The 144,179-nt window shown below is 33.5% G+C and overlaps 6 protein-coding genes and 3 non-coding genes across 14 annotated transcripts in view; 7 read left to right on the top strand and 2 right to left on the bottom strand.

Moving 5' to 3' along the window:
• Positions 1-2,823, top strand: part of LOC110624836 (acyl-CoA-binding domain-containing protein 4) — a 10,589-nt gene extending 7,766 nt beyond the window's left edge. For all 4 annotated transcript variants that reach the window (XM_043960954.1, XM_021770220.2, XM_021770222.2 and 1 more), the window contains 4 exons: positions 1,444-1,527; positions 1,629-1,946; positions 2,050-2,109; positions 2,266-2,823. In XM_043960954.1, coding sequence (XP_043816889.1) covers positions 1,444-1,527; positions 1,629-1,946; positions 2,050-2,109; positions 2,266-2,430 — 627 coding nt within the window. In that variant the 3' untranslated portion in view covers positions 2,431-2,823. The remainder of the gene's footprint in view (positions 1-1,443; positions 1,528-1,628; positions 1,947-2,049; positions 2,110-2,265) is intronic.
• Positions 2,824-12,246: 9,423 nt separating this feature from the next.
• On the top strand, positions 12,247-17,713 carry LOC110623872 (malate dehydrogenase [NADP], chloroplastic). Its single transcript, XM_021768880.2, has 14 exons — positions 12,247-12,545; positions 12,637-12,727; positions 13,437-13,523; positions 14,133-14,217; positions 14,742-14,923; positions 15,002-15,072; positions 15,168-15,258; positions 15,352-15,426; positions 15,511-15,612; positions 15,706-15,828; positions 16,160-16,228; positions 16,313-16,381; positions 17,311-17,364; positions 17,448-17,713. The coding sequence occupies exons 1-14, from the start codon at positions 12,385-12,387 to the stop codon at positions 17,499-17,501; spliced, it is 1,314 nt and encodes a 437-aa protein (XP_021624572.1). The 5' UTR covers positions 12,247-12,384; the 3' UTR covers positions 17,502-17,713.
• A 406-nt stretch (positions 17,714-18,119) lies between these two features.
• LOC110623871 (NAC domain-containing protein 78) lies at positions 18,120-21,475 on the bottom strand. The gene is made up of 6 exons (XM_021768879.2): positions 21,093-21,475; positions 20,553-20,830; positions 20,234-20,431; positions 19,209-19,727; positions 19,002-19,122; positions 18,120-18,838 (listed from the first exon to the last, which is right to left on the bottom strand). Exons 1-6 carry the CDS (start codon positions 21,259-21,261, stop codon positions 18,426-18,428), a joined length of 1,698 nt encoding a protein of 565 aa, XP_021624571.1. The 5' UTR covers positions 21,262-21,475; the 3' UTR covers positions 18,120-18,425.
• Positions 21,476-29,614: 8,139 nt separating this feature from the next.
• Positions 29,615-42,021, bottom strand: LOC110624784 (NAC domain containing protein 50). 2 transcript variants are annotated; one of them, XM_021770104.2, is made up of 5 exons: positions 41,875-42,021; positions 41,522-41,723; positions 40,705-40,982; positions 40,176-40,361; positions 29,615-30,476 (listed from the first exon to the last, which is right to left on the bottom strand). In XM_021770104.2, exons 2-5 carry the CDS (start codon positions 41,676-41,678, stop codon positions 29,859-29,861), a joined length of 1,239 nt encoding a protein of 412 aa, XP_021625796.1. In that variant the 5' UTR covers positions 41,679-41,723; positions 41,875-42,021; the 3' UTR covers positions 29,615-29,858. The 2 variants fall into 2 exon arrangements, with proteins under 2 accessions (XP_021625796.1, XP_021625795.1); XM_021770103.2 differs by having other exon boundaries at positions 41,522-41,967.
• Positions 42,022-93,894: 51,873 nt separating this feature from the next.
• Positions 93,895-104,772, top strand: LOC110623912 (ras-related protein RABC2a). Of its 2 annotated transcripts, none has more exons than XM_043961110.1 (6): positions 93,895-94,409; positions 95,033-95,101; positions 102,199-102,264; positions 102,877-102,998; positions 103,162-103,323; positions 104,109-104,772. In XM_043961110.1, exons 1-6 carry the CDS (start codon positions 94,265-94,267, stop codon positions 104,217-104,219), a joined length of 675 nt encoding a protein of 224 aa, XP_043817045.1. In that variant the 5' UTR covers positions 93,895-94,264; the 3' UTR covers positions 104,220-104,772. The 2 variants fall into 2 exon arrangements, with proteins under 2 accessions (XP_043817045.1, XP_043817046.1); XM_043961111.1 differs by having other exon boundaries at positions 93,910-94,409; positions 103,162-103,290.
• Positions 95,112-98,165, top strand: LOC122724910. Its single transcript, XM_043961109.1, has 2 exons — positions 95,112-95,864; positions 95,900-98,165. Exon 2 carries the CDS (start codon positions 95,995-95,997, stop codon positions 97,939-97,941), a length of 1,947 nt encoding a protein of 648 aa, XP_043817044.1. The 5' UTR covers positions 95,112-95,864; positions 95,900-95,994; the 3' UTR covers positions 97,942-98,165.
• An 8,670-nt stretch (positions 104,773-113,442) lies between the features above and the next one.
• On the top strand, positions 113,443-113,516 carry TRNAI-AAU. The gene has a single exon. It is a non-coding gene; the product is annotated as a tRNA-Ile (tRNA).
• A 3,688-nt stretch (positions 113,517-117,204) lies between these two features.
• TRNAI-AAU lies at positions 117,205-117,278 on the top strand. Its single transcript has one exon. It is a non-coding gene; the product is annotated as a tRNA-Ile (tRNA).
• A 2,518-nt stretch (positions 117,279-119,796) lies between these two features.
• On the top strand, positions 119,797-119,870 carry TRNAI-AAU. Its single transcript has one exon. It is a non-coding gene; the product is annotated as a tRNA-Ile (tRNA).
• The last annotated feature ends 24,309 nt before the right edge of the window (positions 119,871-144,179 follow it).

The following is a 144,179-nucleotide window of genomic DNA, read 5'->3' as shown; positions in this document are numbered from 1 at the left end:
GCAGCTTGAGTCGATGGTTTCACTTTGATGTTGGAATCTACCATTTTTCCAGCAGTAACTAAGCACACACCAACCTCCAATACCAATTCCACCTCTGTCAATCTTTTCCTCTTGAATTTATAATCTCAAGTCAGCCTCCACTGCTCCAAGAATCTCAAGTTTAAGGACTTAGTTGTGCAACTTGAATCAACTCCTCCAATCCAGCACTTAACTTTCTGCTTCAGAAATTCAGAATCAGATCTAAAACAGATCTGAAACAGAGGTCCAAAACGGGAAAATGGAAACATTTGAAAGAGAGAGATTGGTTGGGAAGAGAAACAAAAACGAATGAGAGAATTAGTGGAAAGAGAAGAATCAGAACTGTTAATGGAAGAATTAAATATAAATATAGGTAGAATAGAGAGAAATACAAGGAAGAAAAACAATAGGCTAACGAAAAGAGAGAGAAAACAGAACAGGAATTGGAAAGAACCAATTATAAATCTTGATATTTCTTGGAATTTCAAGAAAGAAAGAAGAGGAAAAATAGAAAGAAAAGCAGACGAAATCTGGATTCTAAGAAACAGAAGACGAAGAAAAGCAGAAGAAACCTGGAATTTGGGAAGCTGTGAACCTCGCTCTGGTACCCTTTTTCTTTTAAATCAAAGTGGTTACAATTGTTAGGAAAAGGAACCCTAACAGATCAATTACAGAATTTAGAGAATGAAATATTTGAGATAGAGAAATAGGAAGAAGTTCAAAATTTAGATGTGAGAAAATAGAATAGAAAAGGTGGTATATTTTATTAGAATTCTTTTTATTAATTATAGGTGATTATGCAAGTTTCAGTGGCTATATTTGTACAGCCTTCAACTGATTCCTGTTAGAATGAACTGTTCCCATCAATCTCCCCCACTCTGAATAGGTCAATAACTACCTCTAGACATCTACAACATGATATAACCCCCCTTCTTAACTACTAGACTCTTAAATATAACAAGCATTTAGCTGCAATGCATCACTTAAAGAAACAGGGAAAACAAGGAGTTGAACCCTTGCAGACAACAATTCAGATTATAGTTTAACTTCTTCCTCTTCATTTTGAATAAAGAATTTCGCAAGAATTCAATTTGATTAATTTCTTTTCTAATAATTCTTTTGTTTAGAATGAAAGAATTCATTTCTTTTCAACTTAAAAAATTTTGATTTTAAAAAGAGTAGGAATATTGCATGATCTTACAAAAATTCATTTGAATTCTTTTGCAAATTGATCATGCCAAACCAGGGGTTAGAGTCCGTGCACATATATTGATTGAAAAACTTTTAAACTGCTGCATAGTGACAATGTTAAAAAGGGATGCTGTTTGAACTATGCTGCATCTTGCAAAAGAGAGTAATCTTTGCATTCTTGTCTGTGATTGGTTTCATGCTTTGCAATATATCTGAAAGCAAGTATAAAAGCAGGGACTCAGTGTTTGCTCAACATTAATGGATGGAGAGAAGCATTTGGTTGCGTTTGGTGGCTATAATGGGAAATATAACAATGAGGTACATGTGCAGTCTGCAGTCTCAGTCGCTAATGTTTATAATGGTTGGTTACTCCATCTTTTCTTTTTAAATATTGTCTTCTGTGGTTTCTTTGACTGCAGGTTTTTGTTATGAGACTCAAACCAAGAGATTCGCTTCGCCCCAAAATTTTTCAATCACCAGCTGCAGCTGCCGCAGCAGCTTCTGTTACTGCTGCATATGCTTTGGCCAAATCTGATAAGTTGGATTTCTCCAATATAAATTTGAACCCTAGAGTCATTGAAAGCAATCCTTCTGAGCAAGATTTAACCATTGAAATTGATGCAATTAAAGAAGACAAAAAGGTGTTGGAACTGTCACTTGCAGAAGTGAGAGCAGAAAATTCTCGACTCAGGGAAAAGATTGATGAAGTTAACAGTACTCATGCAGAATTATCCAAGGTATGCTTTTGAAGATATGTTCTCAAAAGCACGATTGTGTTTCATTCAATGATACTAGTTTTCTTCCTTTTTTTCTGACATTATTACCTATTTTTCCTTGTAGGAGCTTCATTCTGTCCAAGGTCAACTAGTAGCTGAGAGATCAAGATGCTTTAAACTGGAGGTTTTTCCTACTTTTCTCATATCCTCATACATATGTCTATTTTGTTTATACCTTAAAAGTTCTTTTTCTTTTCTTTGATGATCAATTGGGTCATTGTCTGGATTGAATTTGTAGTTTGCAAATTTTATCAAATTGTCATTTAATGTTGATTTGCAGGCACAAATTGCAGAATTGCAGAAGATGCTGGAATCACTGCAGTCCATAGAGAATGAAGTACAAATACTCAGGAGACAGAAGTCTGCTCTCGAGCGGGAGATGGAGCTTAATGCCTCCGCACAGAGACAAGGGTCTGGGGGTGTCTGGCGGTGGTTAGCTGGGTAAGCTCTGGAACGCCCAAAAAAAGCAAGGTCAGTGCCTCAAAATTGTGCAAAGATTAAGCCAGACATTATCCCTGTGAATCTAATCCTGTTTTTGGGATCTTAAGCTGCACCAGATATCACAACTGTGGCTTTGTATACGTGCCTATACAGGCACTTCTTTGTTGCCATATTTGACGGTGGTTTTGGAGTTATTAGGAGATGAGGTATGAGTGAAAATGCAAATGCAGTTCAGTGTCATTTTTTTTTTTTCCTTTTTTTTCCCTCGTATCGCAGACTGTTTTGGTATTCTCTTGCACCGTAGCTCAGTTATTTTTTTTATTTCATTCATTGTACAAGTCAATTACATATTAGATGATTTTTTAATGGTTATCAAATTGGATTTTGTTATAAATAACTCATGGTGCGAGTATTGAGCTCTAAAAACAAGTTAGACTCCTTTGTTTAACATTTTTTGAGTTATAAGTTCAGCTTGTTGTAAGCTTAAAAAAAAACAGTTTTTTTTTTTGTGCTTATTAGTTTTAAACCTATTTAGTTAGTTTTACCAAACAAATTATTATGTTCTGCTATCATTTTATTTTGTAACTTCATTATATATTTTGTTTAATATCGTATTTAGTAATTTTAATAGGAAATGTGTGTATAAGCTGCTTATTACCAAACATGTTAATCACTTGTCAATCATTTAAAAACATTTTAATCAAAGACATAATTACTTAAATTTTAAATGTTTATAAATTCTAAATAATTTATAAGTACTAAGTTAAGCTGAACACTCTTTGTAAATGATTTGGGGGATGTCAATCTTTGCGGAGTTGGGTATAACATGAAGTCTAAATTTTGTTTAACATTTTTAAGTGGTAAGTTGAGCTCATATTCTATGAGAAAGCAACTTTTCATTTTGGTACTTGTAAGGGTTGTTAGAGCTACCGTTAATAAAAACATTTTTTGAAAAAATATTATTTAAAAAATATTAAAATTATTTAAAATTGTTTTTATATAATTTAAATATATAATTACCAAAATAAGATTTTTTTTTTTTCAAACTGCCTTTTCCAACATTTAAAATGGTAATTTTTTAAAAAGCACTTTTTGAATTTCCAAACTCAATGTCAAGCACTTTTAAGTATGGGTAAACTATTATTTTTAGCCAATTTTTATGTATTTTTCACTTTTCAGTCTTTTTTTTGACAATTTTAGTTAAATTAAAATGGTTGTCAGTCAGGTGCGTCGGGAGCAAAAGCGAAAATATGCTAAAAGCGAGTAGCATGCTAAGTAAAAAAAAATATTTTAATGAAGGTCGTACCTGTTATAACATAATAAATTATATATTTTAGCTAACTTTTTTTCAAATTGTGAATTTTACCCAAATTTTTATGTAAATCGTGAATTTTAGCCAATTCTTTTATTTTTTTGTCAATTCTAACTAAAAGATAGAAAAAATAACGTGATTATTCGGTTAGCATAAAAATTAATTTTTTAATACAGAATCTATTTGAATTAGCTATTTTATCAAGTAAAAATTATGTTTTTTAATGTTGTGCTATTTGAATATGGTTTGATGCAGTGAATTAAATAATTTATATTAATTTTACACCACGAAATAAAATGGAGATATTTTATTATCATACTTAAATAAATTCTCTTTTCACTTTAGATTAAAATTGATATAATCTTATAAATTTTTTTATAAATAAGCTTTTTTTTAATTGTTTACTTGTAAATATTAGAAATAAACATATTGTTATAAATTTATTGTTAGAATATTCTTTTTATTTAATTTTAAAACTTCATCTTGTTAAATATCGTTTTAGTGTGTATAAACTGTTTATTACTAAACATGTTAATCACTTATAAGTTAATTATAAACATTTTTATTAAAAATATAATTGATTAAAATTTTAAATATTTATAAGTTTCAAATAGCTTATAAGTATTAAGCTAATCCAAACACTGTATATGATTTGGCGGATGTCAACTCTCAGAGTTGGATGTGGTATGAAGTCAAGGCCAAATTTACCCCCTTATCTTTATATGAAGTTCAAATCAGCCCATAATGAGTTTTTTGGCTAAATTTGTCATTTTCTTTTTTAAAGCTCAAATTAGTCCTAACCTATTAAAATATTATACTTTTAAAAAAGTATATACTAAACATTAAAGTATTATTTAATATTTCATTATTTTTAAGTAAAATAAATAAAAAATAGTTTCTTTTAAGGTCAAAACTGTAATAAAAATTTAAGAAATTAAAAACCACTGAAATCTCAATCTACTAGCTGTAATGTATAAGCTGTTGTAAATATTACTATAACTGTGTGAATATATATACAAGTGATAATGATAGGGATTAGAGATTAGGATCCTATCATATCTCAAGTGAATGCAAAGTCAATCTCAAGTAGTTACAGTGATGAGATGCTATCCATATCTCTTATTCGGCTGGCCATCCTTCGATAAATAAATCAAAAATTAAAATTTTAATATTTATAAAAATAAAATCAAATTAATTTTAATTAAAAGTTAAATTGAATTGAATTGATATGTGTAGGTTCGATTCAATTCAATTTGATTATTTTTAATTTTTAATAATTTTTTATTTTTACTTTTTATTTTTAATATTTTAAAATTTAATTAAAATATTTTAATTTTAATATAATTTAATTTTTACATATTATTAAAAATAATATATTATTATTATTAAATATTTTAGTTCAATTTTTTAATTTTTTTTACATTAAAATCAAAATAAATTAAAATAATAAAAATTTTTAAATTTAAAAATCAAACCGAACTTAAATAAATAAAAAATTAAACTAAAATTTTAAATTAATTCGATTACCTCCATATTTTTCTAATTGAATTCTTCTCACCCCTATTCCTTGTAACTAGCGATCTTAAAATCCCTCTCCAATCTACCAGCAATCCAAAAATCCCCACCCAGTCCCAAACATTTTAATCAAATTAATCGATAAATTTAGTTTAATTATAAATTTTATTAATTTTAATTTTTGATTTGGTTCCATTAATTAACCGAAATTGAAGTGGTTATACATATATATATATATATATATTAATCCTAACCTTTTTCGTTGCCTCCCATTTTCCTCAACCTCTCTCTGCCTCTGTTCTCATTCTGGATAGCCTTCACCTCCACCATTTGCCCTCTTTTGGTCTTCTTCTTCTTGATTCGGTTTCTCCCGAGTCGTCTTCTTCCTCTTGTTGTTGTTCTTCTTCAATTTGAGCAACCTTTCTCTTCTCTCGGTCTTTCTTGCTCCATCTTCCGCTCAATGACACGACATTTGTGGACATGCACAACCTTCCTCTTGTTTCGGTTGAATGGTGTGAAGTGAAGAAGATTCACTATCTAGGGCTTTTCGTGAATATTCTCCATACATTATGGGTTAATGCTTTGTTGTTGTTGTTTTTTTTTTTTTAATTTTATTGTGAGTTAATTTTTAGTTATCAATTGTTACAAAAATTGAGTTTATGGGTAAGATACTTGTGCTTTTTTCTCTAAGATTTATTTGAACTAATTTTTTTTAGAATCTTCGCAATCGAGATGAGGCAATTGTGAATAGGAAGAGATTGGATGAACAAAAATATTGATTGGGTTGATTATTATTATGTGATTTACTGAAGGTTGGATTCTTGATTGTTTAAAGTTGTATGTTGTTTTATTTGATTTTTTTCTTGAAATTAGTGAAACTGGAATTAGTTGCAGATATTCTGCAAATTGAAATTGGTTGCTGAGATGGTGAAATAGAATTTGAAATATATTGCAATTAGGAACAGATTGAGATTAATCTTCACAAATTGATTTTTGGTTTAATTTGATAATTGATAAATCTCATTGAGAACACTTAGATTGGGAACAAATTTGAGATTAGGCAAATTGAAATTTATTGGATTGGAATTTCAGTTTTCTTTCGAACCGAACCAAACCCATGAAAATCAATTCAGTTTGTTTTAATTACATATAATATCGATTTGGTTCAATCTTAAATTTTAATTAATTCAATTTTTCATTTTTATTTAATTTGATTCGTATCACTTTATCAACGAGAAGTAAGATCTCGTTGGGTACTTGAAAACCCAAAAACAAAACCTGCTAGATTTTGGCACCTTTAGCAAACCTCTTTCAACCACTTATTTCCTCACCATCACCTGACTAAACATTTGTTAGATCCTATAGCCAATTGATATTGGTATGCATCAACTTCTAAAGAGATAGAGAGAGAATCAAGCCTTTGACTCTGATCAAACCATTTATCACACGTGTTAAAAGGGGCTAGAGATTTAGGTAGAAGGATGTAATCTTAGGTAATAAAGAGGATGATATTTATTAATTTGATATTTATGTAATTCAAAGGGCCACACCCTATTGTGTTCCTAAGTTCTTTAAGAGTGAATGATTAGCTAGCCATTCTTGAACAACAGTTACTGCTAACCACTAAACTTATTAAGTATTTGCCCTTTACTCTTTGTTGATTTCCCCTTGCTTACCAGTGATGTGAAGATTATAATTTTAGTATATTGATAATTTCATAAGAATGAGAGAAGAAACATGTTCATTCAATGTTTTTGCCTCATTGTTTATTGTGTTTGTCAAACTTGTGATAATTGCTTAAATACAATGCTTATGTTGTTATTCTAATTGGCTTGCTAGCCTATGCTAATTTACTCTTATCTATGTGCAAATTATTGTGAGATTCTTTTGTCTGACTTATCTTGCAAGAGTTCAAATTAAGTTCCATAAGGGTAAGGTGTGTTTTAAAATCTGGACTGAAGCTGGTATTGAGAAATAAACGATGTATGAATGGTGTACATGTATGACAAAAATCTACTATATGTTTTAATGCCCTAAGTCAAAGAGCTTTTTGCTCAGGCTAATGATTGCCCCATTTATGAGAAGCTAACTATAGAGCTTGAGTCAATTTTTCTCATTCTTGAACTACAAGAGAAGTGCATTAAAGTGTTAGAAGATAAAACTGAATGTCTCTTGGTTGTGGTAGCCACAGTAAATGGAGGTGAAGGTGCTAATAGAGCTTGAGTTCCACCAACTATCTTGCCTACCAATTTAGGGTTCAGAGCGTGTAATAGAGATTGAAGCCACCTAAATTTGGTCGAGTCAATCTCAGGGTGAGCCAATAGGGTAAACTGAAAGCCCAATGCATGCAAGAAATGCTCAAATGAGGAAATTAAAAGCTAAGATGCCAGAAGTTTAGACTGTAATATCTCATATGGAAGATACCAGAAAAAGCCTAAAATACATCATCGCCTCACATAACTGCCTCATAGAGAATGTAGATGATGCTAAGGTTGATGTCAAAGGAATTATAAGCTTTTCTCAAGGTTAGTTGTAAGAATTGAAAAGGGAAGTGAATTTCCTAGTGACAACTACCAACAATCCTTAATTAGGGGGCCTATGAGGTGCACAAAACTAAAATTTTGGAGCAAGAAACTTTTGAATGATGGTAGTGGACTGGCTATTTTACTTTTTAAAAGGCTTGAAATCAAAAGTAAAAAATGAGTTGATGAGATGAAACATGAAGTAGCTTAGTGCAGCTTGGCAGAAAGTTTAGATGATTGATTCCTCCAACAATGCTCCTAAGAGAGATTTTGATTTCCTATCAGGCTGTAATGATCGTTCAATTGAATAAAGTAAGATTTGAAATAGTGGAGAGGACTCTACGTGTATGTTATATGTTGATTACCCTATATGTTAGATGTATGAGACTAAAGGATAATGAAATGAACTTTTAATCTTTCATGGTCTAAAATGATGGTTAGTTGTATTAGTGCATCAAGTTTTGTATTATGCAAGGGCAGCTAATGTAAGCAGTCGACTATTTAATGCTTTAGTCAAAATGAAATGATCTAATTTATGAACAATTTTTAAATATATATTAAAGATATCATTAAAAAAAAATATGGGTGAGGATAAAAAGGTACGTGCTCATATGATCAATGACTTTTCAGCCATTAATTATGTATAGAAATGAGTAAAAATATATATTGTTTTTCTTTTAGAATACATATATTTCAGATACAAATACATACTTCTCTTAGCCTCACCATAAAGTTATTTATTAGATTTAAATCTTACAGTATACTAGAAAATGCAGGCTACGCCATGCCTTGGTATAAGCTTTTTGACTCACATACATTCATTTTCTTCTCCAAACAAGCTATGTGCTCATAAGTATTATAGTTACCACAAGCACTAACAAGAAGTAAAAGCCTTAAGAACTCATAGCATTAGGCTTATTTTTAACAAGTACAAAGTGGTATATTTTAAGAATGTGTATTACAATTAAGAGGATTGGAGTCCCTTTTGTGTATTAATACATATTAATTTTTAAATTTCATGTATTATATTATTTAATAAAGATCTAAAATATTTGAATTATATCAAGACATGTTAAATAAGTTATGTTGGATCAAGTCACGTTAATTCTATTTATTTATATTAAATCGAATTAACCTGATAATTTTTTATTTATTGTGCTACACTATATAATGTGTATAATAAAAAGAAAAATGTTTAAATTTAGACTTTTTAACATTATTTATTAATTATAATATATTTATATGTATACCCTAATGAATTTTCAGTCATATACAAAATGTTGGTTTGATTCTTAATTAAATCATTAATTTTACATACCATTTTAAATTTTATAAAATTTAAGTAGATTGCTAGTTTTTTTTTTTTTATGAAAATGAAAGAAATATTATTAACTCAAAGCGATCAAGGAAACTATATGAGGAGGAGGGACATGAACCCAAACTCCTTGACCTGACTCAGAATGAGCCGATGTTGCTAGAACATGAGCGACATCATTCGCAGACCTGTGAATAAAAGCACATCTTGCTTCCTCATAACTGGATAGAAGCAATTTACAATCTTGAACCAAAAGACCAAAAGGTGATAAATCATCTAATGAAGCATTGTTAATGGACACAATAAGAACCTGAGCATCCGATTCGAAAAGAACTCGATCCCATCCGCACTCTTTAATCCAGCTCAATGCCTCTCGAAAAGCCACTGCTTCAGCACACTTAACCTCCATCTGACTGCAAAAATAGCCTGCTTTAGCCGCTATAAATCTACCATTAGCATCTCGGACTACACAGCCAAAGCCTAGCGAACTTCGTTGCGAGTTTAAAAAGGCATCAATATTAACCTTAATCCAACCCTGCGGTGGAGGAGACCAAACAGTCAAAGCCGATACAACATTGGTGCAGCTGGTAGAATCAGAACAGGCCCCCCTCCATTGCTGCAAAAAATTCAGTGCCATGAAGAACACACCACTCGCAGTTCGACCCTGAGCTTTCCAAACAACATTATTTCTGTTATGCCACAAAGCCTAACATATCATTAGAATAAGGGAAGCATTCTCCGCAGAAGCAGTAAGAAAGGCTAAAGAGAACCACTCCCTAAGAGAGGCAGCGGAGAATGCAGGCCAACCCAAAGGCGAACTCAACCAGCAACTGCGGGCAAAAGGACACTGAACGAGAATATGTAGGATAGTCTCAGGAGTCTTATGACACAACGGACACATCGAATCAACCGGAACTCTCCTAGACTGAAGCAAAGAGAGGCAAGGAACTACATTAACTAAAGCACGCCAGCAAAACGACTCCATATCTCACTACCTTCCCTATGTCGAAACCCAGCAACCAGAAATCTGTTTGCTACTCACTGGTTAATTAATATTAGCAATCATTAAAACTTTCACTGCTACATAATGGATTGAAAGCAGTGGCTGGAAAATGCTATTTATATGTTTAAATTGTAATTTTAAAATATCGGTAGTGATTTAAATATTACTATATCTACAGAGTCACATTTATAATAATAATTTAATTAAATTTTTGTATTAAATAAAATCTGCTTGTAAAAATATAATTTTATTAAACATAAAATAAGTTATTTATTAAAATATATTATTATGAATAATAAAAAAAAATTAAAAATTTTATGCCAACCATTTCACACCCTTGTCTTAATTCAAAATGTAAGTGTTTATAATTTTTTTTTTCTTTAAAGACTAATCAAAAGAAAAATAAATAACTTAAAAATTCAAATAAAAATTTTATTGGTTTTTTACCTTAAAATTTACTTTAAAATGTATGATTTAATTCAGAATATGTGATTAAATTTTATATTTAAATAATATTTTATGATATCATACTATTTGATAATTTTTAAATTTTATATTAAAATAGAGCACACATTATAAAATATTATTTTAATATAAAATTAAATTATAAATTTTAAAATAAATCACATATTCAAAATAAAAAATGGATAAAAGTAAAATATATTTTTTTATATTTTTATCATATAAATAAATACAACAAAGTCAAAATACTTTAAATACACACTAAATGACAAGGGTTTTTTTTTTTTTTTTTTTTTTTTTTTGACTAATTCTTGGTGCTTGAGTTGTTTTAAAATGTTTAAGAAAACTTGAGATGATAAAAATTTCAATATTTGCATTTCAACTATAAGAACATGGTTTTGAACTCTTTAAGAATTTATTTTTTGAAAAAAAACGAAAGAAAGGAAAAATATCTTATCTTTTCTTGGCTGGATATGAATATGGGAGTAGAGGTCAAGAAAGGTGAGCACATCAAAAGACCTTAAAGAGATGGAGACTCCCTTGGAACTTACCAATTGCATCTACATCAACTGTCTTAGGTTACCTTCTTCAATTTATTATAAATACAAAAATCACAATTCTAGGTCAGAATATATACAGGGTTTAAAAAATTACTATTTACTCCATATAATTTTGTAAAATTAATTATCTAGTTTTTTTATAATTAATGTTTATTTTTTAGAAAAATTATTATTTAGCCTTCATATTTTTAAAAATATACTGTATAGTCCATGTAGTTCTAAAAGTTCAATTAAAAGATCCATTATATAAGTCTTAACATTGTTATCGTTGCTTTCACACTATTATTACTATTTTTTGTCTCATTTTTAACTAGATAGACTAATGATAATAATATTAAAATTTAATAAATTTTTTAAATTGAGAAATTAATTAATAGTTTTTATTAAACTTGAAAAATTAAATAATTATTTTTTTAATTAAAATATAAAAGATAATATTTTTCAATATTGATGAAAATTTATTATTACTGAATCTAACTTTCATTTAAGATTTAGACGCAAACTGACAGTCAGTTTTATAACCAAACTTCCTTAAAATCTCTGTAGGTATCAAATCCAACAGAATTTCTTTCTAATCTTAGATTTGGTTAGGTTAGGTTAGACGAATTCATCTCAAATTCTCCAACTAAAAAATAATTTTTAATACATTTTAATTTTAGCTGCAATTTAGTTTTAGATATAAAATTATTGAATCGTAATGATTAGTTAGATAATAAGTGAATAATTGTTTAAATTAAAAATAACAAAATTGTATGAAATGGATAACAAAAAATTTCAATAAAATCGAGATAAAAAAAATCTTATAATTTTATTAATTTTTATTTTAAATTTTATAATTTAATTTTTAATTTCATTATATATTTTTTATATTAATATTTTTTTAATAATATTTAAAAATTATGATTATTTATTAATAATATAATATTATGAAGTGTTATTTTAATATAAATTTAATAATAAATATAAACTTAAAATTCCTCAAGTATTTTATTTAGAACACTGGTTTCCATCCTGGTGCTGTGACATGACAATTATCTTATAACATAGATGAGAATAAAGAAAAGTAGATTTCATGGATCAGACGAAATGACACGTGTCAGATGTATAGCCTTAAAATACTGAGATTTCAAACAGCCCACTTCGCTCTAAGTTCCTCTCTGCTTCTCATTCAAGCACGATCAGATGATCTCTCTCTCTTTCTCCTACTGTCTATACTTCACTGCCTGCTAATAATTAAGAACTGAAAGAAAACTTTATCTTGTGCATGCCATGGCGGTGGCAGGGCTAACATCCCCTTCACCTGCATATTCCCACCGGACCACTACTCGCCTCCGCTCTTCTTCCCAGCTCTCACTCTCTTCCACCCATCTCTCTTGTCGCCTTCGCCGCTCCTTTCGGCCTCGAAACTCTTCTATCACTTGCTCTGTAAAGTAAGTTTTTTTTTTTATCTTTCTGTTAATCGAATTCTATTGTTAGACATCATATTTAGCAAAATCAACTTTTCCTTAATTTTTGTTGCAGTCAAGTAGCCCCAGTTTCAGTCCAGAAACCAGAGCCCAAGGACAAGTCTGAATGCTTTGGTGTTTTCTGCCAAACATATGATCTCTGGGCAGTATGTCTTCATAACCTCTGTTCTATAATACTAATATATCTGAATGTGTTTAATTTTATTGACTTTAGGGAGAATTATTATCTAGTCCCTAGATTCTGAAAAAATTCACTAATTCATCTCAATTTCAAAATCAATTAAAACTTGTGTTTTGCAAAATCATACTCTTTGATCTTCTATTAAAAACTGCAATTCAAGTTAGATATTCTTATTATTTAGTCTCTCTTAAAAACCAGCTATAATTTTAAATATTCATGCTATTTAGTCCTCGAATCAAGGATATGGAAGGATCAAATAGTTTGATTTTATAAAATAGAGCAACTTTAATTTTCAAATAGAGATGAACCAGTGAATTTCCATAAAACTGAGGGACTTGACAGTAGTTTTCCCTTGATTTTATTGGTTGCTTTGCTTTAATGGATTTCTTTTTCTTTTTCTTCTGATGTATGACTTGAATCTTTTTGGTATAGAAAGAAAAAGAAAAATCTCTTACGAAAGCATTTGGTGTATTTCCTTAAAAAGTTCCTCTGATTTGTGTTTCTCAGATGTGTACTTGACAATTTGTTAGAACTACATCTGAACTGTCCTAAAAGATCATGTCCTATTCCATTTTTTTTTCTCCTTCAGTCTTTATTTATTTTTTAATTATTATTGTTATTTTTTGGAGGGTGGGGTTGACTTCTAAGTAACCTTTTTTCCCATTGTTTCACAGGAAGAGGAGACAAGATCATGGAAGAAACTAATTAACATAGCAGTGTCTGGTGCTGCTGGGATGATATCTAATCACCTACTTTTTAAAGTAAGGTCTTCTTGTTTCTAATTCAGTAAAGCCCTTAATATTTTTACCCTCTATTGAGCACCAAGATTTGAACTAGCTAGTGGACCAGTTGATGCCTATGGTTGCAGAAAGTAAAAAATTCTTGGTCAGGAGAGACATTAAGGCATATCATAAGTTGTTTAATGACTAGAGATTATGCTGTGATACTTAACAAATGAACTGAACATAAAACTCGGGAATACCAAGAAGAAGTTAAGTGTTAGCTATCATTAAGGACATGGTTGGATTTCCATCCCTGAGCAAATCATAATGTCATTCCCGAAACTTTGTTATTCAATACCATTTAGATGCGCACCATGGGAAGTAACGTAAAATTTTATTTTTGTTACACTCTAATGATTCAAATGCATAGCAAATCACAACTGATTATTTTATTTTCGGGGGATTTTCAGATTATGTTTTGGTTTTTTGCTAATTTCTATGTATCTCGAAAACATCCTGGCTACGTTAACTGTCCTTGTACTTCATTCAAGGATGTCTTGTAATGGTAAAAAAAGCATTATTGTCACTTATCATGTGAACTGCTATATTTATAGCTCTTTAGATTGCTGAACTTGTTTATCCTTCCAGCTTGCATCTGGCGAGGTTTTTGGGCCAGATCAACCAATTGCATTAAAGCTACTGGGATCTGAAAGATCAATTCAAGCTCTTGAAGGTACATGCTCTGACTTCAGTTGATCTACTACCACTGCATTGGCAAGCAGCCATTAGTCTAATATATTAATATAGCTGCCTTAAACTGATAGAGCTTTTACATGGAAAGCTGAAGATGAAGATATTAAAAGTAAATGCAGACTTAAGCTGGTCAGGAAACCCTATCCATAATTAGAATAAATGTAATCCTCATTTACACATGGTTGCATTCAGCTTTTCTACGACTCGTGTATTATTTCTGTTTTTGTTTTCCTATGTTTTAAATGTTGTATAAGCTTCACTGTCAAAAAATATAATGGTTATCTTATATTGCGTTGAATTTGGAGAACTTTTAGCATTTAAGAAATTGAATTGACATGCAAATTTTAACATCATACCTTCCCAGAAATATAAAATAAATAAAGAAATAAATTCTTTCTTTTAGTATTGAATGATGCATTATCTTCAAGTTGGAAGCTTTATATTTTTTAAGATAACAATAAAGATTTCTCCATACTCTTCAACATCTCATCATTATGAGTTCAGGAGTTGCAATGGAGCTTGAAGATTCCTTGTATCCTTTGTTGAGGGAGGTGAGCATCGGAATAAATCCTTATGAAGTGTTTGAAGATGCTGAATGGGCTTTGTTAATTGGAGCAAAGCCACGAGGGCCTGGCTTGGAACGAGCTGACTTGTTAGATATAAATGGGCAAATTTTTTCCGAGCAGGTAAACATTCATACCCACATCTCTTTATCCATTTTTACCACTTTTGCTGAATCATTGTCTTCCTTCTAAATGTATTAGGGGAAGGCTCTCAATGCCGTTGCATCTCGCAATGTCAAGGTGATAGTAGTGGGCAACCCATGTAACACCAAGTAAGAAATATCATTTATCGTCACTTTTGACATTGCTTTTGCTTGAGGAGCTTACATAAACGTCTTCATAAGGATTATATTTCTTTGCTGTGCAGTGCTTTAATTTGTTTGAAAAATGCTCCAAATATACCTGCAAAGAATTTCCATGCTTTGACTAGGTTAGATGAGAACCGGGCAAAATGCCAGGTAAATGTATCTCTTCAAATTTAGTTTTCGTTGATCCATAATAAATACTATTACGAAAAAGCCAATATTTTAACTTGATAAATCTTGGTTTAGCTTGCCCTAAAAGCAGGTGTATTCTATGATAAAGTATCAAATATGACCATCTGGGGAAATCACTCAACCACTCAGGTGTGCTACTTTGGAGGATTGTCTTTATCTGTAAATTAAATGCAGCTGAACTTCTCTCAGAAAAATTCTTTTGATTTTCTACAGGTTCCGGACTTTCTAAATGCTAGAATCAATGGTTTACCTGTAAAAGAGGTTATCAAAGATCACAAATGGTTAGAAGAAGAGTTCACTGAGAAGGTCCAGAAGGTATTAATGCATCACAAATAGAAGTTCATCTTTTCTTTAACAAACCAACTTAGAATTTTGTGAAGGTGCTTAACATTGTACTTGTATTTGCAGAGAGGTGGAGTACTCATTCAGAAATGGGGACGATCTTCGGCTGCATCGACTGCTGTGTCCATTGTTGATGCTATAAAGTCTCTAATAACCCCCACCCCGGAGGGGGATTGGTTTTCTTCTGGAGTGAGTTCAGTTTCACTTAAGTTACTTACACTAATGTACACCCCTTTATGTTTTTGGGATTAGATACAGACGAAAATATCACATCAAGGATAACCACATGGTAATGAGATGCATTAATTGATTATATTAATAAATATGATGTAATTTTGAAGCAAAAGCCTTTCATTATTCAGAGAAATCCCTAAAGACAGTTCTGGATGTTATCCTGTTAGGATTATCGTTGTGTTTGAATTGATTTACACCTGATTAGTTAGTGTAATTAAGCATTGAACATCTTCGATTGCTAAGGTTTTATCCATTTGTTATTCTAACAGCTTACATGCAAATACAGGTCTATAGTAATGGAAATCAATACGGCATTGCAGAGGGTTTAGTTTTCAGCATGCCTTGCAGATCAAAAGTAAGTTCTCTTTCAGCACAGTTTTCTTCTTTTATTCATTCGTATGTCATTGGCCGACTCTGAAAAATGATTTCCATTTGGCAGGGAGATGGTGATTATGAACTTGTGAAAGATGTAATATTTGATGATTACCTTCTAAAGAAAATAACTAAGGTACTTGTTCTTATTTAACAAACATTCCAATTGTTGCTTTCTTTGCGACAATTGACAGAACGACTTCAATTGTTGTATTGGATTCTGTCACAGAGAAAATGAATATAGACTTGTGAAATGGAGTCATTCTTTTGATATATATTGTATGCATTAACATAGGCTTTCTAATGGCCAAAAGAACTCTCAAGTTTCTGAAGAAATGACTCCACTTCCATGTAATTTGTCATGTGCTCGGCGATTCCAACCCCGAAAACCACCTAAGGCGTGCGGCACTTAGCTCAGTCCATCAAACTAAGTCAGCCTTCATCTCTCAACGCACAGCAGAAGATGAACAAAAGGGTTGATTCCAGCAACCAACAGATTGCAAGTGCACACAAAGCGGTAAACAAGCACAACCTTGGGCAATTGGGACCTCAAGGTGTTTTGGAAGCCAATCACACACACAAGTAAGGAAGTAAGGTAAATAAACAAACAACCAAGATAGGGGAAGAGTATTTGGGGCTAAGAGGATTTACTATGTGATGGAGAGACACATGGAGAGAGCCATGTAGAGAGCCATGTCCATTGTATTTCTCCATCACAAAGTAAATCTTTTAGCCCCCAAATACTCTTCCCTATCTTGGTTGATTGTTTAGTTACCTTGCTTCCTTATTTGTGTGTGTGATTGGCTTCCACAACACCTTGAGGTCCCAATTGCCCAAGGTTGTGCTTCTTGACTGCTGTGTGCACTTGCAACTTGTTGGTTGCTGAAATCAATCCTTTTATTAATCTTCCGCTGTGCGTTGAGAGGGTAAGGCTAAGTCTGACTTAGTTCGACGGACTGAGCTAAGTGTCGCACAGCTTGGATGGTTTTTGGGTTGGAATCGCTGAGCACGTGACAAATTTCACCCAGAATTTACCTCATATTGCTGCTTGTATGTCTTTTGCAGACAGAAGCCGAGTTGCTAGCCGAGAAAAGATGCGTGGCCCACCTCACTGGAGAGGTAAATATCATATTCTCACCTCCTGGCTAGTGCTGATGCTGCCAAGATTGATAACCAAATTGTTTTGCTGTCTTCATTTTCAGGGTATAGCTTTCTGTGATCTACCAGAAGACACAATGCTTCCAGGAGAAATGTAATACTACTGTGATGCAGCTATTTGATTATCAGATTCTTCTGCAGCTACTTTGTTAAAAGCTGATGCTGTAATTATGAACATTACTATGTGTTTAGAATTTATGAGAATAATTCATCTGGTGATAAGCAATTTGTCAATTTTAAGTTGTGTAATAAATTTTGAGATTATGATCATTATTACTGGTATGATATGGGGCAGGTTTTGGTGTGGTTATTGCCACTTCTTAGCTTCATTCTTGTAATCTTCATGATTCTTTCTCGTACTCAATAATGGAATTATGTAATTTTATAGTCTATTTTAAAACGCCTGTACCCCTTATAATCTCCAAAATAACAAAAAAACAAAAAAAATTCAAGAAAATAAACAATCAGAACTTTATAGGGTTTCACCTTCTTAAACAACTTTCTCCGACTAAGCCGCCTCCTCATCGAGGAAACTGTCAGAATATGCTCAAATCCCAAATGCATATCCAAGACGACGATGATGATAAGCCAATCAGCTTAAATTTATTTGAACAGGACGATAGCGTAAAAGAAGCCACTGGAATTGAATGTGCCACTTCAAAGAGAACTTGCAAATAATCTTCCCAAGCATATCATCAGGGAATTAACACACTTCCTAATTAAGGATGTCCTCACAAACTATCTATAATACTGAGCCAAACAGTTAAAAGCAGGTTATACATATAAGTAACATAAAATTCTATCCTACAATTACGTAATGTGTGCATTTCTATGAAATTACAATGAAAAATGTAGGTCAAAACACACCAACTATCAGGTTTGGTAGTTAAATATAAAGAATATGTAACAGTTTGCTGTTCTAAGTAACCTAATATGGGATTCAGGATCAGCCAATCCCCAGAGAGAATTCAACTAAGGGAACAGTTTGAGTTTATCCAGGCCAACTTCAACGACCATGCACATTACTTGGTACAAACGCAGGTCCCAATTTTGTAACTCAATGAAAGAATTAGGACCCAAAAGCACATCAAGGAGAACCAGCTCTGCGACAAGAGAGACAATGTCTTGCTCGTGAATAAGCTCCCTATTGGCACCAAACTGGTCGGAGTTGAACTTGCATTGTCTTGCAACATGCCAAAAGAGAGGATGACATTGACATTTGCATTCTTGCTAAATGACCAGTCCATGCCACTGCTGCCAAAAGTGATGTTTTCTATTCTAATAACACCAGCAGTAACATGAATTGAGCTGGATGATTGTGCAGCATTTAAATGTAGAGCTGCATCCTTGATAGGGAACTCAGAAGCAAATGCAGGAGGTGCAGGAATGCTGCCCAACAAGTGACTGGCCTGCTTCATGAATGGGTATTTGATATCTGCATCACAAACAACATACAGTGAGACTCCAAAAGCAGGGAAAAATAAAAGTAGAGGCCAAAGAATATCATAACTTCTGTCCTCCGCTCACTACTCCAAACTGATATGGGGAAGGACTACTCAAGTAATAATAATGAAAGGTCAAATTGGGATCTAAATTACCCGACTCAATCTTTGTCGCCTCTGGCTTTTGTTGCTTCGAGGAGGATGCATCAGTGTTGCCATATGTTGCTAACAGTTTTTCAGTTGCCATTGGCACTTCCTCAGTTCCTCCATTCACATCCTGTTGCAAGGAAATTATTTAATGGTGTGCAGTTCAATGACCAACCAACAAGTACAGGGTAGTGCAATATTGAAGTGACTTTTTACCTTAATATTCTCAGATAGAGGAGCTTGATCAGTAGCAGTACTATCAGTGCCTAAAAGTTCAGAAGGATCAAAAGTCAGGTTGTCATCATTAGCATCAAAGAAATTGAGGTACTCATCAACCACATCAAAAATTGTAGAATCTCCAGTAGAATCTGGCTCCACAAGATTTGACAGATCATTAGCTTCCAGGAACAATCCTTCACTGAATGGAAGATTATCAATAGCATCAAAGAATGGTTCATCAAGCATGAAATTGTCCTCAACAACATTAGCATTGTTGCTTGATTCAGCAATATATTCATGGCGTACTGATTTTGCATCAATGTCATATTGCCCAGGTAAAACAAATAAGCTTTGATCATCTGGAAGATCAGAACCATACTGGACTGTCCCCTGGTCAATTATAGGCTTCTGATCATCTACACTTAAATCTCCAGAGGCCTCCACATAATTGTTTGTTTCTCCATGGTAGTAGTTCACAGGAAGGATAGCATTTTCAGATGAAACTCCATCAACATTCTGCCAAAAACCCACACATTCAGAAATTTAAAAAATTTATGACGGTAATTGAAGTCATTACTCAAAGCAATCCAGCAATCCTCTGATTTTATTCTTTCTTACTGTCATAGCCCTCAAAACTTCAATCCCCTAATGACAAATTGTCAATGTTCCAGCCGTTTTATACCTCAATTAAACCAAAGAATCTCTAATATCCTAAATTTCTCAGGTGCCTCTTCAAAAAGCAAACCTATTCTATTATTCTTGTTCCTAAAATTGATCCTAGCTCAAAACCAAAATAGTGTCTACTGCTTAACCAAGCAACTGAATTGTGATACATTCTCATTGCACGCTCTACAGATGCAGATAAATCCACAAGGACATTCATGTTCACCTCAATTTATAGCTTTGTTCAAATTTCCTAGACTTAAAACTATCATTTCTCATATCACTTGCATTTGCTTCCATTAAGTTTTCAATTAAACATTTCCATATTACACATCAGAACAGTCAGTAAAAGTACATACCTGGTCAAGGTCATTTTCCGCACATACATCATCACCAAGTACCACTTCATCAGCCACCACCATGTCCTCCCCAGGTAACAACATACCCACCACTTCATCATCATCCCATTCCTCCTCAACAAATGGAGCCCCATACTGCTCTCCATTCTTCGGCCCTGTTCCACTCTTTTGGAAAATCCTACACAGTACAAATGCATCCTTTCCCATCCAAGGACGAACAAACAAACAAAGGCATGATAAGGTATAAAATACAGTTTCAATATTGAAGGACAAGAAAGTTGCATGAAAAACTGGATGTACAATTTGTGTTTGATCTTACTTGAACGACTCCAGCTTTCTCCAAATCCTCATCAGCAAGGCGGTACTCGTGCATTACCCAATTGGTACGCTCACCGCGTGGAGCCCGTCCAAGATGGTACACAAGGGTCTTCTTCATCCCCACAGTTCGGAAGTTCCAGCGAATAGGGCGGTCCTTCCCAGTTGTCTTCCAGTATCCTTTCTCTGTGGCCCGGTTTGTCTTAGAACCATTGCTATACTTCTTATCCAGCATACTGAAAAAATACCACTCTAAATCCCTGCTCTTCAACTTTGACTTATCTAAAACCCAAAAAAGAGGAAAATTTTCCACATATTCAGAAACATGAAACCCAGAACCTTCCATTGATGGCGATAATTACAATTACTATACCATATTAACCATCAAACTTTCAGAATAAATAAGTGAAAATACCTCGAAAATTAACAATAGATTAAACAGAAGAAAGAAAATCACAAATTTTCTTTTCTAAAAAAAGGCAGTTGTACATATTAAACAAGCATGCTAATATAGTAAATCGAGAGATTAGATACACAATTAGACCTGGGAGATCCCACGGCTCAGTTTTGTAGATGTCGACAACAGCGATTGGGTCAAACCGAAAGGGTTTATTGGTAACCTTCCGTTTGAGGTAGTAGCGAACAAGTTCCTCATCAGTGGGGTGAAATCGGAACCCAGGAGCCAGTGAAGTCGCTGAATCACCACGGGCCATCTACCGAGTCGATACCAAAACCAAAAGCGAAAAGCGAATCGTTTTAAGTTGAGAGTATAACAGGTTGAAAATGAAATAGGGAATTCGAAATGGGAAATTTAAAATAAAGCGAATAAAGTTAGGGTTAGGGATTTGGGAACTAGGTATTTCAATCGGAGTATGACGGTGGAATTGAGGAGAGAAACACCATTAGCTTGGAGGAAAAAGTAGAATTGGGTCTTCAATTAATATATACATAAGCCTGAGTTGTGATTTTTCCTGGAAAAGAAGGCCAGAGAAAAGTTAAAGTCACTGCAGAAGGTATGGTTTGTAGTATCACCCGCAGTGCATGTGCGTCTCCCTACTTCCCACCCACACAGTTGTTAGGTGGCGAAAATCACAGAATAATTTGTATAGAATCATAAATGAAAAATGGGTACGTGTCAATTTAATAAAATAAAAATAAATACTAGTAGATTTTATAAAATAATAATGAATATTTATAATTTGCAAAATTAAAATTATTATAATTATTAAGAAACATTTTTATAATTTTATCAATTTATTTTACCAATTTTTCGAGAAAAATAAATTACATGTTATTTTTATTTTAAGTTAGTTTTTACTAAACTCAGGACAGAGTTTTATTTGAATCTTTTATTTATATAATAATAATAATAATAATAATAATAATTTTAATTCGACTAACACATTTTATTTAATGATGATTTCTTTTTCTAAAAAAAAATAAAACTTTTTGAATGAAAAAAGAAGCGGGTATTTATTTAGGAAAAACAATTTTTAAATTTTCATTTTGTAAATATTGTTATTTTTTTTTTAAGAAAATCAGTTTTCTAGCAAATAAGAAAAAGCATGGAAAATATGTTTATTTTATTGTAAAATAAAATATTGGGAAACAATTAAACATTTTAAATCTTTTTTAAAAAATTTAAATAGTTTTTAAATTTTTTATTTCTAAAATTGACACCTACAAAATAATACTTCTCAGCTTTAAAAAAAAAAATTCAAAAAAAGCGTTGGATTTTCTACAGATGAAAGGGTCTGAATCTTTTTATTTTAAATATAAGAATTATAGAAAATAACTTTATTAAATTTGTAATTATAAATTTTGTTAATTTTTAAATAAGGAACTAATTTAATTTTAAATTAACCCAAAATAGTAAACGTTAGCAGCACGCAAAAGACGGACGTTAAGGTCATCATTTATGAGCTCACTTTTGTCTTGTGTGATGCTATCAATTTATCTCCACTCAAATCTCAATAATCTTGATTTGCTTAACGGCTCAACAAGCTGTAAAAGATTGTTGCCGTTACAGCCGTTATTGCAAATTAATTTAAAATGAAGTTAATTAAAGAAAAAAAGAGGAATTTTGGAATTGGATTCCTTTTTCTTTTGGGACGAGAGGGGTTTGACTGCGGTGTCTCATGGAAGACGCTCTTAAGGAATGGATCTTACGTAATTGCATTCGAAAGGAGTGAGCATGAAATGACAGTCTTGTCCTCGTTAAATTGGGTGCGGTTCACGCATTTCCTCCATTTCCTTTTTCTTAAAAAAAATTCCAAAAAGTTATTCTATGTATAAATAAAATATACTGGACCCCAAGCATTCGGCAGCGACTTTACGTTCTACCATTAATTTTTTTCAGACAAATAAAAAATTTGATTCTAATATTCATTTTTAAAAAAATCAGTTAACATTCTTGGATTTTGATGGATAATTTTTAACATTTGATTTTTATAAAAATATATTATTTAATTTTTAAATTTTATAAAATATATTTATTATCTTTGTACATATCATTTTTACTGCTAATTCTAATATTTATTGTAGTGATATCAACATAATTTTTATTAAATTTATCTTAGTTAATTATAATTATTTAAATTTTAATTTTTCCTAGAGTTACTTTTTTTACTAATTATTTATTATTGTTCCTAGCAGCAAATTTTATTAATTGTTGGAGACGTAAGCTGATTTCCCTTGCTACAAAACTAATTTTACCACCTCTAAGTCAGTTGAGGTACCATCTCATAAATTTGTTTTGTGGCTTTATGCAAATAAAAATTTTGTTGTGGCTTTATGCAAATAAGATATATAAGTATACCATTTTCAGTATCATCTCTAGTAGAGCGAGCAGTATTCGGTTTAAATCAAAAAAATCGATTGAACCGAATTAATTTTAAAATTCAGTTCGATTTTTTATTCAATTTAGTTCGATTCGATTTTTAATTTCAAAAATTTCAGTTATTTCGGTTCGGTTTGGTTTTGATCAGAAAAAATCTAAAAAATCGAACTGAACCAATATGTTATTTTCAATAATATAGAGAAATTAAATTATATTAAGATTAAAATATTTTAATTAAGTTTTAAAATATTAAAAATAAAGTGTAAAAAATAAAAAATTTATTAAAAATCGAAACCGATCAAATTCAATCGAATAGAATCGAATCAGACCGGTTCGGTTCGATTCGATTTCTAACCAAAATCATTTTGGTTCAATTTTTATAAATATTTTTTTTTGAAGTCACAATTTTTATAAATATTAAAATTTTAATTTCTAATTTATTCAATCTAGTTTGATTTTAAATCGAACCAACCGAATGCCCTCACCTACTTTCTAGTTGTTTGATGTTTATAGTTCTGACAAGGAAATAAATGACATTTGAGAAGCAATGGTAAACAAAACTATGCTAAAGATGTTGGCAAAAAACAAAAAATTCATTGGCAATCATTACAATAGAGAAATGGCAAGGACATATAAATCAATATGCATATTAATGAGTACTACAAATTTATAGAAGACTTCAAAAATGAAAATGTTACTTTTCATGAGGAATTTATTGTTGGGATACTAATAAAAAAATTATCATATTTAATTCATGACTATAAATAATAATTTAAAGCTTAAATATAAATAATTTTTATTTGCAGACTTAATCGCTCATATAATTATTATTATTATTATTATATATATTAATAAGAAATAATTCAAAGCTGACAAAGGAAATTAGATTTTCCAAAGCATTTGGTGCAACAAGCTTTACAAGACAAAACAAAAAAATATGAAAATAAATATGATTATAAGCTCAAACTGAAAAATCCACTTTTAAGAAAAAAGGTAATTGCTTTCTTTTTTTTATTTTTTTGGCAAAGGAGGACATCATGCTATTCAATATAACAAAAACTGAACAGAGAGAAATGAGAATAATTATCTATTTAAATACTTAATATATTGAAACAAGTAAGCACGCCGAATTATATATGTTTGTTTTCATAAGCAAGTATGTCCATAAAACGAGTTATTAAAAGTATACATATGTGTGTAATAGATCATATTCAATTACGAGTATATTGCTGATTCATTAAGAACATATGTGTAATATTTCATTTTATTAAGTCAACACGTGCGTAAAGCAGACACATTAAGTTAGCACACATATAATTTAGTTGTAAAAACTAGCATATCAATTTCTTTTTTATTAATAAAATTTAAATTTATTTAACTATTAGACCAAAAAGTATAGTATGATAATCATTCTTCACGTGAATAATGTGGTAAATATGAATGAATAGGTGATACATTCTGATGCTACTACACATATTTATGCAGACAAAAGTGTGTTTCCATTCTATTCTCAAGTGAAGGAAAATAATCTATTTATTTTGGTGAGTCCAGATTCAAGTTCTATGTTTGCATTTCGATGTAATTTTAAATAATTTTTAAAATAAAAATTAAAAATAAATGGTACAATTATTAAATATGCAGTCTACAATTTCAACGGTGATTGATTTTATTTAATAATAATAATTATAAATATTTTATAATAAATATTTTTTATGCAAAAGAATAGTATATCCAAAAGAAAATCGAGCCAACTATTACACAACTCTAGGGTAGACAAACCCTGACAATCCCACAGAAAGAAAGGCATGACTTCACCAAAAGGATGCGAGAGAAGGTAGAGTATCCCTTCAACACCTACAGCCTTATTTTCTTGTCAAACCGCTACCTGGTTAGCTTTCCGAAAACAATGCCGAAGAGAGACGTGCCAATCACAACCAAGGAATTACTTGCACTGCAACACCAACGAAGCTTCAAATAAGGTTCCACATCTTAGGAGAGAAGACGAAGAATTGTGCGAGAATCCAACTCAACTACTAATTTTCGACAGCCACTATTCCAAGTGATATATAAACCATGTAATAAGGGACAAAGCTCAGCTTTCATGGAAGTGCAAATTCCTAGACGTACGAAGAAATCCTGTAACCACCTGCCATGATCATCCCGAAGGACTCCACCACCTCTCTCACAACCCGGGTTTCCCTTACATGCTTCCACCATCCAAAATGAGGTGGCTGCCATGAGACAACAACAACATTATGCTTGCATACCAAACTAGGGTCCATCTGATTCTTCTAGGCTTGGAAGTTAGTGTATACTTGATGTTTAATACTAGTCATACAAGAGTTATCATTGTAAGATATCCCTCTGAAAATCCAATCGTTACGCCACTTCCATAGCCACCGGGCCGCAAACCAGAGAATGGTAAAAGAAGGTCCATCCAAGGATAAACCCAAGTGTGTCACCATGAACAACCCAATCAGAGCAGGACATGTGAAAAAACTTGAGAGCAGAGTCCTAGTTCCATACAACCGTCCAAACACATCTTGCAAAGTGACAGTCCCGTAGCACATGCAGAATTGATTCACAAGAGTGACCACACCGCGTTCAAGAAACGTCAGATGTGAACTTCCACTTAAGTCGTTCCGGATTAGTCATAAGCCGCCCGTTAATTACTAACCAAGTGAATATTTGAACATGTTGAGGTTGAAGTACCTGTAACCTCTATAGAATACGCCATAAAGCATTCGGTTGAGCACCCATGCCCTCAAGGGTAAGCTAATAAGCAGATTTTACTGAAAAATTCTCACAGGACGTGTATTTCCATGCGAATCTATCCACAGTCGTGTAATCAAAGGATAAGAGAATGACTTCTAGACGTAGTAAAATAGTATCAAGTAACAAGTCATGCAACAGCTCCCATTTCCATCCTTGGCCATTCCAAAAGTGCGCCACAGATAGCTGCTACATGGCATAGGGATGGCCCTAATAACTGATTCACTCGATGGTTTATCACAAAGCCAAACATCATGCCAAAAACTCGTAAAATGACCATTGTGTAGCCATATAGATCCCCTTTCGGAGAAATAGTAGAGTATGAATAATACCTTGCCATATTAAAGAGGAACAGGAGTGCATCCCTAGGTCATTGAGGTGAGCCCATGACAATATTTAGCTTTCAAGATCTTCACCCATAAGGCATTCTCCTGTGTTAAAAACCTCCAGCCTCCTCGGATAACTGGCAGTGCTACATGCTCCCAATTCACCGGATGAACCTTCTTATTCCCTCTTTGATCACCCCAAAGAAAATTCTAATCTTTTTATCATATTCATCGTAGACGGATCTGGAAAGATACATAGTTTGCATGATATGATTGGGAAGTGCCATAAGGATAGATTTTGCCAGAGTAATATGACCAACAAAGGATACCATCTGAGTCTTCCAGCTGGCTAAATGAGTATCCATGTGTAATAGTAACGGCTCAAACAACAGCTTATTCAAAACGATCATGGACCATTAGAACACCCAAGTAAGAGCTCAAATCATCCACCATTTGTATCTTAGCTACATCACAGATAGCAGAGCGCATGGCCGGGTCTACATTGGGAGAGAAAAGAATTTTAGATTTAGCAGGATTTATTTTCTAACCTGAATACACCCTAAATCTCTGTAAGCATGACATAATTTCGGTAATTTGGTTAATTGATGCATCCACAAACAGTAACAGGTCATCAGCAAAAAACATATGCGGCAACTGCACCAACAAGATAAAGAAATAGGATGCCAAACATTCCCGTTGCTGGATATTATTTAATTTAAAATAGCACCATATATAAATTAATTAAAAATTATATGTATGTTATAATTATTACTGCAAAATAAAATTTATCTACTGTTAAAGTTATAAAATACATATTTACCGGTTAAATTAGTATTATCTTTAAAATTAAATATGAGTTAATATTATTTTTATATATGGAATTAGTTTATACTTAAAAAAATAATAAAATATTATATTTAGTATGTTACTTGAAATTTTAAACTTTAATTCTTGAAAATTGACTAAAATTAGGTCTAAATGAAAATGTTAAGTCAATTCATCCAAAATTTAAAGGTTTAAATTAAAATATAAAATAACGTAAATTTTAAGTTTTTTTCAATCAATTGTTAGGACATACTAATTATCTTATATTAAGAAAATGCTATTTATCAGCTTTATTTCTAATATTATTAATATTAACTGCAAAAGTGTGTAAAAGTGTGAAATACGTGTTGAATACAAAGGTCAATATATTTTTTTCAATAATTTTTATGAAATAAAATGAATAATAATTAGTGAAAGTATTAATTAACGGATATTTTTGTAAAACTCAAATAATAATTAATGAATTTTTTTATATCACATCAACGAAATAGTAAAAGATGTAACGGCTAAAATTAATAAAAAAATTAATTAATAAATTTTTTTAAAACTTAAAGATATTTGAGTATATTTTTCAAAATCGATAAAAATATTAATAAATTTTATATATTATACAAACTAAATAATAATTTTTTAAAAAATAAATATACTTCAATGTAATACTGTAGTTGAAAATAAAAAACACTAATTTTTTTATTTTTTTTTTAAAATTCTTCTAAAAGCTGATAATATTTATCAACACCTGTGCAAAATGAATTTGAGAATCTTTTGAAAATGAACTTTAAATTTTTGGATGTTAATGCTTCTTTTGATGCTCAATTTTGGAAAGAAGCTAATGTAAAAATTGATTTATTATGTAAATAAATTTGTATTTTAATATATTTATCTCTGAGAAATAAATTTATATGGTGCAAAATGTATTTTTAAAAGAAAGTACAGCCTTGAAAATGTCAAAGAAAATTGATGGTAAAAGATTTCTCTCTTTTGATATTTTTGCCATGTAGCTAAATTTTATTCCATTCAAATTTTAAATATTTTGATTTTGATTTTGATTTTTTTATTCATTAAATGAATGTTAATTATCTAAGTAATTTAAGGATTTAGAATTTTAATTAATATTTAATTTAAGTTAATTAAATTATTTATCCAGTAAAAATGATGATATGTGACGGGTTATGTAAAGTAATTTAAATTTAATTAAAATTAATTTAAAAAATTGCTACAATTAAAATAAATTTTAAAAATAAATTTTTTTTTATTCAAAATTAAAAATTTTAACTATAAATATAAAAAAATCATAAAATTTATAGTATTTTTAGGTTAATAAATCAATATAAAGCTCTAATATTTAAATTTTAAAATTTTAAATATAAATATAACTTAACATTGACGTTTTAAAATTTTTTATAAAATAGATTTTTAAAGAATAATATATGTGGCATGGTACGTGGATTAAACAATTTTTTATCAAAATTAATTGAGATAAATAATTAAAATTGAGTTAAATGTGAAAAAATTAATTTTATTATTTAAAATTTAAAATTTGAAATATAAATACATATTAAAAATAAAATATATTTTATCAACAATCATATTTTTAAATATTATATATATATATATATATATATATATATATATATATATATATATATATATATATATATATATATATATTTATTTTATAAGTATAAATAATTTATTAAAAATTTATTCTATTATAAAAATTTTATAATTAATAAATATTAAAAAAATATTATCATCTAAATAAAAAAGAAAGTATATTAATTATCAACCGATGAAAAAAAAATTCTAAAATTAAAATTATTCAAAAAGGAAATTGTAACTACCTACCAGCTGTCAATTGAACTTACCAAATACAGAACTAACAGTTTGGGCAATCCAATCATTCTCCTAATAACCTAGTAGAAGATTAAACCATGCACACAGCTAACTTGAAATAGAATAGATGTAAATTGAGAAAATGACATTTTTGTTTGAAAGTAGAAGAGGGCGAAGGATGCATTCAAGCCAATGCCAGTTAAATTGATTGTTTATTATTTTAACAAATTAAATTTAAGCAACTAAACTGAAACAGTGACCGAGGTTTGAGTAAATGGTTTGATAAAATTTACTCCCATCTTCCCTGTTGAGGAAGAAGAAAAGATAAAGTGTTGCAGAGATGTAGAACTGACTAAGAAAATGGAATTGATCATGAGAGATCAGAACGGATAAAGCTTAATCACTACAGGAACAACTCCAGACGAAAGGAATTAGGGATAAAAAAGCTGAATTCTGGACAGAGGGTACTAAAACAAACGATTGGCAGGGACTAAATATGGTGAAAGTTCAGAATTCAACAGTCTAAAATTGCCATTACAGATAGATAAAATCCAACATTACAATATTCCTACAACATTAATTATTAAAACAAACAACAATAATATCCTAATTTTACATACCCTCATATCATCTTCGCGGAAGGGAACAGGCCGCGCCAGGTACCCATGATTTGTACATCAGGATAACCAGATTGCAATATCATGGGTAGTTTCTATTTATCTGCAATACTCCTTTTCAAATCCTCATTTTCCTTGTTGAGAAAATCAATTCGAGATTGAAGAATGTTAATCATGGCTTGTGCACTCATTATTTCAAGCTTCAATGTCTCCCTCTCAACAGTTATCTTGTGGATCTCACTCTGCAAATCATTGATAAATTTCATGCAGCTAGGAGGCACTGAGGAATCGAGACTTGTAGTATCAAGTCTAGGTGGAGGAACATGGGGATTCTCTTTGGGTTCTATCGATTCCATCAGAGAAAATTCCAGCAATGCAGATATTGCCGTTGTGGTTGCTGCAGCAGTCGTCATTGTTGTGTCTGTAGTTGTTGTTGCAGCTGTTGATGTTGTAGATGAGCAAGGATCCTGAGTTGTTCTTGTTGAATTCTCCGAAGCGTTTGAACGGTTTGATACAGTATCACCATTATGCTTTCTTCTTTTATATTGGAGCAGGGGGAAGGATGCCTCTGTATTAAGCACACAAGGAGGATAATCATCCACCCTTTCAGTCTTGCACAATAGTAAATCATCTTTTTGAAACTCATTAATATTTTCAGAGTCCTTAGGAAGTTCGTTGATATTAAGAGGATCTCGATTGAAGGAATGAGTATCCTGCACGACAAGATTAACATTTTTAAATCACATTTCAGGATATGTTCAACCTGAATTGTAAAATCAGATTTGAAGTATTATTGCCACGAAAGATGATAGATATAGGACCAATCAAAGCAAAATAGAATAGACACTAGATGTTTCAACTTATGGGGTGAGGTCAATATTGCGACACTGATATTATTCAAGCAAGCATTAGGTGAACCTTTTAGGCCTTTTCGACTTTTCTTTTTCTTTTCTTTGTTTACTTTATTATGTTTGCACAGTATATTATTAATTTCTAAACATGCAAAAAGTTTTGAAGCTCAGACATTGAAAATAAATAGCATGTATTTAATCATGCAAGAGTTAAAACCAACTCAATTACACTTGTTAAATTAAGGAAAATTTGCAAAATATGCCAGTAAAATAACTACACACTAATAGCATCCACCATCAGCTTATCGTCATTACAATACAAAGCATCTCAAATTGGTCCTACTATAGATGGTTAGATACTGCATCTACAGTTCTTTAAAATTGTTCATATCCATCTAGGTGTGGCAACAGCATATCTAACCTAGTTCTAGCAAAAGCATTTCTAAAATTAGCTCCTTTGACCATTACTTTCAGTCCAAATAGGCCAAGCCAATATATGACAAAAACAATTTTATCAAGCTTGAAATGGAACAGTAGAACTACAGAGAGAGCACGAACAAGCTTCAGCTGCAATGCCAAAGGAGTGAACTTGGAGACTTTAAGACAAGTCACAATTGTTTTTCCTCCTAAGTCCTAAGTTGGTGTAGATGGATCATTTGCCTTCAAAACTTGCAAAAATATATTCACAGGTTTGTAGAATTATTGGATCAAGATCCCATAGCCATTCATTCTGCAACCAGACTGCAGATACTTGTTTGTTTACATTTGATCCCACTAAACATATGACATATTCCTTGTTCTTATCATTTTGTGTTTTATATTCAATATTATTGTACAATACATCAGTCGTTCATATTAAATTAATCCACCTAATGATTGCATGATTAGCTAGTCTATTAAATTCCTTGACCATTTGTGTTTTATATTCAATAGTTTTGGTTGTTACCGTGCACATTCTGAGGCCTGAAAACAGCCACAGAAAGCTTCTAATCTCCACTTCTCCTCAAACTTCAATAGCTAAAAAAGATAAATATGGCATATTTTAGTTTGAAAGTCATCTTATTCCATTCACATATGTTATGAATAAAACCTGTTTAAAATATAAACTATGATCAATATTGTGAATCATTTGCATTTGTAGATAGACTTTCTGGTTATTGTCAGTCTTCATTATTATTTAGATTAGGATACATTTTCTAATTATTATCAATTTTTGTTATTATTTAGATTAGGATAAACTTTCTAATTATTACCAATCCTTATTATTGTTTAGATTAGGATAAACTTTCCAGTTATTATCAACTACTGTAGAACTTCTAATTTGTTAGATTTCTTATGCCATTGTATGACCTTCATTATATATATGGGGTTAATTATGAGTAATGAGAGAAGCAGATTAATTATAAACACATTGAGATTTAACACTCTCTCATTAACGAGTTTGAGATGTTAAGAACATCCTATGATAAGCTCCTTCCATATTAATCGTCCTGTGACACGATTTGTGAATTGGGATTACAACAAATTGGTATCATTATGGGAATCTAAAATGCTTCCTTCTGAGATTACGAAGGGATCATTTGGCACTTGTGTGGATGACACCAATATGTCAAGTTTTAAAATTAATAAGTATTGCTTCTTTGTACATTAAAAAGCTCACTAGATCTGAAATGGTGGAAAGAAGGGCCAAATGTCTTTCTTACAATGACAATGAATTGTATTTTGTAGGACGTCAATGTAAGAAATTCTTTCTATTGGAAGTAGAGCAAGATGATCAAATGCCGACAACAAAAGATGATGTTTCCAAAAGGAACATGCTATATCACTTTGGCGAAGTTTATCTACAATTTGAGCTTCATGCAAGCTCTTTCTCTGGGAGGAAAGTGATGTTATACATATCAGGGAGACCTTCTAATTGTTATCAAACCTTTATTTAGATTAGGATAAATTTTCTAATTCTATTATTAGATTAGGATAAACTTTCTGATTATTACCAATCTTTATTATTGTTTAAATTAAGATAAACTTTCTAGTTATCAGGACTTCTAATTCGTAAAGAATTCTAATTCTATTGTCCAACCTTCATTATATATATATGGGGTTAATGCACAAGTAATAAAGCAACCAAATTAATTATAGACACATTTGAGACTTGAGACTCTCTCTCATTGACAAGTCTAAGGTGTTAAGAGTTTCCTGTGATGAGCTCCTCCCCTATTAATTGTCCCGTGATGCTATCCATGATCCGGGACCTTAACACACACCCAAATCATGAAGAAAAACAATAGAAGAGTACTCATTGATCCTCTCCAAGCATCCCGTTTTAAAATTTGTTGCTAGTTTCAATTAATGAATATTTTCATCCAACAACTCTGCATATTATATGCTCAACAAACATGCACATATACCTTCAATAAAAAGAGATCTTCAAGCTACCTCATACTATTGCTTCCAGCTGCTCAAACAGCCTGTTACCATGGAATCCAACTTAATTCCATGTAAGTACTAATAGGGAATCCAGTATCCTATTGCTACATCCATGAACATATAAACTTTAAACCAAAAATTAACAGCTACCCAGCACTTATCAAACCATAAAACCAAAAACTAGCAAGATCAATGTGTCGTGCATATGATAAAGTCCATTGATAGAACATTCTTAATGGAAAACCCTCTTATTGACAATTATAACAGGTCCTTCCAACCAAACATATTCCTTGTCATAATTTGTTCCCATGGCATCAAAATGCCTATACATCAAATTCAAAATTCTACCACCCTTAATTTCTAAAAGATCCCCATCATCTGGCTCACCTATCAACTGTGCTTCTTAACCTAACCCCATCTTCCTCCAAGCATTGGAGAAGAATTGTCTGTTGTATCTTGCAACTTTTGCCCTAAAGCAAAAGCTTATGTCAAAATCTTGGTAGGGTTCCTAGATTTTCTATGTGATGTAACATAATCCTCATTATCATATTAAAAATAAATAAATAAATGCTTTTCACTCCTCCAAGAATATTCTTCTCCAGATTTTAGAAGGTAAATAATAATAAATTGTATATATTATGGGAAGAAGTCTAGGAATAATACATTACAAAAAAGCAAAAATATAACAAAGACCTTCCATCGGTAAACGGTCGGTAATTTCATTGTCGATATTTTAAATGGTTGGTAAGTAATCAGTAATTTACTTTAGCTACCACCTTTTTAATAATTTTACCAGTAAATTTCGGTGTTACTTTTTTGTTTTCTTGTAGTGATAAGTGAATATGTAGTGTGAATAGATGTGTAAAGTCGACAAAGGTTGGCTCTAGTTTTGGAGGGAAACTTTAAGAATCAGTTAAGCAGTTATAATTGCTCTAGCAAGTGGGAAAGAGAGAATAAAAGGGGGTAGCAACTCGTGCACTCATTATCCTATCACTCAATAATCAATACAAGACTTTTCTCTCTCTCCCCCCCCCCTATCTATTCTCTCCCTAATTTCTCTCTCTTCTCTCTAGTACTAACCTAACATTTAGTACTAGAGATTGAGTTTTGCTGGGCAAATCTCGAAAGAATTCAAGATGGTAGCTAGTCTGCTGTGGGCAGTCAAGAAGCAGTAAGGCTGGCAGAGATGAGGAGCAATTTAAAGCCTTCCATCTGAATTTCGAGGATCAAGAAAGGAAGTGGAAGTGCTAAGATCAAAATTCAAGAACCTGCAAGTAGGGGTGAGACATGATATGGACAACATAAAAAAAGAAATGCAAGAAACTAAGGAGTCTGTCACGTCTTTGGAGAACACTATTAAAGAGCTGAAAGCTTTAATAATGGGAATGAATGTTGCTATGGTGAGGGCCAATTCCACTACTTCCCAAGGAGACAATGGGGTGCAAAATTCAGAAATCCTGTCCCTTCCCAAAGAAATTGTTCCTCAGCAGGGTAAAGATAATGGATAGGTGAAGCTGGGAATGCAAGTTCTTATTGTGTTCATGCTATTTCCATGAAGCAGCAACTGACTAGCAGCAAGGAAGGAACTTCTAGAAATGTGTTTGCCCTGGAAAAAGGTAATCTTGCCTCTGAATTACAGCAACTCATTGACAAATATGTTAGGGATATTTGAGAGCCTTGAGCATTAACCCCTTTTAGATCCCATAACCACAGTATACCTTTACTACCAGGGACCAAGCCTATTAATATTAGGTCATGTAGGTACCCTCATCACCAATAACTGAGATAGAAACATTGGTTTCTTAAATGCTGAAATCTAGAGTAATTCAGCCAAGCACCAATCCTTTTTGCTCCCAAGTTTTACTAGTGAAAAAGAAGGATAGATCTCGAAGATTTTTCATAGATTATAGAAAATTTAATAATGCCATTATTAAGAATAAATTTTCTATCCCAATAATTGATGATTTACTTGATGGGTTACATGGGTCTACTTGGTTCTCTAAGATTGATTTAAGGGCAAGTTACCACCAAATTAAGATCCCCCCTGACATTCTTAAGAAAGCTCATACAACACACTATGGCCATTTCGAGTTCAAATTCATGCCATTTGAGCTAACAAATGCACCTATCACCTTCCAAACCCTAATGAATCACATCTTTCAGCGATTGAGGAAGTTTGTGTTAGTATTCTTTGATGATATATAGTATACAACACGGACTTGAGAAGCCACTTGCAGCATTTTGGAGGCAATATTTAAAGTCCAACAACAGCAGCTCTTTGCCAAGATGTCCAAGTGCTCTTTTGACAGGAATAAGGTGGATTATTTGGGTCATATATTAAGTGCAGAGATTGTGGCAACTGATCCAACTAAAGTGGAAGCAATGGTAACTTGGCAAGCACCTAAATCTGTCAAGGAACTAAGAAGTTTTTTGGCTGGACTGATTATTATAGAAAATATGTGAAGGAATATGGACTGATTATTATAGAAAATATGTGAAGGAATATGGACTGATTACCAGACCCTTGACAGATTTATTGAAGAATGATGGATTTCAACGGTCTGCAACTGCTTAAGAAGCTTTTGACAAGCTCAGGATTGCAATGGCATCGGCCCGTCTTAGCTCTACCCGATTTTACCAAGGAATTTGTGGTAGAAACTGACGCAAGCAGTAAAGGAATAGAGGCTTGTTACAGCAGGATGGACATCCTATTGCACTTATTTTCAAGACATTTGAGGCTAGAAATAAAGGGCATTCAGTATATGACAAAGAGTTGTTAGCCATCACATTTGTTGTGAGCAAATGGGGGCAATATGTTGAGCAAGGACCCTTCTACATAAAACTGACCATGAGAGAATCAAATACTTGTTAGAGCAAATGTTACATACCAACTTGCAATAGAGAGGTATTTCCAAGTTGCTTGGATTGGATTATAAAATCCTTATAAGAAAGGGGTGGAGAATTTGTTGCCAATGGTCTTTGCAGGCAACCTACTTTAGCATCCTCTCAATTATGTGCAATTTCTTCTGTGGTTGCAAGTACTTGGAGATTCACACTTGCTGCCAATTACAAGAAGGATGATAAGGCTATAGACCTAATCTCACAGCTGTCTCTGAACGCAAAGATTGCATCAAGGTTTGAGTATAAACAAAGGCTATTATATTACAAAAGCAGATTTTATGTATGGTCTTCTAGTACCTTGAGATAGCAGCTACTAGCCATGTATCATGACAGCCCTATAGGAGGCCATTTTGGTATAAATAATACCTATTCAAGGCTGCAAAGGCACTTTTATTGGCCTAAATTGCACTCTAATGTTCTGCAGTGGGTGCAATAGTGTTTTGTGCAACATGGTTTTGTGTGAGTTACTTGTAAAGTGAAAACAGCTTCATATCCTGGATTACTTCAGCCACTACCAGTTCCTTCCCATGCATGGCAACACATCCATGAATTTTATAAAGCAACTACCTAAATCAAAAGGCAAAGACTCATCTTAGTAGTGGTTTGTAGATTCACTAATTTTGCAGATTCAACAAGTATGGTGACTTCTTGGCCCTAGCACATCCTTTTACTGCTTTCACAGTAGCTAAAGTCTTCTTGGAAAATATCTACAAGCTGCATGGTGCCCCCATCTCCATTGTATCAAATGAGACGAGCTTTTTACAAGTTTGCTTTGGCAGGAGTTCTTCAAACAGCTAGGCACTTCATTGTCTTTTAGTAGTGCATATCATCGACAAAAGAATAGTCAAACTAACTAAGTGTTCAAACCAGTGCTTAGAATGCTATTTGAGATGCACGGTGCATCAGCAGCAATGCCATTTGCTGAATAATGGTGCCATTCTAGCTTCCATAGTGCCATCAAGATGTCACCATTTGAAGCTTTTATGGGTATACACCACCTTCATTTCCAGGCACTAGCATTAGTAATTCACCATTTCTGACTATGGAAGCTTCCAGTAGAGGCAACAAGTGCTCGAGATAAAGCAGCAGGCTAACAAAAAGAGAAGTGAAAGAGAATTTCAAGTTGAGTTTACGTGAAACTTCAACCACATTGACAGACTTCAATAGCTTTAAGGAAAGGTTTGAAGGTGGTAGCTTAGTATTATAGGCCATTTATGATTGAGAAAAGGCTTGGAAAGGTGGCATACCAGTTGTAGTTGCCTCCCTCTGCCTCCATTTGTCCGGTCTTTCATGTGTTTCTTCTCAAAAAGGACCAAGCTGCCTACCACTATTCAAGATGAAACAGTAGTGGCTCCAGAGCACATTCTTCAAGCCAGAACTGTGTCCTGAAATGGTCATCTGGTCTTGCAATGACTCATTAAATGGTCTAACTTGGCCCTAGAAGATGCAACATTGGAGGATCAAGCTCAATTTCCAGAATTTCAGAAGAATGCCCTCAAGGAAGTGTATTGTTAGACATTAAAGGAAGAAGTATAGGGATTATAAGTGAATATGAAGTGTGAATAGATGTGTGTAAAAGTGTGGAAAAGTCAACAAAGGTTGGCTCTAGTTTTCAAGGGAAACTTTGAGAATCTAGGCAGTTATAACTACTCTAGCAAGCAGGAAAGAGAGTATAAAAGGGGGTAGCAACTCTTCCATTCGTTATCCTATTATTCAAAATCCATGCAAGACTTCAACCTCTCCCCCCCGCCCCATCTCTTCTCTCCCTAATTTCTTTCCCTCTTCTCTCTAAACTCTCTTCTTTCTGCTAAATACCCTTTTGTTAGGCTCTAAAACCTAACATAAACATAAAAGTAATTGAGGATGAGAATATGTTTATAATAGAGAGATATACATAAAATATAAAGGGCTCTTTGAGGATTATTTGGTCAATTTTTGAAGAACTTAATCACTCAGACTAGATGTGCTCAAGTAAGGAGCCCTTTTTCCTTTTCTAGACGGTTTTCTTGTTTTTAGTTTGCACATTAGATTAAATTAGAGTATGAACTCTTATCACTTTTCCTGTTGTTAAAAAAATTATGCCATATAGTGATTGCTAAATCCAAATGTAGAGATACTAAACAAAATGATCCAGATTTGTAAAAGGCAGGAACCACAATTGGAGTAGCAACTCCATCCTATAACATCACTAGTTATGCTCTGTTGTTTGGATTCAATGCTATCAAAACAAGACTTGTTGAATGATTGTTTAGTATTGCATAAAATAAATATCTTTGGGTCCATCATTCAAAAGGATCTTCTGCATATGGAGGCTAGGCCTTTATGGCACAATATAGGGAATAGTCAACAAGGTTCAAAGTTGTTTCTTTTTTTTTTTTTTGGGAGGCGGAGGTGTGTGTTGGGGGGGGGGGGAGCTGTTCCTTGTACAACATACAGTTACCAAATATTGATGTGCGCAAAGTAACCCATCCCTTGGATATAAAACAACTAAATACTATGCTGCCTTCAGAGGCATGTTTTTTTTCACTCAGAAGCAGCTTGGGAAGGATTATTTGCACTAGATAATTTCATGCAACAAGGAAAATAATTGACAAATGGATGCATCATCATGAGAGTAAGATGAATCGCTTGCTCCTAAATAATGAAGTCTTTGGTAGTTGGCCTAATAAGTCAGAATATATTAAAGGATCGTATGAAAATTTAGAAAAAGAGTTCTACTTGGAGGGTTTTATAGTAGAGAGGCAGAGGATGAGACAGAAGCAATTCCTTTCACGCAAATTTTTAAAGCTTACGTGAATGTAGAACCATCTATAGAGAAACTTAAAGGTAGATGGATGCAAACTTTAAAGGATGAATCTAGTTCTTTTGCTAACTCATAAAGCCTTGTATAAGATAGGTTTCCCATTATAAACCCCTAATATTCATGGGTGGCACTACATCTGATGCTTGTACACATGCTTGTATCAATGTATCGTGATAGAAGGAACCACCTAGATATGCAACTAGATTGGGATCAAGGCTTAACTGAGTTGAGGTTTCATATATAATATTTAACACCAATAGTGAGCACCCTAAACCCTCCTTGAAACATAGGCATTCCACCTCTTGGTGCATAATTTTGCCAAATATATTCCACAATTCCCTGAACCCAGGTTCTACCTCTCTGTTGGTGTAATGGAGTGATTACCATCCTCATCATGGTTTTAAATAAAGGTCGTTCAGTTACATAACAGCCATTATTTATAGGTATTTGACTCTCCTGTTACCGTTACATCCTTTATTTAAAGGGAAAGAAAAATTTGTTCCTGTAACGGTCGTTATGGCCGTTATATAACAGTAGTGTCCATTATTTACAGTTAAGTAATGGTAATGATCTGTTAACTAATTTTCTTTAAGCCAAATGAGGGCAACAACTCAATTTTTTTTTCTAAAATTGGAAAGTTTTATACTGTTGTATATCACTTTTCTCAAATTTCTATTAAAAGTTAATTATTTTCTGCAAATGTCTCACTTCTTTTCTCTTAAATTAAGATCATCAACTATCTAATTCTATATATTTATACACTATAAAATTTGAGTTATTTATCTTTGTTTTACTTATTTGTTAAATAAAATAATGTTGGATGTCAAGTTTTTTTTTTTGTTAAATTTGGAGTATGAAAATTTATTTTTTACTATCCATGTTATCTATATTATTATTTTAGCTATAAATTAATTATTGTTAAAAATGTCTAATAATGATAGATTGAATGTCTTTAGTTGATGTTATTAATGCTTATTATTTGATTGGGTATCTTAGTTATACTCATAACTTTAAATTTCTTTTAATTCATGAGTTAGGCAAATTTTTTTAAAAAAATTACATAGCTATAAATCGTTACCATTACGGCTGTTATAGGCCTATTTTCATTACCTATAACCATGACCGGGAATGCAGCGCGAAAATAGTGATTGTTTAATAGTATGTGTGTATCACTCACCAGGAAAATATATAACTTGACTTCACAAAGGTGTCAGCAAAAAACCTACTAGTTGCATTTCTCTTTTTTGTTTGGGTGTCTCATTTCATTATATTACTGCCTTATTGCCTCCCTCATCTATCACATATTTTGGACATAATTACACCATGATGTAATGATTATTTTCATTAAAACCAAACTTAGCATCTTTAGTTCAAGAAAAGAAATGGAAAGATAAACAAAAAAGCAAACATAAACAAAAAAGCGAACATACCTGCTCAACACGATTTATTTCTGTACAAGTATCATGAACAGGCACATCATCCACAGCATCCTCTCCAGGAACAAGAGCTGTCACACCATCATCCCACTCCTCCTCTATAAAAGGTGCATAACGATTTCCATTTGGGGGTCCTATATTGTTCTTGTGAAATACTCTACACAGCACATATGAATCGGTCTTCACCCAAAAGACGAATAACAAACAAGCAACAACCGTGAGATTTCCAACAAAAATAGCAATGCACTTTGGTTGCTCAGAAATGCAATGGGAATAGCAACAACTAAAGCTGTCAAGCCCCACATTTTTAAGATCCCAGAATGTAAACTAGTTTGGATATCACCCATTCATATCACACAACTTTACACATAACAAACCCAATGTTTCTTTATCCATATAGTGACAGAACAATACATGGTATTTCCAACAGACATTTTCTAGTCAATGTCTTACCTTTCTATGCAAGCAAATAAAAACCTGCATCACCATAAACCGTTAACAACAATTCTGCCTACTGGCTCACCTGCATGGCTCCAATTTTTTCCAATTCTTCATCAACAAGGCGGTATTCATGCATAACCCAGTTGGTGCGCTGCCCCCCTGGGGCACGCCCACTATGAAATACGAGCGTCTTCTTCATTGCTATGAGTTGGGAATTACGCCGGACCTCCCTATCCTTGCCAGTGGCTTTCCAGTATCCTTTACTTGTTGCCCTATTCATTCTTGCTCCATTCCCATACTTCCTGTCCAAGGCACTAAAAAAGTACCATTCCTGATCTCTGCTTTTCAACCATGACTTATCTACAATCCCAAAAGTTTCAAATAGTAAGAACCGAGGGGAATTAAAATAACATACAAAAATAACTTTAACCCTCCATTTGGAATCAAGAATTTAATTCAATTGATTTCTTTTCTTAATAAAAAAGAAGTTGAAATCTTACATGTTTTGCAAGAATTCATTTGAAATCTTTCCTTGCAAAGTGAATCATGCCAAACAAAGGGTAAATGTGAAAAAAATAAATAAAAAAAATAAAATAGTTCTTTAAAGAGGATAGATATCCAGTCAACCACATATATTACATAAGCAGTGCTAGCATAACCAGGAAATAATAGATAAATAAATAAGAAAAGGGAATAGCTAATACAACCAATAACCCACAAGCTAAAAAGAGCACTGAGAAACAAACTTTCAAACAATAATACCAGCAAGCCAAGCTGAAACTTGTTTCTTGAAATAAGGGAACTAACAAGAAGAAGCTCAACCCAAATTTAAAAAAATAAAATAAAATTTACATATATGATAAAAATCAGAGAGAAGTGAAGAAATTAAAATGGGTAACCTGCAAGGTCCCAAGGCTCGTTTTTATAGATATCGACCTCAGCAATAGCATTAAAACGGACAGGTTTATTAGAAACCTTCCGTTTCAAATAATAACTAACAAGCTCCTCATCCGTAGGGTGAAATCGAAACCCAGGTGCCAAAGCCGTAGTTTTCATCGTTCCTTCAGGTGCTATCGCTGCAGCAGGTGCCTGTGCTTGTGCCTGTGGCGGCGTAGAAGTTTCCCGACCCATTAAAGAGGTCAGAGAAAGAGAAGAAATGGAGAAGTGGGTTAGGGTTTCGTGGACATGAGAGAGAAGGGAGAAGGAAGAAGATAAGGATTGATTGATTGAAAGTGAAGAAACAGAGGGTTACCTTCGATTGCAAGCAATTTGGTTGGGTTCTTCTTCAGGCGTTTATTGAGTGCGAAAATTTTGACCTCTTAGGTGGATTCATTTTCTGCTTTTTTTTTTTTTTTTTTTTAAGAATTTCTTTATGTCAAAAGAGAAACTGGGTAAAGGGAGAGGTCAAGGTTTCTATGCCAGGTAAACCAAAGCCTCCATCTTTGGTTTCAAAGTTGTATTCATTTATTACTGACAAAAATATATTATTGACCTAAGGATTTCAATTAATTTTTTTAAAATCATTTAAAATTTAATCCCTTATATAAATTTCAAAAATTAAACAGTTGCAATTTTAAAATTCTGAAGATCAAGGTAATTATATTTTATAAATTTAGAAAATTAAATAATTATTATTTTCAAATTTTATAGATTGATTAGGAATAAGGTATTTTTAGTCATCTTATACATCATTAACTATTTAATAAATGTAAAAATTAAGTGGTTAATTATCTAAAAGGATAAGACTAACTATTTTTGTTTGGTCAGAAGGTAAAATATATTTTATAAATATATGGTTAAAGTTCATTATATAAAAAAATTTAATAACTGCATCTTTAATCCAAAAGAGCCTGGCAATTTCAAATTAAGGATGTCACGACTGTTCAAGAGGTTGCAGGCTATCTATCTCTCAATACTTTAAGCTTTTAAGCTTTTAAACATACTAAGGGAACAAATCACAGGAAATAATAGACAATCTATATCAATGTTACAAAGAAGATGTGAGCTATTGGGGATAGCAACGGATCCGATATTTTCGGGTATTAAATCTGACTAAATTTTAATAGGACGGATTTGAGTGTTATAATCGGATTTTGGACGGATTCGAATTTACAAAATAATATCCGTTGCGAGTTCGAATTGGATTCGGATTTTATGTATAGGGTATTCATTATCCAACCCTATTTATATAAATAATTAATTTAATATAAAAATTATATTTTACAATAATATTTATAAATTTTTATATATTTTTTTATTTAAAAATTAAAATTTAAATATTTTTTAAAAATATTAGATTTTTTAAATGAAAATTATTAATAAAAAATATTTTTTATAAAAATCATTAATTAAAATATATAAGACTAAACGGGTTCAGATTTTATTCAAATAATAACAATCGGGTTTGTGACGAATTCGGGTAGTTTAGATTAATTTTTAATCGGATTCGGAATAGATTCAGATATTGCTAATATAAATCGAATTGGGGTTCGGGGAGTTTAATTTTAACGGGTATACATCCTTATGAGTTATCCTAATACACTGCTTGTTGATTCGAATAACATTAAGAGAGGCTTATCTCTTTGGTGGGATGACTCAATTGAATTGACACCTCATCTTTGGTGCTAGAGTTTTGTAAATTACCATGTCTCTTTGTTAGTTACCAAGTAATGCCGGAAAATATCTTTTGTCTACCGATGCCGGATAGAGTGAGAAGGAATGATTTTTGGGCTGACTTAACTCAATTGAGACTCCATGCTTCTGTCTCATGGTGTTATATTGGTGATTTTAATGTTATTTGCTCCCCTACGGATAAAATTGGTGGTCGTTTTATGAGTATTTCTCATGTTTCAGGTTTTTATGTTTTCATTCAAAGTTGTGCGCTATTAGAATTAGGGAGATTTACATTTTAGTTTTTGGGTATTGCCATTATTAATAAGTCAGTCCTTGCATTTTCAGAAACCTATTAAAATGTCCTTAACTTTTCTCTCCATCAACGAAATAGTAGATAAAAGATGAGAGAGAAATTTTTAAAATTCAATTTTGCCCTCAAATGAAACCCCTTATTTAATCATTGGATATTATTATTATTAACAAGTCAGTCCCTACATTTTCAAAGATCTATTAAAACGTCCTTATCTTTTCTCATATCTATTAAAACGTCCTTATCATTTTTTTTCGTCAACAAAATAATCCCTCCTCCTTCTTAAAAAAGAAGAAAAAGAAGAAGAAGATGATGATGATGATGAAGGAGAAGAAGAAGAAAAAGAAAAAAGAAGAAGAATAAAAAGAAGAAGAAAGAGAAGAAGAAGAGGATGATGATGAAGAAAAAAAAGGAAGAAGAAGAAAAAACTCCTCCTCCTTAAAAAAGAAGAATCAAAGAAGAAGAATCAAAGAAGAAGAAGAAAAAGAAAAATCAAAGAAGAAGAAGAAGATGATGAAGAATCAATGAAGAAGAAGGAGGAGAAGGAAGAGAAAAAGAAGGGGGTAATTTGGTCTTTTGCTATATTTTTAACGGTAGAAATAGATGGAATGACTATTTTGTTGACGGAGAGAAAAGATAAAGATGTTTTAATAGGTTTTTGAAAATGCAGGGATTGACTTGTTAATAATGGCAATATCCAGGGACCAAATTGTAAATCTCCCTTAGAATTATTATGGCAGGCCTCTCATTTTACTTGGTTCAATAAATATTTTGGAGCTCAAGCTATTCAACAAAGGTTAGATAGAGCACTAGTTTCAACAAAGTGGAGATAATGTTTTTCACGGACTCATCTTGTGCACGAATCTTTGGTGGATCAAATCATAGACCTTTATTGTTATTTTTAGATCATCTTCCAACCAAACGTACTTTCTTATTTCAATTTGAAGCAAAGTGGTTACTCCATTCTCAATATTCTGAAATTGTTTCTAACGTCTGGCGTACACCTATTTGTGGTTCTTTAATGTTCTCCTTTTTGCAGAGGTTGAAGGCCAGAAGAACCCACTTGATGAGTCAATGGCATAGAATATGTAGTCTATTCAACACCAATTGGAGGATCTTTATTTCAAACCTTTTGATGCTCACAATGCGATTCTTGAGTCTTCATTATTGTCAGAACTCCAAGAATTACGACAGCGTGACGAGCTCCATTGGAAACAACGATCTCGAGTGCAATGGTTACAAGAAGGCGATCATAACTCTAAATTTTTTCATATGACCAGCATACAATGGCGGCAGCGTGATGTGATTTGCAAATTGCAGAATGAGTTGGGTATGTGGATTGAAGGAGATTCTATGATACAAATTATGGTTAGGGATTTTTTTCTAGCAACTTTATACGGCAGGGCATATTGCCGATAGTGAATCAGTGGTTAGTCTAATTTCTCGCTTGGTCACAAAGGAAATCAATGTTATGTTTTGGTGTCATTGTCAAATGATGAGGTTAAAAAGGCAGTCTTTGATTAGGGTGGTAGTAAAGCTCCTGGTCCTGACGGCTCTCAAGTTTGTTTTATCAAAGTAATTGGAACTTACTTAGGCCTGATTTATGTAATATGATTCGCAGTTTCTATTTCCGGGGTTATCTATTGAAGGAAATAAACAAGAATAATATCATTCTCATTCCAAAATATGTTATTTCAGTTACTTTGGCTCAATACAGACCTATTAGTCTTTGCAATTTTATTTATAAGGTTATCTTTAAGACTCTGGTTAATCGCTTAAAGCCATGGATGAATTATTTAATCTCACAAGACCAAGCTACTTTCTTTCCATCTCGTGCCATGCAAGATAACATTATTATTTTCCATGAAGCTTTTCATAATCTTAAGAATTCGCAAAGGAAAACGCATGCTATGGCACTAAAACCGGATATGCACAAGGCTTATGATAAAGTGGAGTGGTCTTTTTACAACAGGTTTTACTACAGATGGGTTTTGCTGAACAATGGGTGCAATTGGTAATGCATGTATTACTACAGTTCCATTTTCTATTATTGTTAATGGAATTCATACAACACATTTCTCTCCTCCTAGGGGACTCAGACAAGGGGATCCCTTATCTCCATATTTGTTTTTATTTGTATCTCAAGCTCTTTCCTATTTGATTACAACTGCTAGGAATGAGGGTCGACTCTGGAGCTTGTAGATTTCTCATTTTGCTCCAACCATTACTAATGTTTTGTTTGCTAATGCTACTTTACTCTTTGGAAGAGCATCAAGATGTGAGGCTAGCCATTTGCTATAAATTCTCAGGGACTACTCTTCAGGCATCTAGTCAATGCATTAATTTCTCTAAGTCTCATATTTACTTTAGTTGGATGACGCCCCTTTCTTTGAAGCAAAAGATTTTGCAGCTTTTTCAGATGCAGGAAATTTGCCAAGGTGATAAGTATTTGGGCTTACCTGTCTTTTTGGTCAGATATAAACAACAGGCTTTGCATTGGATTGAGAATCGCATTCATTCTAAAACTTAAGCTTGGATGCAGAAGCTTTTATCTCAAGCTAGTCGAGGTACCTTGATTCAGTTAATCCTTATAGTTGTTCCGTCTTATTCTATGTATTTTTTTCAATATGCTAAACAGTTATGTACCAAGTTGAATGAAATTTTAGCCAACTTCTAGTTGGGAGAAGTTGGGGAGACCCAAAAATTATATTGGCTTAGCTGGCAATAATCTTGCTTATCTAAATTTTATGGAGGTATGGGGTTCAAGGACTTTGAAAAATTTAATCTTACATGCTTAGCTAAGCAATGTTGACGCTTGCTTCAGAATCCGTCTAGCTTGTGGGCTCGACTTTTTAAAGGTTTATACTTTCCTTGCTCTTCTATTTGGGATGCACAAGTTAGGAGTCAAAGTTCTTGGATCTAGTAAGGGATTTTGGCTGGTAGGGATGTGCTTAAGGACGGTGTTCGGATGAATATTGGTGATGGTCATTATACTCTTATTTGGCATGATCAATGGGTTCCTGGTATGGCTAATTTTCGTGTGGTCAAGCCGCTTCATTGCCCTCTTCATATTAATTTAGTAGTAGATTTGGTGAAGCAGAGTGGTATGGACTAGAATCATCACTTGGTGCATCACCTTTTCCCTTCATCTTTTGCTAGGCTATTCTCTCTATTTTTGTGGCTCTTATGGGTACTTCATATTCCTTGGTTTGGCATTTTAAGCAGAATGGGTAATATAGTGTCAGATCATGCTATAAGTATATCACCCAGCAATCCTTTGTATAGGCTTCCATCTTGTCCCCTTCCTCTTCGACTATCCTTACGAAGTCGACTTGGAAATGGACGTGGGCTCTTCAGGTGCAGCCTAAGCTTAAGGTTTTTATCTGGCATTTACTTCATAATGCAATTCCTGTCATGCATAATTTAGTTTTACGTAGAGTGCGAGTTTCTCCCATGTGTCCCCTTTGTTTTACACAAGTCAAAACATTGGAACATACTCTTTTTCTTTGCCCCCATTCTAGAGCCACCTAGTTTTTAAGCCCTTGTATATAGAAACTTGTGTTTGTCGGTTTTTCAAAATTTTCTATCTGGTGGGAAACCCTCTGGAACCATTTTAAGGCTGAGCCAGATTGTGATGCTATTATGCAACTTTTGTCTCTTACTCTATGACATATATGGAAGGCACGAAATAAAGAAGCCTTTGAATTTGTTCATCCATATCCTTTAGCTACTTCATCTTGCATTACTCTTAGCACTCTGGAGCTTAGATAGTATGGAGTTTTTGCTACTTTTCATTAAGCAGCTCTTCGCACCAATTTTAACGTGAGGTTTGGTTACCTCCTACTTATGGAACTCTAAAATATAACACTGATGCTGCTTGGAAAGGTCAGTTTTCTCCAACTGCTATTGTTGTAATGGTTCAAAATAGTAACGGTGCTTTAATAATGAAGTAGCTAAATGTGTTTGGAGTTATTCTCCATTAGCAGCGGAGGCTCGTGCTTTACTTGAAGCTCTTTGGTTAACCTTGACTCGAAGTTCTCGATCTATTATTTATGCCATTGACTCAAAATTTTATTTGTAGTTTTAACTAATACGACTTCCTCACTGCCTTCTGATATTGTAGCTACTATTGCAACTATTTATTCTTTGTGCTCTCAGTTAAGTGATCTTTCTTTTGAGCTTGTCTATCAGAAAGCTAATAGAGCTGTCGATGTAGTTGCTAAACTTTATTTGAAGAATGTTTTACCATCTGCTTGACTTGCGGCTAGCCTTTTGAGACTAGTCTTAGTTTTGTAAATCTTATTGTATTTGTAGCCGTGTAATGCATAATTGTGCAAGTAAAAAAAAAAACTCTACGAATCCATAAACATCTACACTCGTGGCACCACCACATTTTAAAAAAAAGATAGCATGAGATGGTCAGAAGAGCTAAAGAATTATAAGATATATTTAGGGTCTCTTTTTGAATTATTTTTCTTATAACAAATTGCAAAACTATTGCATAATAGAAAAAAAGCAAGAATTTAAGTGTTGATACAATTAAAACAATTACGAGGCGCTTATATTAGAGAGATAAACTCCTTAAATTGATACATTTTGAAAAGTTGTGAAATTAGAATTGTTCACCGTCAGTAACCATTGTTTGAAGATAAAAACACCACTAGACTTTTTTTTAGTATATGTATATATAAAACACCAATAAAAATAAAGCTATATTATTTATTTAGATGATAAATAAATGATTTAATATAATAAATTAATAATTAAATATTTATTTTAATGGTAAAATCAATTATTATATTCTTTTCACACATTAGGTAATAATAGAATACAAATAATTTTTGAAATTATAATGGCTTTAGTAATCATGTCATTTTCTTATTCCTTTTTGAATTTGATTTCTCTAATGTTTCAAATATGCACTTGGTAAATTTATTTAAATGTATTTTACTAATATAAAATTTATAGTCTTAAAGTTTATTAGATAAAATGATTAAAATATTCTCAATAAATTATATTTATATCTCAATCTTTATATTTTAGATAATTAAACTATAATTTTAATATTAATCATAATTTTAACCATTAGATTAAGTCTATTTTGATCAAAATCTAATTTAGTCACTAGATATTCTAGTCAGCATTTTTACCGAGAGCAGTCGGTCCTAGAACAAGTAGCGTTTGAATTAAAAAAATTAATTGAATTAATTGAATTAAACATTCAGTTCGATTTCAAATTTAAAATTGTTGGACTCGATTCTAATTTTTTCAATTTTAAATCTGATCGATTCTGTGTTGGTAAAAAATTTTTGATCAAATCAAACTAAATTATATATCTATACATGCTGATGTCGTTTTGGTTTTTTCTTTCAATAAGACAAGAAGCAGTGTAGCACGTTGTAGTCCGCAGCAGCAGCCAACCCTAGAATTAAAAGTTTAAACACTTTTTTTTTTCTTTATGCTTTCTTCTCCAGCCACCAGTCGCATGCAACATAGGCAAAGTTTTTGGACCACCAACTACCATCAGGCACCAGCAGTCAAGCACAGCAACGCTACTCACTGCCAATGTCGAGAGTGCACGACGCCATGCAACGCACAGGCACAACACCACGCCATGCACGAGCATGAGGAGAGTTAACTGTCGAGGACCAATGGAAAACTGGCAGTGGGTTGCTATGGACCAAGCCACCAGTGCGAGCACGACCGATTGAGAGTCATCATCACTGACATTTATTTTGCAAGTCAGTCCATATTCCTCCTAGTCAATTGACATCAGTTGTACCCCTCCAATTGCTTCAAACCAAACAGGAGTTGGAGTTGGAACTGGATCTAGAGTTGGAGAAGCAACTTCCGAAATAAAGAGAAAGATTATGAAGCCAAGATTCGTGATTCGGTCAATTTACCAAGTTTATTGACAATAATAGTGTGCAAAAAGATAAATACAATTATTGTTTAAGAAATTTTTTTATGATCCAAATAAAATGACGCTGCTTCACTTAGAAACAATATATCTACATGTAAGAAAAATTAGTATAGTGGGACTACAAGATAATCGGAACTATCTTTGCAATTACCTTCTAATATACAAGATGGGGTGGGAAATTCTCAGTTTGGTATATTAAGTACTTAGCGTTTTAATCAAGAGGTTTCAAGATAAAAATTAATTCAAAATAATTATTATTGATGAGTTTTTATTTATGTTTATTTAAGGGAAATGGTTTAGAGAATGGGTTGAAAATACACGATTTATATTTAAAATTCTATCTTCTTGGATGGTTTTCAAAGAATTGTTATGATTTACACTTAGAGGAGATGAAAAATTGAAGAATTTTTATTACTATAGATACATAGACTTCATTGCAGAAGATCAATTGTATTTATGTCACTACACATTATATTAATGATAATTAGACACTACACAAAATAAATTTTGAATTTTTATCCTATTGCAATCCATAAGGGTGATGATATAGAGATGACAATTGATCTTGTTTGCTTAATTGGGAAATTAAAAGAGTGTTTACTATTACTGTGGATAATGTTGTAATTCAAATGATGTTATTATTACCTACTTGAAAAAGAAATTCAATGCTTAGAGATTTAGTATTTGTTAATGGATTGAAGCAAACCAATGATCTAATAAAAAAGGTTAGAGATGCAATAAGACACATTAGATAATCTTCAAATAGGTTGCAAAAATTTAAATAATGTTATGAGATAGAAAGAATTGAAAGTAAAAATTCTTTATGCTCAAAGATATACTAGGTGAAATTCTACTTATTTAATATTAAATTTTGCATAAAAATTTGAAAATACATTTGAAAGGTATGCTACCATAGACCTATATTTTAAACTTGATATTTAGTCGGGCGAAGATAGTGGTTTGCTAGACAGTTTCGATTGAAAATGTCTTAGAAAAGTTGTTGAATTTTTAGTGTACTTTTATAATCTAACCTTGAGAATATCAACATGTAGATATCTCACGTCTAATATATTTTTTGATAGAGTTAGTTATGTTGCTTGTTTATTATAAGAGTAGTAGACAAGTAATGATTTGAAATTATCAACTATGGGTGAGAGGATGAAAGTTAAATTTAATAAATATTGGAGGATCTAGATAAAATGAATAAAGTGATTTATATTGCAATGGTATTTGATCTTCGATATAAATTAAAATTCATGGACTTTGTTCTTTTTAACTGTGTATAGGAAAGAAAAGGGTTTACAATTGGCATATAAAATTAGGCTGACTATACTTAAATTATCTGATGATTATAGGAAAATATATCAAAATGATAATGCAAATAAAAACATTAGAAATGTGAGTGAAGATGATCAAGAGATTTCAAAAAAGAAATCCAGGAGAAGATTAGGACATCAATTTACATAGCATAAAATAGAACTTGGAGAAGCTAAAAACAGGTCTAATTTAAATTCTTATTTGAACGAGGATATTTTGATATTGAATATAAAAAAAGAATTTAATATATTAAAGTGGTGAAAAATGAATGCCAATAGGTTTTTTGTTCTATCACACACGGTAAAAGATATTTTGCCGGTTTATCCACGGATACTTTAGAATTTGCCTCTAGCACTAGAGGTAGAGTGTTTGGTCCTTTTAGGAGCATTAACTCTTAGAATAGTTGAAGTTTTAATATGTATTCAAGTTTGGTTGTGTAACAGCCCGAAAATCCGGACCGCTACCGGCGCTAGGATCCAGGTCGGCGTAAGGCCGCCAGGACCCGTAGCAAGCCTGACATAAAACCTGTAAACCTATAAAACCCATACATGATCAAACAAACTCAAAAGAATCTGTGAACCTTCTCATATATCAACCAAGCTCAACCTGTACATTACATAATCATAAACATAAACCACCACTGGAGTCCTCATCAATGCTCCAATGGGGTATCTCATCATACATTGAGCTTAGACCGTCATGAACATCATAAACATATCTATAGATCATGTATTAAAAGGGACAACAATACCCATAGGGTCAAGCACAACTATAACCTCAATATATCTCATTACATAACATGCTATAATCTTTTACATTACATCATAGTACAATTGTCATGTCCACAACCTAACTATTACATAAACATCCTTCAAGACTCTGGCTAACCTCCTGGTCTACCCTGTACCTGCACATCTGGGGTTAGGGGAGAGGGGTGAGCTACAAAGCCCAGTGAGCAGAATAGAGAAAACATATATTAAAATTTCGTGCTTACATGAAATGCAACACATCACAAACATAACACATAAGGATGGTATTGTCACCTCTAGTCCTCTACATTTCCAAAATGCCGGGACGTAGAATGGGTACAACCGGACTTCCTCTTACTATAACATAACATAACATTCCAATATGCCAGGGACATAGAATGGGTACAACCTGGTCTTTCTCTTACTCTGGCCGGGACGTAGAATGGGTACAACCGGCAACCATGCCATAACATGCCTCATCATAACATATCAAGGACTAAAGGATCATTCAATGCCCATCCACAACATCATCAAATATGCAATACAACATATTCGTGGAATCTAATGCAAACAACCTAAAATATCACATGGCATTCATGATGCATGGGTCATGCTCAAAATTCATATTTCATTAATTTAAACTTAAGGTTTATTCCACTCACCTCTGGCTAGCTCAAACAAACTCTATAGCAGCTGGCTCACTGCGGGGGTCCTCGGTTCCTCGGGTCCGAACCTACACAGGTGGACTCCAATGAGGGACCAAACATACATAAACATAACTTTGATATACTCCCCAAAAACCCCCTAAAACATCATGAAATAATCATAGAAATACATGCATGAAATGGCTGAACAGGGCACTTTCGGCGGCAGGTTCGGCGGCAGGTTCGGCGGCCGAAAGTCCCTCCAGAGCCGAAAGTCAGGCACTTTCAGCGGCACCTTCGGCGGCCGAAAGTCCCAGACAGATCCGAAAGTCCTCTTTCGGGGGCAAGTTTCGGCAGCCGAATGCTGCCTCCACAAAGGGGGTTCGGCGGCCGAAAGTCCCTTCGACGGCCGAACCTGAGCTTCTCCCGAATGGCAGAAACTCAGCTCTCCTATGCACATTTCGCCTCCCAAGCTCAAATCATGCATACCACTCAACCAAAACATGCATACAAGCTCCTAGGGGCCTCAAACAAACATATACCCCAACTACAACACTTCAAACATACTCAAACATGCCACATTGCTCACAAATCACATAAAACCTAACATAGCTCAACTAACTTAAACATGCATTTCTACCCCATAAAACTTCATAAAACTTACTTAAAACATACTATGAGCTTAAGATCGGCTCTTACCTCTTGAAGATCGAGAGAGAGACGACCTAAACCCGGAGATCCAAGCAAATGAGCTCCTGAGTTTCCAAAGCTCCAAAACTTGTTTTAAAAGCTCAAAACTTGCAATGTGAGGTTAAAACTCAAGAAAAATGGAGGAGATTTGAAGAAAGAACACAAGATTTGGGGAGAGGGAGGTCGGAAGCTAGCTGTGGCCGAAAATGGGAGAAAGCTCGCCCATTTCGGCTAAGTGCCCCTTTTATAGGTGGCTGGCCAGGCCACGTTCGGGGGCCGAATGTGCCTCCGCATGCATGCCATGTTCGGCGGCCGAACCTGGACTCCCCTTTTCTCATGTCTTCGGGGGCCTAACGTGCCTCCAAAACGCATGCATGTTCGGCGGCCGAACTTGACTTTCGGCGGCCGAACCTGGGTTTTCCCCCAAAGACTTTTCATACAAAAACTCATTTAAAAACACACTTAAAATTACTAAAAACATGAAAACATATCATAAAAACATACTTTTACCCTTCTAGAGGTTTCCGACATCCGAGATTCCACTGGACGGTAGGAATTCCGATACCGGAGTCTAGCCGGGTATTACATTCTCCCCCCCTTAAGAACATTCGTCCCCGAATGTTCCTCAACTAGTACATGCATAGCAAAACAACATAACATACATACATAACACATAGCACACAAGGATACTAACCTCTAAAAGAGATGGGGATATTGCTGGAGCATGGACTCCCGTGTCTCCCAGGTGCATTCTTCTATATTGTGGTGGTTCCAAAGGACTTTCACCATCGGGATTTCCTTGTTTCTTAACTTTTTGATCTGGGTGTCTATGATCCGTACTGGCTGCTCAACATAGGTGAGATCCTCTTGGATCTCCACATCAGGCTCACTAAGAACCTTGCCCGGATCTGACACAAACTTCCTCAACATGGAAACATGGAAAACCGGATGGATTCTTTGCATTGAAGCAGGTAAATCCAGCTTGTACGACACATTCCCGACCTTTTGCAATATTTCGAAGGGTCCGATGTATCGTGGAGCTAGCTTACCTTTCTTCCCGAACCGAACCACCCCTTTCATTGTAGACACCTTGAGCAATACTAGATCCCCCTCCTGAAACTCTACCTGTTTCCTGCGGATGTCTGCATAACTCTTCTGCCTGCTCGTAGCAGTCTTGATTCTCTCTCTGATAATGGGCACCACCCTGCTGGTGATCTCTACTAGCTCAGGCCTTGCCAAGGCCTTTTCTCCAACTTCCTCCCAGCAAACAGGTGACCTGCACTTCCTCCCATACAAAGCTTCATATGGAGCCATCCCGATGCTAGCATGATGGCTGTTATTGTAGGCGAACTCCACCAAGGGTAGATGTTGCCTCCAAGAACCGCCAAAGTCCAGCACACACATTCTGAGCATATCCTCGATAGTCTGGATGGTCCTTTCTGACTGTCCATCAGTCTGGGGGTGGAAGGCAGTACTGAAATCTAACCTGGTACCCATAGCACTTTGCAGACTCCGCCAAAACCTGGAGTTGAACTGGGGTCCTCTATCTGACACTATAGAAACAGGAACCCCATGCAGTCTGACTATCTCATCAACGTACACCTGCGCCAACTTGTCCACAGAATAGCCACTCCTGACAGGGATGAAGTGAGCAGATTTGGTGAGTCTGTCCACAATCACCCATATGGAGTCCAATCTGTTGGACATCGCCGGTAACCCCACTACGAAGTCCATAGCTATATTCTCCCATTTCCACTCTGGAATAGGTAGCGGGTTAAGCATTCCAGCCGGCTTCTGATGTTCCAGCTTCACCCTCTGACACACTTCGCAGGCTGACACGAACTGTGCCACTTCTTTCTTCATTACTGGCCACCAATAAACTTTCTTCAGATCTTGGTACATCTTGGTGGCTCCGGGGTGAATGTTGTATCTTGCATTATGAGCCTCTCTCATAATGTCTCCTTTTAGCCCTATGTCATCTGGTACACACAATCGACTCCCATAGCGGAGGATCCCCTTACTGTCAAATCTGAACTCACTGTCTTTGCCTGACTGAACAGTCCTGGCAATCTTCACTAACTCTGGGTCCTCATGCTGTTTCTGAGCCACCTGCTCCAGAAACACGGGTGTCACTTTCATCTGGGCCACTAACGCACCTGTACCAGACAACTCCAACTGTAGACCTTCATCAATGAGCTTGTAAAACTCCTTCACCACTGGTCTCCTCTCTGCCGTGATGTGGGATAGACTGCCTAGTGACTTCCGGCTTAGGGCGTTTGCCACTACATTCGCCTTACCCGGATGATACTGAATCTTGCAATCATAGTCACTCAGCAGCTCTACCCATCTCCTCTGTCTCAAATTCAAATCTCTTTGACTCAGGATGTACTGCAGGCTCTTATGATCTGTAAAGATCTCACATTTTACCCCATAGAGGTAGTGCCTCCACATCTTGAGTGCAAAGATTACTGCTGCCATCTCAAGGTCATGTGTGGGGTAATTCAACTCATGCTTCTTCAGTTGCCTAGAAGCATAAGCAATCACCCTCTCATTCTGCATCAGTACACAACCCAGTCCCACACGGGACGCATCACAAAAGACTGTAAAGTCCTCATCACTAGATGGCAGAGCTAAAACTGGTGCTGAAGTCAACCTCTTCTTAAGCTCTTCAAAACTTTCTTCGCACTGGTCGGTCCACAGAAACTTCTGATTCTTCCTGGTCAATCTGGTCAGAGGAGCTGCAATTTTGGAGAAGCCCTGAACGAACCTCCTGTAATAACCAGCCAAACCCAAGAAACTTCTGATCTCTGTCACTGAGGTGGGTCTAGGCCAGTTAGTCACAGCCTCTATCTTCTTGGGGTCTACTTCAATTCCATTCTCTGACACTACATGCCCCAAGAACGAGATGCTCCTCAACCAGAACTCACACTTGGAGAACTTGGCATACAAGCCATGTTCCCTCAAGGTCTGTAGAACTATCCTCAGATGATGGGCATGCTCCTCTGCATTCCTGGAATACACTAAGATATCGTCTATGAAGACAATAACGAAGTGATCCAGGTACTGGCTAAACACTCTGTTCATGAGATCCATGAATGCTGCAGGGGCGTTGGTTAACCCGAACGGCATTACAAGGAACTCAAAATGCCCATATCTGGTCCTGAAAGCCGTCTTTGGCACATCCTCATCTCTGATCCTCAGCTGATGGTACCCAGATCTCAGATCTATTTTGGAGAAACAACCCGCTCCTGCTAGCTGGTCGAATAGATCGTCGATCCTAGGCAATGGGTACTTGTTCTTGGTAGTGACTTTGTTCAACTGCCTGTAGTCGATACAAAGTCTAAGGGATCCATCCTTCTTTCTCACAAATAGCACTGGAGCACCCCAAGGTGAGGTACTCGGTCGGATGAAGCCCTTGTCTACCAGCTCTTGCAACTGTTCTTTCAACTCTTTCAACTCAGCTGGGGCCATCCTGTAGGGAGGGATAGAGATCGGTCTAGTTCCAGACATCAATTCAATCTCGAACTCTATCTCCCTGGTAGGTGGTAAACCTGGCAGTTCGTCTGGGAAAACATCTAAGAATTCTCTGACCACTGGCACTGAGGCGGGCTCTCTAACCTGACTGTCTAGCTCTCTGACATGAGCTAGAAAACCCTGACATCCCCTCCTAAGCAACCTACGAGCCTGAAGAGCTGATATCAAACCTCTAGGTGTGCCCCTTTTGTCTCCTCTGAAGACAACCTCTGACCCATCCTGACATCTGAACTTAACTACCTTGTCTCTGCAGTCCAAGGTAGCACCATGGGTAGATAGCCAATCCATCCCTAGAATGACGTCAAAGTCTGTCAAATCTAGAACCACAAGGTCGGCGGACAAGCATCTTCCCTCTACAAAAACTGGACTACACTGGCAGACTGACTCTGCAATTGACGGGTCACACTTGGGTCCACTGACCCATAGGGGACACTCTAACTCAGAGACCATCAACCCTAACCTCTGAACGGCTCTCGGAGCAATAAAAGAATGAGATGCACCCGGGTCCATTAATGCATACACATCAGAACACCCAATGACGAGATTACCTGACACCACGGTGTTGGATGTGTTAGCCTCCTGCTGTGTCATGGTGAAGATCATTGCTGGAGCTGACGGACCCTCACCTCTGAACCCTGCTGAAGAAGAGGCTGGTCCTCTCCCTCTGCCTCTGCCACTGGCCTGTGTAGCAGCTGGAGCTACTGGCTGCGCCACACTACCTGATGCTGTTTGCTGAGGCTGTGCTGTATGAACTGCCTTAGGACACTCCCGTGACATATGTCCCTCTCGCCCATATCTGTAGCAGGCTGTTGTCCCAAACCGGCACACCCCCCAGTGTTGCCTAACACATTTTGTACAAACAGCGTTATCTGCACCAGAGCTCGAACCACTTCCTAGTCCCAGACTTGATTTAATCTTGCTCCAAAAATTATTCTTCTTTGATTTCCTGGTGGTGTTACTCCACTTCTTACTGCTTGAACTCAGAGAAGAGGGGTCTATCTTTCCCCCACTTGGGGTCTTGAACCCAGAAGGCTGTGCCACTGACTGCTTGACTTTTCCTTCGATGATAGCACTAACCTCCATTCTCCTGGCCATATCCACTATGGCGTGGAAACTCTCTCTATCTGCTGACTGTATCAAGGAGGAATACCTGGAATGGAGCTTCATGATATACCTCCTTGACTTCTTCTGGTCTGTGTCCAAGTTCTGCCCAGCAAATGGCAGCAACTCCATAAACTTACATTTCATCTGTTTGCCTCAACTGTTCAAATTCAATCATCTTCAGCTCTCTGGAGCTTTCAGGGAAAGCCCATCCCGCAAACTCGTTGGCAAACTCCTCCCAAGACATACTGTCCACCCTAGGGTTCACATAGCTCTTGAACCATTCACGGGCCTTCTTACATTTTAATGTGAACCCAGCCATCTGAATGGCTCTACTGTCATCCGCCCCTATCTCATCTGTTATCACCTTGACTCTCTCAAGATAAACAAACGGGTCATCACCAGTTTCAAACTGCGGGGCACCCAACTTCATGTAGTCGGTCATCTTAACCTTGCCCCCTCCAGATGAGCTAGGTTGAGGTATTTGGGTTTCTGGGACAGTAGGTGCTGCTGGTGGTGGAGAAGGTGCAGCATCCCCCGGGGTAGGGTGTGCTGTACCTGGGTAATATGGTGGAGGTGGGTACATAGGGTACTGTGAGTATGGTGGGTAGTATGGTGGGTATGGCATATGAGAGTGATAAGGGTTAAAACTGGGGTAATCCGATGTACCTCCCATCGAATACCCGGGGCTATGAGAAAAGGGTGGGTAGTAAAGTGGCTGAACAAATCCCGAGGCCTGAGTGCCTCCTTGGGACTCTCCCACTCCCTCTTCCGACATACTCATTCCAAGACTGCTGTCCCTCCTCTGATCCACATCCATCTGATCCCCCAACTCCTCTGACATACCGCCCTGTACTGTTCCTCTTACTGATCTGCTTCTACCCAGATCCAAAGACCTTCTAGGGTCTCTCACTGCTCTTTCTCTGCTAGACCTACTAGACATTGCCCTAGGCAATGCTGGAGGACGGGCATCAGTGCCCTCGTCCTGAGGTGGCACTCCAGTCAATCTTGCGGATCGACGAGTTCCTCTCATCCTGTTTCTGAAAGACAGCACACATGGCACAAACATTAGCATCGTATGGTTCATGTGAAAACACAGGAACCTGCATCATAAACATAGCATACATATCATAGCATCAATGCACATGTATATAATCATGGCATTTCACGTCATCATACAAGACAGGACTCTACATCCTATCCTAGTGGACATGATCCTTCCTATTGTGCTTGACCTCCTATAACTTCTATGAGCCCAACACTCTAGGTCCGACCATATGAACCTAGGCTGCTCTGATACCATTCTGTAACAGCCCGAAAATCTGGACCGCTACCGGCGCTAGGATCCAGGTCGGCGTAAGGCCGCCGGGACCCGTAGCAAGCCTGACATAAAACCTGTAAACCTGTAAAACCCATACATGATCAAACAAACTCAAAAGAATCTGTGAACCTTCTCATATATCAACCAAGCTCAACCTGTACATTACATAATCATAAACATAAACCACCACTGGAGTCCTCATCAATGCTCCAATGGGGTATCTCATCATACATTGAGCTTGGACCGTCATGAACATCATAAACATATCTATAGATCATGTATCAAAAGGGACAACAATACCCATAGGGTCAAGCACAACTATAACCTCAATATATCTCATTACATAACATGCTATAATCTTTTACATTACATCATAGTACAATTGTCATGTCCACAACCTAACTATTACATAAACATCCTTCAAGACTCTGGCTAACCTCCTGGTCTACCCTGTACCTGCACATCTGGGGTTAGGGGAGAGGGGTGAGCTACAAAGCCCAGTGAGCAGAATAGAGAAAACATATATTAAAATTTCGTGCTTACATGAAATGCAACACATCACAAACATAACACATAAGGATGGTATTGTCACCTCTAGTCCTCTACATTTCCAAAATGCCGGGACGTAGAATGGGTACAACCGGACTTCCTCTTACTATAACATAACATAACATTCCAATATGCCAGGGACGTAGAATGGGTACAACCTGGTCTTTCTCTTACTCTGGCCGGGACGTAGAATGGGTACAACCGGCAACCATGCCATAACATGCCTCATCATAACATATCAAGGACTAAAGGATCATTCAATGCCCATCCACAACATCATCAAATATGCAATACAACATATTCGTGGAATCTAATGCAAACAACCTAAAATATCACATGGCATTCATGATGCATGGGTCATGCTCAAAATTCATATTTCATTAATTTAAACTTAAGGTTTATTCCACTCACCTCTGGCTAGCTCAGACAAACTCTATAGCAGCTGGCTCACTGCGGGGGTCCTCGGTTCCTCGGGTCCGAACCTACACAGGTGGACTCCAATGAGGGACCAAACATACATAAACATAACTTTGATATACTCCCCAAAAACCCCCTAAAACATCATGAAATAATCATAGAAATACATGCATGAAATGGCTGAACAGGGCACTTTCGGCGGCAGGTTCAGCGGCCGAAAGTCCCTCCAGAGCCGAAAGTCAGGCACTTTCGGCGACACCTTCGGCGGCTGAAAGTCCCAGACAGATCCGAAAGTCCTCTTTCGGGGGGAAGCTTCGGCAGCCGAATGCTGCCTCCACAAAGGGGGTTCGGCGGCCGAAAGTCCCTTCGGCGGCCGAACCTGAGCTTCTCCCGAATGGCAGAAACTCAGCTCTCCTATGCACATTTCGCTTCCCAAGCTCAAATCATGCATACCACTCAACCAAAACATGCATACAAGCTCCTAGGGGCCTCAAACAAACATATACCCCAACTACAACACTTCAAACATACTCAAACATGCCACATTGCTCACAAATCACATAAAACCTAACATAGCTCAACTAACTTAAACATGCATTTCTACCCCATAAAACTTCATAAAACTTACTTAAAACATACTATGAGCTTAAGATCGGCTCTTACCTCTTGAAGATCGAGAGAGAGACGACCTAAACCCGGAGATCCAAGCAAATGAGCTCCTGAGTTTCCAAAGCTCCAAAACTTGTTTTAAAAGCTCAAAACTTGCAATGTGAGGTTAAAACTCAAGAAAAATGGAGGAGATTTGAAGAAAGAACACAAGATTTGGGGAGAGGGAGGTCGGAAGCTAGCTGTGGCCAAAAATGGGAGAAAGCTCGCCCATTTCGGCTAAGTGCCCCTTTTATAGGTGGCTGGCCAGGCCACGTTCGGGGGCCGAATGTGCCTCCGCATGCATGCCATGTTCGGCGGCCGAACTTCAGTTTCGGCGGCCGAACCTGGACTCCCCTTTTCTCATGTCTTCGGGAGCCTAACGTGCCTCCAAAACGCATGCATGTTCAGCGGCCGAACTTGACTTTCGGCGGCCGAACCTGGGTTTTCCCCCAAAGACTTTTCATACAAAAACTCATTTAAAAACACACTTAAAATTACTAAAAACATGAAAACATATCATAAAAACATACTTTTACCCTTCTAGAGGTTTCCGACATCCGAGATTCCACCTGACGGTAGGAATTCCGATACCGGAGTCTAGCCAGGTATTATAGGTTGTGAAATCTTGATCATTTTAGGAGCATTAACTCTTAGAATAGTTGGAACCTTAATATGTGCTCAAGATTAATTGTTAAATCCCATATTCGCAAATCGATTGAATAATAAATAGTGCTTGATCTTTTTAGGAGCATTAACTCTTAGAGTAGTTGGAACTCTAATATGTGCTCAAAATTAATCGTTAAATCTAGGGGTGAGCACTGTTCGATTCAAATAAAAAAATCGATCGAACTGAATTAATTTTAAAATTCGATTCGGTTTTTTATTCAATTTGGTTCGGTTCGATTTTTAATTTTAGAAATTTTGGTTATTTCGGTTCGGTTCGGTTTTGATCAGAAAAAAATTAAAAAAACCGAACCGAACCGATTAGTGATAATAATATGTTATTTTAATAATATAGAGAAATTAAATTATATTAAAATTAAACTATTTTAATTAAATTTTAAAAAACTAAAAATAAAGTGTAAAAAATAAAAAATTTATTAAAAATCAAAATCGATTAAATCGAACCGAATCAAATCAAATCAGACCGGTTCGGTTCGATTCGGTTTTTGACCAAAATCAATTTGGTTCGATTTTCATAAATACTAAAATTTTAATTTTCGGTTTATTCAGTTTGGTTCGGTTCAAAACTGAATCGATCGAATGCTCAACCCTAGTTAAATCCCATAGTCACAAATCGATTGAATAATAAATAACAGGCCTTGAAATGCTTGAAAAAAGATATACATTAAATAGAATATATATATCAATCTCATTTAATTTGCCTTTTTATGAATTTCTAATTTGAAGTTATATCTCTAAATATTTTTATTTTTTATTTTTTTCTTCAGCGGTACTAATAAAAACACAGTTAATTTGAATAGTTGAAGGTATATATTCTCATAATTATAAATCAATATTATTATTTTTTTATTATTTTTATTTATTCTAATATTTTTGCAATGTTTTCATAGACTAATTATTATTTAAAGAATGCAGACTTTGCTAATTGGAGACATGGTAAAAATTTTGGAATGAGATATTGATTGTAATTTGTGAAAATTTTATATGGTTATTAAATTTAGTGAAACATACTTTTATTTTTGTTTTATGGGTTGTAGATATAGTTTTACTTTGTTTTAGTTAAACTTTTTCTATATTTTATTGGATTTTGTAAGAATTTTTATTTTAATTATATATGTTAAAATTATTATGATTATGACTATAAGAGAATGTCTGATAGCATATTGCATATTTAAAAAATTATATTTATGTTATTTTAATAGGTTGAGACTAGTTACAATTTATATTAATTAAAAAATATTATATTTATTTGATTATATTAAATTTAAATCAATGATTTTTGAGTTGAAATAATGGTAGAATTGAGAAAATAAGAATAAATATAGTGCCAATTAAATAAACATTATGTTATTTAAAAAATAATTGATATTTTAACCGATTCAAATCTAATTAAATAGAATTAAATCAATTTAATTCAGTTTGATGTTTCTATAAAATAATTCAATTTAATTTTTATATTTAAAAAAGATTAAGATATTTAATTTTTATTAGTTCAGTTCGACTTAATGCTTAGCTCCAATTAGTTATTGAGAGGAATAGTGGGTATTTGATTATGACCTTAGCGATTTTCATTAATAGTGTTGGTGGGTCTATCGAATGCGAGGGAGGCTAAAGAAGAAGAATGAAAAGGAAAAGAAAGACGAAGGGCTTGTGATTGTGGGACCTGTGAGAAGCTTTTAGAACAAAACTGAATGAGAAGGTTAATTATGCTTAAAAAAATTATGCCTTTTTTAATTTTTATTCTTTTTTTAAAATATTTTCCAATCAAATCAAATTAAATTTTTATTTCGATTTAATTTAATTAATATGATTTAGATAAAAAATAAAATTAATTAAAAATAATAATAATAAATCAAATAAAATGATAAGTGATTAAAATTGAGTTTTGATCAAAATTAATTATACTGGTTAAAATTATGAAAAATATTAAAAGTATAATTTAATTGTTCTATATTTAAAGATAAACATGAATTTTTTGAAAAAAATTAAATTATTTTATTCAATACATCTAAATTTAGTATAAAAAATAGTGTATTTATCATTAAAATTATGAGAAAGTGATGTATATTAAGTAACTTTTTAACGCTTTTTATTTTCTATTAATTAAAAAATATAACACTTAATGTTGAAAAAATAGGGTAAAATAATGAAATTTGAGCCGTGTTGAACACTATTTTTAAGAATTTATTTTGTAATTCTTCCAGGATTAAACAGATTCTACTGAAATTTAATTTTCAGAAATTTAATTTTATTTATCTCTAATTTATAATTCAGCAGAAAATACTGAGAAAAAAAGAATAAAGTAGAAAAAATGAGAGTTACTATCTTTATAAAGATGAAGGCTATTTATAGTGGAAAAGCTGACCGTTATATATGATTATAAAAATCTTGAGATAAAATCATAACGATCATATTTAATATTATATTTAAATCTCATAAATAAAATATTTAATGACCATAAAATCTTCAACAACCATAAAATCTTTAATGACCATAAAATCTTTAATGACTATAAAATTTTTTTAAATCTAAACTAATTTTATAATAATCCCCCGCAGATTTCAAAAGAATTTTCATTGTTGGGTTTATAAATTTAGTGTATATATTTCGAATCTGGTATTTTTTAGACTATAAATCAAACCTAGATTAATTAGACTTAACATACGGAGGAATTGGTGAAACTTTTATTTCTATGAACCAAAAACTCTTTTTTGTATGCTAATATCTCATCAATCTCATAACACTCCACGGATCTTGTTGTCAATGCTGTTTTGCTTTGATAGGCCATGCGCGCGCCTCGTAATTCATAAGTGCTCTAGAGATTATGCCACAATCTCATAGAAGCGGCCATACTCCACACTTATATAGGTGATATTATTAAGTGTATACTGCAATTTATACACCACCCATAAGGGATATGAATATTATTAAGAGCTTCCATCTCATCCTCTCATTAATGCAGTCTAGCACTTCTCACACCATAGGAATGGACAACAATAAATAATGCTATCAAAACTAATAAGTGATTTGTTATTACTCATATGAACCTTTTTCATGGGATCTCTAACCACAAAGGTTGGGTTTCCATCACTGTTAATTTCAAATTGGCTCAAGTCCCATTCCTCTCGATATTTCATCTATTAGTTTTCTCCCTAAAAGTTTAGTCAGAGGATCGGCCAAATTTACTTCTGACTTCACATAATCAATGGAAATAGTTTCATTTTTCAGCAGCTGCTTAATAACATTATGTCTCAGACGAATATGTCTATTCTTACCATTGAAAGTTTTGTTCTTTACAATGGCTATTGCCGGTTGGCAATCACAACGCATTGATACAGATGGTGTTGGTGAAAAATTCATTAAATGCAACAGACTCCCAATGATCTGTGCATATTCAGATTGAGCAATAAAGTCACCTCTATTTTTCTTTAATTGACAGTTAGGATCATAAGGGGTACTCACTGGTTTAACATTGAAATGTCCAAACTTCCTTAGAAGCTTCTCAACATAATGCTCTTGTGATAGCATTAGACTATCATTCTTCCTTATAATTCTAACTCCCAAAATCACGTTTGTCTCTCCCATATCTTTCATATCAAATTTAAAAGCAAGGAAAGCTTTTGATTTACAAACTATATTGTAACTTGTACCACAAATAAGAATATCATCCACATATAAACAAATAATCACAGATTCATCATTTATACATTTTGTATATACACACTTATCAACTTCAACAGAGGTAAAACCATCATTCAACAAAACTTGATCAAATTTCTCATGCCACTGTTTGGGGGCTTATTTTAAATCATATAATGATCTAAGAAGTTTGCAGACTTTATTTTCTTGACAAAAAACAATACAACTATCAGATTGTACCATATAAATTTCTTCTTTCAAGTCTCCATTTAAAAAAGTTGTTTTAACATCCGTTTGATGAATAATAAGTTTATGTATAGAAGCTAAAGCAATTAATACTCTAATAGAAGAAATTCTGTCTCAGGAAGCTAAAACAAGTTTATGTATAGAAGCTAAAGCAAGTTTATGTATAGAAGCTAAAGCAAACTTATAAACTTGAGTTTATAAGTTTCAGCATAGCTTATAAACATACAATCAGAAGTTTTTGAACCTATTTTTGATTTCTTAGGATTAGGAAGAATTACTTTAGCAAAACACTCCCACACTTTTAAATATTTTAAGTTAGGTGTATAACATTTCCAAAGTTCATAGGGTGTTTTATCAGTTTTCTTATAGGGTATCCTATTTTGTAGATGACAAGCAGATAATAAAGCTTCCCTCCAAAGGTTATTAGGTGAGGAAGAACTTATTAATAAAGTATTCATCATTTCTTTTAATATTCTATTTTTTCTTTCCGCTACTCCATTAGATTCAGGTGAATAGGGTAGAGTAAATTTATGAATTATTCCTTCTTTTTCATAAAAGTCATTAAATAAGATATATTCTCCACCTCTATCTGATCTAATCCTTTTTATTTTCCTATTTAATTGATTTTCTACTTCAGCTTTATACAGTTGAAACATATCAAATGCTTCATTTTTGTTTCTAAGCAAATATACTTTAGTATATCTAGAATAGTCATCAATAAAAGTTACATAATATTTTTTATCACCTCTAGTCGTAGTTTATTTTAAATCCCCTAAGTCTGTTTGCATTAAACTAAGTAATTTAGATTCTCTATATGTAGTTGAATATGATTTTTTGGTTGACTTAGATTCTACACAAATCTCAAATTTATTTAAACATGTATTACCAGTGCCAGATATTATACCAAGATGGTGCATTTTTTTAATATAAGAAGTACTAATATGTCCTAATCTAGTATGACATAAATCAAAAGAATCAAGCAAGAAAGTATAAGAAGATACATTTTCATTTGTTATTGCAAAAATATTGAGAACAAAGAGTCCCTTATTATAATAACCTTTTTCAATAAAAATATCAATTTTAGTCAGTATAATTTTGTCTGACCCAAAAGACATCTTAATCCTAGTCTTTTCCAATGGAGCTACAGAAATTAAATTAGCTCTCATATTAGGTACATAAAGTACCTCATTAAATGCAAAGATCTTGCCAGATGTGAGTTTGAGAAGAACTTTTCCTTTACCAAGGACACTTGCAGTTTTAGAATCACCCAAATACACATGTTCTTCTCCTTCCCCCACTGTAGAGTAGAAGGTAAACGCATTTCTATTTGTACAGATATGCCTAATAGTACCAGAATCAACTACCAATTCTTGCACATTAGCTACAAGAAAAGTTTGAAAAATGACCGCAGCAATAATGTCATCTCCTTCAACTAAATTTACTTTTGCTTTAGGAGGATTGTCATTTATCACACTTTTCCTGCACTGGGGTGCATCATGACCCGACTTATCACATACAAGACAATATCTTTTCTTTTTAAAAATGGTATTATTAAACTTAGGTTTGTAATCAGGTTTCTTATTTTCGTACATATTATTTGATTTGTGCACTTTTCCTTGTACATGATTTGCTCTTTTCCTTTTGCAACTTTAAGTTCCCTCCTATTTGTATCTTCAATATTTGAGATATCAGGAAAATGTTTGGCTTATGGAGCAGTAGGCAGTACAGAAGTAGAGACAGTGACAACATTTGGTTCCATTTGTGTACAGATAAATTCTTAAGATTGTTGGAAAAATAGGATAAAATAATAAAACCTGAGTCGTGTTGAACACTTTCCTTAAGAATTTATTTTGTAATATCCTATGATTAAACAGATTTTTCTAGGATTTAATTTTCAAGATTAGGACAATAAGAATTTATTTCTAATTTATAACCCAGTAAAAAACACAGAGGAAAGAAAGAATAAAGTAGAAAATATGGAAGTTACTATCTTTGTAAAGATGAAAACTATTTATAGTGGAAAAATCGACTGTTATATATGGTTATAAAAACCTTTAGATAAAATCATAATGGTCATATTTAATATTATATTTAAATCTCATAAATAAAATATTTAATGACTATAAAATTTTCAACAATTATAAAATCTTTAACAACTATAAAATCTCCAACGACCATAAAATTTTTAATAACCATAAAATCTTTTGAAATTTAAACTAATTTTACAATACTTAATACTTAATTAAAAAGATAAAAATTAATAATTAATATAATAAATATTTTTTATCCAATAAAATGTAGTGAAGTGAGTTAAACAATCATTTGAAAAAAAGATTGTTATTAATATTTATAAAAAATTATGTTCATTGCTGCTAATGAAATGCATTAAATGATCTTAATAGATGTAATAGGTGGATTAAATAATTATAAATAAATATATATATATTAAAATAGGACCGATTAGATTCTATTTAGAGTTTTATCCGAAGGAAAAAGTCAAAATTTTTTATTAAATTTTTAAAAATTAAAAAGTGTTTTAAATAGTTAAAAAAATAGTTATTTATAATATTAAAAATTATAATATAAAAAATTATGAAAGAATTTAAAATAATAATAAAAGTATAAAATTAACCTTCTAAACGAAAAAATTTCGAGCGTTATACTTTTGAAAGTCGTATATCTCGAAATTTTCTTTTCGAAAAATTATTATGGATCTTCAATAAATATAACCAATAAAAATTAAACTCGATTTAAATCTAACATAAAATTTAAGATTAATTACTCTCTCTTACATATTTTCATCCATTATAAAAATGATAGTTTTAATTTAAGTTCAATCTCATGTACAGTTTAATAACTATACATTAGATAAAATATTTTTACCCATATCTATATAGAATTAATTAAGTGTACTAATAAATATATGAACCTAGATGAAAATATTTGATTTGATTTAATTTAATAGTTATTAAATTTCAATATATGTTTGCCGTTAGGGGAAAAAATAAGTTTAAACAGTCTATGTTTATTTTATAAAAAAAAGTATATTTTATATATTTTGATGTTTGAATATTTAAAAAAATTAATCAATAAAAAATATTTTTTAAAAAAATTAAAATTATTTTAAAAAACATAACTTTCTCTTTTAAAAAAAAATTATGCATTTTAAAAATTTTATTAATATTTTTATATATAAATTTATTCTATATATTTTATTTTTTGAATTAAAATTAAACTATAAAGAATAAATTATTTCATAAAAAATATTTTTAAATATAAATTATTTTTGTAAATAAATAAAATTTTATTTTCAAATTAGTCACTTTATAATAAAATAAAAGAGACTGTTATCTCCCTGAAAAAAAAAAATCTTATCTTTCATTTTGCTATTAAATTGCATTACATTTTTATTAAATAAAAAACATGCTCCCTTGTTTCCATTTCAAGTGTTCTTTTTTTTAAAAAAAAAAAAAAATTCCACTTTATTTGTCAGTTTTGAAATTTAAGAAAGCATTAATTATGTTTTTCTGAATTTATTTTATCATTTTTTATGTTGAATGCATGATACGAGATCCAAAAAAAGATAAGTTTTTTATATGTGTAAGGGAGTTTAATTTGAATGGTTTACGTCTTCGCCTTTTATTTCTTTTATCTTTATCTTTTAGTGCAGTGTCATCGCTATCATACAGAACTTATGTACGGATGTATTTTTTTTTTCTATCGTCATACAACTATTTAATTTTCTTCCAGACACTTGTGCGGGTTATGGTATAGCTGAATCCTTTCCTCTACTGACCCATCGCGGCATGTGAGTTGAATCCCTTTTTGATGAGTCCAAATGAGGTTTGGGTTGTGTGCTAATGGCTCAACTTGCGTGGTAGATTCTGATAGATTTTAAACTTGACTTTCCACAAAAACTTGATTACAGTCCGAGTGCTAGAAATTCTGTATATTTTTTCTTATCATTTTTTTTATTAGTGGTAATTGAGAAAATACTTTAATTTATTCTTTAAGTGAGTAGGATAAAACAAACGAACAAATATTTTTATATTTTTATGTTTTTTAAAAATATTTTACTGTTGGACAATAAAAAATATAATATTTTTTATTTAAGTATAATTTTAGGTAAATTCTAAAATTAATATATGAAATTTAATTTTTGTATATATATTATATATATCATGGATAATAAATAGATATCCTACATGGCATGATATATGAACAGAAAATAATTACAAATGTTAATTTTCTTATGTTAATTTTAGAATTTAGATTTAATTATTCTGAATGAAAATATTGAGTGTAAACGTTGATTTTTGTAGAAAAAGGAAGTAAGTTGTTCTTTTTAATTTTTACAAAAAAATCTTTTAAAAAAATTGAAATGGGACCGAGGTGTTGTCTTAACATGGAAAGAGAAATATATAATGGAAATGAGAGATTTGAAAGGGACATGACATTTGCCCAGCCTTCCAAATTCATGGAGTCCCAAGAAATGTGTCTTCTAGATTATCTAAATATCGGCCAAAACATTTTTTTCATCAACTTATGAAAAGTAAATAATAAAATATCAATTTTTTTAAGAGAGCAATATTACTCTTATTTCACTAATCAATTATTTATATTATTAATATGTCTACTATCAATCCGTTGATTGTAAATGCATATGATTTTTTATATATTTTAAATATTTAAGTATATTTTATAAAATTATTATTTATTTTTAATATTAATTTAATTAAATTTTAAATAAAAATAAAGTATATAAAACTATATTACTCCACAAAGAATATTATGATGTAGTTATTATTATTATGATTGAATAATAATTAGAACTGTCGACACTATTACATATTATATTTTTTTTCTTCTAAATTTGAGATATGTGAAATATTTAAAATTAATATATAGGTCCTTATTATAAATAAATGCACTGAACTGATCCGTTTAAAAAATTTATATGAAAAGTAATATGTGTTTATGAATTACTTAAGTGATGGTTGTATAAGTAACTCTTTAACTTAAAATCAATAAATAATTTTATATATAAATTTTTATATTTTAATTTATTTTAAGTGTTACTTAGATCATAAGTAACTAACGAGAATGAATTGGATATATTAGGAACGGTACGAATGTGGTTATATAATTGAGATAGTATTCATCGTTCTAAATTAAATTAGTGAATGTCCCATTTATTTTTTATTAGCCATGATCATAAAATTTAAATGTGACCGTTATAATTTTATTATATTATCTCAAAATTTTTATAATAATTTACAACAGCTATTTTTTTCACTATAAATAGCATACATATTCACAAAGAAAGATATTCTTATTTTTTACTTCATACCTTCTTTTCTTTATACTTTCTGTTAGATTATAAATTAAAGATAAATTTTTATTATTCTAATTTTAAAAATTAAAATTTCATAACAACATGTTTAATTACGGAGAATTGCAAAATAAATCATTTAAATTGTTCAACCCATGTTTGTTTTGGAAAGCAAGTAAAAACGTTAATTTATTTGACTTTATTTATTGAATATGTCATAAAATAGTAATTTATTAATTGAAAAAATTAATTATTAATTCCAACAGTTTAATATGCATTAATGCAATACATGTGATTTTTTAATATTTTCTTTAGCCCATTCAATGTTAATCTTTTTCTAATTTAATTTTTGATAAAAAATTATACTATATTTTTTAGCACATGTTGAGAAAGTCTCCTGGAAAAAAAAGATTTAAGAATTTTACTAGAAATAACAACTTTAGTCGTTGAACTTTAAGCAGCACTTAAATTTTTATTTTTAATAGAGTTTTAGTAGTATTTTATTTTTAAAAAATTTAGAGTAATAAATTATTATAAAGTACTATTACAACACATGCTTGCATTTATTTTATTCATAATAGCATTAACAGTAATGCAATTGAAGAAAACAAAATAATAAATTCATAAGGCTCCTATAAATTATGAAATTTTTTGTAAGATTGATCTAAAATATTTAAAAGTACGATGTATTTTGCGAAAAATATGTTTCTATTTTGTGTGGTATAAGGGTTGTTTTATTTCTAATCAAGAAAATAAAATTCTTAAATTTTTAGATGGCTTGAAATAAGCACCTGAATAGTGATATGAGATATTTCAGTAAAATTTATTTAGTATATTTGTTTACAAAATTTATACATAATGAATATGTGATTATTTGTTCATATGTGAATGATATGCTTATATTTGACAAAATTATAATATAGCAGATGAAATTAAATATTTTTCTATTCATAAATTTGATATAAAATATTTAAAGGAAACAAATGTAATTTGGAGTATTAAAAATTAGAATAATAGTATAATTATATTACAAAAGCAAAGAAGTGTAGATCTCTCAATTGTCAAACTAATAAATACCCCATATAATGCTAATTCTCAAAAAAGAGTAGAGATGATATTATTGCTCAAGTTAGATCTGCACATGTTAGTAGAAAATTGTTGCATTTAATGAATTTTTCAAACTTGATATAGCTTATGGTATCTAGATTGAGCAGATTTATACATAATCTAGTCATAATCATTAGGATATTTTAGTCGAAGTTAAAGAATTATTTGAGAGGTACTCTAAGTTATAATATTTTATATAGTGGATGTTTCACTGTATTAGAAGAATACAATAATGTTAATTGGAATTTAGATTTAAATGAGATAAAATCCACTAGTGATTATGTATTTAATCTAGATGGTGGTGCAATTAAAAATCAATTATTATTATCAAAACCATCATGGAGTTATAATTTATTACTCTGGAATTAAATGACAACGAGACTTAAGTGGCTAAGAAATTTATTAGCAAATACTCTATTGAGAATAAAACTAATACCATCCGTGTGTTGTTATTGCCAAACGGCAATAATTATTGCAAAGAATAAAACTTTTAATAGTAAAAATAAACATATTTATCTAAGACATGATATGATTAAGCAGCTGCTGAGAAATGAAATTATATCCATTAATCATATGGAATCAAAAGTGAATTTGGCCAATCTTTTGACTAAATCTTTTAAGTAAAAAGTTAATAAATGAAATATCGAGGGAAATGAGACTTAACCAATATGAAATTAACAGTGATAAGAACACAATCTTTGAGATTGGAGATCGCAGGAAAAAGGTTTACATGGATAATAATAAGTCACTTGTTAGTTATGTTTGTACTATTTAACGTTGTCCTTTCTTGAGAAATGTTAGACTGTATTAATGAGAGGATGAGATGAAAACAATATTTATATCTCTTATGGGTGGTATATAAATTACAATATACACTTAATATCACCTATATAAGCATGGAGTGAGACCTCTTCTATGAGATTGTAGCATAATCTCTAAAACACTTATGAACTATTAGGTATGCGCATAACTTATTAGCGCAAAATAGTGCTGACAACAAAATCGAAGTGTTACAAGATAGATGAGATATTAGTAAACAAAAAAGAGTTTTTGGTTCATAAAAATAAAAGTTTCACTAATTACTATGTATGTTAAGTCTTGTTAATCTAGGTCTGGTTCACAGTCCAAAAGACACCAGATTCGAAATATATACCCTAAATTTTTAAATCCAAAAGTGAAAAATCTTTTAAAATATGTGGGGATTATTGTAAAATGAATTTAGATTTAAAAAGATTTTATGGTTGTTAAAGATTTTATTTATAAAATTTGTTTGTTGTTATAGGTTTGATATTCAAATATAATATTAAATCTGACTGTTATGACTTTATTATATTATCTCAAAATTTTTATAACAGTTTACAATTACTATTTTTTCTACTATAAACAACCTGCATCTTCACAAAGAAAGATACTTTAATTTTCTATTTTATTCATTCTAGTATTTATGCTTTATGCTAGTTCGCAAATTAGAGATAAATTTTTATTATTCTAATTCTGAAAATTAAAATTCCAGAAGAGACGGTTTAATCTTGGGGGATTGTAAAATAAATCCTTAAGGACAATGTCCAACATGACTCAGATTTTATTATTTTATCCTATTTTTTCAACAACAACAAACCTTTGATGTCTTTGAGCTTCCTCCAAAACCTCCATGAAGAACCAATTCTGAATTTTGAAAATAAGAGCATTTCGACTTCCACATATGCCAAAGAATGAAGGCTGCCAGCTGAAGAAGCTCCCTATGATCTGGCTGTTGCATCAACGATATCTCTAAGCCCTTCCATATCTCAATCATCGAACAATTAGTCAACAAGGACGATTGAAGGCACAAAGGAAATGAATCCAAACGGCCATTGCTCATGGGCATCAAAAGAATAAGTGGCACAACGTTTCTCTTTCTCCATAAAAATTGCAGTAATGATCAAAATGTTGGAGTCTTCTCTGTATCAAATCATTACATGGTAGTTTTTCTAGGAGTAAACTCCATATATAGATTCTGATATTACAAGGAAGATATATTTTCCAAAAATGCTTCCAAAACACAAAGTTTCGATGCATAGAACGCGGTCCAAGATTACCTGTGCTTGATATAGAAGTTTCAGAATTTAGTTGACAAGCTACACTATAGTTGGTTCATTGTTCGTTAAAATGCCAGACCAATTTATCCTCCTTTGGAAATATACTAAGAGGGATTGCCAGAATAAGTCAAGCTGAATCATAGTTAAACATTTCCTCCACCAATTGAATATTCCATGACCTCCCATTCAAATGCAAAAGTTGTGATACCCATATCACATTCCCTCGATAAGTTGGCTTGATAAATAGTGGCAGAGGGAAAGTAAATAAAGCCCACTTATCACCTCGTCATAAGATTAGCTTCCCATCTCCTAAATGCCAGCAAATACCTTTTCGAATTAACTCTCTACCAATGCTCTGCTAGCCCTAAGATGCTCAACAACCTTGACTCGCTTGGAGGAAGGAATTATGAGGAAAATATTTTACCTTTGAGAACTTTTGTTAACAGAGATTAAGGATTTAATAGAATACACTAACTCTACGTAGCTAATAAGGCTCGATTGAAACAAGTCAAATCGCTTAATCCTAATCCTCCCAGCTCATTGGATTCACAGAACTTTGACCAAGAAATCCAATGCATCTTTCTTTCCCTTGTTGGTTTTCCCACCAAAATTTAGCAAAAATGTTATTAATTTCAAGAGTATAAAGATGTAGGAAAATGAAAACTGAGATGACTACTTTTATCAACACTTCTTTACCTTCTTTCGAAAGCAATTTTTCTTTCTAACTTGTGCACTTAAAGAGTAATTCTATCCATTACCAAAAGCCTGTTTTTCTTCTTTTGATATCGAAATAAATGTTGAAAGCCCCATAAATTTTTTATATTAGAATAAAGTCATCTACAGTAAGGATTTACAAGATAGAAGCAATTTTTAATTTGATCAAATGTAGAGTCTGAGATCCAGAGAAAATAGAGTTTTCAATGGTTGGGTCACCTTAGGTGAGGGGAAGGTGCTCTCTCCCCTTCATTCCTTTCCCTTTTGTCTGTTAGCGATGCCTAACAGCCTCTCACAGCTATAGTGTCACCTATCTTTGTTATACAGGCCCGCACGTATGAAACCGTCAGATGCCCTCTCCACGCCAGGCGGCCATTTAATTTCTGCGACGCGCATGTAGACAAGGCTGCGAGGTGACTGAATCTGCTGTCCTTTCTCCTGTCAAGTTCCAGAACCGAGCTTGGTGTGAAAGGATTGAGGCTCAAAGGAGGCCGACCTCAAGGCTGGGTGGTCCAGGCCGGCTCGTTGAAGAGACCTCATGACCTTTGGATCAGGGTCGCTATCATGAGTTAGGCCTTATATCGAGGTGGTGAAGCCCAACGGTCATCATAGAGTATTTGGGTTAAACACAATTGAAGATTTTCCCCAATTAATATTTTATCCATTGATCGAGGAATACAATTGCAGCAAATTGTGAATAGAAGTTGCCTCAGTCTTTGTAGTCTTAGAAAAAATATCCAGTCATTAGCAAAAAGTAAGCGTGATATCGGAGGAGGACAGTGTCTCGCTGCTTACAACTCTTGTATATTTGCAAACTTAATGATATTAAGAGAAACCCTCTACATATAATTAGAGATAAGGGCTTTTTGCTTTTCCAAGTGAAAAAAAAAAAAAAAAAATCTCAAATCCTGGTGCAGTAAAAAATTCGAATCAGAATGAATTTTAACTTTATCGCACTTTTAAAATGCGGTAGAGCTTACCGCAATTCAAAAGTGCGGTAAGAGAGAATAATTGAAAAAAAAAATATTTAAATACATTACTGCACTTTTGAAGTGCGTTAATGCATGAGTGCGGCTCTGCCGCACGCGATGAATTTAAAAATATAAATTTAATTTTTATTTAATTAATTTTATTTATTTAATTATATATTAAATTTATAAAATATAATTATAAAAATTATATTAATATTATTATAAATATTAATTATTTTAATTAATTTATAATAAAATATTATATTTTTTATATTTATTATTTTATTTTATTATTTTTATTACAATTAATTCATAAATATTTATAAATTATAAAATTATAAAAAATTAAAATTTATTTTATTTTATATTTTTTCATGTCAAAATATTTTATAAATAAAAAAAAAAGTCTATATAATACGAGAGGATGTTTGTTCATCTTTAATATTATTTTTTGACCTTATTATTTATATATATATTAACTTATTTTTATTACATTACTGTTCCTAAATATTTAGATGTATTTTTTTATTTAATTTTTTATACTTTCTATGTTGATAAATATGATTAATAAAATAAATTATATATATATCATTGGCATTAATTAATATATTTTCTTTAAATTGGAGATTGAAAATTGGAGAGTAAATATACATAATTAAATTTATTTAAATATATATATTATCAGATTAAGTATGTGAATACTATATTAATATATTTATATATATTCTTAATATTAATTAAATTATATAAATTAATAAAATAAAATAGTAAATATGATAAATATAATATTATATTATAAATAATTTAAATTAATTAATATTAATATTAATATTTTATAAATTTAATATAAAATTAATTAAATTAATAAAATATAATAATTAATTAAATTAAATTTTATTAATTAATATTAATATAATTATATTTTATAAATTTAATATATAATTAAATAAATAAAATTAATTAAATAAAAATTAAATTTATATTTCTACATTGATTGAGTGCGGCTCTGCCGCACTGATGCATTACCGTACCTCAAAACTGCTGTAATGTATTTAAATAATTTTTTTTAAATTATTCTTCCTTACCGCACTTTTGAAGTGCAGTAAAAGCTGCTGTAATTTATTTAAATAATTTTTTTTTAATTATTCTTCTTTACCGCACTTTTGAAGTGCAGTAATCTCTACGCACTTTTAAAGTGCGATAGAGTTAAAATTCATCTTGATCCGGAAAAAATTTTTTGCCGGACCAAAATTTGAGAATTTTTTTTTTTTATCTTGAAAAAGTAAAAAGCCCCAGAGATAATGGGTCATCCAGTCTTAAGCGTCTAGAGGATGACAAAAGAACCAAATTTATGTCCATCGATTTGAATAGATACAGTCACAATTGAAACACATGTGATCCATTCTATCAAAGAAGAAAAAATAATTTAATTTTTTACTATATTTTTAACAGTAAAAATAGATAAAATTAAATAAAATGATTATTTTATTAACGTCAGAAAATATAAATATATTTTAATAAATTTTTTAAAATTGAATAATTAATGTATTAATAATTATCCACTAAGGCTGTGTGGGACCAAAACTTATGCCACCTCCTTTTCCTTAATTTATCAATGTTTTTGCTTTGCATTTTCCCCAAAAAAAAAAAAAAATTGGTCCCTTGCACTTCACTTTTCGGGACCGTTCTGTTACTCTTCTTATTTAGCCCTTCCTTCTTTCTCTTTCTTTTCTTTTCTCTTTCTTTTCTTTTCTCTTTCTTTTCTGAGATGCATTCCTTCCAACCAAGTAGAAGAAACCACATGTGCAACATCCACATCCAGCAGATGCTTACAAGTTTTAGATTTAGAGATAATTACATTGAACACCCAAATCTCTATGATTAATGAATTGAAATAGAGGTCCAAATAATTCTCTAAGAGTGTAAGCTTCAACTATCAAACTAGAGGCATTTCTACAATAGCATTTTGCATCCTTCAAATGGTGATTTAAAAAAAAAAATTATTATTTAGTCACTAAATCATGAAAAAACTCATTTATTGGTCCTTTTATTTTAAAAAATATATTAAAATATTGCTAGCGTTTTAAAATGTTTACTAATTAGTATTTCTGTTAATTTTAACCATTAAATATTTTATTATTTAGCTTCTGTGATTTGAAAAAACTTATTAATTAGTCTTTTAAATTTGTAAAAAATTTATTAATTAATCCCTCCTTATTGACAATATTTAAATATTTTTATACTATTTAATGGCTAAAATTAATGGAGAGACTAATGAGTAGACTTTTTAAAAATATAAGAGACATTTTAATGTATTTTTTAAAATAAAAGACTAATTAATAAATTTTTCTACAGCATAGGAACTAAATAGTAATTCTTTTTAAGAATCGAGTTCATTGCTATAAAAAATATAATTATGATTCTACCCTTAAGAAATAAGATGAGATGAAACTGCATTAGCCATTTCTCCTTTAATTAGAAATTTCAATTCAAGCATTGGATATGAAGCACACTTAAAACTTAAATAGGAGGGAGCGATTTACTTCTTTAACAGAGTCTACCTGCTGCAAATCTAGATTAATCAAAGCGAGTAGTTTCAGATAGCATATGTTATAACAAAAAGAAAAAAAAAATTATGTTTTCCAATTTTCAAATGTGCCACAAGAGGAAGACAAAAGCATGAAGTTGATTGGATCGAAACAAAACTTCTTTTATAATTTTCTTGCCATCACTAGCAAAAGGATATAAAACCTTTTTCTCTTAGAATATAGCTTAGCTGACAAGCAAACCATGAAACAGTAGCATGGATTTAAAAAGTAAACTCTTCTTGATAGCCGCACAGTGAGCAAGCCGTTGAAGGGGGACATCTTCTACCAAGGAGGCTTACTTTAGAAGCTAAGCAGTTGAAAGCAGCTCTGCATATGAAGATGTGTATTTTTTTTTTTTGGGGGGGGGGGGGGAAACTTGAAGGTTTCAAAAGCTTTGCCAAACGTGATTGGATATCAGGCCAAAAGAGGAAGCTTGAATGGTGATGCTTTTCCTAATATGCAGAATTATCGTGAACTCTCCTCTACAAGTTAATTAAAATATTATATTTGGTTAGTTTGGTTTCCCTTAATTTTTCTTACAATGTAAACTACATAAATGATAAATTATAAATCTCAATTTTGTAAATTTATTTATTTTATTATATAAAATATAATATTATTATAATCTTAAAAATTTGAATCGACTTAATTGAATGCCAATCAAACTCAAATTATTTTGAACAATAATCATTTTCAAAAATTATTAGAATCATAAAACATCATTAATTTAGAAAAAAAAATTCTAAAATTATAGATATAGAAATAGAGAGAGTAATACAAATATAACCACACAAGATCTGTCATAATTAATTTTAAAAATACTCAACAAGATTTAAAATAAATGCTCAGTAATACAAACTGAAGTGTAATTTACTATTGAAATTTTTATAAACAAAATATTTTAACCCATTAAAAATTATTTTCGTATAATTTCAATCATATAAATAGATTAGTAATTAAGTGAAATAAATAAAAAAAAACTATCACTTAATAATAAAAATAGTATATAAAAATAAATTAAATAACGAGTGAATAACCTAAGAAAAAATTCAAGTGGAGACTTGAACTTGAAATCTTGTAATTGAGAAGCAAATTTTTTGGATTGAAAAATAATATATAAGATGGGGGACTAAATAGTAAAAATTTCTTTGATAAATAGATTAAAGAATTTGAAATTATAAAATATAATGATGATAAATAGATTAAATAATTTTGAAATAAGGATCAGTGGTAAGTTTTTTAAATATGTAGGGATCTAATAATAATTTTTCATGTTTTAAAAAAAATTACCTATATACCCTTTAAAAATTTCAGAGGGGCCATGGCCCCCTTGGCTATGAGTGGCTCCGTTCTTACTTTGATATCATTGAAAAATAGCTGAAATTATAAATATTTTTTAAAAGTTTTAAAATTATAAGTATTAACCTATGTTAATGAATAGAAATTGAACAAAAAATGTTAAAAATTAGTTAAATAAGATATTATAGATAAAAGTTAATGAAGACTTGAGCGTTTTTTCAAATAAAAAATAAAGAGTGAAAATGTTTAAATTTTAATAGATGAGGATGAACTGATTATAGAAATATTTAAGTATACAATTTTAAAAATACAAGAATCGATCCATTACTACACTTTTAACAGTAAAAATCGATAGAAGAACCTCTAATTTAGACGGAATAATTATAGAGGGATTTAAATGTTTAGTTTTAAAAATACAAGAATTGATCTATTAATTATGTTAAAACTCAATGATCAATCTGTAATGTATCTTAAAAAAATTAATTTCAAAATAACTTATTTTTCTTTGAAATTTTTATAAAAAGATTCATATAAATTATATAATTTTCTTTCAAAAATATTTATAGTTAGCTTAAATTTTAATTTTTTATTTGTTTTTCTATCTTTTGAATTTATAATTAGTGTAAAAAATTTTCAGTTAAAGTTTAGCTTATTGTATAAAGAATTCATTAGATCTATTATATTTTAACTTTATCAATTTTAATGTAAAAGATTAATAATATATATATTATTTTACTTTATTTTAGACATTATTTTTTTTAAAGAATTCATTAGATCTATTATAAGCAACATGCATGCTCATAGAAAGAAAAGCTACTAAAAGTCCATAAATAACTGATCAGTAGCCACTATTGTGCTTAACCATGTACCCATATAAGGAGAAGCTTTCACTCTATATGAGTCATAGGCTAAATAGAAATTTGTTTGTGAATTTTAAAATTATATGATTGTTCGGAAATTGCTTATGAATCTTATTATAAATTTAAAATTTTAGGTCCAAGAGAAAGAATATATTCTTTTTAAATACTTTAAACGGTAAAAAAGATATATATTCGTTAATGAAAAAGAGAATGAAAATATAACTGAATTTGAATTATAGGATATCAAATTTTTTTAAAATATTTTTTGAAGCGTGTGGAGATAGAACAACTCTTATCTCTAAATAAAACTCATGATCAGGATACTTCTACAATAGAAATTTTGACAGATTCACTTCCGAGTGGAAGCAATTTGGAGTATAGATGAATATAATCATTAGTTTTATAATTGCCACCACCAGTGGAGATGCAGTCATCGCCAATGATAATATTTAAATTAATAATGTTGATCCCGTTTGAATGCACGATGTGAATTCCATCTATATTGATACTATGTCCTGGTGCATGATTATATTTCATAATTAATTACTACTCTCCTATAAGGTTTATCCATTTGATATCTCATACAATTGAGATTTTAAGTTGTTTTATTAATTTTTTTCGATTTAACTAAAATTAATTAGATAAAAAAAATAAAGACTTTAAGAACATATCAAAGTAAGAAATTTTTGTTAAAAAAATTTAGGAATTATACGACAAAAAGAAGAAATATAACCCTATTAGAGTAGGTCAATAATGACATTAGTTAATTTTATCGGTCATCTATTTATTAGAAAAATTAACAAGCTTGAGCTCAAATTGATCTCTATATACAAGTTGAGCTCAAATTGATCTCTATATACAAGTTCGGACTCGATTAATGAAATAATTAATAAACTCAAGATTGATTTGAGTTTAATTTGTTGTGAGCTTGTATTCAATCTTGATTGTTAGTTAGAGTTCAAAATAATTTAAAAATGAAATTAAATAAAAATATTTTAATTTACCCATGTGCCCAATATAAAGATCACATAACATGATAAAGATCATGTACTAATGTTGAAGGGAGGAAGGTCTACCTTTTTATAGAAAGGAGAACTTTCCGTACATTATAATTTACCGATATGAGATTAAAATTAAATAGATATCAAACGGATTTACAAATTGACGTATAATTCGTTTGTAAAATTAAATGAATATAAATGAATTTGTAAATGGATAAAAAAATCTATTTATAAAATGAAATGGATATAGATGAGTTCTCAAAATGATGTGTGATTTGTTTATAAAATTAAATAGACACAAAGAGACATGTAATTCATTTGAAAAATTAAATGAAAGTAAACCAGATTTATAAATACACTTGTAATCCATTTACAAAATTAAATAAACATAAATAATGTGTAATCCATTTTTAAAATTAAATACACATAAATAGCCTTATAAACGAATAAATAATCTATTTATAAAATTAAATCAATATAAATGGATTTAGAAACTAATATATAATCCATTTATAAAGTTAAATGACTTTTCAAACAAATATATAATCTATTTATAAAATTAAATAGATATAAACGGATTTATAGACGGTGTATAATCTCTTTATAAAATTAAATGGATATAAATAAATTCACAAATAAAAATTTAATCAGTTTGAAATTTTAAATAAACACAAACAAACGTATAATTTATTTGTAAAATTAAACATATACAAATAAATTCACAAAGGAACGCATGATTCATTTGTAAAATTAAATGAATATAAATGAATTCGCAAATAGATATATAATTTATTTATAAAATTAAACAGAGATAAATAAATTTATAAATAAACATATAATCAATTTGTAAAATTAAATGGTATAAATGAACTATAAAAGAATATAAAATACATTTATAAAGAAAATATTTGTTTCAACATTACAATAATTTTTTTGCTTTTGTTTTGGTTGATCTATGCTTTTAATAGGGGTTTTTTCTCCTATCGATCTTGCCTTGCGGTGGCTACCTGTAGATCTGGCGGGGATCGTCGTTCAGGGCTTTGCCTTGCTCTTGCATGCGGCTCAAATTTCTTTTTTGTCTGTGTTGTTCTCGACAGGAGTGCTGTTCTCGGTTTGAAAGAAGTTCTCAAGTAGGAAAACATTACATAGGCCCAAAAACAGGAAAGCCCATGCTCCGGTCACTATAATAATTTTGTAAGAGATCAAGGTAATAACATTTAATGAGTGCGTCACTATAATAATAAATAAATGAAAAATGATTTGAAAGGTTTCTATGGAATGTTTGTAAAAATGAGGGATTTTGCATTTAATGTTTTTAATGATTTGAGATTTTTATGTTACACTTTTAAAGATGAGATTTTTTATGATAACACATTAAAAAGAAGAATTAAAATAGGGAAAATTACTTTTTAGTCCCTGAGGTTTAACATAATTAACACTTCTGTCCCTCTATTTTGGCGACCTAACACTTAAGTCCCTCATTCTGTCCAAATTCGTAGTCTTTCCGTCCAAAATAGCCGTTTGGGACACGTGAATTGACAAAATTAACCCTCACTAAACCCAAACCCAAATGCCTCTTCTTCTTCTCCTTCTTCTTCCTACCCTTTTCTGCAACTTCTTCTTCTTTCTTCTTCTTCTTCTTCCTATCCTCCTTTCTGCAATTTCTTCTTCTTCTTCTTCTTGTTCTTTCTACTCTTTTTGCAACTTCTTCTTCTTCTTCTTTCTTCTTCTTCTTCCTACCCTTGCTGCAATTTCTTCTTCTTCTTCTTCTTCTTCTTCTTCTTCTTCTTCTTCTTCTTCTTCTTCTTCTTCTTCTGCAACTGGAGAAAATATGAAAGAGAAAAAAAAAATGAATTTCACATTAAGAGAAGGATATTTCTGGAAAATGAACTCTCAAGGTGGACCTTGAGGAGAAGACGTAGGCTTGAGATAGCTGAACCTCTATAAATCCTTGTGTTGATTATCTTCTTCCTTATTGCCTCTAATTTGTGTTTTTCCCTTTAAATTTTTTATAAACCCAATTCACCCCCCTCTTGGGTTGCCTCAAGGGACAACACTTAGGATTAGGAAGAATTATTTTAGCAAGACACCCCCACACTTTTAAATATTTTAAGTTAGGTATATAACATTTCCAAAGTTCATATGGTATTTTATCAGTTTTCTTATAGGGTAGGATATTTTGTAGATGACAAGCAGATAATAAAGCTTCCACCCAAAGGTTATTAGGTGAGAAAGAACTTATTAATAAAGTATTCATCATTTCTTTTAATGTTCTATTTTTTCTTTCCGCTACTCCATTAGATTCATGAATTATTCCTTCTTTTTCACAAAAGTCATTAAATAAGATATATTCTCCACCTCTATCTGATCTAATCCTTTTTATTTTCCTATTTAATTGATTTTCTACTTCAGCTTTATACAGTTAAAACATATCAAATGATTCATCTTTGTTTCTAAACAAATATACTTTAGTATATCTAGAATAGTCATCAATAAAAGTTACATAATATTTTTTACCACCTCTAGTCGTAGTTTATTTTAAATCCCCTAAGTCTGTGTGTATTAAACTAAGCAATTTAGATTCTCTATATGTAGTTGAACATGATTTTTTGGTTGACTTAGATTCTATACAAATCTCAAATTTATATAAACATGTATTATCAGTGCCAGATATTATACCAAGATGTTGCATTTTTTTAATATAAGAAGCACTAACATGTCCTAATCTAGCATGCCATAAATCAAAAGAATCAAGTAAGAAATTAAAATAAGATACATTTTCATTTGTTATTGCAGAAATATTGAGAACAAAGAGTCCCTTATTACAATAATATTTTTCAATAAAAATATCAATTTTAGTTAGTATAATTTTGTCTGACCCAAAAAACATCTTAATCCCAGTCTTTTCCAATGGAGCTACAGAAATTAAATTAGCTCTCATATTAGGTACATAAAGTACCTCATTAAGTGCCAAGATCTTGCCAGATGTGAGTTTGAGAAGAAATTTTCCTTTACCAAGGATACTTGCAGTCTTAGAATCACCCAAATACACATGTTCTTCTCCTTTCTCCACTGTAGAGTAGGAGGTAAATGCATTTCTGTTTGTACAGATATGCCTAATAGCACCAGAATCTACTACTAATTCTTGCACATTAACTACAAGAAAAGTTTGAGAAATGACCACAGTAATAATGTCATCTCCTTCAACTAAATTTACTTTTGGTTTAGGAGGATTGTCATTTATCATACTTTTCTTGCACTGGGGTGCATCATGACCCGACTTACCACATACAAGACAATATCTTTTCTTTTTAAAGATGGGATTATTAAACTTAGGTTTGTAATCAGGTTTCTTATTTTCGTACCTGTTATTTGATTTGTGCACTTTTCCTTGTACAAGTTTTGCTCTTGTAGCCAGCTCTTTTCCTTTTGCAACTTTAAGTTCCTCCTATTTGTATCTTCAATATTCGAGATATCAGGAAAAGGTTTGGCTTATGGAGCAGTAGGCAGTGCAGAAGTAGAGACAGTGACAACATTTAATTCCATTTGTGTACAGATAAATCCTTAAGATTGTTGAAAAAATAGGATAAAATAATGAAATCTGAGTCGTGTTGAATATTGTCCTTTAGGATTTATTTTGCAATACCTAGGATTAAACAGTTTTTTTGGGATTTAATTTCTAGAATTAGGACAATAAAAATTTATTTCTAATTTATAACCCAGCAAAAAACACAGAGGAAAGAAAGAATAAAGTAGAAAATATGGGAGTTACTATCTTTGTAAAGATGAAGGCTATTTATAGTGGAAAAACCGACTGCTATATATGGTTATAAAAATCTTGAGATAAAATCATAACCTCATAAATAAAATATTTAATGACTATAAAATTTTCAATGATCATAAAATCTTTAACGATTATAAAATCTTCAACGACCATAAAATCTTTAATGACTATAAAATCTTTTGAAATCTAAACTAATTTTACAATAATTAATACTTAATTAAAAAGATAAAAATTAATAATTAATATAATAAATATTTTTTATCCAATAAAATGTAGTGAGTTAAACAATCATTTGAAAAAAAGATTGTTATTAATATTTATAAAAAATTATGTTCATTGCTGCTAATGAAATGCATTAAATGATCTTAATAGATGTAATCGGTGGATTAAATAATTATAAATAAATATATATATTAAAATAGGACCGATTAGATTCTATTTAGAGTTTTAATCTGAAGGAAAAAGTCAAAATTTTTTATTAAATTTTTAAAAATTAAAAAGTGTTTCAAATAGTTAAAAGAACAGTTATTTATAATATTAAAAATTATAATATAAAAAATTATGAAAAAATTTAAAATAATAATAAAAGTATAAAATTAACTTTCTAAACGAAAAAATTTCGATCTTAAACTTTGTGATTAGATCTGCGCTTCTCGTTATACTTTTGAAAGTCGTACATCTCGAAATTTTCTTTTCGAAAAATTATTATGAACCTTCAATAAATGTAACCAATAAAAATTAAACTCGATTTAAGTCTAACATAAAATTTAAAATTAATTACTCTGTCTTACATATTTTCATCCATTATAAAAATGATAGTTTTAATTTAAGTTCAATCTCATGTACAGTTTAATAACTATACATTAGATAAAATATTTTTACCCATATCTATATAGAATTAATTAAGTGTACTAATAAATATATGAACCTTGATGAAAATATTTGATTTGATTTAATTTAATAGTTATTAAATTTCAATATATGTTTGCCGTTAGGGGAAAAAATAAGTTTAAACAGTCTATGTTTATTTTATAAAAAAAAAAGTATATTTTATATATTTTGATGTTTGAATATTTAAAAAAATTAATCAATAAAAAATATTTTTTTAAAAAAATTAAGATTATTTTAAAAAACATAACTTTCTCTTTTTTTAAAAAAAATATGCATTTTAAAAATTTTATTAATATTTTTATATATAAATTTATTTTATATATTTTATTTTTTGAATTAAAATTAAACTATAAAGGATAAATTATTTCATAAAAAATATTTTTTAAATATAAATTATTTTTGTAAATAAATAAAATTTTATTTTCAAATTAGTCACTTTATAATAAAATAAAAGAGACTGTTATCTCCCTGAAAAAAAAAAAAATCTTATCTTTCATTTTGCTATTAAATTGCATTACATTTTTATTAAATAAAAAACATGCTCCCTTGTTTCCATTTCAAGTGTTCTTTTTTTTTTTAAATCCACTTATTTGTCATTTTTGAAATTTAAGAAAGCACTAATTATGTTTTTCTGATTTTATTTTATCTATTAATATCTTTAATGCATGACGTGAGTGACTTTACCTAAATAATTTAGGTCTTTCTCTTTTATTTCTTTTATCTTTATACTTTAATACAATACCATCTATCGCTATTATATAGAGTCTTTCTCTTCATCGTCGAACGATTATTTAATTTCTCTTCGGCACTTATGCTGATAGATAACTGGATCTTTTTCTTTACTGACCCATCATGGTAAGTAAGCTGTGTCCCTCTTTAATAAGCTTGAATTTTGACCAGTTCGGTCTATTCATGTGAGGTTTGGATTGTGTACTAATGGTCCAGCTTGCATAATAAATTCAGATGAATTTTAAATTTAACTTTCCCATAAAAATTCAATTACGGTCTTGAATGTTAAAAGTTCAGTATATTTTTTCTTATCATCTTTTTCTATTAGTGTTAATTGAGAAAAATGCTTTAATCTATTCTTTAAGTGAATAGGATAAAACAAACGAACATTTTTATACTTTTACATTTTTTTAAATATTTTACTGTTGGATAATAAAAAAATACAATATTTTTTATTTAGGTATAATTTTAGATAAATTCTAAAATGAATATATGAAATTCAATTTTTGTATATATATGTAATATATATCATGGATAATAAATAAATATCCTACATGGCATGCTATATGCACAGAAAATAATTACAAATGTTAATTTTACAATTTAGATTTAATTATTCTGAACGAAAATAAAGAGTGTAAACGCTTATTTTTTTAGAAAAAGGAAGTTAGTTGTTATTTTCAATTTTTACAAAAAATTCTTTTAAAAAAATTGAAATGGGCCCAAGGTGTTGCCTTAACATGGAAAGAGAAATATATAATGGAAATGACTGATTTGAAAGGGACATGACATTTGCCCAGCCTTCCAAATTCATGGAGCCCCAAGAAATGCGTCTTCTAGATTATCTAAATATCGGCCAAAACATTTTTTTCATCAACTTAAGAAACGTAAATAATAAAATATCAATTTTTTTAAGATATTACTCTTATTTCACTAATCAATTATTTATATTATTAATATGTCTACTATCAATCTGTTGATTGTAAATGCATATAATTTTTTATATATTTTAAATATTTAAATATATTTTATAAAATTATTATTTATTTTTAATATTAATGTCATTAAATTTTAAATAAAAATAAAGTATATAAAACTATATTACTGCACAACGAGTATTATGATGTAGTTATAATCGTGAAATTCTTATTGTATTTAAATAATATTTTTAAATATCTTTGATCGATATTATTATTATGATTGAATAATAATTAGAACTGTCGACACTAATACATATTATATTTTTTTTCCTTCTAAAATTGAGATATGTAAAATATTTAAAATTAATATATAAGTCCTTATTATAAATAAATGCATTGAACTGATCCGTTTAAAAAATTTATATGAAAAGTAATATGTGTTTATGAATTATTTAAGCGATGGTTGTATAAGTTACTCTTTAACTTAAAATCAATAAATAATTTTATATATAAATTTTTATATTTTAATTTATTTTAAGTGTTACTTGGATCATAAGTAACTAACGAGAATGAATTGGATATATAAGAAACGGTACGAATATGATTATATAATTGAGATAGTATTCATCGTTCTAAATTAAATTAGTGAATGTCCCATTTATTTTTTATTAGCCATGATCATAAAATTTAAATCTGACCGTTATAATTTTATTATATTATCTCAAAATTTTTATAATAGTTTACAACAGCTATTTTTTTCACTATAAATAGCATGCATATTCACAAAGAAAAATATTCTTATTTTTTACTTCATTCCTTCTCTTCTTTATACTTTCTGCTGAGTTATAAATTAAAGATAAATTTTTATTATTTAATTTTAAAAATTAAAATTTCATAATAACATGTTTAATTACGGAGAATTACAAAATAAATCATGTAAATTGTTCAACCTATGTTTGTTTTGGAAAGCAAGTAAAAATGTTAATTTATTTGACTTTATTTATTGAATATGTCATAAAATAGTAATTTATTAATTGAAAAAATTAATTATTAATTTCAACAGTTTAATATGCATTAATGCAATACATGTGATTTTTTAATATTTTCTTTAGCCCATTCAATGTTAATCTTTTTCTAATTTAATTTTTGATAAAAAATTATACTATATTTTTTTAGCACATGTTGAGAAAGTCTCCTGGAAAAAAAAGATTTAAGAATTTTACTAGAAATAACAACTTTAGTCGTTGAACTTTAAGCAGCACTTAAATTTTTATTTTTAGTAGAGTTTTAGTAGTATTTTATTTTTAAAAAATTTAGAGTAATAAATTATTATAAAGTACTATTACAACACATGCTTGCATTTATTTTATTCATAATAGCATTAACAGTAATGCAATTGAAGAAAACAAAATAATAAATTCATAAGACTCTTATAAATTATGAAATTTTTTATAAGATTGATCTAAAATATTTAAAAGTACGAGATATTTTGTTAAAAATATGTTTATATTTTGTGTGGTATAAGAGTTGTCTTGTTTCTAATCAAGAAAATAAAATTCTTTGAATTTTTAGATGGCTTGAAATAAGCACCTAAATAGTGATATGAGATATTTCAGTAAGATTTAGTTAGTATATATGTTTACAAAATTTATACATAATGAATATGTGATTATTTATTCATATGTGAATGATATGCTTATATTTGACAAAATTATAATATAGCAGATGAAATTAAATATTTTCCTATTCATAAATTTGATATAAAATATTTAAAGGAAGCAAATGTAATTTGCAGTATTAAAAATTGGAATAATAGTATAATTATATTACAAAAGCAAAGAAGTTTAGATCTCTCAATTGTCAAACTAATAAATACCCTATATAATGCTAATTCTAAAAAAAGAGTAGAGATGATATTATTGCTCAAGTTAGATATGCACATATTAGTAGAAAATTGTTGCATTTAATGAATTTTTCAAACTTAATATAGCTTATGGTACCTAGATTGAGCAGATTTATACATAATCTAATCATAATCATTGGGATATTTTAGTCGAAGTTAAAGAATTATTTGAGAGGTACTCTAAGTTATGATATTTTATATAGTGGATGTCTCACTGTATTAGAATAATACAATAATGTTAATTGGAATTTAGATTTAAATGAGATAAAATCCACTAGTGATTATGTATTTAATCTAGATGGTGGTGCAATTAAAAATCAATTATTATTATCAAAACCACCATGGAGTTATAATTTATTACTCTGGAATTAAATGACAATGAGACTTAAGTGGCTAAGAAATTTATTAGCAAATACTCTATTGAGAATAAAACTAATACCATCTGTGTGTTGTGATTGCCAAACGGCAATAACTATTGCAAAGAATAAAACTTTCAATAGTAAAAATAAACATATTTATCTAAGACATGATATGCAAAAAATAAACTTTTTAATTTATTTTTTTTATTAAAAATTTTAAATTTAAATTTTAAATATAAAATATTTTATTTTTTTAACAGATCTATTAATTAAATTTTAGTATGCATACAAATATATATATTATATATATATTATAGTGGTGGAGTCAGGAGCTTTTTTTTGTAGGACATCGGCTGCGCCGCTGTGGTATCACTGACTACGCCGCTGCGATACCTTCATCCCCTTCAAAGCATTTTTCAGTTGCCGGTACGGCACGTGCACCCTTTCGTATCTTCCCTCCGCCCCTGTATATTACTTAATATTTAAAGTCTCTAAGATAAATTACGAGTTGAATTTTGTATACATTTTGCCGACGGATCTTCGCTCAACGGATTAAGGTATAGGGTTGTTATCATCTGTGTCGATCTTCTTTTATCAAGGACTGGATACGCTTTCTTGCGTAGAGAATTATCTAAAGCAATTGGTTTCAGAACACCACGTGTGATATAACGTGGACATAATCCAATTATCGTGTCAAAGCTTTGAAAGGTTCAACGTGTGCATGTCCATGCAGCTCACTTTAATGGCCTAGATCTTCTGCCGCTGATCCATACTGGTGCTGCTACGTCTCTAAGCTTTGAAGTTGCTTGCAGACAGAGCAAGGTTCAACGTATGAATATTTTTGTTCTAACTTTTATCATCTATTGAGGACAAAAAAGTAATTTTCTTAATTTTGATGATTTAACATATATTTTTATTTATTTTAATTAATTTTGATGATTTAACATATATTTTTATTTATTTGGGACAAATATGTATATAATAAAATATATACTTTGAAAATTTTAAACTAATTAATTATTTCGTTTTATAAAGAATGTATATTTCTGTCAGTATTTTTTATCAGAGATATACAAATATTTATATTAATTTATATTTATTTTTAAGTTTTCTTAATTTAATTTTATATTTAAATCAAATATATTTTATATTTATCATATGTAATAATAAAAATATTATAAATAATAAATATTTACTATAATGAACTCCTATTATAATAACAAATCACATATAAATACTATATAAAAAGTCTATTTAATATTAATAATATAAGATAAAGTAAAATACAATATCATATATCTTAATCTATAAATTTTTATTTTACATTTAAAATTTTTATTATCATATATATATGTATATATAAACAAGAATGAGAGGAGAATGATAAAATTGACAAACAAAAAAGCACTATATATTGAAATAAAAGCATTTAAATAAATGTATCTATACTAAGGGCTATTTATTATTAAATAAATAAAATATATAATTGTAATCAATTGAAAATATTTAATTTTATTATGAAATTTTAGCTACAAATATAAATTAATATAAGTATTTAATTCTTTTCATCTAATATATTGAATTTTGTTAAAAAAAAATGTTTACTAATTTTTTTTAGTATACTTAATATAGGAGAGGATTGAGTCTGCAGAAAGAAGGGTAAAATAATATTCAATCCACCTATAAATAGGCTCTAACCGAAAAGAGGGAGGAAATTTCCTCCATTTTCGGACAGAGGTAAGGTTAGGTTTTTTTCTCAATTTTTCTGGCCATTCTAACTAAAAAAGACAATTGAGTTTAAAGGTTTTTATGTAGATTAAATATTCTTTTAATCTTTAAATCCAAGTTGGCCAAGCTTTTAACGTTTCTCCTTTTGAAGAAATCTTCGGTCAAGGTAAGAAAGATTCTTAGTTTTATCTGTCCTTCTATTATTCTTGGTTTTCCAAATGTATGAGTGTATTAAAGCCTACATGCAAAGAAAACCTTAAGTTGCTTTGCATTTTGAGTTTTAGCTTTTGTTTCAATCTTCGGATTCTTGGATAAAATCCTTGTTTTATTGTTGCATGTGGTAGCTAATGGGTTTTCTAAGTTGTTTTGGAACTTGCAATGTTGTTGCATTTCATATTTTGAAGTTATGATGTGTTTTGGCTGAGTTTGGGGGGCTGATTCTTCAAGATAGAATCGGGTTCTTCTGCAAGTTTGGCTGCCTAATATGCCTCCGAAGGTTTTGACTTTCGGTTCTATAAGGGATTTTAGGCCTCCGCACTTGCTGCCGAAAGTATTTTGCATAGCATTTTCCAGTCTATTTTCTATGTGTTTTCTTAGTGCTTTTAAAGGTTTCTTGGGGTAGTTTTAAGAGTTGTAAAAATTATATTTGATCTCTCATTTAAGTCCATCCGTGTAGGATCGGACTTGAGAGACCGTAGAGACCAGCAGTGAGATAATTGCTTCAGAGAGAGGGCGGTGTCTACCAGAGATAAGTAGAATTAACTAAACTATTATTTTTAATTGAATTAAAGGCTTTTAAGCGTACTCATGCATCATGAATGCCATATATATATGAATAGGTTGTTTTGCATTAGAATTCACGAATATTATGCATTGCGTAATTTTATTATTATTGTGGATGGATGTTGGATGACCCACTAGGACTTGAGCATGATATGATATATTATATATGACGGATATGGAAGTCAGGTCGAGACCCATCTTACGCCCCTACCATTATGTAAGAGAAAGACCAGGTGCCCATTCTATGCTTTGGTACCATGAATATGTTATGTTATGTTATATTTAAGAGTAAGTCCTGAGAGGCACCTATTGTGGGCTAGACACTATTAGAATTATGGAGGGTTACTGGTGACAAGTCCATATTAATATGAATTGTTTGTGTTATAACGCATTCATACGAGTATATGTTTTATTAAACTGTTTTATATTATGTCTCTACTCACTAGACTCTAATAACTTATCCCTCTCCCTTAACTCCAGGTTTATAGAATCAGAGTTAGCGTATTAGCGTAGGAGATCAACTTTTGCTGTTAGTGTAACTCTTTATATAATGTTAGTTCTTAGCATGTAATGTATTACAGTTTAGAATTGTACTTTGTCCAATTTTTCTTTTATAATACTCTTCTTAGTGATCTTATTATGAAAAAATTTTTAATGTTTAAGTTATGTTTGAACTAAACTGTGGTATATAATGTTGACCATATTGGAGTATTTGATAAGAGTTCTAATATGAATTTATGTTTTCAGTTATATATCTATGCATATGTCGAGTTTTCTTTTATATTATGAAAATATTTTATGTACATTTTAAGATTACGGTTGAGATTATATCATATGTAATAGGATGTATAATAAAATTGCACAGAGTATTGATGGCATAAAGGGCAAAGAGAATTAGGGTACTATTTCCATTTCTAATATTCATTCTTACTATTTTAATTAATATAAATAGAAATTAATTAAAAAAAATATTGTTTTAATTATATCCTAACAAATATATCTGATAAGAGAAGTATTTTCTAATATTTTTTAATCAGAATTTATACGAGAAAATTATATAAATAAGCATACTTAAAGAAATTAAACCAATACCTAATTTTCATCATCAAATCAAGAAAGCTCCAAAATTAATGGGCACGGTAGGTAGGTGACAGGTTGATAGTATATCCAGTGAACAAAAAATAAGCAAATAATTTTGTTCAAATCTCTGAAAATTTTCCAACTTACAGTTTCTTAAGAAAAAAGAAAATTAGAAAAATAATAAGGAGACAAATTGGATGAATAATTTGCCACTTGGCAAAGAATAGCTAGATGAAGTGGCTACCTAAAGCGTAAACGTGTAGCCTGCAATTGCATGCAGTTCTCAATCTTTCACAAGTCTCTTAAAATAATAAATATAATATATTATATAAAATATAAAAATAATATTGATTAATTAATTAATTAATTAATTATCTTTTAATTCGGGTTGGATATTTGCATGTTGCACACGTGTTGACAACTTTGACCTTGGCCACCTGAAAATCTTTCATAGCTGACGTGTTTGTTGGTTGGTGATATATGATAAGAATATAATAGTGGTTATTAATAATTACAATAATTATTAATATTAATAATTGATATACATGATAGGAACACAATTATTTTAATTTTAATTTTTTTAATCAATAAAATTTTAAAATTTAAATACAATTACAGTTAAAATTGGTAACGTCCATAACTTCCATATTGCATATTATTATTATTATTATTATTAATTTGAGGTAAAAGAAGACATTAATTTAGGAGAAGGCAAAGAATAGTTTGAAATTGATGTGTAAAGTGAAGAGGCCTTCACCTGTCCTGTTGAGCTATTACAATCAAATGTTCTGATGCCACCAAAAAGCCTTTCAAATGGATTGAATTTATAACACCAACTCTTTTCTCTTCACAAAATCTTTTTCTTTTCAGAGAAAATCCATTTCCATCAAACAGAAAATGCTACCCGCCAACCCCACCATTATTTCATACCCGAGGAAATTTCCCATTTGGCTTCTCCTCTCCTCTCCTCTCCTCTTTCTCCCTCTATTTTCTCTCTCTTTCTAATTAGTTTTCTTTCTTCCTTTCTCTTGTTTTGATAGAGAACCATCTCCAAACTTACACTCACCCTTTTCTTCATAGGTTGGTGGGTTCTCTTATTCTTTGTTTTTTATGTGTATAAAGCAAGAATCATGACGAGTTCTTCTTCTAAAGCTGGGAATAATAGTTATGATTACGCTTTCAAGATTCTGTTGATTGGAGATTCTGGGGTTGGCAAGAGTACTATACTTCTCAGTTTTATCTCCAATTCTGTTCATGATCTCTCTCCTACAGTTGGTATACTTCTCTTTCTTTCAAACTGATAAATGTTTTTGTACTCTTGCTGCTTTGTGGTTTTCGTTTTCAAATTTTTAGCTATTTTAATAGTTATTATTATTTTTCTTCCTGGTTCGAATTCTTTTGTTTGTTTCTCTATGTTTTGTTACTACAATTGGGAGAACAATCTGAGCCTATATCTGGAATTGGATTAGGAATAATCTGGATGTTATAATTCTGTATTTACTAGTATCCAATCAGCAACACAGTGTGTGTGTGGGGCAGGGGGGAGGAAGAGGGAGGGAGAGTTGAGGAAGGTAGCAGGGTCTGTTCTAGTGTGAACCAACTCCCATATATGTTGAGGGGGGGGGGGGAGAGAGAGAGAGAGAGAGAGTTGGAAATATGAATACAAGAGCTGTGCTAATTGTGCATATAGCTTTGGTTTTGGATGGTAGGATAGGGCTTCTAATTTGCAAAGTTATCTATAAAACAGTAAAAAAAAATGGGAAATTGATTCTGGGAATCTTTTTGTTTCTTAAAAAGTGTTGGTCAATTTGTGCTTCAGGCAAAGAACAATTACAATCTCAATTGTTTGATTCATTTCTTCACTTTTGAGCTTGGTTGTTGCCTTTTACCAATTGCAGGTGTCGATTTCAAGATCAAGATGGTCAATGTTGGTGGGAAAAGGTTAAAGCTTACAATTTGGGACACAGGTAATTGAAGGATTCTTTTTCTTCCCTTTCCTCACATGTCTGTTTCGTTTGATCAATGGGTTGTTAGGGATTCTTCCGTGTGCTTTTATTGAGCAGCCTATTTTTCTTTTGGTTCTAGTTCAGTTATCTCAGTTAAAGTAGGAGAATGTTTTTCTTTTTTTTTTTTTTTTTTAAATAATAAATTTCCAGCCCTTAATAGTAGCAAATGCTTTCTTAAAGTCATAATGTTACGAGACCCTTGTAGGTGTATACTCGTAACCAGCAGAAGCATCAGCCACGTGTAATGCTTATGGAAGTTGAGGATTGAAGCAGTTAGTCATGTTCAGTTTCTAGTTTATTTGTTGAATATTTCTTTATGCATTATGTTAGTGTTTCCATTATCTTAGGAGGTAGTTATTACCATTATCTTAGGAGGTAGTTATTTCCATTATCTTAGGAGATAGTTATTACCATTATCTTAGGAGGTAGTTACTCCCATTATCTTAGGAGGTTGTGACTCCATGATCAAGTCATGATTCCATTGATGTAGCAAAGGGTGGTTTACATCCTGTATAAATATTCAATAATTATCAATGAAGAGATCAACTTGGAATTTCATTCAGTCTTTGAGTACTTTACACTCAAGAGGTTTAAGGCTCCCTCTTTGAGCCGAATCGTTAATGACCCGAGCAAACAAAAAGAAATCTAACCCAAACACCCAAACACCTACCCAACCATCTACACTTAGACCCCAAACAAGATCCTTGGCCCGGGACCCTAACATTTTGGTATCAGAGCCGACTGTTATGGGGGACTCTGTTCAAGACCAGCTTACTAAACTTCTCAATATCGTCCTTTCTGAGCAGCAGGCTAATCAACTTCGCCATGATAAAGTTGAGCAGCTCCATGCTAAGATGGATGCCATGTCCCTTGATTTAAACTCAGTTAAACAGGCTCGTTCTACTTCTCCCGAAGCAGAAAGCCAAGCTCGACCAAGGCATGACAAGGGAACAGTTGGAACCTCCAGTTCTGTGACTACTCGCGATTGCTCCTTTGTGCCCAAATACACCAAACTGGACTTCCCTCGCTATAACGGCACGGAAGATCCTCTTGGGTGGATTAGCAGGTGTCAACACTTCTTCAAGCATCAGTCCACTCCTGATGATGAACAAGTGGGACTGGCTTCTTACCACCTTGAAGGAATTGTCCAATTGTGGTACTTACAGTTAATCCAGGATGTCCCAAATCCTACTTGGGTTGAGTTTGTTGACCAATGTAATCTTCGTTTTGGACCCCCTATTCGCAGCAACAAGTTAGGGGAGCTTGCCAAATTGAAGCAGACAGGAACGGTGGAGGATTATCAAACTAAATTTGAGATTTTGGTTTCAAGGGCTGGTACCTTAGGTTCCAATCAGAAAGTTCAGCTGTATATTAGTGGATTACAGGAATACATAGCAGTGGAAGTCGAGCTACACCAGCCAAAAGACTTAGCCACAGCCATGAGTATGTCACGCCTGTATGAACGCAAGCTCTACTCCAAGAGTGTTGCCCAACGCGAGGTCAGACGTCCTGCTCCCCTTTCGGAACACTGCCCTGGCCGTACCATCAAACGACTCACCCCAGACGAAATGGATGAGAGACGGAAGAAAGGACTGTGCTTTAACTGTGATGAGCCGTTTGTACGCGGACATCAATGCAAACGCCTATTTTTGATTGATCTGGATGACGGCAGTAAGTCTGATGCGAAGTCTGATTCCGATTCTCCACCAGAAATCTCTCTCCATGCCATCACTGGAACTCGCAATTCCCAGTCTATGCGACTTCTAGGTTGTTGGCACGGTAGGCAAGTACTGATCTTGGTTGATTCGGGAAGCACCCATAGTTTTGTCTCGGATTCGGTGGTGGCCGATTTGCAGGTTACAGTGGATGCGAAGGATGGGTTACGGGTGAAAGTTGCGAACGGTGAACAACTTCACAGTCCTGGTCTTTGCAAAGGCGCACCGATTGAATTGGGAAACTCTGTTTTCATAGTGGATTTATTTGTGTTACAGCTCACTGGTTTTGATTTGGTCTTCGGTGTTAATTGGCTAGCTACTCTGGGCCCCATCTTATGGGATTTTAACTCCATGTGGATGTCTTTCTTTGTTAATGGGAAACAGGTGGCTCTTACGGGTATAGACAGCAAATCGGAAACAAATTCATCCCTCAATTCCCTTTCACCATCTGCTGCTCGCGATCATCATCTGCGCCAATTATTAGCTGATTTTGCTGCAATCCTTGAAGCTCCCACAGGTCTCCCACCTGCTCGCCACTGTGACCACAGGATTCCTCTAGCTCCAAATACCAAACCCGTAGTGGTTCATCCTTACCGATACCCACACAACCAAAAAGATGAGATCGAGCGACAGTGTACTGCTATGCTGGATCAAGGGATTATTCGTCCCAGCCGATCACCTTTTTCTTCTCCGGTACTTCTGGTTCCTAAAGCTGACAAAACTTGGCACCTATGCGTGGATTACAGGGAACTTAACGCAAGAACTATCAAAGACAAATTTCCAATTCCTGTGATTGAAGAGCTTCTGGACGAATTGGGAGGGACAAAGTATTTCACCAAATTGGATTTGGTTTCTGGGTACTTCCAAGTTGGCATGCATCCACCAGACATTGAGAAGACCGCATTCAGAACTCACCATGGCCATTTTGAATTTTTGGTCATGCCATTCGGGCTGTCAAATGCTCCTTCCACATTCCAGGCTTTAATGAATGAGCCTCTTGGCAGAAAACAAATTGTTCTTGAAACGGTCCAAGTGTACCTTTGCCCAAACGGAAGTTTCTTATTTGGGTCATGTCATTTCACATGAAGGCGTTCAGGTTGACAAATCCAAAATTTCGGCTATTACTGATTGGCCGCGACCAGTTTCTATTCGAGGCTTGCGGGGTTTTTCCTCTAGTTCTCATCCCCACAAATGGTGTGATTGGCTTTCTTGGGCTGAATTTTGCTACAACACCAGCTACCATTCAGTTCTTAAATCCACTCTATTTGAGACTGTCTATGGGCGTGCTCCACCTAGACTCCTTTCTTACTTGGCCGGCAATTCCACTGTAGAGACTGTGGATGTTATTTTACAGCAACGTGACTCAATGTTGCAGCTCCTACGCAACAACCTTCAATTGGCTCAAAATAGAATGAAACTTCATTATGATCGTTCTCACCGGCCATTGGAGTTTAATGTTGGTGATGTCGTTCTACTCCGACTCCAGCCATACCGTCAGTCATCCATTGCCTCAAGAAAAAATCAGAAATTGGCTGCCAAATATTATGGTCCTTTTGAGGTTTTAGAGCGCATTGGCTCTATGGCTTATCGGTTGAAGCTTCCCCCTGATTCCAAATTACATCCAGTCTTTCATGTCTCCACACTCAAGCCATATCATTTTGATTCTGGAAATTTTGAAATGATTCTCCCTCCTATTAGTGAACAGCAACCTTTGGTTCCCTTTGCTATTTTGGGACAGCGTTGTCGTTCGGGAAAACAGGAAGTCTTGGTCCATTGGAGCCAATCTTCCCCAACTGATTCCTCTTGGGAAAATGTTCAGGATTTGCTGGCACGCTTTCCAGATTTTACGCTTGCGGACAAGCTTCCTAACGGGGCGGGAAGTACTGTTACGAGACCCTTGTAGGTGTATACTCGTAACCAGCAGAAGCATCAGCCACGTGTAATGCTTATGGAAGTTGAGGATTGAAGCAGTTAGTCATGTTCAGTTTCTAGTTTATTTGTTGAATATTTCTTTATGCATTATGTTAGTGTTTCCATTATCTTAGGAGGTAGTTATTACCATTATCTTAGGAGGTAGTTATTTCCATTATCTTAGGAGATAGTTATTACCATTATCTTAGGAGGTAGTTACTCCCATTATCTTAGGAGGTTGTGACTCCATGATCAAGTCATGATTCCATTGATGTAGCAAAGGGTGGTTTACATCCTGTATAAATATTCAATAATTATCAATGAAGAGATCAACTTGGAATTTCATTCAGTCTTTGAGTACTTTACACTCAAGAGGTTTAAGGCTCCCTCTTTGAGCCGAATCGTTAATGACCCGAGCAAACAAAAAGAAATCTAACCCAAACACCCAAACACCTACCCAACCATCTACACTTAGACCCCAAACAAGATCCTTGGCCCGGGACCCTAACACATAATTTGCAAAATGACAGTCAAGTGTAGTTTGCAATTGCATCACTGTTTATTTTCCAGTTCACAATCAAGAGCTGTTTATATCTGCATAATTCACTGCAGTTTAACAGTGCTTGTTTGCTGGAGGGAGTAGTAAGAATGTAGTCATATGCCTGATGGATGATGCCCTTTGCAGGCAAAGTGTTGAACTTTGTCATCGGAGGAATCATTAGGTACAGGCTTAGAAAGTAATAGGAGGTCATTGGACAATTGTGGAGATGATTGATGTAACTTCAAATGTTAGAAGAAGATTCATTCAAACATTATATTGAAAATCTAATTCTCAAGAAATGATTCTCAAGTTTAATATTGCTAAAAGGAGGGCCTCTATGATTAGTAAATGCATAAAATGTTTAAGATATATTATTTTGCTAAAACATTTAAATATGTGATTTGTGAATAAGAAAGGGTTAATCATGAAATTTCATCTTGTGCAGCAATTTTTGATGTCTCGTCTATGAATTACCCAGAAAAATGCTGGTTGGTCGAGTCATCAGCCATTCAATCTGCCATTTGCAATATATTGCATAAGAAAAACTAATATCCCTCAACAGTTAATATATTATTCGTTAAAGTCTTGGACCATAAAAGTTAACATTGTTGGGAATAAGTATTAGTTGGCCTTAATGTATATTTTGTTATTGCCATTAAATTGCATGATTTGAATCTTATTAGTATTCATCAGGAAAAGAAGGCTTGATTGTAGACAGTACGCTAATGACTTTCAACAGTCTGTAAATCAGATAGTGGTCTTCAACAGATGGCTCTGCAATATCTTTCTTGTTTAATCATAGAGGATCAGTTGCAACCTGAATCAGGGAAGAACACCCCATTTCAGTTATTTCTTGTTCTTCTCAGAGATATTATTCGAATTAGAGTGGAGGTTTTGGATTTTTTAGGTTCATTACAAGAAAGTCTCTTTAAGTCGATCGATCATGAGGGTTTATGAGGCCTAGAAAGCCCGAGGAACTAAATGCCAGTTTAGGAGGCCTAGAATTCCCTGTGAACTAGATTTTCTACCTGTAGTAGTTGATGCCAATGCTGTATGCTATCCTGTACAGGTCAGTGTAAATTACTTATTTTTTAGAATCAAGATACTTCTTCTCAGAGCTTAGAGCTAGATTAACACTGTAATTATAGCTAAGCAAACAAAGAAAGGTAAAATGAATAACATTGTTACCGAACAGCTATCAGCCTATCAGGGTACAAGAAATTGATTTTATAGCTTGAGCTCATACCATTTTGTTTTTGGGCTTGACTTTTAGTTGAAAATTAATATTCACTTCATGTATGAGCTGCAACAAGACCAGTACTTGGTGAGAAACTGTGCAATTCTTTTTGCATGAGGAGATGGTTCTGCGCTATCATTCCAATGGAATGATGGAATCGGCTGTGCAGATGAGGAGCTATGACTGCATCAGTGAGATCATTAACTATAGATGACATGTTGCCTACTGAAAAATGTGAAAGGATTTTTCTAGTGAGTAGTGTTGTATGGATCATACTGTATCACATCAGAAAGTATTACTTCTTTGGTACATATCACAGGACTGCAGCTTCACATCACCAGTTTTAAAGTGATGATAAAATTCCTACATAATAGGAATATTATCCTGTAGGCATATTGGTTCCTATGTTCTGCAGTTTAACCTTCCAACCCAAATATGAGTATTGGGATCTGACTTGTGGGAATAAGTTCCGTGTTGGAAATGTAGGAGAAAATTGAAGGGTATGCAAGTGTTGGCAAACAAAATGGCTTAGTCCATTTTGATGGTAGAGAAACCAGTCAGCATGGAGACCTGCTTATTTATTAATCCACACTCCTTGGCCCTTTATGGCAGCATGGTATCACTAATTAAAGCAGTGAGGTCCAACAGCTGAAGATGCAGGACATGAAGCGAGCTAGATTCATGAGCTGAGCTAATCGATTTAGATTCATGTGGATCCACTGGCTAGTCCAGCTATCTGGATCTTGAGAGTTGAGAGTGGAACAAAGAAGAGCCAGACCCGAGTTGTTTGAGCCCAACCCAGTTGTACTTGAGGGGATGTTGGAATATGGGTTGTGGGAATAAGTCCCACATCAACAGTATGCAAGAAAATTAAAGGGTGTATAAGTGTTGGCAAACCAAACCTAAATGGCTTGGGCCATTTTGCTAATGGAGAGCCCAGTTTCAATATCAATTTTCAGCATAGAGACTTGCTTTTTCATTAGTCTACACACATGGGCCCTTGATTTCAACAATGAGTCTTTTCCAATCCTAGAACCTTATGAGAATCTTTTCAATGATTCTTGAGTGGGAATGTATCAAGTGTTCTGTCATTGCATAAATGCTACTTGGTCACTTACCGCATTGTAAAGTCATAAGTGGAACTCTTAGCACAAGTTCCTTAATTGAATCTTGTATTTCATGTTGTATGCCAGTACTCTGTTTTGTCATTATCAGTGCTCTGCCCTTGGTACATTAATATGGAATACCCAGAAAGAATAAGAACTAATATCCTGATTATTTTGAAAAAAAAAGAATAATTTCATGTTTTATTTTTCTTTATTGTCAATCCTTTAACATAAATACATATCATTTCCATGTTGGTTTAGTGAAAAAAGAAGGTTTATCTAGATTAAGCAAGTGATGTAGATAACTAATTTGTTTAAGAAAAGAGACTTTTACATGCATTATGAACTAGTTATCTGAAACCCAAAAATCAAAACCAAAAAAATAAAGGAGAAAGGAAAAAAGAGAAGTATAGTCAAAGCCATCATATGTTGGTTTGAACTACACCTCAGTCCTCAGATAAATGTGCATAATTGGGTTTGATAAGCTTTCTTTTCTTTGTAGCTAGTAAAATGAAATTGTTATGTTGACATGTTGTATTGTATTGCAGCTGGGCAGGAAAGGTTTGGAACACTAATAAGCTCTTATTACAGGGGGGCACATGGAATTATCCTTGGTATGTTATTGCAACTATGAATATTTTATTATATATTTATGGATAAGATTGTCATGTTTTGTTGAATTGGACTCTTTAAATTGAGCAGTAACGAATGCAGGGATATGGTGAATAAGAAACTTGTTTCAAACCTGGGAGTCGTCTCTTTATACAAATCATAAAAAGCTGTTACTTGTAAACTAGTTCAGAAAGCAGGATGCCAAATTGCCAATTGCGGTTATATTGGGATTTGGGAGTGCTTATAGTGAACATATTGTATGCTGCCTGCTCCTTGATTGATTTCCCATAATCTACTTCAAAGAGACAGGAAATAGCTTTGCCGAGTACATATTCTGTGATCATTGCATGATTTATGGGTGAACTCTTTCTCCAGCACTCGTAACTTTTTTTTTCCTTTCTTTCTAATGCAGAAGGAAGGAGAAAAAAGAAAAAGCTTTAACATGTTTAACATATTTAACATATTCTGTTTTCTTCATTCGTCTAATGTTCTTAAAATTTTCTATTAACTAAGTTGGCTTATCAAATCTTCAGTTTTGGAGTTATATTGTTTCTCCAGAAATATGATTGAGATATATGCAACCTTCATCAGTTTGCACTTTGATTTCCTTTTAGTTTATGATGTGACTCGCCGAGAGACATTCAAAAACTTGTCAGATATGTGGGCAAAGGAAGTGGAGCTCTACTCTACTAATCAAGATTGTATCAAAATTCTAGTTGGAAATAAAATTGATAGGGTGAGTTATTCTTTTCTGTAAATTATTTTTGGAAATGAATAATCAGACTCAAATTTCATGTCGTATAATTGAATGCTGCTTCAATTTAGTTTCTGCTATCATTTCTTAGATCAAATATTCTAATAAGGTATTTTTGTTTGTTCTGATCACTTAATATTTTCAGGATGTTGAAAGAGCTGTAAGTAGAGAAGAGGGAATGGCTCTTGCTGCAGAACATAAATGTGCATTTCTTGAATGTAGTGCTAAAACAAGAGAAAATGTGGTGCAGTGTTTTAAAGAGCTAATGTTAAAGGTACATCGTCAACAAAGAAATGTTTTTCTTATGGTAGGTAATTAGAAACTGTTAATGCTTTAGTTACTACATGCTGGTTGTCAAAAAACTGCTTTACGGAAGAAAAGGGCTCCTAACTAAAGTTGATTACAGTTATTTATGAACACTTCTTTGAATCTCATAATTTGTCAGAAATGGCAGTGTTGAACATTTCCTGTCTTTGAAAAGTTATCTGCCTGAATATGAACAAAACATAATTAGATTACACCTGGCATTGTTCATGCGCTCTTAAGACAATCTCAGGTTTTCATCATTTGTCAGAAGTCGGAACTCTAGTTCCTGAGAGTAGTTTTTCTCATGAGTTGAAATATGGGTAAGTTGTTACTTTCATATGAAGTATATGGAGTATATGGACCAGGTGTGGGTGATTTTTTCCACGTACTCTAGTAAGCTAGTAAATTATAATACCACACAACAGTGTTACAGGTTCAGGGTTGTGCAAGATTTGCTCTATGTTCATCAAGATTATAACCATTGCTATTGTATTATTACATCACCCTCATACAGTGGGCCATTTGCATTGCAATTAAAGGCAAGACTATGACCAGCTTGTGAGTATTAGGAAAATAGAATTTTTCAAATTCTGGTGTTAGAACACCTTAAGGTTTAGTGCATTTAAATGTACATTTTTGAATGTTTCCTTGAAGTAGATTCTCTCTTTTTCCTTGTAACACCATGCTTGAAAATCGGAAGCACGATATAGAATGCTATGTTCTGCTTACCTTCTCAACAACAATATCTTATGTTTCATTTTCTGACAGTCTTGTTACTTAAAACAGGTACTGGAAGTACCTAGTTTATTGGAGGAGGGATCCGTAGTCGTCAAACAGCAGGTTTTAAGTCAGAAACCAGGATACCATGCACCTCGTAGTCGTGGTTGCTGCTCCTAATTAACGTGGCCGGACAATAAGGTACAGCAAACATAACTATCAGCAAAATCAATGGAAGATCTCTGAGCGTTAGTGCTAATGCCTATTGAACGGTGGTAGCCAGCCTTTTGGACACTGTTCTCAAACAAACAATGTGTTTTGATGTATGTCTACTATCAAGCTCGATCGTGGTGGTAATTTGAGCAATTCTAGGAGGTGGGTTCTTAACATCTTGTTCATGTTTTTCCTCCTTGTTAATATCTGCGATGCTGTTAAATATTCTCCATAAGTTAAGAGTTTTTTTTTTTTTTTTTTTTTTTTTGTGTTTGTCGAGTTTTTGTTTAGTTTGCCATTGACATGTAAAGTTAATAGTTGTTTAATATCAAATGGTTTATACATTTTTTTTATTAGAGGGATTGGGAAGTGGGGATTTAAATCTGGGTCTATTAGGCGAATGAAATGTATTGATCAAATCATGCTAGGCCAAATGTTTAGCAGGAAATGTATACTTGTGGGAGACCAGATGCACAAGAAATTTTGCTAAATATGGGAAATAAATTTCCTTTCTTGCTAATCTCTGGTTGATTGATTGAAACAGGTAGCTGCAGCAATTTTTTCAATTGAAAAATGTGTAAATTCTAATAAAACCATTTCTTGAAATTGTACTCTGTGAACGTAGCATAAGCTTATTTTAATTCTGAGCTCAATTGGAAAAATAATTTATGGGTATGTGCTTCTAGTATTCCTTTTTATTGGTTTTGTAAGAGTACGACGGTTGTGATTGGTAATATGGTTGGACGCTTTGTTGGTATGAATTCTGAGGATGCAAGCGGGGGGTTCCGTGCTCTTAGGTTTCATGTTGCTATTTATATTTTTAAACCCTTAAGGCGGGGTGTAATGCTGAAATTACCTGCTGAGAAGGTAAAATGGATTCACATATCAATGCCTGCAACGGTTCTGTTATAAATGCGGTTCTATGGGACATGTTTTTTAAGATTGTTCATAGTTTGGTACCACTACTGCTTTATAGTATGGTGATTGGTTGCGTGCTAGTTAGGTTCTTTTTTTCAACTTCCTAACCAGGTAGAGAAGGAGAAGGAGGCTAAACTGGTTGTTGTTTATGTGTTGGGAAAAGGTAGTTTGGGCAAGGGGCATCGAAAGAGGTGGGTGGTGATAATTAAACGGCAATTGCGGTAGCTTTTGATCAGTGTCCGACGGTTCTGTTGTAGAAAAGGTTGATATGCTAGCTAGGTTAAATATGGCTTGTTCTGGTGTAGGAAAGGTTGATATTTCTAAAGGTTGTTCCGAGTATTAACACTGCAAATGGTGTAGAGTTGATGGGCCTGTGTTAGTGAACATACAGATAAATCATAGAGGAAGACAACATATTCCATCATGTTGATGGCTCGATTGATCCTCCTCCCAAACAGATTAACAATGCTCCAAATCCTACCTATCAAGAGTGGTTCATCAAAGACCAAACTGTACTAGGCTGGATTCTAAGCTCCTTCTCATAATCAGTCTTATTTCAGGTTGTTGGTGCCAACATGGATTTTGATGTCTGGAGTCGTTTAAAAACTATCTATGCCTCTAGCTCTCAGCAGCAAATCAGGACCATAAAAAATGCTCTCCATTCGCTATTTAGAGATACTAACACTATTGCGAATTACATAAGTCGTGCAAAGCAACTATTTGATCAGCTGGTTGCTCTTGATGTCTCGATTTCTGAAGATGATCTTATTGATCACATCTTGCAAGGCCTAAGCTCGATTACATACCATTCATGTGCAATATAGAGGCCATGTTAACAACTATTTCCTTCGAAGATCTATTTGGTTTCCTTCTTTCTAAAGAGATGCAACTTCAGAGCTCTAATGCTCTAATTAATACGCTTGCTATTGCGCATTATAATAATAGTCAATCAAACTGTGGTGGATCGAGAGGGAGAGAATGTGGTGGTAGGTATGGAGGCTACCAATCAAACTCTAGTCGTGGACGAAATCAAAACACCAGTACGTTCAATCTTATATGTTGCAATTGCGGAGGAGAAGGCCATACTACTAATTTATGTCCTAGTCTTAGATGTCGTAATCAAAATTCAGAAACCTGTAAGTAATTACTCTTCCTCGTATACTACAACCCATAAATCGTAGATTATGGACTGTGGAACGACTCATCACTTGACGTCTGAATTGGAAAACTTAATAATTCATTCTGAATATTCGGAAAATAATGAAGTTACTAATGGTAAAAGCTTACATATTTCTAATGTTAGTTCTAATCATATCACTGTCAATTCTCATGATTTTTTGTTAAACATTATTTTGCATTTCCCCTATTCTATTACTAATTTATTGTCAGTTCGTCAATTTTTTATCTCTAATGATGTCTCACTGGAATTCTTTCTCAATTTTTTTTTTATGATAAAGAACCTCCAAAGGAAGTAAATACTTCACAGAGAACAAGTTAAAGATGGTCCGTATGCTTTAGTCTCAAGTGCAACTCCACTAGCTTGCAATTCGGTCGCCTTATCTACATGGCATGTTCGTTTAGGCCATGTCTATTCTAAAACTATTGATAAAATTCTATTTTTGAATAATTTTTCTTCTTCCAATAATGTAAATAAATTTTTGTGTGAAATATGTTGTGTCAGCAAATCACACAAGTTGTTTTTTTTTTCAATTCTTCCTTTATTGCAAAAGAAGCTTTAGAGTTAATTTATTCAGATATATGGAGTCCTGCACCCATTCCTTCATCTGATGGTTGCTTATATTATGTACTATTTTTTTATTATTTTACCAAGTATACTTGGATCTACCTCATTAAAAAAAAAATTGATGTCTTTTCTTGTTTTGTTAAATTACGGACTACAGTTGAAATTTTTTTTGATGAAATAATTAAACAATTTCAATCAGACTGGGAAGGGGAATACCAAACACTTCAAAAATATTTGACTGAAAATGGAATTATACAACGAAGTTCATGTCCACACACACCTAAACAAAATGGATGTACGAAAAGAAAAAATCGTCACATAACTGAAACTGAAATTGGTCGAACCTACTTACTTCATGCCTCTGTAACACTAAAATTTTGGGACCATGCATTTGCTACTGCAGTTTACATAATACTTAGACTTTCCACTCTAAATCTTCATCACAAATCACCTTATCAAGTAATTTTTCAACATAATCCGAAATATAATTTCTTTCGTGTTTTCGATTGTTATTGTTATCATTGGTTGCGACCATATACAAAAACTAAACTTCAGCTATGTTCAACTAAATGCGTCTTTCTTGGTTACACTCTTTTACATAAAGGGTACAAATGTCTTTCCTTATTTATAAATAAAATATTCTTCTCACGCTGTGTTTTGTTTGATGAATAAGTTTTCCCATTTAAGGAAAGCGATGGTCGGTCCTCTGTCCTCGGTCCACCACCTCATTTACCATCAATATTATCACTTGCCAGGCCACTACCATCCATTCCTACAAATACAAGTAACCGTACCAATCTATTAGTATCTTCGGTTAGTGGGCCTTCTCAAATTAATCCAAGTCACATTCACAATTTACTTGCACCTCAAACACTTCCCCACAATTCTGATATAATCGAACCACTTTCCACTAAAGCTCCTGCTATAATCGAACCCGAACGCCTTTTACCTTCAAATTCACTGAACCTTCCTCTTCCACCAATACAGCCTACTACTTTGACATCCAACCAGCCACAACATGTAAATAATCAAACCAATCATCATTCCATGATAACCCATTTAAGAACAGGAAACCTCAAATCCAAAACATATCAACCGCAGTGATTTCCACTGCACCATCTTCCTCAGTTAAATATTCGATTTGGAGGAAAGTAATGTCAGAAGAAATTGATGCTCTCATGGCCAATGGTACTTAGGATTTAGTACCACAATCACAGGCTTCGAATGTTATTGGGAGCAAATGGATATTTCGCACTAAGACTAAACGAGATAGTTCTATTGATCGTCATACAGTGAGATTAGTCACTAAGGGGTTTCACTAATGACCAGGGGTGGATTATATTGAAATATTTAGTCCATTAATTAAGCTTGCTACTATCCAATTAATCTTGTCAATCGCAATCAATCTTGCTTGACCTATTTGATAACTAGATGTTTCCATTACTTTTTTGCATAGAACTCTTGAAAAACCAGTATTTATGGAACAAACTCAAGATTTCCTGGATCGAACCAAACCAAAGTATGTATGTGCTTTGAAAAAGTCATTATATGGGTTGAAACAAGCTCCCCGTGCTTGGTGTTTTTGTCTTATCAATGCCTTGCAAAAGATTGGTTTCCAAGGATCAAAAATAAATAGCTCCTTGTTTATTTGCTCTTCTGGTTCGATACTACTTATTCCTTAGTTTATGTCGATAATTTGATTTTTACAGGGTCCAGTTCAAATCTTCTTCAAAAAATCACCGATCAACTCAGTTCAACAGTTGCACTCAAGGACTTGGGTAAACTTCGCTATTTCTTGGGTGTCAAAGTCTACTCTTCCTCTACTGGACTTCATCTTTCACAGTCAAAGTATATATGGAAACTTCTTTGGCATGTCAATATGCATGAGGCAACTTCTGTAAACACGCTTGCAGCTCCCTAAACCTTATTCTATAAGGACTGTTCCCATAATTTTGAAGATCCTAAATTATATAGACAGGTGGTGAGCATGTTGCATTATTTAACCCTTACTCGGCCTGACATCACAATGGTAGTTAATAAGACATTTCAATTTATGCACTCACCATTCATCATGTAATACCCGGCTAAACTCCGACATCGGAATCCCTACCGTCCGGCGGAATCTCGGATGTCGGAACTCTCTAGAAGGATAAGAATAGATTTTTCTAAAATATTTTTATATGTTTTCAAGGTTTTAAGTATGAAAGAAATTGAGTTTTGAAAGAAAAGCACCATGGAGGAAAATCCAGGTTCGGCCGCCGAACCTCATGTTCAGCCGCCGAACTTGGTGGAGTTTTGGAGTCACCTTTGGTTTCCGAAGGTGGTCTGGCCAGCCACCTATAAAAGGCTCCATGCCCGAAAATGGGCGAGCTTTCTCCTCCATTTTCGGGCAAAGGTGAGTTCATGCCCTTCCATGGTTGGTTTTGAGGTTTCCTTCAAATCCTACAAGTTTCTAACAAGTTTTAACTTAGTTTTGAAGTTTTAGAGCAAAGATCAAAGTTTGGAAGCTTGGAGACCTCCGGAACCCATTTTCCCCAAATCTCCAAGTTGGGTCACGTTTTCTCTCGATCTTCAAGAGGTAAGCATCGATCCTCGCCTCCTTCGATGATTTAAATAAGTTTTACGAAGGTTTATGGGGTAGAAATGCATGTTTAGACTAGTTATTAAATGTTAGGGTTTTTATGGGTTAAGTATGAAATGCATGATTAATGAGTTGCCATGTTAATGGTTGTTGGGGTATAGGATAGTTTGAGACCCTTATATGCTTATGAATGTGTTTATGCATATTTAGGAGTGTTGTGTTTGAGTTTGTGCGGTTTGGGAGGGAAAATGTGCATAAGGGCTGAGTTCTGCCACTTCTAGAAGAACTCAGGTTCGGCAGCCGAAGGCACTTTTGGCCGCCAAACCTGCCTGTGGAGGCAAGCTTTTGGCTGCCAAACCCTGCCCCCAAAAGTTGGACTTTCAGCTCTGGAGGGGAGTTTCGGTCGCCGAAGATGCCACCGAAGGTGCATGAGTTTCGTCTCTGGAAGGGACTTTCGGCCGCCGAAAGTAGCTGAGTTTCGGCTCTGGAGGGACTTTCAGCCGCCGAACCTGCCGCCGAAAATGCCCTGTCCAGGCTTCCTTTGCATGATTTCTATGATTGTTTTATGATATTTTAGGGGGTTTTTGGGGAGTAGTTTGGAGTTATGATAGTGTATGTTTGGTCCCTCATTTGAGTCCACCTGTGTAGGTTCGGACCCGAGGAATCGAGGACCCCAGCAGTGAGGTAACTGCTTCAGAGTCAGCTTGAGGTGAGTAGAATGGAACTTTATGTTTTAAAGTAAATAAATTTTGAGCATGTTCATGCATCATGAATGCCATGATATATTAGATTGCTTGCATTAGAATCCACGAATATGTTGCATTACATACTTTGATGTTGATGTGGATGGATGTTGGATGATCCATTAGTCCTCGGTATGATACGATGACGATGATACGGTATGGAAGTCCAGTGAGGCCCATTCTACGCCCCTGACACAGAGTAAGAGAAAGACCAGTGAGGCCCATTCTACGCCCCTGGCATATTGGAATGTTATGTCATGTTATGTTAAGAGAAAGACCAGTGAGGCCCATTCTACGCCCCTGGCACCACTGGAATGTGTAGAAGACTATTGGTGACAAGTCCATCCTTGATGCGAATTGTTTGTGATGTGAATTGTTTGTGATGTGATGCATTCCATGAAAGCATATGTTTTAAATATAATGTTTTACTATTCTGCTCACTGGGCTCTAGTAGCTCACCCCTTTCCCTTAACCCCCAGGTTTGCAGGTTCGGGGTAGACCAGGAGGTCAGCAAGAGTAAAGGCTTAATGTATGTAATAGTTAGTAGTGGACATGTATTGTAAATTGTTTAATGTAATGTAAGAAGTATCGTGAGGTTTAGTATTGTGCTTGGCCCTAATGTAATGTTAATCCCTTTTTATACATGATAAATGTTTTACTGTTAAGAAATGTTAAACCAAGCTTGATGTATGATATGATGTCCCACTAGAGCATTTGATGAGGGCTCTTGTGTGTGGGGTTTATGTTATAGTTATGATGCATGCACAGGTCAAGCTTGGTGAATAAAAAGTTTAAAATTTTTATGTAAATGTATGATCATGTATGGAATTATCAGGTAAGACAGGTTGTATGTTAGGCTTGCTACAGGTCCTGGCGACCTTAAGTCGATCTGGATCCTAGCGCCGGTAGCGGTCCGATTTCGGGTTGTTACACATCAATCATTGACAGGCAGTAAAACGAATTCTTCGATATCTCCATGGTACAGCTAATCATGGTCTGTTACTCTATTCCTATAGTTCTCCACTCTATTTGCTTTTTGTGATGTCGATTGGAGAGGTGATCAAATTGATCGTAAAAGTACTTCGCCTATGTTGTTTTTCACGGTGTCAATTTAATTTCTTGGTGTTCTAAAAAATAGCAAATTTTTGCTCGCTCCAGTACCGATTCGAAATATCGTGCTTTGGCAACAGCAACATCTGAAATTTATTGGTTACAGGGACTTCTTCAAGAACTCAAGTAATCAGTTTCATCTGTTCGACGTAGTTGGTGTGATAATATTTCGGCTACATACCTTGTAGCCAATCCACTATTTCATGCTAGATCAAAACATCTAGAACTGGACTTCCATTTCGTTTGAAATTAGGTTCACAAGAAAAACCTTCATGTCTCTTACATCTCCACAACAGACCAACTAGCAGATATCCTAACCAAGCCTTTGTCTAAGCCCGATTTCTTGATCTGAAATTCAAACTGAAGGTTGTTCCTCCATCAGTATGCGAAGAGGGGGTGATAAGCACAATATTTAGTTGTGGGTCATCTGTTGTTAGCTTCCCTTTTTTATAGGGATCTTAGTCTAGTCAAACCTGTTGTATTTAGTCCTTATTTACATAAATTTATTTTTCTGACTCTTCAACCACTTGAATGAGTCAATTTGTATTTTACCTTTAAATACAATTATAAACATATTTATAGCCTTTTAAATCATCTACGAGGATGATAAAACATCAATCGAAGGAAGCCTGCTTAATACCATTAAAAAGAACACCATATATACTTTCAAATAAAGGAAGATTGCTTTTATGAATAGTTATCAATTACAAAATTTTATATTTCACAATATTTTCTAACATTTGGAACACTCAGAAAATTTAATTAAGGAAAAATATTTTCTTAATCAAAGAAAAAAATAAGTCATTTTAAAGAAAATAACTTTCTCTTTTCAAAAAAAAAAAGTCATTTCCAAATATTAAAATTTTTATTAAGATCTCTATATACAAATTTATCAATAAAATTTATTTTTTAAATTAAAATTAAATATAAAAAATAAATTAATTCATTAAAAATATTTTTTACTTTCATAAAAAATATTTTCTAAATATAAATTATTTTCTTTAATTGCAAAATTATAATAATAGTTGAGACCAATCTCCCTCCATGTGCCCAAACATTAAATTTTTTTTTAAAAAAAGACCGGATATCCTTATTTTCACATAAAAAAATAACAGCTAAAAATACATTTTAATACCTTTGAGAGATAAACATTAATAACTGGAAAAAAAGATAAATATATTAAAATAAAAATAATTAAAGATAAGAAAAAAAAACCTTCCTTAATTTTTAAATGACAAATAAGTGGAATAAAAAAAATTAAAACAATAATTGAAATGAGATCGTGTGGACATTTTAAGCGACACCTATTGGCTATCAATAAAAATGATAGGGAGAAATTATTATAAAATTTATTGATTCATTCATATTTTAAAATTTTTTAATTAAAATGTATATATATTTTTTCAAAATAAACTCTTTAATTTTTTTTTCATAATAAAAATCGTTAGTCAACTTAATTAGTCTGTTATAAAAATTAAATAATATATAAAATTAAAATTATAAAAATCAAACAGTATAAATAATAATTTTTTAATAAAAAATTAAATAATTAATTTTATAAAATATAAAATTTTTTTAATTAAGTGATTTAGAATAGGTACGTACTAATTAATTATTTAAAAATTTAAAAATTCAATAGTAATTTGTCTAAAGAAAAAATTATACCGCCGGAAACTAAATGAGATAGCTATTATTTAATTTTATAGTATGAGTAACTCATTAATTAATTTTTTAATTTTAAAAATGTATTAAAATATTTTTAAAATTTTAAAGAATATACTTATTAATTTTAATTGCTATTTAATTTTTTAATATGAAAAAATTTATTAATTTATCACTTAATTTTATATAAATATCCACTAATTATTGCTTTTATATGAAAAATATTTTAAATTTTTTTATAATATTTAATGGTTAAATTTAATAAATATACTAATTAATATACTTTTTAAAATATTAATAATATTTTAATATAATTTTCAAAATAGAGAGTTTTTCATTATCATAGGCTCAAGTTGTAATTTTTTTAAAATAAATTAAGGAAAAAGAACAATGTAAACTTCCTCTTATGTTGTGTGAGAGATTATAACAAGTGGCCTATTAGCTCAGTTGGTTAGAGCGTCGTGCTAATAACGCGAAGGTCGCAGGTTCGAGACCTGCATGGGCCAATACTTTTTTCAAATAGTGGATTTTTATTATTTGGTTATTTCTTCCTGTTTTTAATTAATTCATGTGTTTATTTTTTTTTTTTTGAAATGAATTAATTCATGTGTTTATAAAGTAAGTTTTTTAGTCATTCTTTTATATTTTTATTAAAGGAAATTTATTCTATCCCTCAATTAAAGAAAATAAATAATATGAAAGTTAAAAGTTCAGATCCAAAAAGTTTGAATAATTAAAATTACATGATTATATATATAAATAAAAATATTAAATGCTAAAAATAAATTGACTGATATTTTTTAAATAAAAATGTAAAAGAATTTATTTTTTTAAAATATAAAAACATTTAGATAAGCTTCAATTTATTTGCTGTATTTTGATGAAATGTAAGGTATAATTTTTATATTTTTAAAGTTTTACTATTAGTCCTTAATATTGAAAAAACTTGTAAATTAATCTTTGCCATTAAAATTACAATTAACTTGCCAAAATGATAAAAATATCCTTTAATTAACATTATTATAAATTTATTTGTAAATATTTTAACTATTTATAAATAAGCAACTATAATTTTACAAGTTATAATAAATTTTATATTTATTTATAAATAAATACTTATTAAAAATTTTCCTTAAATATTTTAACTATTTACAAGTACATACAATTTTACAAGTTAATCATAAATAATATATTTATTTACAAATAAATCATTATATTTTACATCCTAAATATTTTAGTTATTTATAAATAATGCCTATAATTTTACAAATTAATCCATGCATATTATAGTTATTTATTAACAAGACTATATATTTTACAAATTAATCCTTATAGTTTACAAATTAATTTCTACATATTTTGATTACTCATAAATAATATATATAATTTTACAAATTGTTCTCTAAATTTTATAATTATTTAAAAATAAACCTTATATTTTATACATATTTTAATTATTTACAAATAATTCCTACAATTTTACAAATTGCTCCCTACATGTTATAATTATTTATAAACATACCTTATATTTTATAAATTGCTCTCTTACATGTTATAATTATTAGCGATGAGACTAATTAATAGACTTTTTTAAACGTATTTTTTAAAATTGATGAATGAATTAGTGAGTTTTTCCATAATAAAATAATAAAATAATGAATTATGGCACCAATATTATCTAAATAATTCACATGTCTATACATTAAGTTAGGAGTTCAATTTTATTTTTTCAATAATAACTTTAATTTTACTTAATCCATAAAAAATATTTATTTATATGTATAAAGTTTTTAAAGTAAAATTTAATTTTAATTAAAAAAATAAAAAGAATATCACATATATAAAATTTTATAAATTAAATTAATTAATCACTATTAAATATTGAATATGAATTTTTAAAATTTTTTAATATGAGTTATTTAAACTATTATATGTTAAAAAAATTATGTGATTTTAATGTTTTGATATATATTTAAAATTTTTAAAATTTAAAATATAACGGTGAACTATTAAAATTATTTTTTTAATTTATATTAAATAGTAATGTTAATTGTGCTTTAGATTTTTACAAAAAATTTGTCAATTCATAAAAAATTAAAATATAATTAATAAATTTAAAGTATAATTAATAATATATTTAATTAATTTAATATTTTTTATTATATTTAATTATCATATTTTTTATAATTTCAAATGTTCAATAAAAATAATTAATGAATAATTTATCTTATAAATAATTAAGTAACGAAATTAAAATTTCAAAGATTAAATTTAAATTTTTTAAATAAAAATAATAATTTTTACCTAAAATCACTCAAATTTAATTTTTTCTTAATTTGATCGTTTACCTTTATTTTTTTTTCTTAAAACTCTTCAAAATTTAATTTTATTTTCATTAAACTCTTATTTATCTGTTATTTACTGTAAATTTTTAGATTAAAAAAATTTTTTAAAAAAAATATATATTTTTTCTCTTTCTTATCTCCCATCTTCCAATTTTATTCTCTCAACACTTTTATTATACTTCTCTACTCTATATATCTACCAGCACAAATGGTTGGTTACTTATAATTTTATTTTAATAATTTATTTTTTTTACATAAATAATTTAATTTAATATTTACATTTTATTTTTAAATTCACACCAAAAAATTTAATAATAAAATTATTAATTAGTTATAATTTTATTTCAAATATAAAAAAATAATTTTTATATAATTTTATACATTAAAAGGAATTTTAGCTAACTATTATTATATTCTGTATAAGATAAAATTTTAGTATTAAAAATTTTAAAATGTTTTTAATATTAAATTACAAATAAAAAAAGTTATTTGCCCATGCATAGTGCAAACTATTTATCAATTTATTTTAAATATAATTTATTACTTTTATATTTAAAATTATAATATAAAATTTTGTTAGTAATAAATTTTTTTGATAATTATGATTTTATTTTAAATGTTAATGAACAAATTTTAAATAGTTATGTATATAATTCTATACATATTTATAGTAAAATAAATTTAGATAATTATGATTATATTTTGCATGAAATGAGATTTTAATATTTAAAATTTAAAAATATTCATAAATTATAATAAGTAGAATAAAAATAGAAATTGTCACATGTCACTTCTTCATACATATGTGACAAATTATTATAAAGTCATTTTTATTTTTTAAGGCTTGGCTCTCATATATATATATATATATATATACTGTAAGTAATGTTTATCGGAAATAAAATGTTATTTTTAATTATTTTTTTTAATTAATTGATAAAAGAATATTTAGATTCCATCAATAGTTTTAATCAATATTGTTTGACTGATACAATATAAGAAAAAAATAGATTAAAAAATAAAAAATTTTATTAAAATTCTTTAAATATTGAAAAGTGATTTTATAATAGTCAAACGAGATTATTTATAATAGAAAAAAATTTTAATTCGTAAAATTATGAATTTTTAATTCGTAAAAAATTGACTCATAAATGATAGAATTTTTATATTGAATTTTATGATAGATCTGTGCCTCTCATCACACTTCTAAAAGTCGTTCGTCTCAAAATTATCTTTCTAAAAAATTATGATAGTCTTTATCGAGTATTGGCTGTAAAAATTAAATTCGGTTCAATTCTGCAGTAAAATATAAAATTAGTTGTTTCATGTTATTAATACATAAAGAATAGTAATTTCAAAATAAAAAAATAAATTATTCTGATTATTGTTTAATTTTTTTATTTCAGTAAGTGTAATAAATTCTAGGTAATGGTAAGTTTTTTTTTATTTTTTATATATTGTAAAATAAAATAAGAAGGAAAGAGAGAAAATCTGTATTTTTGTTATTGTAATTTGTAAGAAAAAAAAGTAAAAGATAAATTATAGGAGAAAGAAAAATGTTTTTTTAATTTATATTAAAAGAAAAATGTTTTTTTTAATTTATATTAATTTAAAACTTGTAATTATAGGTAAGAGTGAATTTAATAAAAAATAAATTAAAATTGAATGATAAATTAAAAATATACTAAACATTGAGTGATTGTGAATAAAATTTAGTCTATTTTATTTATATTTTTAAAATTATTATATTTGCTTTATACGGTGCAACGGCAGTTGGTTGAAATTAGCTGTTCTCCAAATAAATAAGCCTCATCAGTGAAAGAGCCGTTGAGCGTTGTGCTAATAACGCGGCCTATTAGCTCAGCTGGTTAGAGCGTCGTGCTAATAACGCGAAGGTCGCAGGTTCGAGACCTGCATGGGCCATAAATTTTTGTAATTGTGGATGGTTAAATTCAGAATAAAAATTTCACCCTTGTTTTGGATGAATTTTTTTTTTTTTTTTGGAGATATGAGTTTGGAGGAAATTGAATATTTGAATCAATTAAGCACATATGTTTTGGAATTGGCGATGTGGACATCTAATAGCCATTAAGATTTTGCATACCACTTGTTCTTAATTTATTTGATTGTTTCTTCCTTTTATTAAACTTAATTATTTGTCCTTTATTTTTCTAAAAACTCATATTAAAAAGTAAATATATTTTATAAATAAAACTTTTTAGTCATGCTCTTAATTAAATTTAAAAACTCAGTCAGATTTATTTTTCCTTTAATTAAAAAAAATAAATAATATACATAGTTAAAATTATAATATTTAAAAAAATACATGACTTATTTTTTGTAAAATAAATATTAAAAGATAAAATAAGTTGATTAATATTATTAAAGAATTTAATTTTATAAAATATAAAAATATTTTATTAGGTTTTAAAAACAAATACTAGGAGTTAATTTTAATAGTAATTTATCCTCTGTGTAGATGTTATAGGTGACACCATAACATGCCATCATGGTATAAATTAGTTATATACTCTTAGGATGCATATACTTACATTATTAAAATGATTAATTATATATGGGTTTTGAAGCTTAGTGCAATCAGTAAATTATTCTTTTTATTGTCAAATTTAATAGTTAGTGTTTTTATAGTGTCATAAAATCATTCTGAAAGCATAGAAGAAAAATAAAGAAAAGAGATAGCAACTTTAAAATAATGGCATTTAATCGCGCATTGAAATAAACTCTTTTGTATATGTCTTATTGGATTATTTTTAGTAAAAAAAGTCATCAATACAGTTATTTCGTTATGGTCTATCTAGGGGTGAGCATTCAGTCGGTTCGGTTCAAAATCGAATCGAATCGAATCGAATAAATCAAAAATCGAAATTTTAGTGTTTATGAAAATCGAACCGAACAGATTTTGGTCAGAAACTGAATCGAACCGAACCGGTCTGATTCGGTTCGATTTGGTTTGATCGGTTTTGATTTTTAATAATTTTTTATTTTTTACACTTTATTTTTAATATTTTAAAATTTAATTAAAATATTTTAATTTTAGTATGATTTAATTTTTCTATATTATTAAAAAAACATATTATTATCACTAATCGGTTCGGTTCGGTTTTTTCGGTTTTTTCTGATCAAAACCAAACCGAACCGAAATATCAGAAATTTCTGAAATTAAAAACTGAACCGAACCAAAATGTATAAAAAACCGAATTAAATTTTCAAATCGATTCGGCTCGATCGGTTTTTTCAATTTGAACCGAATACTGCTCACCTCTAAATCTATCCATTAAAAAAAATACAGTAGCTACAAAGAAGTCACGCTATATATTTAGAGAATAAAGCAAATGAGATGGAGATATGAAGAGAATTTAGTGCAAAAATTGATTTGAAATTATATTAGAATGTTTTAATTTAGGGTTTTTTTTAATGAAAAATAAAAATATTACATGTCCTATGGTTAAGTAACTATGATTTTTTATGTGTAAAAATGAGATCCCACATTAACAATGATACATTCCCTTAATTAGAATTTCAAATTAGAATAAAATGTTCGACTTTAATTAATTTATCAAAATAAAAACGCAAAAATTTTTTAAAAAAATTGGCTTTTTAAGACTAATTAACCTTAAATAATGACCTATTGGGTCATGAAAGCTAAATATTTATGAATAATCACATTTCTGTAGTGATTTTTTTTTTCTTAGACAATAAAGTTACAACTTTAAGATTAATCATTATTTTATTTAACTAAATTAAAATTACAAATGGTTTTTGAAATTTTATTTAATTAATAAATTAGTTATTCAAAATAATTATTTTTATTTTAATCATATCCTTATTTTTCATTATTAAATTTAACCATGTACTCTTTTATCACTTATATTATTTTCCCCCAATAATTAAATAATTATGAAAATTAAATTTTATGGCTTCGAAAATAAAATTAAATTTCACATATTTTAAATTTTTATTAGCAAATATTAAAAGAAAAAATAATATTAAATAATTTTGCAATATTTATTTATTTTTTAATTCTTAAAACTTATATATATGATAAGATAATTCAAGTTCATTAATACTTATGGTTAATATTATATTTTCAATATTGAAGATCATGTAAATAATTTAAATTTTTTAATACTATTGAAATTAATTAAAAAATATCAATTTGTTATGTTAATATGTGTTAATAAAAATTAAAATATGTTAAATTTAATTTAAAGTTAGGTTCCAAAATTATTTAATTATTGAGAAGGAAAAACAATATAATTGAAAAAAAAAAAAGACGTGCTGTTAAATAAAAAAAAATAAATTCTTTGATTTTAAATAAGAGAATTAGTAAATGGAAATCATTTAAAAGTGAATTTTTTTAATTATAAATAGTGATTCTTGAATTATTATACATATGCATATATTGATGTAGATATCAATCGGCCTATTAGCTCAGTTGGTTAGAGCGTCGTGCTAATAACGCGAAGGTCGCAGGTTCGAGACCTGCATGGGCCATTGAATTTTCGCCATCAAACAAATTCATTTTCATCCATTGCAAACAATTCAGAATTTTAGTATGCATCTCATTCAACGAATAAAATTTAACTGAATAGGACTATAAGTTTTTTATTATTTTAATTGAATAAGACCTTTCAAATTAAAAATAATATATCAATAGATCAAAATAAAAATTATCATTAGACATAATTTAATTTTGATATGAAAAGTTAAAATTTTTTTTATCACTGACATCAATTTTACATACCAAACTGTATACATTGTTCAAACCAAAAAAATAAAATTCACATAATCTCAAGAAAGCTTAAAAATGTAATTGTTTCTCAAACAATATATAAAAAGAATTTAAAAACACATTAAAACACAACATATATCAAAAATATGTTAAAAACACTCATTCAAAGTAAAAATTTTCATATTCTTAAATCTACTCTACAGCTCAAAATGCATTATAGACTCTTATGATCCGTAAAAATTTCATATTTTACCCGACAAAAGTAGTGTCTATAAATCTAAAATGCAAAGATCACTAATGTGCAGATCATGTGCGAGATAATCCAACTTATGCTTATTTAATTGTTTGAAATCATAAGCTATTATTATATCATTCTATATGAACACTAACATTTGTGTGGGATGCATCACAAAATTCGATAAAATTCACATTAATCGAAGGAAAAGTTAATACTAAGGCTATAATTAACCTTATCTTTTTTAGTTCATGTAAGCTCTTTTCACTCTTTAAACCACACAAACTTTTAATTTCTCTTCGTCAATCTAGTCATAAGAGCTATTATCTTTGAGAATACCTTAACAGACCTTTTATAGAATCTTGCCAAACCAAGAAACTCCATATCTTTTTCATTAATATATGTTTATACCAATAAGCTATTACTTCTACTTTTTTAAGATTCATACCAATTCAATCTTTTGGCATTACATGACTTAAAAAGAATAACGAGTGATCTAAGAATTACAATGAGTCAATGTTGAATAATCTCTCTTAGGATTAATTTGTGATTGAATATCCAAGATTGGCGTTTTCTAATAGTTCTAAAAAGCTAAAAGTGATTAAATTTGAACAATTGATATAGATAAAATATATGAGTGTTGATGTGTTGTAAGTACATTGACAAGTCCTTAATAGTGAGCATAGGAAAGCAAAAGGATATAACACGAGACTACACTCTTGATAGAGGGCTTCCTCCTTTTAGCCATTAAAAGAGAAAACTTCCACACTATCATTGATGTTAAAAGAAAGATGCAAGCTAGTATCATAATTGAATGGATAGTGAGACGATAGGCTTCACAATCAAGGTAGTCTATTATTCCTAAAGCTATGGACACCGAAAATTTTAGCTTCTTATCTTTCGCTAATGCGTCATCAAAAGCTAAGGACAAGTGAGGAAAACCTTCATTGAAATAAAAAAAGTACAAGGTTTGGAACATATTAAATTTTGGTATAAGCATAAGCAATATATTTAATTCTAGTTTAGATATCTATGATGTTTAAGGTATAGAAAGTGATAGTGTAGGTTTGGGACTATAACCTATTGTAGATGAGGTGAGGAGAGCCATATATCTTAGAAGTATCCTAATACAACAAGAAGGCTCATTTCTAACAAAAAGTTTAGGCCAATTGATTTTAAAAAGCTAAATATTTACAAGTTTTAACGATTTTATCTAAACATTTTAATTTTGATAATTTAGTCCAAATTTGAAATGTTTTGTTTACCCTAATTTGAAATTAGGATTAAAGGAGTGTGCTTTTAATAACGTGGCACTATATATAACGTTTTTTATTATTAAACGTGAAATCCTATTAGACACATAAATAAAAGATAATTAATATTAAAAAGTCAAATATTTACATATTTTATAAATTTTATTCAAATATTCTAATTTTAATAATTTGTTTTAAAATTAAAAAATTTGCATAAATTTTATTCAAATTTAAAAGCACATTTAAGGGAATGTGGTTTTTTTATTATGTGGCATTATATTTGGCTGTTTTATTATTAAATGTATGATTTATTTGATAAATATGCAAACTTTACAATGCATAATTTGTAATACCCGGCTAGACTCCGGTATCGGAATTCCTACCGACTGGTGGAATCTCGGATGTCGGAAGCCTCTAGTAGGGTAGAATCATGTTTTCATAAAATGTTTTAAGGTATTTCATGGTTTTAAGTAAAGTGGAAATGAGTTTTTGCACGAAAACAACCTTGAAGGAAAACTCAGGTTCGGCCGCCGAATTTCAAGTTCGGCCGCCGAACATGCATGCCTTCGGGAGCGCCTTTAGGCCCCCGAAAGCATAAGTGAGGAAAGTCCAGGTTCGGCCGCCGAACCTCAAGTTCGGCCGCCGAACATGGCATGCATGCGGAGGCACGTTCGGCCCCCGAACGTGGCCTGGCCAGCCACTATAAAAGGGTCCCTTAGCCGAAAACGGGCGAGCTTTTTCCCATTTTCGACCAAGGTGAGCTTTCCGCCGCCCCTCACCGATCTTTGATGTTTTTCTTCTAGATCTTTCAAGTTTTTCACTTGTTTTAACTTCGTTTTGAAGATTTGAGCTTTGAGCAAAGTTTTGGAGCTTTGAGGTTCAAGAACTCAAAACCTCCCATCTCCGAGTTTAGGACGCCTCTCCCTCGATCTACTAGAGGTAAGAGCCGATCTTAATCTCATTTTATGTTTAAAGTAAGTTTTATACAAGATCTATGGGTAAAATGCATGTTTAGCTCATAGTTAGGTTTATGGGTTTTATATGTGTTTTTGAGCAATGTGAGTTGCTTGTGTGTTGTAGTTGGGGTTTTTGATGGTTTGATGCCCCTAGGAGCTTGTATGTTTGCTTGTGAATGCTTGGGAATGTTGTAGAACAGGTTTATGCATGATTGGTTAGTTTTGGAGGCACAAATGCATAAGGGAGCCAAGTTTCTGCCCTTTGGCAGAAACCAGGTTCGGCAGCCGAAGGAACTTTCGGCCGCCGAACATGGCTGGGGAGGCAGGCCTTTCGGCTGCCGAAGTTGCCCCCGAAAGGAGACTTTCGTCTCTGTCTGGGAGTTTCGGCCGCCGAACATGCATGAGTTTCGTCTCTGTCTGGGAGTTTCGGCCGCCGAAGGTGCCGCCGAACCTGCCTGACTTTCGGCTCTGGAGGGACTTTCGGCCGCCGAACCTGCTGCCGAAAGTGCCCTGTCCAGCCCTTTCTTGCATGTTTTTCTATGATTATTCTATGATGTTTTAGGGGGTTTCTGGGGGATAGTTTAGAGTTATGTTCATGTATGTTTGGTCCCTCATTTGAGTCCACCTGTGTAGGTTCGAACCCGAGGAACCGAGGACCCCAGCAGTGAGTCTGTTGCCCAGTGTCTGGTCAGAGCTATCCAGAGGTGAGTGGAATAAACCTTTATGTTTTTAAAGCAAATTGATCGTATAGTTTTGAGCATTGTTCATGCATCATGAATGCCATGTGATGAATTAGGTTGCTTGCATTAGAATTCACGAATATGTTGCATTGCACATTTTGATGTTGATGTGGATGAATGTTGAATGATCCATAGCCCTCGATCTATGATATGACGATATGATATGTACAGTACGGAAAGTAAGACCAGTGGGACCCATTCTACGTTCGCTGGCACTATGTAAGGGAAAGACCAGGACCCATTCTACGTTCTGGCACAGTTGGACACTGTTATGTTATGATATGTAAGGGAAAGACCAGGACCCATTCTACGATCTGGCACAGTTGGACCATGTAGAGGGCTATTGGTGACAAGTTCATCCTTGATGTGATTAGCTGTGATGTGATGCATTTCATGTTATCATATGTTTTAAGTGTTTTATTATTCTGCTCACTGGGCTCTAGTAGCTCATCCCTCTCCCCTTTTTCCCAGGATTGCAGGTACAGGGTAGACCAGGAGGTTTACAAGAGTAATAAAGTCTGAAGTATGTAATAGATAGTGTGGACATGATAATTGTATTAATGATGTGTAAGAGTACAGTTTCAGTCATGTAATGATATTGAGGAGTAGAGTTTGTGCTTGACATTGTGTATGAGGTATCCCTTTTATTACATGATCAAAAATGTTTTATTATGTTTATGAAAGCCAACTCATCTTATGACGTATCGCCCATTGGGGCATTGATGAGATCCCACAGGGGGATCATGATTATGATTATGAGTATGTTCAGGTTGAGTTGGATGTATGAAAGAAAAGTTTTAAATTTTTATGTATTTTCTTGATCATGTATGGGATTAAACAGGTTTTCAGGATGTATGTTTGGCTTGCTACGGGTCCCGGCGGCCTTAAGTCGACCCGGATCCTAGCGCCGGTAGCGGTCCGATTTTCGGGTCGTTACAGAATGGTATCAGAGTCCTAGGTTCATAGGATCGGACCTAGAGTGTCGGGCTCATAGATGTTATAGAAGGTCAAGCACAATAGGAAAGATCATGTCCACTAGGATAGGATGTGGAGTCCTGTCTTGTATGATGATGTGAAATGTCATGATTATATACATGTGCATTGATGCTATGATATGAACGATGTATATGTGATGAGGGTTCATGTGTGCCCACATGAACCATATGATGCTGATGTTGTATGTTGTGTACTGTTTTCCAGAAAACAGGATGAGAGGAACCTGTCGATCGGCAAGATTGACTGGAGTGCCACCTGAGGATGAGGGCACGAGCGCCCGTCCTCCTACATTGCCTAGGGCAATGTCTTGTAGAGCCAACAGAGAAAGAGTGTCAAGGGACCCTAGAAGGTCTTTTGATGCTAGCAGAAGGGGGACAGATAGAGGAGGAGGTTCTTCAGATGTGAGGGAGGTTATGGAAGAGGATCAGAGGAGGGATGGGAACCTGGATGTGAGCATGGAGGAAGAAGGGACAGGGGAGTCTTAAGGAGGCGTTCAGGCCTCGGGGTATGGTTTTCCACCCCACTATCCACCCTTCCCACAGGGTTCAGGGTATCCGATGGGAGGCACATCGGATTACTCCAGCTTTAACCCCTACCCTACCTACATGCCTTATCCACCTTTCTATCCACCTTACACACAGTACCCAGCTTATCCACCCTCACCCTTGTAACGACCCGAAAATCGGACCGCTACCGGCGCTAGGATCCAGGTCGACTTAAGGCCGCCGGGACCCGTAGCAAACCTGACATAAAACCTGTAAACCTGCATAATCCCATACATGATCAACAATATGCATAAAAATTTAAAACTTTTCTTTCCTTTGAACATCAACCAAACTCAACCTGTGCATAACATTAACATAACTTTGATCCCTCTGTGGGATCTCATCTGTGCCCTCAATGGGTAACATACATCTGTTGAGCTGGTTTACATAAACATCAACAAAATCTCTAAGATCATGTATAAAAGGGATACAACAATCTATGGTCAAGCACATACTAACATCCATAAATCTCATTACATAACTATACTGTACTTTTACATTACAATTTGATCATGTCCATTGCTAGCTATTACATAAGCATGGCTTCTTTACTCTATCCGGACTCCCGCACTATATCCTGTACCTGTAAGCCTGGGGGAAAAGGGGAGAGGGGTGAGCTAAAAGCCCAGTGAGTAGAGCTAGTAAAACACATTAACACTATGCTCAAATGGAATGCATCATAACACAAACAATTCACATAAGGGTTGGGTGAACTCGTCACCAATTAGTCCAAGTTAACTCTGTGCCAGGCCTGTAGAATGGGGTCCTGGTCTTTCCTGTCAGAACATACATTACTTACCATTTTCCCAGGGCCTCCTCTGGGCTCCTGGTCTTCGAGTCCCATAACCGTACCTTACTCTGTGCCAGGCCTGTAGCATGGGGCCTGGTCTTCCTGTCTTGGACTAATTGGGTCATCCAACATTCACCCACAACAACAACAATTTATGCAATGCGGCATATTCGTGAAACTAATGCAATTATCCTATTGCATAATCATGATGCATGAAACATGATAAAACATTTAGTTTAAAAGATTAAGTTTAGTTCCACTCACCTCTGGCTGACTCTGACAACACCGCAGCTGAACTCACTGCTGGGGTCCGCGGTTCCTCGGGTCCGAACCTACACAGGTGGACTCAAATGAGGGACCAAAAATACCTGAACATAACTATAAACTACTCCCCAAAAACCCCCTAAAACATCCTGAAAACATCACAGAAAATATGCATGAAATGGCTGAACAGGGCACTTTCGACGGCACCTTCGGCGGCCGAAAGTCCTGGACAGAGACGAAACTCAGGCAGGTTCGGCGGCACCTTCGGCGGCCGAAAGTCCCAGACAGAGACGAAAGTCTCTTTTCGGGGGCAACTTCGGCAGCCGAAAGGCCTGCCTCCCCAGCCATGTTCGGCGGCCGAAAGTACCTTCGGCTGCCGAACCTGGTTTCTGCCAAAGGGCAGAAACTTGGCTCCCTTTGCACATTTCGCCTCCAAACCTTCCAAACATGCATATTTTTCAACCAAAGCATGCATACAAGTTCCTAGGGGCCTCAAACAAACATATACCCCATCTACAACACTTCAAACATACTCAAACAACACACATTGTTCAAAACATCAATATATATATACCCATAACTCAACATATACCCTAGCATGCATTTCTACCCTTAGATCTAGCATAAAACTTATTTAGAACACATAATAAGGGTGGATCCGAGCTTACCTCTTGAAGAAATGAGAGGGAAGACGATCCTAGCTTGGAGATGAAGAGATTGAGCTCCTTGAACCTCCAAGCACCCAAAACTTGCCCTTTGCTCACAAATCTTCAAAATAGAAGTTAAAACTCGTGAAAACCATGAAAGATCTAAGGAAAACACTCAAGATTGAGGGAGGAGCGGCGGAGACTCACCTTGGCCGACAATGGGAGAGAAAAAGCTCGCCCGTGCGGACCAAAGGGACCCTTTTATATGTGGCTGGCCAGGCCACGTTCGGGGGCCGAATGTGCCTCCGTATCCATGCAATGTTCGGCGGCCGAACATGAGGTTCGGCGGCCGAACATGAGGTTCGGCGGCCGAACCTTGACTTCCCTCACTCATGCTTTCGGGGGCCTAACGTGCCTCCAAAACGCATGCATGTTCGGCGGCCGAACTTGACTTTCGGCGGCCGAACCTGGGTTTTCCTCCAAAGCTATTTTCATGCAAAAACTCATTTAATTCATACTTAAAATCATTTAAAACATAAAAACATTTCATAAAAACATGACTCTACCCTTCTAGAGGTCTCCGACATCCGAGATTCCACCGGACGGTAGGAATTCCGATACCGGAGTCTAGCCGGGTATTACATTCTCCCCCCCTTAAGAACATTCGTCCCCGAATGTTCCTCAACTAGCACATGCATAGCAATCAACATAACATACATACAAAAACACATAAAGATCTAACCTTAAAAGAGATGAGGATATTGCCGGAGCATGGACTCCCGTGTCTCCCAAGTGCATTCCTCTAAATTGTGGTGGTTCCACAGGACTTTCACCATCTGAATTTCCTTGTTTCTCAGCTTCCTGATCTGGGTGTCTAGGATCCGTATTGGCTGCTCAATATAGGTGAGATCCTCTTGGATCTCCACATCAGGCTCACTAAGAACCTTGCCCGGATCTGACACAAATTTCCTCAACATAGAAACATGGAAAACCGGATGGATTCTCTCCATTGAAGCAGGTAAATCCAGCTTGTACGATACATTCCCAATCTTTTGCAAGACTTCAAAGGGTCCGATGTACCGCGGAGCCAGCTTACCCTTTTTCCCGAACCGAACCACTCCTTTCATTGGAGACACCCTGAGCAATACCAGATCCCCCTCCTGAAACTCTACTAGTCTTCTGCGGATGTCTGCATAACTCTTCTGTCTGCTTGCAGCAGTCTTAATTCTTTCTCTGATTAAGGGTACCACCCTGCTGGTGATCTCTACTAGTTCAGGCCCTGCCAAGGCCTTTTCTCCAACTTCCTCCCAGCAAACAGGTGACCTGCACTTCCTTCCATATAAAGCTTCATATGGAGCCATCCCGATGCTAGCATGATGGCTGTTATTGTAGGCAAACTCCACCAAAGGTAGATGCTGCCTCCAAGAACCGCCAAAGTCCAGCACACACATTCTCAGCATATCTTCTATGGTCTGGATGGTCCTCTCTGACTGTCCGTCTGTCTGTGGATGGAAGGCAGTGCTAAAATCCAATCTAGTACCCATGGCGTTCTGCAGACTCCGCCAAAACCTGGAGGTGAACTGGGGCCCTCTATCTGACACGATGGAAACAGGAACCCCATGCAGTCTGACTATCTCATCAACGTACACCTGCGCCAACTTGTCCACATAATAGCCACTCCTGACAGGGATGAAGTGAGCAGATTTGGTGAGTCTGTCCACAATCACCCATATGGAGTCCAATCTGTTGGACGTCGCCGGTAACCCCACTACGAAGTCCATAGCTATATTCTCCCATTTCCACTCTGGAATAGGTAGCGGGTTAAGCATTCCAGCCGGCTTCTGATGTTCCAGCTTCACCCTCTGACATATCTCGCAGGCTGACACAAACTGTGCCACTTCTCTCTTCATAGCTGGCCACCAATAAACCTTCTTTAAATCTTGATACATCTTGGTGGCTTCAGGGTGAATGCTGTATCTTGCATTATGAGCCTCTCTCATAATGTCTCCTTTTAGCCCAACGTCATCTGGTACACATAATCGACTCCCATAGTGGAGGATCCCCCTATTGTCAAATCTGAACTCACTGTCTTTGCCTGACTGAACAGTCCTGGCAATCTTCACTAACTCTGGGTCCTCATGCTGTTTCTGAGCCACCTGCTCCAGAAACACGGGTGTCACTTTCATCTGAGCAACCAAGGCACCTGTACCAGACAACTCCAACTGTAGACCTTCCTCAATGAGCTTGTAAAACTCCTTCACCACCGGTCTCCTCTCTGCCGTGATGTGGGATAGACTGCCTAGTGACTTCCGGCTTAGGGCGTCTGCCACGACATTCGCCTTACCCGGATGATACTGAATCTTGCAATCATAGTCACTCAGCAACTCTACCCATCTCCTCTGTCTCAAATTCAAATCTCTTTGACTCAGGATGTACTGCAGGCTTTTATGATCGGTGAAGATCTCACATTTTACCCCATAGAGGTAATGCCTCCACATCTTGAGTGCAAAGATTACTGCTGCCATCTCGAGGTCATGTGTGGGGTAATTCAACTCATGCTTCTTTAGCTGCCTAGAAGCATAAGCAATCACCCTCTCATTCTGCATAAGCACACAACCCAGTCCCACTCGGGACGCATCACAAAAGACTGTAAAGTCCTCACCACTAGATGGCAGAGCTAAAACTGGTGCTGAAGTCAACCTCTTCTTGAGCTCTTCAAAACTCTCCTCGCACTGGTCGGTCCACAGAAATTTCTGATTTTTCCTGGTTAGTCTGGTCAGAGGAGCTGCTATCTTTGAGAAGTCCTGTACGAACCTCCTGTAGTAACCTGCCAAACCCAAGAAACTCCTGATCTCTGTCACTGAAGTGGGTCTAGGCCAATTAGCTACAGTCTCTGTCTTCTTGGGATCTACCTCAATACCATTCTCTGACACTACATGCCCCAAGAACGAAATGCTCCTCAGCCAGAACTCACATTTAGAGAACTTGGCATACAAGCCATGTTCCCTCAAGGTCTGCAGTACCAACCTCAGATGATGGGCATGCTCCTCTGCATTCCTGGAATACACTAAGATATCATCTATGAAGACAATAACAAAGTGATCCAGGTACTGGCTAAACACTCTGTTCATGAGATCCATGAATGCTGCAGGGGCGTTAGTCAACCCGAACGGCATCACAAGGAACTCAAAATGCCCATATCTGGTCCTGAAAGCTGTCTTTGGTATGTCCTCTTCCCTGATCCTCAACTGATGGTACCCCGATCTCAGATCTATTTTGGAGAAACAACCCGCTCCTGCTAGCTGGTCAAATAGATCGTCGATCCTTGGCAATGGGTACTTGTTCTTGGTAGTGACTTTGTTCAACTGCCTGTAGTCGATACAAAGTCTAAGGGATCCATCCTTCTTCCTCACAAACAAAACTGGAGCACCCCAAGGTGAGGTACTTGGTCGGATGAAGCCCTTGTCTACCAGCTCCTGCAACTGTTCCTTCAACTCTTTCAATTCTGCTGGCGCCATCCTGTAGGGAGGGATAGAGATCGGTCGGGTTCCAGGCATCAGTTCAATCTCGAACTCTATCTCCCTAGCAGGTGGTAAACCTGGCAGTTCGTCCGGGAACACATCTAAGAACTCTCTAACCACTGGCACCGAGGCGGGCTCTCTAACCTGACTATTTAGCTCTCTCACATGAGCCAAATACCCCTGACATCCCTTCCTAAGCAACCTACGAGCCTGAAGAGCTGAGATCATACCTCTGGGTGTACCCCTCCTGTCTCCTCTGAAGACAACCTCTGATCCATCCTGACCTCTGAACCTGACTACCTTGTCCCTGCAGTCCAAGGTAGCACCATGGGTAGATAACCAGTCCATCCCTAGAATGACGTCAAAGTCTGTCAAATCTAGAACCACAAGGTCGGCGGACATGCATCTCCCCTCAACAAAAACTGGACTACACTGACAGACTGACTCTGCCACTGATGGATCACACTTGGGTCCACTGACCCAGAGAGGACACTCTAACTCAGAGATCATCAACCCCAACCTCTGGACGGCTCTCGGAGCAATAAATGAATGAGATACACCAGGGTCCATCAAGGCATATACATCTGAACAACCAATAATTAAGTTACCTGCCACCACGGTGTTAGATGCATCTGCCTCTTGCTGTGTCATTGTGAAGATCCGTGCCGGAGCTGATGGACCTTCACCTCTGAAACCCGCTGAAGAAGAGGCTGCCCCTCTCCCTCTGCCTCTGCCACTGGCCTGAGTCATGGCTGGAGCTGCTGGCTGCGCTACACTGCCTGAAGCTGTCTGCTGGGACTGAGCCATTGGGGCCGCTCTTGGACAGTCTCGAGCTATATGCCCCTCCTGACCACATCTGAAGCAGGCGTTCGTCCCAAACCGACATATTCCCTTGTGTGGCCTACCACACCTTGCACAAATTGCATTATCCGCACCAGAGCTTAAGCCACTCCCAAATCCCAGACTGGACTTGACTTTACTCCAGAACTTGTTCTTCTTACCCTTGGGTTTACTCCATTTTTTACTGCCTGAAGCTGCTGCACTCAGGGTAGAGGGATCTAACCTTCCCCCACCCGGAGTTTTAGAACCAGAAGCTTGTGCCACTGACTGCTTAACTGTCCCCTGGATGATGGCACTAGCCTCCATTCTCCTAGCCATGTCGACTATGGCGTGAAAACTCTCTCTATCTGCTGACTGTACCAAGGAGGAATACCTGGGATGGAGCTTCATGATATACCTCCTCGACTTCTTCTGGTCTGTGCTTAAGTCCTGCCCAGCAAATGGCAGTAACTCCATAAACCTGTCAGTATATTCGTCTACACTCATGTCATCAGTCTGCCTCAACTGCTCGAATTCTATCATCTTCAATTCCCTTGAACTATCAGGGAATGCCCATCCTGCAAATTCATTTGCAAACTCTTCCCAAGTCATGCCGTCCACTCTCGGGTTCACATAATTCTTGAACCACTCCCGTGCCTTCTTGCACTTAAGTGTGAACCCGGCCATCTGAATGGCTCTACTGTCATCCGCCCCTATCTCATCTGTAATTGCCTTGACCCGCTCCAAATACACGAACGGATCATCACCTGCCTCAAACTGGGGAGCACCCAGCTTCATATAGTCTGTCATCTTAACCTTGCTCCCACTGGCTGAGCTAGGTCTAGGAGGTTGAGCAACTGGGGCTGCTGGTTCTGCAGGTGGTGGAGGTGGTGCAACATTTTCTGGATTTGGATAGTAGGGTGGAGGTGGATACATTGGATACTGAGAGTATGGTGGGTAGTATGGTGGGTATGGCATCTGTGTGGGATAAGGGGTGAAACTAGGGTTATCCGATGTACCTCCCATCGAATACCCTGGATGGTGTGAATAGGGTGGGTAATGATGTGGCTGGACATAACTCGAGGCCTGAATGCCTCCTTCTGATTCTCCCATGCCCTCTTCCGGCATGCTCACACCGAGACTGCCATCCCTCCTCTAATCTACTTCCATATCCTCAGACACTCCTCCTTGCACTGTTCCCCTTACTGATCTGCTTCTACCCAGATCCAAAGACCTTCTAGGGTCTCTTGCTACTCTGTCCCTGTTGGACCTGCTAGACATTGCCCTAGGCAATGCTGGAGGACGGGCGCTCATGCCCTCATCCTCAGGTGGTACTCCAGTCAATCTTGCTGATCGACGAGTTCCTCTCATCCTGTTTTCTGAAAAACAGTACACAACACAAGCAACATTAGCATCATATGGTTCATGTGGGCACACATGAACCCTCATCACATACATCACATATCATAGCATATCATTAATGCACATGCATAAAATCATGGCATTTCACATCATCATGCAAGACAGGACTCCACATCCTATCCTAGTGGACATGATCCTTTCCTATTGTGCTTGACCTTCTATAACCTCTATGAGCCCGACACTCTAGGTCCGACCATATGAACCTAGGGCTCTGATACCATTCTGTAACGACCCGAAAATCGGACCGCTACCGGCGCTAGGATCCAGGTCGACTTAAGGCCGCCGGGACCCGTAGCAAACCTGACATAAAACCTGTAAACCTGCATAATCCCATACATGATCAACAATATGCATAAAAATTTAAAACTTTTCTTTCCTTTGAACATCAACCAAACTCAACCTGTGCATAACATTAACATAACTTTGATCCCTCTGTGGGATCTCATCTGTGCCCTCAATGGGTAACATACATCTGTTGAGCTGGTTTACATAAACATCAACAAAATCTCTAAGATCATGTATAAAAGGGATACAACAATCTATGGTCAAGCACATACTAACATCCATAAATCTCATTACATAACTATACTGTACTTTTACATTACAATTTGATCATGTCCATTGCTAGCTATTACATAAGCATGGCTTCTTTACTCTATCCGAACTCCCGCACTATATCCTGTACCTGTAAGCCTGGGGGAAAAGGGGAGAGGGGTGAGCTAAAAGCCCAGTGAGTAGAGCTAGTAAAACACATTAACACTATGCTCAAATGGAATGCATCATAACACAAACAATTCACATAAGGGTTGGGTGAACTCGTCACCAATTAGTCCAAGTTAACTCTGTGCCAGGTCTGTAGAATGGGGTCCTGGTCTTTCCTGTCAGAACATACATTACTTACCATTTTCCCAGGGCCTCCTCTGGGCTCCTGGTCTTCGAGTCCCATAACCGTACCTTACTCTGTGCCAGGCCTGTAGACTGGGGCCTGGACTTGCTTACTCTGTGCCAGGCCTGTAGCATGGGGCCTGGTCTTCCTGTCTTGGACTAATTGGGTCATCCAACATTCACCCACAACAACAACAATTTATGCAATGCGGCATATTCGTGAAACTAATGCAATTATCCTATTGCATAATCATGATGCATGAAACATGATAAAACATTTAGTTTAAAAGATTAAGTTTAGTTCCACTCACCTCTGGCTGACTCTGACAACACCGCAGCTGAACTCACTGCTGGGGTCCGCGGTTCCTCGGGTCCGAACCTACACAGGTGGACTCAAATGAGGGACCAAAAATACCTGAACATAACTATAAACTACTCCCCAAAAACCCCCTAAAACATCCTGAAAACATCACAGAAAATATGCATGAAATGGCTGAACAGGGCACTTTCGACGGCACCTTCGGCGGCCGAAAGTCCTGGACAGAGACGAAACTCAGGCAGGTTCGGCGGCACCTTCGGCGGCCGAAAGTCCCAGACAGAGACGAAAGTCTCTTTTCGGGGGCAACTTCGGCAGCCGAAAGGCCTGCCTCCCCAGCCATGTTCGGCGGCCGAAAGTACCTTCGGCTGCCGAACCTGGTTTCTGCCAAAGGGCAGAAACTTGGCTCCCTTTGCACATTTCGCCTCCAAACCTTCCAAACATGCATATTTTTCAACCAAAGCATGCATACAAGTTCCTAGGGGCCTCAAACAAACATATACCCCATCTACAACACTTCAAACATACTCAAACAACACACATTGTTCAAAACATCAATATATATATACCCATAACTCAACATATACCCTAGCATGCATTTCTACCCTTAGATCTAGCATAAAACTTATTTAGAACACATAATAAGGGTGGATCCGAGCTTACCTCTTGAAGAAATGAGAGGGAAGACGATCCTAGCTTGGAGATGAAGAGATTGAGCTCCTTGAACCTCCAAGCACCCAAAACTTGCCCTTTGCTCACAAATCTTCAAAATAGAAGTTAAAACTCGTGAAAACCATGAAAGATCTAAGGAAAACACTCAAGATTGAGGGAGGAGCGGCGGAGACTCACCTTGGCCGACAATGGGAGAGAAAAAGCTCGCCCGTGCGGACCAAAGGGACCCTTTTATATGTGGCTGGCCAGGCCACGTTCGGGGGCCGAATGTGCCTCCGTATCCATGCAATGTTCGGCGGCCGAACATGAGGTTCGGCGGCCGAACATGAGGTTCGGCGGCCGAACCTTGACTTCCCTCACTCATGCTTTCGGGGGCCTAACGTGCCTCCAAAACGCATGCATGTTCGGCGGCCGAACTTGACTTTCGGCGGTCGAACCTGGGTTTTCCTCCAAAGCTATTTTCATGCAAAAACTCATTTAATTCATACTTAAAATCATTTAAAACATAAAAACATTTCATAAAAACATGACTCTACCCTTCTAGAGGTCTCCGACATCCGAGATTCCACCGGACGGTAGGAATTCCGATACCGGAGTCTAGCCGGGTATTACAACCCTTCTATCCAAACCCAGCAAACCCCACCTCGGGGAATGCTGCACCTCCATCTCCTCCACCTACAGAACCAGCAGCCCCAGTTACTCAACCTTTCAAACCTAGCTCAGCCGATGGGAGCAAAGTAAAGATGACAGATTACCTTAAGCTGGATGCTCCCAAATACAAGTCAGGGGATGACCCCTTTGAATATCTGAGAGTAGTGAAGACAATAACTGATGAGCTAGGGGCGAATGATAGCAGGGTCATTCAGATGGCAGGGTTCACTTTAAAGTGCAAGAAGGCACGGGAATGGTTCAAGTGTTATGTGGACCCGAGACTAGACGATATGACATGGGAGGAATTTGCGAATGAGTTCGCTGGATGGGCTTTTCCAGACAGTTCCAGAGAACTGAAAATGATTGAGTTTGAGCAACTGAGGCAGACAGAGCACATGAGCATGGAGGAGTTCACAGATAAATTCTTGGAGCTATTGCCTTTTTCAGGGCAAGCTCTAGATTCAGATACGAAGAAAGCCAAGAGATATGTTATGAAGCTGCATTCCAGGTACTCCTCGTTGATTCAGTCAGTTGAGAGGGAAAGTTTCCACACTGTGGTGGATATGGCTCGAAGGATGGAGGCGAGTGCTATAGTTGAGGGGTCAGTGAAGCAGTCAGTGACCCAGTCTTCAGGGGTTAAGACCCCAGGCAGAGGAGGGCCAGGTCTCTCTTCTCAGAGCTCAAGTAAGAAGAGGTGGGATAACACCACCAAGAAGCCGAAGAAGAATAAGTTTTGGAATAAGTTGAAATCCGGTCTGGGTTTTGGCGGTGGCTCGAGCTCAGGCTCAGATGGTACAGAATGCCAGAGATGTGGAAGGCCGCACAGGGGAGTGTGTCGAGTTGGGACCAATACATGTTTCAGATGTGGACAGGAGGGACACATAGCTAGGGAGTGTCCTAGAGCACCTTTTATGGGCCAGCCCCAGCAGACAGCTTCTGGTAGTGTGGCACAGCCAGCAGCTCCAACCACAACTCAGGGCAGTGGCAGAGGTAGAGGGAGAGGGGCAGCCTCTTCTTCTGGCTCCCGAGGTGAAGGTCCATCAGCTCCAGCCAGGATCTTCACCATGACTCAGCAGGAGGCTAACACATCCAACACCGTGGTGTCAGGTAATCTCATCATTGGGTGTTCTGATGTGTATGCATTAATGGACCCGGGTGCATCTCATTCATTTATTGCTCCGAGAGCCGTTGAGAGGTTGGGTCTGATAGTCTCTGGGTTAGAGTGTCCCCTATGGGTCAGTGGACCCAAGTGTGACCCGTCAGTGGCAGTGTCAGTCTGCCAGTACAGTCCAATTTTTATTGAGGGAAGATGCCTCTCCGCCGACCTTGTGGTTCTAGATTTGACAGACTTTGACGTCATTCTAGGGATGGATTGGCTATCTACCTATGGTGCTACCTTGGACTGCAGGGACAAGGTAGTCAGGTTCAGAGATCAGAACGGGTCAGAGGTCATCTTCAGAGGAGACAAGAGGGGCACACCTAGAGGTCTGATATCAGCTCTTCAGGCTTGTAGGTTGCTTAGGAAGGGATGTCAGGGGTACTTAGCTCATGTGAGAGAGCTAGACAGTCAGGTCAGGGAGCCAGCCTCGGTGCCAGTTGTCAGAGAGTTTCAGGATGTCTTCCCAGATGAGCTTCCAGGTTTACCACCTGCTAGGGAGATAGAGTTCGATATAGAGTTGATGCCTGGAACTAGACCGATCTCTATCCCTCCCTACAGGATGGCCCCAGCCGAGTTGAAGGAGTTGAAAGAGCAATTGCAAGAGCTGGTAGAAAAGGGCTTCATCCGACAGAGTACCTCACCTTGGGGTGCTCCGGTCTTGTTTGTGAGAAAGAAGGATGGATCCCTCAGACTTTGTATCGACTACAGGCAGTACCCTCTGCCAAGGATCGATGATCTATTCGACCAGCTAGCAGGAGCGGGTTGTTTCTCCAAAATAGATCTAAGATCGGGGTACCATCAGCTAAGGATAAGGGATGGAGATGTGCCAAAGACAGCTTTCAGGACCAGATATGGGCATTTTGAGTTCCTTGTGATGTCGTTCGGGTTAACTAACGCCCCTGCAGCATTCATGGACCTCATGAACAGAGTGTTTAGTCAGTACTTGGATCACTTCGTTATTGTCTTCATAGATGATATCTTGGTGTATTCCAGGAATGCAGAGGAGCATGCCCATCATCTGCGGTTGGTTTTGCAGACCTTGAGAGAACATGGCTTGTATGCCAAGTTCTCTAAATGTGAGTTCTGGCTGAGGAGCATTTCGTTCTTGGGGCATGTAGTGTCAGAGAATGGGATTGAGGTGGACCCCAAGAAGACAGAAACTGTGGCTAACTGGCCTAGACCCACTTCGGTGACAGAGATTAGAAGTTTTTTGGGTTTGGCAGGTTACTACAGGAGGTTCGTTCAGGACTTCTCAAAGATAGCAGCTCCTCTGACCAGACTAACCAGGAAGAATCAGAGGTTTGTGTGGACCGACCAGTGCGAAGAGAGTTTTGAAGAGCTTAAGAAGAGGTTGACTTCAGCACCAGTTTTAGCTCTGTCATCTAGTGATGAGGACTTTACAGTCTTTTGTGATGCGTCCCGTGTGGGACTGGGTTGTGTACTAATGCAGAATGAGAGGGTGATCGCTTATGCTTCTAGGCAGCTGAAGAAGCATGAGTTGAATTACCCCACACATGACCTGGAGATGGCAGCAGTAATCTTTGCACTCAAGATGTGGAGGCACTACCTTTATGGGGTTAAATGTGAGATCTTTACAGATCATAAAACCCTGCAGTACATCTTGAGTCAAAGAGATTTGAATTTGAGACAGAGGAGATGGGTGGAGTTGCTGAGTGACTATGATTGCAAGATTCAGTATCATCCGGGTAAGGCGAACGTTGTGGCAGACGCCTTAAGCCGAAAATCACTCGGTAGTTTATCCCACATATCGGCAGAGAGGAGGCCAGTGGTGAAGGAGTTTTACAAGCTCATTGAGGAAGGTCTACAGATGGAGTTGTCTGGTACAGGTGCCTTGGTGGCCCAGATGAGAGTGGCACACGTGTTTCTGGAGCAGGTGGCTCAGAAACAACATGAGGACCCAGAGTTAGTGAAGATTGCCAGGACTGTTCAGTCAGGCAATGACAGTGAGTTCAGATTTGACAGCAAGGGGATCCTCCGCTATGGGAGCAGACTATGTGTACCAGATGACATTGGGCTAAAAGGAGACATTATGAGAGAGGCTCATAATGCAAGATACAGCATTCACCCCGGAGCCATCAAGATGTATCAAGATTTGAAGAAAGTTTATTGGTGGCCAGCTATGAAGAAAGAAGTGGCACAGTTTGTGTCAGCCTGCGAAGTGTGTCAGAGGGTGAAGCTGGAACATCAGAAGCCGGCTGGAATGCTTAACCCGCTACCTATTCCAGAATGGAAATGGGAAAATATAGCTATGGACTTCGTAGTGGGGTTACCGGCGACGTCCAACAGATTAGACTCCATATGGGTGATTGTGGACAGACTCACCAAATCTGCTCACTTCATCCCTGTCAGGAGTGGCTATTCTGTGGACAAGTTGGCACAGGTGTATGTCGATGAGATCGTCAGGCTGCATGGGGTTCCTGTTTCTATAGTGTCAGATAGAGGGCCCCAGTTCACCTCCAGGTTTTGGCGGAGTCTGCAGAATGCCATGGGTACTAGGTTGGATTTCAGTACTGCCTTCCACCCACAGACGGACGGACAATCAGAAAGGACCATCCAGACCATAGAGGATATGCTCAGAATGTGTGTGCTAGACTTTGGCGGTTCTTGGAGGCAGCATCTACCTTTGGTGGAGTTTGCCTACAATAACAGCCATCATGCTAGCATCGGGATGGCTCCATATGAAGCTTTATACGGAAGGAAGTGCAGATCACCTGTTTGCTGGGAAGAGGTTGGAGAAAAGGCCTTGGCAGGGCCTGAACTTGTTGAGATGACCAGCAGGGTAGTACCCATAATCAGAGAAAGGATCAAGACTGCTGCTAGCAGACAGAAGAGTTATGCAGACATCCACAGACGGCAGTTATAGTTTCAGGAGGGGGATCTGGTATTGCTCAAGGTGTCTCCTATGAAAGGAGTGGTTCGCTTCGGAAAGAAAGGTAAATTAGCTCCACGATACATCGGACCCTTTGAAATCTTGCAAAAGATTGGGAATGTGTCGTACAAGCTGGATTTACCTGCTTCAATGGAAAGAATCCATCAGGTTTTCCATGTTTCAATGTTGAGGAAGTTTGTGTCAGATCCGAGCAAGGTTCTTAGTGAGCCTGATGTGGAGGTCCAAGAGGATCTCACCTATGTTGAACAGCCAGTACGGATCATAGACACCCAGATCAAAAAGCTAAGAAACAAGGAAATCCCGATGGTGAAAGTCCTGTGGAACCATCACAATTTGGAAGAATGCACTTGGGAGACACGGGAGTCTATGCTCCAGCAGTACCCTCATCTCTTTTAAGGTTAGATCTCTATGTGTTTATGTGCTATGTATGTATGTTATGTTTTATGCCATGTTATGTGCTAGTTGAGGTACATTCGGGGACGAATGTTCTTCAGGGGGGGAGAATGTAATACCCGGCTAGACTCCGGTATTGGAATTCCTACCGACCGATGGAATCTCGGATGTCGGAAGCCTCTAGTAGGGTAGAATCATGTTTTCATAAAATGTTTTAAGGTATTTCATGGTTTTAAGTAAAGTGGAAATGAGTTTTTTCACGAAAACAACCTTGAAGGAAAACTCAGGTTCGGCCGCCGAATCTCAAGTTCGGCCGCCAAACATGCATGCCTTCGGGAGCGCCTTTAGGCCCCCGAAAGCATAAGTGAGGAAAGTCCAGGTTCGGCGGCCGAACCTCAAGTTCGGCCGCCGAACATGGCATGCATGCGGAGGCACGTTCGACCCCCGAACGTGGCCTGGCCAGCCACTATAAAAGGGTCCCTTAGCCGAAAACGGGCGAGCTTTTCCCCATTTTCGGCCAAGGTGAGCTTTCCGCCGCCCCTCACCGATCTTTGATGTTTTTCTTCTAGATCTTTCAAGTTTTTCACTTGTTTTAACTTCGTTTTGAAGATTTGAGCTTTGAGCAAAGTTTTGGAGCTTTGAGGTTCAAAAACTCAAAACCTCCCATCTCCGAGTTTAGGACGCCTCTCCCTCGATCTACTAGAGGTAAGAGCCGATCTTAAGCTCATTTTATGTTTAAAGTAAGTTTTATACAAGATCTATGGGTAAAATGCATGTTTAGCTCATAGTTAGGTTTATGGGTTTTATATGTGTTTTTGAGCAATGTGAGTTGCTTGTGTGTTGTAGTTGGGGTTTTTGATGGTTTGATACCCCTAGGAGCTTGTATGTTTGCTTGTGAATGCTTGGGAATGTTGTAGAATAGGTTTATGCATGATTGGTTAGTTTTGGAGGCACAAATGCATAAGGGAGCCAAGTTTCTGCCCTTTGGCAGAAACCAGGTTCGGCAGCCGAAGGAACTTTCGGCCGCCGAACATGGCTGGGGAGGCAGGCCTTTCGGCTGCCGAAGTTGCCCCCGAAAGGAGACTTTCGTCTCTGTCTGGGAGTTTCGGCCGCCGAAGGTGCCGCCGAACCTGCCTGACTTTCGGCTTTGGAGGGACTTTCGGCCGCCGAACCTGCCGCCGAAAGTGCCCTGTCCAGCCCTTTCTTGCATGTTTTTCTATGATTATTCTATGATGTTTTAGGGGGTTTCTGGGGGATAGTTTAGAGTTATGTTCATGTATGTTTGGTCCCTCATTTGAGTCCACCTGTGTAGGTTCAGACCCGAGGAACCGAGGACCCCAGCAGTGAGTCTGTTGCCCAGTGTCTGGTCAGAGCTATCCAGAGGTGAGTGGAATAAACCTTTATGTTTTTAAAGCAAATTGATCGTATAGTTTTGAGCATTGTTCATGCATCATGAATGCCATGTGATGAATTAGGTTGCTTGCATTAGAATTCACGAATATGTTGCATTGCACATTTTGATGTTGATGTGGATGAATGTTGAATGATCCATAGCCCTCGATCTATGATATGACGATATGATATGTACGGTACGGAAAGTAAGACCAGTGGGACCCATTCTACGTTCGCTGGCACTATGTAAGGGAAAGACCAGGACCCATTCTACGTTCTGGCACAGTTGGACACTGTTATGTTATGATATGTAAGGGAAAGACCAGGACCCATTCTACGTTCTGGCACAGTTGGACCATGTAGAGGGCTATTGGTGACAAGTTCATCCTTGATGTGATTAGCTGTGATGTGATGCATTTCATGTTATCATATGTTTTAAGTGTTTTATTATTCTGCTCACTGGGCTCTAGTAGCTCATCCCTCTCCCCTTTTTCCCAGGATTGCAGGTACAGGGTAGACCAGGAGGTTTACAAGAGTAATAAAGTCTGAAGTATGTAATAGATAGTGTGGACATGATAATTGTATTCATGATGTGTAAGAGTACAGTTTCAGTCATGTAATGATATTGAGGAGTAGAGTTTGTGCTTGACATTGTGTATGAGGTATCCCTTTTATTACATGATCAAAAATGTTTTATTATGTTTATGAAAGCCAACTCATCTTATGACGTATCGCCCGTTGGGGCATTGATGAGATCCCACAGGGGGATCATGATTATGATTATGAGTATGTTCAGGTTGAGTTGGATGTATGAAAGAAAAGTTTTAAATTTTTATGTATTTTCTTGATCATGTATGGGATTAAACATGTTTTCAGGATGTATGTTTGGCTTGCTACGGGTCCCGGCAAAGAACTATCAGATGTATCAAGAGGAGAGAGTGATGAGCAGCCCTCACGAGAGTTCAACTGGAAGCTGTTCGTAGATGGGGCATCCAATGCTGAAGGCAGTGGCACTGGAATAATGCTAAAAGGACCACAAGGGTTCAAGGTCTGTTATGCTTTGCGATTGGAGTTTGCTGCTTCTAATAACATGGCAGAATATGAAGCCTTAATAAATGGGAAGCTGATAGCAATGGAAATAGGGGCAACCGACCTCAAAATAAACAGCGACTCTCAATGTGGTCAATCAAATAATGGGGGTATACCAGGCAAGAGACCACACTATGCAGAAGTACCTAGCAAAGGTGAAAGTTGTAGAAGCTAAGCTTGGTGAGCATGGAATTATCGTACAGTATCAGAGAATACTCCGAGAGGAGAATAAGGAAGTAGACCTGCTCAGCCGTTTATTTAAAGAAGAGTTAGAGCAATTTTCAGATGAAGTGTACATAAAGCATATCAGCATCCCTGCCTTTGAGAGGCCTATTGCAATAATGGAGATCGAAGAATGGCAGAACTGGATGACCCGTACCTAGAGTATATCTTTATATTTGAGAAGTTGTAATTTATAGAAATAGAAGGAAGTCATGAGATCAGAGAGTAAGAAATGAAAGAGACAGATTAAAAATATTTTTAATTAATTAAAATAATTTTAGTTAATATCGTATGTTGATAATATTTATTTAAATATAAAATAAATCTATATTTAACAATAAAAAAGTCAGACATAATGTCACATAATAAAAAATACATTCTCTTAATTGTGATTTTAAATTTAAATAAAATTTATGTAGATCTTTCAATTTTAAAATAAATTATCAAAATTAAAAGATTTGGATAAAATTTTCAAAATACCTAAACACGTTTAATAATAAAAAAGGTCACTTGTAGTGCCGCGTCATTAAGAGCATAATCTTTTGACCCTAAATTTAAATTAGAATAAAATTTATACAAAATATTTCAATTTTTGACTAAGTTGTTAAAATCGAAATGTTTGGATAAAATCGTTAAAATACCTAAATGGCCTTTTAAGGTCAATTGCCTAAAAGTCTATGATAGTGTGGCTCAGCTTATAGCTTGACGAGCGTCTTTATAATGAAACATATTCAAAGTCGAGATAACTTAAAGGCCAATGAACCTAAATAATTCATATATGTGCTAGTCGATCTACATCTTCCTCATGAATTTATTTTGAATTGGGATCTTTTGGCTCAATTTTATTCCAGTTTTGCTTATATCCTAAACTTTTAATTTTGAACAATTAAATCGAACTTTTAAGATTTATTATAATTTTACTTGAGAGTTTAAATTAATTTTGATCAAAATATGATATTGCCACTTATCATCCTATTTAATATTTTTATTATTTTTAATTTATATTTTTAATTTATTGGATAAAATCATCTAAACCATTTTGTGTATTCACGTTTATATCTCAACTTTTTTTATCTATTAGGCTAAATAATTCAAATATTTTCAAAAATTCACACTTATAACTCAATCTTTCTTTTAAAATATAATTATTAAGATACCCAAAGGATAAGTTGTTGCATTCTTTATCAAGACACCGGTAGAAAAGAAAAAACCATATTAGTCCGTGGTTGCAATAGACATGATAGAACCTAAACAAATGACAATGAAGAAAGAAATAATGGATAAGAGAGACTAGTTTGGATGGACTAGTTTAGAGAAAAAAACAGTTAAAAAGAGATAAATAATTTTTTTTTTCAAATTAGTCTTCCTTCCCCTTGCCTTTCTTTTCATGGTCACTTTATTCGTTTAGATTTTATCATCTCTCTTCCGGTCAAAGCTATAAAAAAAGTCATTAATCAATTTAATTTTTTTTTCTCTATGACATATTAACATGAATTTACGAAAAATGTTTGGATTATTTTGTCTAATAAATAAAAAAATTTGGAATGTAAATGTGGATTTACAAAAAATTTTAGATTATTTTATTCAATAGACAAAAAAAATTAGGATATAAATGTAAATTTACAAAAAAAATATTATTATTTATAATAAAAAAAAGTAAAAAAATATATTTTCTGTATAATAATTTTAATGGTAAAATAATTTTTTTTATAGTAATTTTAAATGTTATCAATCTGTTGTTTTAATAATGTTAAGGCAACATTTTTAGAAGTACTACTGAGGTATAGTTGTTGAAACCTTAAAATACATAAAGACTAACCTATAATACTAATATCAATAATTACTATTAATAATATATAAAAAATCACACTCATAAATTTAATCTAATAATAAATATATCTGAGTAAGTCTGAGAGATTTCAGACATTTATTTTTCTCTCTTATAGTTTTCCAGAGATTTCTGACAACTCAACCTTTCATCTTCCATCTTTCATCTTCCATCTTCGAGTTTCTTTCATCTCTCTCATCTTCCATCTCTCAATTATACACCGTTGCCTCCCAACCCTAGCCACTCTAGTCTCATTTCTTCTTTCCCTCCCTTTTGTCCCTTCTTCTTATCCTCTTAGCCATGCTTGCATATAGATAACTTCGACCATCAACAATCAAATCTGAAGGGAAGTGAGATCAACCACA

The sequence above is a fragment of the Manihot esculenta genome, chromosome 10 (genome assembly GCF_001659605.2).
Source record: "Manihot esculenta cultivar AM560-2 chromosome 10, M.esculenta_v8, whole genome shotgun sequence".
Lineage (NCBI taxonomy): Eukaryota > Viridiplantae > Streptophyta > Magnoliopsida > Malpighiales > Euphorbiaceae > Manihot > Manihot esculenta.
The sequence above is the reverse complement of the archived record's forward strand: the minus strand, read 5'-3'. Positions and strand labels throughout refer to the sequence as shown.

Bases quoted from the DNA above. Each gene is read 5' to 3' on its own strand.
- LOC110623872 (XM_021768880.2), top strand. From the start codon at position 12,385: ATGGCGGTGGCAGGGCTAACATCCCCTTCACCTGCATATTCCCACCGG. The intron at 15,427-15,510 runs GTGTGCTACTTT...GATTTTCTACAG, and splicing joins GAAATCACTCAACCACTCAG to GTTCCGGACTTTCTAAATGC. The intron at 17,365-17,447 runs GTAAATATCATA...CTTCATTTTCAG, and splicing joins TGGCCCACCTCACTGGAGAG to GGTATAGCTTTCTGTGATCT.
- LOC110623871 (XM_021768879.2), bottom strand. From the start codon at position 21,261: ATGGCCCGTGGTGATTCAGCGACTTCACTGGCTCCTGGGTTCCGATTT. The intron at 20,432-20,552 runs GTAAGATCAAAC...TGGATGGGAAAG, and splicing joins AGAAAGCTGGAGTCGTTCAA to GATGCATTTGTACTGTGTAG. The intron at 18,839-19,001 runs GTAATTTAGATC...TTTGTGATGCAG, and splicing joins GGCGACAAAGATTGAGTCGG to ATATCAAATACCCATTCATG.
- LOC110624784 (XM_021770103.2), bottom strand. From the start codon at position 41,753: ATGGGTCGGGAAACTTCTACGCCGCCACAGGCACAAGCACAGGCACCT. The intron at 40,983-41,521 runs GTTACCCATTTT...TTGGGATTGTAG, and splicing joins CGAGCCTTGGGACCTTGCAG to ATAAGTCATGGTTGAAAAGC. The intron at 40,362-40,704 runs GTGAGCCAGTAG...TTTTGGGTGAAG, and splicing joins AAAAAATTGGAGCCATGCAG to ACCGATTCATATGTGCTGTG.
- LOC110623912 (XM_043961110.1), top strand. From the start codon at position 94,265: ATGACGAGTTCTTCTTCTAAAGCTGGGAATAATAGTTATGATTACGCT. The intron at 94,410-95,032 runs GTATACTTCTCT...TACCAATTGCAG, and splicing joins TGATCTCTCTCCTACAGTTG to GTGTCGATTTCAAGATCAAG. The intron at 102,265-102,876 runs GTATGTTATTGC...ATTTCCTTTTAG, and splicing joins GGCACATGGAATTATCCTTG to TTTATGATGTGACTCGCCGA.
- LOC122724910 (XM_043961109.1), top strand. From the start codon at position 95,995: ATGGATGCCATGTCCCTTGATTTAAACTCAGTTAAACAGGCTCGTTCT.